The 144,179-nt window shown below is 38.9% G+C and overlaps 2 protein-coding genes and 1 long non-coding RNA gene across 7 annotated transcripts in view; 1 reads left to right on the forward strand and 2 right to left on the reverse strand.

Moving 5' to 3' along the window:
• Positions 1 to 8,244: 8,244 nt before the first annotated feature.
• On the reverse strand, positions 8,245 to 115,799 carry dph1 (diphthamide biosynthesis 1). 5 transcript variants are annotated; one of them, XM_053687260.1, is made up of 13 exons: positions 115,588 to 115,793; positions 115,281 to 115,469; positions 112,682 to 112,831; positions 78,791 to 78,854; positions 41,798 to 41,919; positions 35,955 to 36,109; positions 28,846 to 28,967; positions 23,286 to 23,354; positions 22,312 to 22,468; positions 17,943 to 18,043; positions 13,787 to 13,865; positions 10,601 to 10,732; positions 8,245 to 9,428 (listed from the first exon to the last, which is right to left on the reverse strand). In XM_053687260.1, exons 2-13 carry the CDS (start codon positions 115,327 to 115,329, stop codon positions 9,375 to 9,377), a joined length of 1,254 nt encoding a protein of 417 aa, XP_053543235.1. In that variant the 5' UTR covers positions 115,330 to 115,469; positions 115,588 to 115,793; the 3' UTR covers positions 8,245 to 9,374. The 5 variants fall into 5 exon arrangements, with proteins under 5 accessions (XP_053543235.1, XP_017346892.1, XP_017346890.1 ...); XM_017491403.3 differs by lacking the exon at positions 17,943 to 18,043 and having other exon boundaries at positions 8,245 to 9,425; positions 115,588 to 115,799; XM_017491401.3 differs by lacking the exon at positions 17,943 to 18,043 and having other exon boundaries at positions 115,588 to 115,796.
• Positions 115,800 to 120,789: 4,990 nt separating this feature from the next.
• On the reverse strand, positions 120,790 to 123,099 carry LOC108277642 (uncharacterized). Its single transcript, XR_006983999.2, has 3 exons — positions 122,991 to 123,099; positions 122,451 to 122,655; positions 120,790 to 121,170 (listed from the first exon to the last, which is right to left on the reverse strand). It is a non-coding gene; the product is annotated as an uncharacterized LOC108277642 (long non-coding RNA).
• A 2,371-nt stretch (positions 123,100 to 125,470) lies between these two features.
• The window catches only part of rtn4rl1b (reticulon 4 receptor-like 1b), a 186,374-nt gene continuing 167,665 nt past the window's right edge, over positions 125,471 to 144,179 (forward strand). Inside the window, exon 1 of the mRNA XM_017491053.3 lies at positions 125,471 to 125,915. Within this exon, the coding sequence (XP_017346542.1) occupies positions 125,903 to 125,915 (13 nt within the window). The 5' untranslated portion in view covers positions 125,471 to 125,902. The remainder of the gene's footprint in view (positions 125,916 to 144,179) is intronic.

Consider the following 144,179-nt stretch of genomic DNA (forward strand, 5'->3'; position numbering starts at 1 on the left):
TTGCGACCGCTGCAGAGCGTGGGGTAGGGGGGGGAGGGGGTAGGATGGAGGTAGGATGAGGCGGGTGAGGCTAATCGTTGCGTGTGCAGCAGGGTACTACTGGCGCGGGCAGAAACCGGCTTCCCCATTGTCGTTTCCTTGCTGACATCACCAAGGGGGATTACCCTACAGCAGGGGTGTCCAATTGTGATCCCTACGGAGCTGGTTTGCCTGCATATTTTCATTCCAAACAAGCAAACCACAGATGAGGTTTATCAGCAGTTCTTCTGCTTGGCTGGAATGAAATCTTTGAGGAAAACACCGGACACCGCTCTGCTTCACAGTCGCGTGTACACGTCTAATGAGCGTTATAGTCGTAAATATCTTGAGAACAAGACTGAATTCCCAGTTTCAGTGTGGGAATTGCAGAAGCACGAGCCCAATCATGTGCGTCCTGGCAGGGTATAAAGACTTGCACGCGCTATACTGTGCATTAAGGGCTGCCTGCGCTGTCCATGGTGCTGAATACTAATAACCTAATACTTGAAAAAGCTCTAAACCAATCACCTGCGATCCATAATGGTTTAAATAAGCACTAAATAAGCCTACATAAAATTCAGCACCACAGCCAGCATGCAGTAAACATAATGGCAAGCTAAAATTTAGAACAATTGCACAACTATGATATCCATACAAGGACACCAAAAACATTAACTCAACTAATTCCCAACTTTTTGATTATTACTGCTTAGAGTAGTAATAGTGATAGCATTATTTTTACCCGTTCTATTGAATGCAATCTTACACTTTCATGAAAACAAAGTTCCTTTCATAATTTCCAAAGCTTCCAAAAAAAAGTTCTGCTTTTAACCCTCTCTGAAAGGAAAATAAAAGCTGTTGCAGGGTTTAACATAGAACCTTTAAAGCTTGTTACAGATGAACAAATCAATGGACTTTACAGTTCTTGATGTAACCTCTTTCTCTAAGCATGCACCTGCTGCAGCAGCAGGTGGCAGCCGTAATATTAATGGTTCCAACTGATGCAAATTCATCATAGAAAATTCATCACCGCAGTCTTTTTCTGCGCTTAGAACAAACATCAGCGTCATCAACTCAGTGTGCATAACACCCTCCATTTTCAGCAATAAAAATCTCAGCAGTGAATAAGTCAACAATAAACTTCATCTGAATCACACATTTATGCTACTATTATTATGCCAATATTTTATTGCACTGTAACATCAAATATGCAGCATTGTGTTCAATAATGCAGTTTTCTTACAGACAACACACTTTCCTAACTGCACTGGCTTCCAAGGTCAGTGCATCAATACCTTGGCTCTAGACTGCTTACTGCTAAAAGTGCCTGAAAGTACAGTAACAGTCTACAGTCATGGCTACTGATGCCTGGCAACCCTCTACTGACTGAATTTGAAGACATCAGTGAAAAGAATCCATGATACCTTTCCTGTAAACCCTTGATCTACACATGTAGGTGGTGTCTTAACCAACCAGCCAATCAGATCAGTGTATCGGCAGTTTCTGATGCGAATTCCATTTCTTCCCTGTGTTGTCTCCATGGTGACCGTGGCTTTAGATTGTTACTGTAGCAACAGCATTTCTGGTAACAGTCTACAGCCATGGTCGCTAGGGGGCAGAAATCACATCTGTGTGAACCAGGCAAATCTGATCTACAAATAAAATGTTGGACAAGAATCAGATAAAGCTTACTTTTGTATATTACAGTCTTTATGTGTGTTATGGATTTTGCTGAATCTGATTGATGTGAATAAAATAATAAAGTGATTTGAGGAAATGAAGATGAGGTTTATTTGGTATTGCTTCAACACAATAGTCCAATTAACAACTCAATTTGCATGTGTGTGCGCGCGTGTGTGTGTGTGAAAATCAGAACGAATGAGAGGTTTCAGTGCTTGCAGACAGTCGTAGCCAGAGGTAAAAGTGTAAAGCTGTATACTTACTAACTCACACTGTGGTTTTTAGTAACGGACTAATCATTTTCCATCCTGTAACATTTGCACATTTCTAGACATCTCTGGTTTTATATTGATTTTTGAATTACTTTCGGCAAAAATAGCAAATAACTAAAGTGGCATTGGATGTTTTTCTGAATGATGCTGTATTTAAATACTGTATGATTTGTCACTGTACATATGCAATTATAGACAGTTCCTGAGATTTACTCTTTTATATTAATGATAAGATCCAGTCCCATAAGCAGCACGTGTGGCATTGCTGTATTAAATGTCATGCATTTGCATGCTAATTATTGTGAAAACCTTTCACTTTATACCGAGTTTAGTTATTGGTTGATCTGATTTAATGGAAAATCTTGTTACATATTAATGACACTTAATGCTGTTCTGAAGTTACTGGGTTAGAAGTCACTGCATGTTAAGGGTAGTGAGGATGAGCAGCACCGAGACACTGACAGTAAAAGTGATGGTGAAAAGGGATTTCAGTGATAATGAAGGAAACCAGTTATAATGCAGTAAGTATCAGAAAGTTAGGCTAATGGTGAGAGTTTACCCTCTATGAAAACAAAAAATAATAATCTGCATACATTATTAGACAAATGATTCATCTGCTATAACATTTTTAATTAATTAATGGAAATCTAATAGCAGTTGTAAAATTCTTTGCAAAACTATTACGACTATATAATACAAACTTAAAATATAGTGTTACAGTCCAACAATAAAGAATGACTAAACAAAGTTGTTCTTATGTACTGTAGTTTTATCGAGTACATGGATAAATAGCATATCTCCATGCAGCTCTCACTTGATTTCCCTCTACAGTTAAGCAGGGTTGAGCCTGGCCAGTACCTGGATGGGAGACCTCCTGGGGAAAACTAAAGTTGATGCTGGAGGTGGTATTAGGGAGACCAGCAGGTGGTGTTCACCCTGTGGTCTGTGTGGGGCCTAATGCCCCAGTATAGTGACTGGGACACTGTCTTTCAGATGAGACATTAAACCATTAAAAATCGCAGGACACTTATCATAAAAGAGTAGGGGAATAACCCCAGTGTCCTGGCAAAATTCCCCCATTGGCCCTTAATAATCTCCATCCCTGATTTGGCTACATCACTCTCCTCCCTACTAATAGCTGGTGTGTGGTGGGCGTCCTGGTGCACTATGGCTGCCATCTATCATCCAGGTGGATGCTACACACTAGCAGTGGTTGAGGAGATTTCCCCCCCTTACTATGCAAATGGAACTGTAAAAGATTTCACTATAATACTCTGAAATTCAAATTTTGGATGCTTTGAATTGACCTGATTAGCAGTAATGAAGAATTGAACAGATTTTACTTTCTGAATTTCTATATAAGCATGTGTCATAGATTATTATGAAGAATATTAAGGTTCACATAAACAAACAAGCTTGAGAAAGGAACTATACATAAACGCACCTGATTACCAGTAATGAAGGCAGAGAGAAGATTGTTGCATTACCAATTGCAAAGATAACTCGAGTCCACAAAAATCTCTATAATGTATGTGAAAGGAAAAAAGGCAAAACTAAGGCTACATAAGCAAGCCTCTGCTCTTCTAATGGACAAAGCCCATTAAAGGCACTGTTAATAGCAACATGTATGACTCATCACATTGGTTTCCTGTTTTCCTGCCTTTGGGATGGTGAGGGGAGAAAGGTGGAGAGGAAAGCGGACACAGTGAGATATCACTGAAGAATGACTAAGCGGCAGAAGCACATGAGAGTGAAGCAGAGAGAGATCAGCTCATCTCGTTTCAGTTTTCAGAGATTTAATGCCATTTCTTTTTGCAGGGGTGTTCTTGGCTTTCCAGCACAGGGCAGACTGACCTCCCACACATAATTAGTCATCCCATTTCACCACTTGAAATTTCTCTCTTCTCCTGTCAAAGCAGCTCATTTCAGCCCAACTTTCTCATCGCACTTCTGTCCACACCTCTCTCCCCCACAACGTCATTTCAGATTCATCTCACATTATCACTTACATCTTCCTCCAAATGGCTGACAGAATCCTATCGAGTCCGTTTTGCTACTGAAATTCACTTTTGCTTCTAGTGACGAGTGCCATATTTATATATTCCTCGTTTTCAACCCTCGTCTCGTCCTCGCATGTTTGCAGAAGACTCTTTTCTCATGTGTAACTCTTACACCACCTTTTACTGTGACGTCTGTTTCCTGTCTTATGATCCACATCATTATCCATCAATCCAGATGTAAATATAATACAGCCTGCTTCTTCTCATAGACCACAAAATAATATGTTTCATTAATACAGTGGCTTCTTCAAACTCAAGCTTGCATATCTGTACCTTAATATCCTTCATAGGAACCTACAACACAGGCTTATTTAGAAGTGCGGAAAGTAAAATTGGTCAAGTTTGGAAGCCTGGACACAATTTCCATGGTTGCTGTAGATGGCAATATTTTATTATTAATAAAAATAAATAATACATTTCAGGCTTTATGCACAAAGTTCTTTCTAAAGGCAGAAATGAGACAAGCAGAATGATACAAGCAGCAGAAAAGGGTGAACAGTGGATAAAATAAATAAGCTTATCGGATTAAATAAAACAAAATAGGAAATGAGAAAATTAACCCAAAAATGAATAAAACAGAACATAAAATATAAGAGACAATAAGAACATACAAAAAAAGATGACTATTTAAATAAAATAAACAATAAGTAAGTAAATAAAAGTATAAAATATACAGATTGAGCAGAAAAAAAGGTAATAGAGAATAAAATATAAAAGGACATAAAATAAAAATAACAGAAAATCAAAATGAAAATAGATTAAAGATGGACAGTAGAATGTAGCATAGCTGAGGGAGCAAAGCTGAGGTGACATAAGCAGGCCAGAACGTTAACTATTCTATAGAGATAAAATCTTTCTACAAAGATAAAATTTTCAGATTAGATTTAAAAATTGAAACCCAAAGCAGCAGATCTAATACTCAGAACGAGATAAATAAAATTCCAGAAGTCCACAGTGAAGGATACGGGTGCAGCACCTCAGGGTTTGATTGAGACTTCTTAATTTGAGGCTGATGGACTGGTGACATGGACTGCATATAGAGTAAACTCTGTGTCACAGACACAAACAAATCGCCAAAACATTCACGTTACGGACAGATTGTAACTCGTTCTCAGGAGTTACTGAGATTAAATGTTCTGCTAGGTCTCGTTTCAGGATTGTAGTTAGGATTAGATTTATGAATTAGTGAAAAATGATCATTATTTGGATTATTAGTAGCGGTTTCTACTGAAATACAAGTCTGTACAAATGTGTGTGTGTGTGTGTGTGTGTGTGAAATAAAACCGAGGAAATGACAGTGAGGCAAGGTGAGTCAGCATTTCCTGTCTCAGGAAGATAAACAATTTGTCAGGCTCTTCACAAGAGCATCCACTTCAGCAGCTCCGGCCTGATGGGCAACAAATACAAAAGCACAAACACGTGTGTGGGCACACAGATGCAAGCGTGCGTGCACACGCACGCACGCACACACACACACACACACACAAATGCACATTAACTAGCAAGTAATTTTTATAATGAGTCTATCTATCTATCAATCTATCTAAAATAATAATGCAATAATCATTCAATAATTCTATCAGGACATACTATTACACCTGTTGGCCCATGTGTATGTTTCATCTTTACCTGTTACATCTTCAAGGATACACTTCAAGTAATTTCATCATAATATCTTAAAATATGGGTGATTATATTCACCTAACTTCACACCTAACTTTCAAATGAAATGAAACGAACCAGAGAATCTCACAAGACATCCCCACAAAGTTTATGTGCTCCATCTTATTCTTAGTGTTAATAAGGTTTGTAAAGTATCTCTTGATTAAATATTCTGTGACTTTATAAAAAAATAATAATAATAAAATAATAATAATAATAATAATAATAATAATAATAAAAAAGAGCGAGATCGATCCCCAGCCCATCTGGAAGTAATCACAAACAGGCATATTTAAGCTACAAAAGTACACATGGTTCCCCATTTCTCAAACCCATTGAATCGTTACCATGAAAAAGCCATCAGTACTTTAATGTTCGTGTGTTCTGAGTAGCATTGTTCACTGCAGAGAACAGAGCTCACATACAGCAGGCAGAGAGCGCCATCTAGTGCAAATACAGCAAAACTACAAGACAAACTTCAAGAAGCAGGCTGGGTTAGCATGCCATGTGCACTATAAAATCATGCACAATGAAAAGGTTTCATAGATACAATATACTGACAACCAATACCACAGCTGGACTAGAGGATGCCTTTTTAAATCTGGGTGTAAACCAGCCAATTTCTTTTTCTTTCTTAATTTTAGAAAGGACAATATCTCTCTGTATTCACTCTTGTCACTTAACTTTTGTGTCATCTTGTCTTTTACCATATCACCTTCATCTTTTTTCTTACTTCTTCTTGATCATTGTTCTAGTTCAGTAATTGTACTTACTAATTATTGTTCTATTATACTAATTCGAGGTCCAGTCACCAAATTATTGTTTTTGTGCTTATTTTTCTTATTGTTATTCTTCTCCCCTAAAAAAAGAATCGTGCAGACCAAACCCTAAGTCAGAGAAATTTGATCAATAGGTAGTACTCCCTCCAGCTACTCAGGTAAGCAAGAAGGACCGAATTAGCCTAATGATGCACTATAGCACAGCATTGTACATTTTAGGACAAGAACCCTAGAGTATGTCTCAACCAGCCTCCTAGTTCAGTAGGAAGTCAATCAGTATATCGTGTACATGAGTTCGGGCACTGGTAAGAACCCTGGGTCTCTACACATTGGGACACTGATAACTGAATTTTCGGTGACATGACTACGTACTCGTGTTGTAAAACGTCACTAAAAATGAAAAACGTAAAAATATTTGTTTGATATGGCATATAAATTTGTTACCTTAATCACATGTATTTCTGTCATAATATGTCAATCAGAGACAAGCAAGTGGATTTATTTATTTTAATCATTAAACACTTAAAAGTTGTTAGACTCGAACCGTATATAGAACGTCAAATAAAGTTAAAAATCATTAACGTAATTAATCATTTGAGAGCTACAACAACAACGATAACAAGCTTACATTTGTAGTCGGAAGTTGGCTGAGAGTTCGTCCCCCATTTGTTTTCGAGCTGAGAGGCTTCAGAAAACATGATGTTATTTCCAGTAAGGGAACGTAGTGAGCGACGATGCAATGCGAACGTTCCAAGGCAATGGAAAGATTTTGCAGTTGAGACAGCCTTTAAAATGGCTAATGGATTAAGGTCAGGAATTTGACTTGGCCATTCCAACATTAACTTTATTCTAAACCATTCTTTGATAGAATGACTTGTACTTAGGATCATTGTCTTGCTGCATGAACCACTTTCATTTGAGATTCAGTTCACATACAGATGTCCTGACATTTTCCTTTAGAATTCACTTGTAGAATTTTGTATTCATTGTTCCATCAATGTTGGCAAGCCGTCCTGGCTTTTCCAGCCTGACCAACATCAACAACTCTTTTTCTGAGGTCCTCAGAAATCTCCTTCTACAAACATGTATTGTGAAGATCAGACTCTGATAGATCCCTGTTCTTTAAATAAAACAGGGAGCTCATTCACACCTGATTGTCATCCCGTTGATTGAAAACACCTGACATAAATTTTACCTACAAATTAACTGTTGTAGAGCCTCACATACTTTTGCCACTCACAGATGTGTAATATTGGATCATTTCCCTCAATAAATAAACAACCAAGTATAATATTTTTCGTCTCATTTGTTTAACTGGGTTCTCTTTGTCTACTTTTAGGACCTGAATGAAAATCTGATGATGGTTTAGGTCATATTTATGCAGAAATATAGAAAATTCTAAAGGGTTCACAGAAGGGTCGATAACAATCAGAAACACAGCTTTCAGAAGACCTAAAACCAGAAATATTAGGAATATAAAGAGATAATAAAGTGTTTAGGGACATCATTACCAACAGTAAAAACAGTCACTTAGAAATGGAAAACCCCCCCCTCCATAAAACAGACAGAGAGAGCACCAAAGCGTGGAATAAAAGTAACTGGAGGGAAAAACAAGGCCAGAGGCATTTACAAAAATCCGAACATCAGGAGATGCGAAAGGTCCTTAGAGCCATGTACAATGAAAGTCAACATTTAGATCACATTTGTAAATATCATACTGATTGTCCAGCAAAACAGCCTTCCTTAAGCAAGAAAACAGAACAAGATAAAAGATTGGTAAAAGATTAAATCTTTTATTATTATTACTATGTTTTTTGCTTTTTGTTCATTTTAAACACAGGGTTAAGACAAGCCACTTTGCATGTAGAAAGATAAAACAAGTATAATGTTTCAAATTACATGTATGTGAGCAGAGCTGTTGAATATTAAAAGGATTTTTAATTATAATTTCATTTGTTTTTACTGTGAAGCCATAATATTTTTTGAAAAGATTATCGTAATGTAAAAATGCCAAACTGCATCATTCTTTGTCATAATGAACGAATGAATATCTGCAAAACGTGTACCAAATGTCTTTCTTGATTTCCTCATTTGAAAGAAAGAGTATGCAAACTTTTGCACTGCTGAAAAAGGCATCCATCCAGTGTTTCTGCGATAGGATCCAGATACACTGTGACCCTGAGCATGACAAAGTGGCTACTGAAGTTACTGAATAAATGAAGAGGGCCTTCAGTAATGTTTAACAGTCGGCTATTTCAGTACATAAAAAGTCTAGACATGGAATCCAGTCACAGAATGCTGCATTCTCACATCCAGATACGAGATGCTGCACTGTCCTGTGTTACACTGCAGTTACGCCTACTCAGGAAAATGTTTGGCAGTTATAAGATTTAATTTGGCTTTGTGCATTAAATATTGCGTTTGGTAAAACACAACACAACATGCTCCAAGTTTGACATGTTCTGCAATTTGTCTCACTGAACCTCGCAATGACAGCTAAAAGAGAAAAGTGTATCGTTTTGCTCAGAGCATTTCCATTTCGCTTTCAATTGAAAGCATGAAGGTCAACAATGCAAAGTGTCTGGCAGGATCTTTCTAGGACAGAGACAAGAAGATTGCGTTTAACAAGCCACCCACATGCTGCGATATGAAACAAACGACGTGCTCTCAGGGTCATTTCTCTCTCTCTTTCTCTCACTCAATCCATCTCTCTCTCTCTCACCCTTGGCACACAGAACCACTCTCCTGCTATACTATGAGAGGGACGGATTTGATGTAGTGCTTTGTGTGTGCCAATATCCCCTCTGCTCTGACAACAGAGGTGCACGCAGGCCTGTGATTGGCTGTCTCCTGCAGACGGTAAGGCTGCGCACTGATTGGCTGCTGCTGTGTGAGTGCGCTGTTCATTTGCGCTGGCAGCCACATGGGAAAGTGCGCTCACAGTGTGAGTCTGCCTTCTGGAGGAGAGGAGAGAAAACAACAGGAGGCGCTTACGCTTTATTTTTATCTGCTCATTATGGATTCATGCGATGGCTGAACATAATACAGCAGACAAATATGCCGACATTCATTGTTAGATAATTGTATCTATAAATATATTCAACGAGATTCTACCTTGACAAGTGAAATATTACCTTCGTAACAGCTTCACTGAGAGCAGAAATATCATCTTATATAATAAAATATTTTTACGATGCATAATAAAGAATATAGAGGACCTACATTATGGAAAAAATAGTTCTTTTTTTTTTTTTTTTACAACAAATTTTAAGTACATAAAGGGGGAAAAGGGGAATATGAAATGGTTGGACATTACACTCGAATTTCTGTACCAATCAAGTATGGGCTCTTGCATGCAAGTATATTGATGTAAAAGACTGATACCTTAGAGTAGCCACAATACTCAAAAGTGCATCATGATGTTTAACCTATTGTGATCTCAATGACTGTGTTTACATGCACACAAATATTTTACATTAAAAGGAATTTCGTAATATTCTAATTAGTATTGACTCAAGTACACGCTGCAATCCGATCACCCAATTCAGATTATTCAGATTCCCGCCCCTGGAATATGCCTGTTTTAATCTGAAATTTGTTGCATGCAAAAACCTTATTTAGAAAATCCACCGAAAAGAGATACATGTGCATGCTCATTCTGCAAGGAATTGTGGGTGCTAACAGATGCTTAAATGTAGGCTAGGTATTTAGGAATGGCAACTCAGGCATACTTACGACAACCATGTATACAGGAATATTCCGATGCCTGTACGCATATAAACATCGTATTTGGAAGATTAATGCGGCCCAAATACAGACCTTAAACGGGATTTGATGTGCATGTAAACGCAGTCATTGCCAGCTTTTCATATTTTATTATATAGAACGAGGATTCTTAACTCCAGTCTGCAGAACCCCTGCCCTGCACCATTAGACAGTCTCCTTACACTCAATACACCTAGCTCAGCTCATTCAGATGTTAACAGTGAGCTGATAAGTTGGATCAGGAATGTCAGGAGTAAGCAAACGTCAATCTGCGCCAAGGACTGGAGTTAACAACCACTTGTTTTAGTGATCGTTATACTAGTTTACCTCAATCTCTTCTCTAATTGAGGCCATGTACACACACCTGCTGTTTGCTTGTCGTTCGCTGGGGTTGGTTGTCTGGGTGCTTAGGGGTCCAAGGCCCCAGGCTCTGATTGGAGTAGAAGTCCATGGGATACACCTCCTGCCATTCTGCTTGCTGTAGAGCTACAGCTGCCTAAAGAGTAAACCAAAGCAAGAGTGAGTCTTTTAATCATTTATAAAATCTGGCTTCTTCCAACTGCTCCTGTTTCATTTGCTTCTTTGATAACAGTCGATTTGAAATCAAATCATATGCCTATTATGAAGAAATATCAAATGATATACTGCGCATACATTGCTGATTAATAAGACTGAGGCTGAGAAAACTGCATGTGAAAATATGCATTCAATCCCATAAAGATCCAGAAGGGATTTATGAAGCAGTTAAAGCTGCCCTGATCGAACGCTGCCTGTTTTATTGGTGCCTTTATTGTTATTTCAAAGTATCTATTTGCAGTTGCACTGCACAAAATGGATCTGCCAGTTGCTGTGACTCATGATTGGGGATTTAGATGCAAGCCAAGAACATTCATAGATTCTTCCAACACTAAAATCAGAGAAGAAAGCCCCTAAGAGACACGGGGGGGGGGGGGGGGGGGGGGGGATCAATACGTGTTTTTCTGGGCTCGTGGGCATGTCAGCCTGCCTCATGGATGAAATATTCTCCAACATACTGCTCTAATAGCACAGAAAGTATGGCACATTCTGGATATGAACAGTTGTCCTGAGGACTCTTACAATATTAACTCAAACAAATCTACTCAATAAATCGGCACGCATGCAGAAGGCATTCATCAATCCTTAACGTGATATTCATTCCTCCGTATCCACTCAAAATAAGGGCACACTCAAGCACAGCATTATACTCTATAATGGAAGTTTTAAATCCTCATGCTGAGTCCGTTAGCGGAGACGTGTCTCACGGCTACAAATAACAAATCGGGATTTGATGGATTTTTCTCATCGTCTCCCCAGTAAAACACACACGCCCTGCTATTGCTTTCAGCCCCATCCATCCATCCTCTCGCTTTGTCTAAGCTCTTGATAAACCCAGCCTTGCCATGTTTTCCCCTTGTGCTGTTGTTTTTTTTTTTTCATTCTCTCGCTCTGTCTCTCCATCTCGTGCCCTAGTCCGTGGCTTCCTGACTGCTGTGTGCTAGTTGGTTCTGCTAATCCCAGTGCTGACAACTGTCTTATTGACTATAAATATAACATGAGATGCACTGAAAATAACCACTGGCTCCCTTCTTTCTCTCTCTCTTTCTCTCTCTCTCTCTCTCTCCCATCTGCTTCCTTTTGCAATAGCAAAAGCAGACACATGGGAGGAATAAAAAAAAAAAGAGCAAAATCACTAAGATGCAGGGCTGGAGTAGAGCAGCACTTATCTTATATACTCCATTTGCTGTGCTCCAAATTTAACACAGACCAAGCTGTCGTGGAAAGTCAGGGTCTTTATTATGGGGTGTTCTCATTTGAACTGGTCCTGTACCATATTCACCACTACACCAGCACAAACCCTGTCAGCCTGGCATATGTTTTAAGGAAAAAGGAAGAGAAAATGGGAGCAAATCAAATCGGAAAAAGCTTTGTTCTAGTGCTACTTGAAATAAAGGAACGTTTCATCACAAAGTCACATGACCACAGAAGAGCTCAACACACAGTCCAGGGGTTGAACAGTAATATTCAAGATGCCAGCTGAAAGCTGTGGAGTGACGAGGCTTTATTGAGGCTTGATCTGTAAAACCCTCGCCGCAGGGTGAGTCTTGTGGCAGCCAGGGCCAGCTTAGTCATGGAATAAATCAGAATGTACTAGCGCACTTATCACATCTGATTAGAATGAGAGACAGGAGGAAAAGCAAGTGAATGCATCTGAGGGTGAGAGAAAAGGAGAACATGCAGGCAGCTGGCCAGCGAGAGGCGCTACAGTTCCACGGCGAAGTGCAGAACCTTTCAAATCTCTGAACACTTGATCCTGCTCTCAAGATATACCAACAAGACATATGCAGGATAGATCAATAGATATGCGAGCGTAAACATACACACAGGAGTCCTGAAATGAGATTTACTTTCCTTAAGCACATCCTTTTCTTTCCGGGGTAAGTGGCAAAAACCTGAAGTCCAACTGAATAAACCTAGTGTCTAAATAAAGTCAAATATTAATGAGACTGTAATTATAAGCTGAAATTAGCCTTTGCATTGCAGAAACCATGGAAGGTGAAAACTGGGTCGATTATCACGAGAAAGAAATGCCATTGTTTTCTGTGAACTTTCACGAATAAATCAGACTCATTTTCATTTTCTTTGATTATTTACTTTTGGTTAAATTCTTCATTTTACAGGATCTGTGGGAAAAAAAAAATCTCTCAAATCGGCTTTATGGTTTCCCCATACCCAAAACCAGAATTCCTGCTATTTCACTATATATGCTCAGTACACAGGGTACAGCGTAATGGCATTGGAGAACATATGTAATAGATTAGACAGATAATAGATCACACTTAGAGATTTGATGATGACACATCATGGAGTGCGACTGTGTATTTTTTTTTTACAAAAGAATCCGTACAATATTCTATTTTCTTCCACCGAGATTAAAGTTATGGCACCTTTGGCTGCATTTGAATAGGTCTGCACCATTACTGCATATCTCACTGTATCTTGTACTCAATGAAATCAAAATGAGGTAACAGTGCCATGAACTCACATTTCAACGGAAAATATGCTATATGCCCATTTTGCGTGTGTGTGGTAGATATGGAAAAAAAAACAACAAAAAAAAACTAATTTATGAATTTTGAGTAGCATTTTAATAATCAATTAGGTGTCTACATAACAGGTAGTCGATTAGGAGACTAATCATGCCCAACACTAATTACAGCCCTGGTGTCCTTATTAAATCCAAAAAGGTTAGCACATGGAGGATCAGGGATCACACCAAATTTAACCATTCCTGGGAATCTTAACCAGAGCACTGACAGTCAGACACAGGCATGCTTTTTAATCACAGGGTACTCATGCATATAAACTAACAAGGCAATCCAATTTTCCCCTTGGGAAAGTGGAATTCTGACTTATTCGAAGCATAAATAACTTCTGCGATGCTGTGCCGAGTGAGGTCCAGGTGGCAGGTGTAATGAGATCTCTCTCTCTGCTTTAATAGTGAAAGGTGTTGAATGTAAGATGCATGTACCTCGTAGGGAGACAACAGGGGCTTGGAGAATGCCGTGCCCCAATCGATTGACAGACGAGGACATGCGATCTGAACCCATCTGCAAAGAGGAACAGGGCGAGAAAGAGAATGAACTTGATTAAAATGGGAGAGTGCAACTCCATGCTCTGGTGCAAAAGTACTGCGTTGGTGTGCAGCTCAGAATCCCCTGTTGTAAATATGTAAAGTACATTTGCACAACCCTAAGGAGCAGAGATGTTTGCTTTGAGCTGCTGTGTCTTTATTAGGAAGTACAAAGGGACGCAACATGAGAAACAGAGAGGGGAAAGGAGGCAGAGGAAAGGTGAGCCAGAACAAATATGCTAGCATGCTCTTGTCTATATCGAGCTAGCACACACAGTAGGCAAAGAGATGAGACGGGAAAAAGAAATCAGGAAAATAGTGTGTGTGTGTGTGTGGGGGGGGGGGCATGAAAGGAGAGGAGATGGTGAGGGAGAGGTCATATCGATCTGTGGTTCTCAAAGTGGGGTCCAGGGGCCCCCAGTGGTTTGTGATGCATAGCCAGGGGATCTGAATGTTTTTGAACATTTTGTGGCAGAAGTGAAAGAAATCACAACTAGAGATATCAAAGTTATATTTATTATTTAGTTTCTATAGTTAATAGCCTGCTTGACTGCTTAGCTGAATGGGTTCAATCCAAATCTCAATAAGTCAAAAACAGGCAAGACAATAAATAAAGTCAACATGGACTGTATATGTTCTGTGAATGGAAAGTTCAAGAATAAAAAGCTGTATATGTAATAAATAAACAAATTATCATTGTGCACATTTGAATAAAAGAGATGAATATTTAAAAACATTCATACAGTGCATTTATTTTTTACAGTTAAAAGGGTCCCTGGCTGCAAAAAGTCTAAACACTGCTGATATACACTCACTGGCCACTTTAATAGGAACACCCTTCATGCAATTATCCAGCCTGCCAATCAGGTAGACATCATATCATGAATATATAGGTCAAGAGCTTCAGTTAATGTTCACCTCAAACATCAAATGTGATCTCAGTGACTTTGATCATGGCATGGCTGTTGGTGCCAGAAGGGCTGGTTTGAGTATTTCAGAACCTGCTGATCTCCTGGGATTTTCCCACACAACAGTACTGAGTTTACACAGAAAGGTGTGAAAGACAAAAATATCTAGTGATCAGCAGTTATGTGGGCAGAAATGCCTTGGTGATGAGAGATGTCAGCAGAGAATGGCCAGACTGGTTCGAGCTAACAGGAAGGCTACAGGAGTTAAATAACCACTCTTTACAACCGTGATGAGCAGAAAAACATCTCAGAATGAATAAGTTGAACCTTGGGGCTACAACAGAAGACATACGGTTCCACTCCTGTCAACCAAGAACAGGAATGTGGGGCAACAGTAGACACAGACTCACTGAAACTGGACAGTTCACTCACTCCCTTTTAGTAACTGCTTTGTCCTGACCAGGCTTGTGGTGGATTTAGGGCCGATCCCAGAAACACTGGCTGTAAGGCAGGAATACACCCAGGATGGGAAGCCAGTCCACTGCAGGGCACCATTCACACACATTCACACCTAGGGGCCAACCCAATTATTGGCATGTTTTTGGGAGGTGGAAGCCCACCAAAAACAAACTGGTCACATGCAAGGGAAAGAAAAAAAAAAACAGCTGTGAAAGAAGAACATTTTGTTCCGCATTACACAACGTCATCTGGAGGTGTACAAAAGTTCAAGTTGTGAAATGTGGGCAAGTTGACATCCTGACTTCCTCTCTCTCCCACACTCACACTTGCTTTGAGTCTTATATGGTTTAGATTTGAACAGCAGAATTGATAAGGGGCTTCAACTAAAATGCTCCCTAGCACTGCTTCCACCTTTTTTTTCCAATCGACCAGCTAACCACTCAAAAAAAAACGAGCAAAATCATCCTCTGCAATAGCGTATCCAGCTTCCATCAGTAAAACTGATACTCTGAGGTGAACGTCTCAGAACCAGCATCATTATTCACATTAGGCGACTAGCACATACTGAAACTGGGCTCTGAGCCTCTCTCATTGTTTCACCGTGAGAGCGTCTCTAGCGGAGGCCACTGTAAGCTGGAAGGGATGATTTAAAAGTGAAGGTGTGTGGGCGTACACAGCTCCTGATCCCACAAGCCTGCAGGCTGAGAAGAAACAGTGGAGGAGGAGAAGGAAGAGGAGGGGGGGAAAGAAGGGTACCTCTGGAGAGCCATGTGGATTGAAACAGGCTACTTGGAGCAAAAAAAGTGTGAGCAATGTTAAGTGCTAATATTAGCTTGGTCTGTGTGAGGTGCTGCAAACATGGGTGTTGAAGTTTTGCACAGTAATTAATTTGCAAGACTTTCAAGCGCAGAATCAGCTGTCCCTTTGCCCGCAAGCGGGAACAGCGTGTAGGAGAACACACACACTCCAACCAAGGTCTAGGAGGTGTGTAGGAGGACCCGTACACTCCCTTCGACACCAAATGCTGAGCTGATGACAGGTCAAAGTGGTGTAATGATGCCTTGGTTTGGCTCCCACTGAATATGGCCATGATGAGAGGCCTCTTCAGATCATCATTACACCCACCAACACAATGAGAGACGGGCTCCCCGATGAAAGAGTCTAATGGAGGGAGGGAGTGTGAGAAGTGGAAAGAGATGTGATTAGCATCGAAAAGGGGAGGGCTTCCCTGCACCAGGAAGGTCTGGGATCTTGCCTCGCTCCTCACTTTCCGAGGAAATAATACATTTTAATTAGCCACTTCACCCTCTGCTCACAGTTTCACTTGCAGCGCTGCAGTAAACGGGCAGGCGTATACCAGAGCAGGTGAATAAGAACTTTATGGGAGTCTGATTTATGTTGAGATGCAAATTTGAAGTGCATTGCATTCAAAATAATTACGAATCACGTATCGAAAAAGGGAACAAGAACTCTGTGATGCGAGTATTCAAAATCCGAAGAATAATCACCATTATCACTTTCGCTGTAGTGCTTTAGAATGAAAGCGTAGGTGAAATTAAAATAACCATGAGGGCGAGTAGTGTGAACAACAGCTCACCACATGAAAGCGTTGAATAAAAAGTATATGCTAACGTTGCAAGTATGTGTTCACATGGGTTGTATGGGCTTCATACCCTACCGCTATCTCTGTTCTTTCTCTTGCACAGTCTAGTACTGTGTAGAATCCATACCCGGGGGCACGGATCAGACTCAGCTCCTGTGGAGATTATGCTATTCAGCCTTCTGTAGGCGAGTCAACCGGTTAACTCCACGTCACCGACCGCATTATCGTTCAAAATGAGGCTAAAACCAGAAGCCATGTAACACACCAAATGATGTGCTTCGGATGCTGGTGCCACTTGGCAGGGGAAAAGTGAAAGCAGGCTGGAGAGTGAGCTTCTATCTATTACGTCCTGCTGGGATTATGTATGCAGTGTTGCTCCCAGAGGCGTAAGAGAGTCACGAGGGAGGCAGAAGGCCAAATCCACTCACTTTAACTTCCTTACAGCTTCCAGGATTGAACTTTGGTTCAGCTTCCTCGTATCCCTCCATCTGGGCCCTCTCTTGTATGCCAGCATGAGCAGCGGGTTGTGGTCCTCCTTGTTCAATCCAGGCTCATGCAACAGAGATGGGAAACCTTTCCAGTTTGAATAGAAACCTTTACTTTCAGGGCTGCAGCACAGAACATACACACCACTGTGCTGTGCATTGGGTAGGAAATAAATCTGGCCTGTGTGGTTTGATGTGACATGTGACTTAATGAATAACGTTGAGTGTGGGTGTGTATCCGAACATGCAATATGCACAACATTGCCCATCGCAATAACACAAGCTGCTAAAGAGGAAAAACTCCAAGGCTAGTAGTAATTAAACTGACATCCTAAATGACAGTCACTGTACCCTCTAGGTAAAAGAACAATGGTTAGTTATGAAACAAAGTTGCCATGCCATCACAAATGTTATCTTCCCTGGCTGTCAAATTAAGCCCTCCTCTATTCTTTCTGTGCTTGTCCCAAAGGGGGCACTAAAGCTGAGATGAATGCACCCGATGTTTTGGGGAAGGCTGCATCTTTTGAAGGGGGATGAGCCGAGTTATAATTGCGTACAAATAAGAACGTGACTCTGCATGAAGATGGCATGAGACTCACGTGTCAACATCTGCCATCAGCGCCAGCTTGCTTGGGAAGATCTCCGAAAGGAGCACCCTGGTGAATGACCTGCCAAGTGCCTTCAGCTTCTCCTCCAAATGCTAGACAGAGGAAATATGAGCGAGAGAGTAAGCGAGAGAGTAAGCGAGAGAGAGAAAAAAAATACAGAGGGAATGTGGGGTTAATACAGGTGGAAAAAAGAAATACGACTATAAATTTATTCATCACAGCAAAATACCAGATGACCCGGGGCTGTCTAGCTTTCCATACAAAAAAATGGCCAGACTGCTACTTTGGGCAGGACTCATCCTGCTGCCAGACATCAAACACCTCAAACCAGACAGAAAATCAAAAACAGACCAATGTACTGAAGCTCATTTAAACTCGAGAACTAGGCCATTACATACTGTGCTGCAATATAGAAAGAAATGATTTGACAAAATATCATTATTACTCTATAACCAGTTACACTTGGACATTATTCTCTGTAATGTCTGCTTCATTTTCGCATACTGCCAAGATTTATTAGGCATTTTAGCGTTCCTCGCCTGGTCTGTGTGTGTTACAGTTTCAAAGCCATGTTCCCCTGAAATGCCCAGTGCAGAGAGAAGCATTCAAATCTGCACCACATCGACAATATATGCATCTCAATGTCATTTAAAGTAAAGGGCTTTCCCGAGACTTTCTAGTGTGCATGCACAACCACTCCAAGGTCTTCTTTTGATCACCCATCCTCCTTACTACATTACACTTCATGCAAGCAATATGAAACATAACTCTTAAGCAGGAGAACATTACACACAGCACCAAACCCTTTGGGCTATACATATTTCTAGTGAAGAACATCACAAGAGTGAACATTAGCTGTTAAAAGCATCAAAGCCCCAAGGCTCAACAAACAACAAATAAAGAAATGCAGTATATTTCACTCTCTTCTTTACCGAGTAAATGAACAGATTTTAGCCGGCGGAGTTTAGCGCAAACACATCTTCATTTAACTTAGCATGAAAGTAATGACTGATATATACTTAGAACGGTGACTTGTTCCAGTCTCCTCACCTGCTGGCTCACAGTGCTGCTGCCAGATTGCTTAAAGATCCAGGAAATTCAGCCAAATCACCCATATCTGACTTCCACTTGCTTCCAACTATATTTGGCACTGATTACAAATTACTATTACTGACTTATAAATCTTTGCAAGACCTGGCTCCACATTATCAGTCTTACTTGTTTAGCACTGTCTTCCAGACAATTTATACTCTCATGGCCCTGGCTTGTTCTCTATTCCAAGAGTTAAGAAAATATCAGGTTGGTTGGACTCGTGTTTTTCTAAATTGCTATTAGTCCCAGATTCACTTTAAAACTTTCAAACCCAGACTAGACATACACTGACCGAGCTTGTTGTTTTTAATAATAATAATAATAATAATAATAATAATAATAATTTATATATACATGAAGGGATGCACATGGTCAGCAACAATACTCAAATAGTCTGTGGCATTCAAGCGATGATTGATTTGTGTTAATGGGCCTAAAGTGTGCCAAGAAAACATTCCCCACACCATTACACCACCTCCACCAGCCTGGACTGTTGACGCAAGGCAGGTTGGGAACATGGATTCATGCTGTTGGTACCAAATTCTTTTTTTTTTTTTCCCAGTTTCCTTTTTATTGAACATTTCTGCTGAACTAAACATTTCTGCTGAATTTGGTGCCAAATTCTGATGCTAACATCTGTGTGCCTCAGCAGAAATTGAGATTCATCAGAACAAGGTACATTTTTCTAGTCTTCAACTGTCCTGTTTTGGTGAGTCTGTACCCACTGCAGCCTCAGCTTTCTGTTCTTGAACCTGATGTGGCCTTCTGCTGCTGTAGCCTATCTTCCTCACGCCTTCGACGTGATGTGCATTCTGAGATGCTTTGCTGCCCACCACAATTGTACACAGTGGTTATCCGAGTTACTGTAGCCTTTCTGTCACCTCAAACCAATCTGTTCTGTCCGCAGCACTGCCACTCACTGGATGTTTTTCCTTTATTGCACCTTTCTGAATAAACTCTTAGAGACTGTTGTGCGTGAAAATCCCAAGATATCAGCAGTTATAGAAATACACAAACCAGCCCAGTCTGACACCAGCAATCATGCTTTGATCAAAATCACTCAAATCAATTAAAAAAATAATAATAATTTTTTTTACTCCTTCGTGAAGCTGCTTTGATTCAATTCTAATAAAAAAAAAAGGTGTGGTACAGTTGACTAGATTTAATTTTAATAATAAGTACCTAATCACCTAGAGTTCCAATTTTTCAAGTTCAACTCTTCTTTTCACACGTGATAGTTTGACAGCTGAAGGTTGACAGTAACTAATGCCTTGCTCTCAGAAACAGACAACAGCTACAGATCTATTCCATCAGAATATTCATCTGAATGTCTATTTGTCTGAGATTGGTATTTGTATAGATCTCATTTGGGAGACACAGCGTTATGAGAATCAGAGAGAGATTCATGTTGGCTTAAAAATCTCATTTGACAGCAAAATTGGAGATGTTGGAAAGATCCTTGAGTCTCTCTCCCTTCGCCTATGCATACCAATTAAGACAGGATCAGTCAAAACAAAGTCAAACACAATACATGAGAGAAAAACAAAAATGAGCAGATCAAAAGAAGCAAAGGCAGCAACGGGGTGTTGAAAAAGACCCCTCCCAATCCTGAGTACTGATTAAGACCCCACACACATTCCACTACAGCAAAAGGAATAAAATGTGTATACGTGCACGGAGGTATCTCTATTATGTTTTAAGTATTCATTAAATGGAAATCTGAAATTTGGTAGAATATATACAGTCCCGTCCGAAAGAACTGGAATGGTAAGGCCAATTCTTTTTTTTTTTTTTTGGCTATACATTGAAGACATTTGGGTTGGAGATCAAAAGATGAATATGAGACGACAGATCAGAATTTCAGCTTTCATTTTCTCATGTACATCTAGATGTGTTAAACAACTTAGAACACGGCACCTTTTGTTTGAGCCCACCCATTTTTCAAGTGATCAAAAATATTGGAACATGTGACTTGTGTTTCGTGTTGCCCAGGTGTGCCCCGTTAGACTGACAGTTTAGACCATTAACAGCTCTGAATATCTACTCCTGGTTCAAGGTCTGGATTTTGTGTGTGAAGACTGCATTTGTTGTTAAAAAGAATAAGCCAACATGAAGATCAGAGAGCTATCTATGGGAGAATAACAAGCCATTTTGAAGCTGAAAAAAGAGAGAAAATCAATCAGAGCCATTGCAAAAGCATTGGGCATAGCCAATACAACAATTTGTAATGTCCTGAAAAAGAAAGAAACTACTGGTGTACTAACAAACAGACATAGAACAGGTCAGCCAAGGAAAACAACAGCAGTTGATGACAAACATTGTGAGAGCTGTGAAGAAAACCCCCAAAATAACAGTCACAAGGCAGGGGTGAAGGTATCACAATCCACCGTTTGAAGAAGACTTTAATTAACCTCTACCAAAGTGAAGGAAAGGCCAAAGTGTGGAGAAAGAAAGGATCTGCTCATGATCCAAAACATATGAGCTCATCTGCCAAACATGGTGGAGGTAATGTCACGGCTTGGGCTTGCATGGCTGCTACTGGAACAGGCCCCATAATCTTTATTGAAGATGGAATTCATGAGGGTAGCAGCAGAATGAATTCAGAAGTTTACAGAAAAACATTCTGTCTGTCAATTTACAGAGAAATATAATTGGGAGGAAGAATACAACCTAATTGGGAGACACTTCATCGTGCAGGGAGACAATGACCCAAAACACACTGCCAACTCAACAAAGGACTTCAGCAGGGGGAAAAAGACTGGCCAAGTCAATCACTAGACCTTCACCCAATTCAGCAGCATGTCACATCCTGAAGATGATACTGAAGGGAGAAACACCTGAAAACAAACAAAAACTAAAAGAAGCTGCAGTACTAGCCCGGAAAAGCATCACAGAAGAAGAATGCAACAGTTTGGTGATGTCAGTGGGTTACTGGCTTGATGCGGTTATTACAAGCAAGGGATATGCAACCACATATTAAGTGTTGCTTACTTTTAAACTCTGTTCCTATACTTTTGCTCACCTACAAATTGGGTCGTCTGCCACCAAAGGTGTCATGGTCTAAGTTCTTTAACACATCTAGATGTAAATATGAGGAAATGAAAGCTGAAATTCTGATCCATCATCTCATTCATCTTTTGATCTCAAACTAAAAAGAAAAAAAAAAAAAAGAAAAAAAAAGGGAAAAAAAAAAAAAAAAAAAAAAGTGACCTTGCCAATTCAATACTTTCAGAGGCGATGGTACTTTTATAAATGTTTAATTGCTCACCTCTAAGATTTTGGGATTGCCTTGGCGACCAAGCGTGCCCAGAATCAGACCCCACCTCTGGGCTGAGCGGGCCGTCTCTATGGCCTGCAGTCTGTTAGCACGCATGGCCTCGTGGTCATAATACTCCCGAGAGAAAACCTTATTGTAGGGATCATACCTGCAAAAAACACTCTATTCAGTATGTTGCAATCATATAGAAGAAAGCTGAATACATGCTATTAAAAGAAAAATCTTGCATCCAAGATTTATTTTGTAAAGAACTTCTGAATTGACTACTAAATGTAAACATGTTGGTATGTTTTCGCTTTGGTTAAGGGTTTCCTACATTATGCACAATGCTGTTTGAGTAACTGCTGAAAGTGGAATCAATGGGTTTTGCTTCATCTCCACTTACAGAGACTGATGAAACAGCACTTTTTTTCCCCTTTAGTCTGTCTATCTCTCTCATCTCCTCATCTGTACACTCTTCACAAACAGATCAAGTTCCAGAGCTTCAACTTTGCTAATATATTAATGCCACTGTGCTCATCATCTCGTAGATCGCTAACTGGCTGTGCTGTAACTGAGCACAACTGCATTGCATTCTGGAACTCTGAGTCCAATGTTTGTTGTCTCCACTTCTTTAGTGTTGGATTTATCATTGAAATGATATTGTACATAGCTGGAAATTTGGTGAGAATCGAAGCTCTTGCTCTTTTGGTTTTAGTAGCTAACAGTGAAACCTGACTTATGTTTGAGATAACATTTTTCTCCTCCTATTAAAAGCCATTGTAGGATGTCAGAGCAGCGCATGTCTAACTTCTTACAGGAATAACAAAAATACAGCACCAACCACCAAATTCGCACCAGGATTGCTTAGCACATCAGTAATATTTCAATATAAACATATTTAATGTGTTTCAAGGTGGAGTTCTCCTTTAATGAACAGAGAAAATGCAGTGATCATTTCTTTGTGCAGGGCCTCTGAGGTTTACCTGTAAGCTGGGACATCTGGATTGGCGATCATGATTGATTCCAAGTGAAATCGTCCATCCCCAAGGTATCTGTCTCGACAAACATATGCAATATCAGACAGTGGAAGGAGGGATTGATAAAGAAAACAAAGCTCTGTAGACTGTACTATAGCATGGAAAGCAGCGCACATTCACACACAATTACATAGACTACACCCATACAGCCATAATAATAGTCAGTTTTAATTTCTAGATGTATTATGCATTCATGTATTTAAATATGAACAAGTCTTTACCTTCATATCACACACAAAGAACGTTAGCAACAGTGCTACACTGTGCATTTCAATCACAAACAATGAAGATTTGATTCAAGACCTTATTTTTACCTGCGTGCTTCAAAAATATGAGTAAGCCGAGTTCTGTAACTCAGGCTACGTGAAATATGAACTACATTCATGTGTGTTGACGACTTTGAATTCCTGCCAGGTTAGCTCATTTAAGCTAGTTGGCTAGCATGAACATCGAAGATTAAAAATACTTAAGCAAATGAAAAGAAATCCTCCACGTTACTAAATTGCAAGCATTAGCAGTGAAGAAGGACACATGGTATGACAAACATCCTTTCGGAGGTTTTGTCTGGATAGCTAATGCCAGCTAGCTCGAAAATGACTAGATATTTTCTTTGAAATTGTGCCAGGTCAGCCAACTAGTTAGTAGTTAAAGATATAAATATTGCTGTAAAAAAAATTTTTAAAAAGGGGGGAGAAGAAAGAAGAGAGAGCTCTTAATTAGTCAGCCTTCAAGAAACCGGACTCACAATGAGTGGCATCCCTATGGACTTGAAAGAGCAAAAGGCTGACCGAAATGCACATGCGTTCAAACCTTGCACAATACGGTCCGCCGCTCAGCCACGCTAACGTAATAGCTGTTACACATTCACGTCAGAGTGAACAGAAATGGTAGAGCGTTTGGCCCAGCAGTTCTTGCGCTAAATCCCATGAGCACAATACACTTTAATTGATCACAGCTCCTGCCTTAATGCATATCTGTCTATAGAAAAGCATGTTGACCTTTGACCGCTCCACAGCTGTTCTGGGTTTCACCAAGATGTGCATTCATGGCTGCAGGTTTGAAAACGTTCTCATTTAAGTACTCCTTTAAAGCATGGCACATTTTGCGATCTGGCTGCTTATTACTGTAACGAGACAGATCTCCCTGCTCTATAAAGCATTCCTAACAATACAACAAGAGTCCAAACACACATGCCCTTCTTCACCCTCCATCCCACAGAGCTAGCTGTATAGTTCCCTCAACTCTATGGAGACAGAGTAGAGGAGCTTTCCTATTATTTAACACTAGCTCTCCTTTCTCATGGTCAGTATATCCATCCTCCATACATACCAAAGTACACCACCTCTTAAGATTTAATTAGCTGTTAATCTTGGTGCTACTGCTGGGAGGGTATGATATAACAGCTGTAGTAATGTAAGGTCTGAAAAAAGGGTAGGCTGCTGAAGCAGAGTGGCGTGTTGCTGTTTTCTAAACGTCACGTCCGAGTTTAAAGTGAGATGCTGCATTGTGTGCTGATATTCAGGTAACGCACTATATACCCGAGTGTGTGTCACTGGCTAGTGGAGTGGTGAAAGGAAGACTGATGAAAAGCATTTCTCATTCCCCGGTGGACTGATACACAAACATTCTCTCTAAGAAAACACGTGCACACACCCATGTGTCACCCATTAGTTTGATGTTGAACATTAAGCGCTCTATTTTGCATTAATCTAAACACAACAATGCAAAAAGAGTAGCACTAGCACACCTGAATTTCTGAATCTGAGTTCCGAGTTGGAGGCGTGTCCTTAAGAAAACATGGTGGAATCACTGAATGCAACATCTGTAGTTGACAGTACATTAGTAAATCTTTTGAAAGACGAGACAGGTGTTAAAATAAATAAATAAATAAATAAATAAAAATTCTGTGAAATTGGTTAGGATTGTATAAATCTTATATTGCGGTGGGCTGAAATTCAAAGAAAATCCCATGTTTCCCCTCTCGTAATTACGACTTTGTGGTGCCGTACGTGTGCGTTCAACTCGTAAATATGATCTTTCTAACATGACATGAACACACCATACGCTACGAGTCCGGAAAAAACGATCCAGACTCTCCGTACGTGAGAATTTTTCAAACCCAAAACATGTTTAGATTACAATTATGCTGCATTTGACTAAAGCTTATCACACAGAATTTCCAACGTCTGGCCAGGAAAAACAAACAAATAAAACACCCCCTCAACTCGCACGTCCTACTCGGAAACTCAGTACAGTCTCCTTAAAGCCGAGTTCAGCGATTGACATCTAATCAGCATGGATGCTCACAGCACAAACAGAAAACAAAGCAGCACTTCTAGAACATGAACTATACGATTTACTGATTTTAGGAGGGAAAAACATCACTTATTACAGTTATTACTACAGTTAGCTTTCTAGATTTTTTTTTACAAACAAACGATGACCATGGAGGCGTCCATGCCCCCCCCCCACACTTTATAGCTCAAATGCACAGAGGTAAACAATGCAGTAGTTCCGAACTCCCAATTCTGGATGAAGTTGAACACAGCATTAAGCTTGGGTGTCGTTAGTTATTAGTCTTGAAGTCAAAATTGTGTTTTCACACAAGCCAGTCAGTATTCCTGCACACTACAGGACATTGAGTTGTAAATATTGAACATGTTTAAAATTTACAACTTTAAATAGCGGCATCCAGGACACGATTGTGAATACATGCTCTACTTCTTCATGGACCTTTTGTAGCACCTTCTGCCATTGTGGATGGTCTCACATGGTTACCCAACAGATGTGCACTTCCCAAAAACAGTTCATGCCCAAGTCTATCCCTTGCTTCAATGGATAATCTCACCTTCATAATGTAGACTTGTACCCAAGAACTGTTATTATAATCATACATTCTGTCTTGTGCTCATTCACAATATGCTCATATTTAACATCCTGAACACTTAATACTGTTTGACTTTACTCTTCTACATTTGTACACGTTAATGATTTATAATCCCATGATCTGGTGTAATCCAGATGAGGTTCCCTTGAATCTGGTTCCTCTCAAGGTTTCTTCCTCATGTTGTCTCAGGGAGTTTTTCCTTGCCACTGTTGCCTCTGGTTTGATCATTATGGGAAAAAATAAATAAATCTACATCCAGACTTCTGTAAAGCTGCTTTGTGACAATGTCTCCTATTAAAAGAGCTATACAAATAAATTAATTCAAATGAATAAAGGGGTTAAGACTGGATTTTAAACATGTACCACATAATGGGATCATCTGGGAAGATTATAAGGAGTAGAAGATCAGCTTAAAATCAGGACACATTGTACAATACAGGGAACAAATCAGCTTTAAAATTGGTCCAATTATCCACTAGTCTGGCCCAGGCACTACCCACTGTCCCTTCAGTGGATATTGGTTGATTTATTTCCCCTATATAACATCATTTCAATCCCTATCAGCTCCAAGATAAGAAAGCTAATCCCACGTCATCACATCCTGAATGTCAAAGGTTTGTCTTTTTTACTTTCTGACTCGTATTCCTGAGTACTGCGTTTCTTAGAAGAAGAGAAAATATCTTCCACATACTGAGCCTTTGAGTAACGCAGGATCTGCACGGACGTAACAAGGCTTAACTACACAGCAGCCAAAACTAAACTTGTCGATAACAAAGAGAAATGGTTGGTACCATACTGATCATCAAAAGATGCTAACTTGGTACTGATGCTAGTTAAGTAGTTTCAGCATGAGCATCTGCTCAGAGCCATGCCACCACCACCTACACACTCTCTCCACAACCCACATACACTAATTAACATAGACTCGCACATCCACACACAAGCTCATGTAAAATCTACCCACCTATATACTTCAAATACAAAAAAAAAACACAAACATGACCTCATTATGCGCATAAACACAAACATACACAGGGAACCTTTTTCAAATTTGTAGGCACAGGAGGAACTAGTTATATGTGTTTGAAGTGGCACCACACGTAGTGGGCTTATGAAATCTCACAATAGGTTGTGTTCAAATAATGCACCCACAATACACTTTGCTGAGTAAGGCACTTTTTCAGTCACAGTGGCCTACTGAGTTTCATTCCTAGGCTGTGGATGCAGAAGCTTGTTTTTTAGTTCCTGCTCCAGAGCTGGTAAATTTCTGAAAACTTGGGAGCTTGCGGTACAGAACATCACTGATTTGTCAAGCATGAGCTAGGCAGCATGACTAACTCGTTTATCTGTAATGATCGGCGAAGTGGAACGTTTCTGTGAAGCTTTTGTTTTTACAAAAGGTGGCAAGTCAAAAACGTGGGAGTGAATTGTATAAGCTTCTAGTGGCATGCTACATGTGGCAAAAAGGCTGGAATAGTGAAATTGTGTTGTCACACACGCCGACGGTTTGAAAAGCTGTTCAGATCATAATATCACAACAAAGACAAAACAATGCAGGACAAGAACTTTAATCTCTGTGTTTGTTGTATGCGTGTGCTTTGGCTGCAAGCTGAAATATCAGGATGACTGAACAGTGTGTGTCGCTTTACTTATTTTACATTTATGGGTAAAATTCATTTATGGGTTCATTAAGGCCTTAGAAGCCCCAAGCCTTTACTGCCAGGCTTTATATTGTATGTTATTCAGCCTTGACTGTGTTATTTATGAAAGCAAATGTAAGTGCACTGAGAGCTGCTGTAGGCAGAGAGAGAGGGAGAGAGAGGGGGGGAAAGAGAGAGAGAGAGAGAGAGGGGGGGAAAGAGAGAGAGAGAGAGAGAGAGAGAGAGAGAGAGAGAGAGAGAGAGAGAGAGAGAGAGAGAGAGAGAGAAAGAGAGAGAGTAGATGCTTAGGCATATAGAAAGGCAACAACTGGATGTATTTTCTATTAAGCTTTGAGAAACCCTTTCAACTTCCACATGTTATGTACCTGCTTGCATGTAATTTTCCAAGTTGGAACATGAAGAAAAAAACAAAAATAAAGCAATAATACGCAATTTTTCATTCAGAAGATTCAGAGCTCTTTAGTTCTTCAGTGGAAACACACAGAGGCACACAATGTGTATGTTAATAAGAGTGGATGGATCTCTGAAACACAAGTATGCCCTTCTGTATCTGCACTCTCCTCTCTGAGAGGAAAAGTGGATAGCATACTTGATGCCACTGGTCACAGCAAAGCTATTTATACAGTTTGTGTGTGAGACAGGCTTATGTGTGTGCATGTTTTATGAGGTCGTGTGAGAGATATATGAGAATATATGAGTCTATACTTCATATGTACCGCTATCATCTATACTCATACACACCCCAGCCCTTTAAGTGTATTTCCTTTAACTGTGTTTTCAAGCGCTTCACAGACATTGACTGATGCTCTTTTCATTTAAACTGATGTATGGCCTCCAGCCTTGCTCTGCTTTCTCTCTCTCACTCACACACACACACACACACACACACACACACACACACACACACACACACACACACATGCTGCAAGAAGGGGAAATGGAGAGATTATGTTCTCACATGATGGCATTGACATGCTTGTCGAGGCGTGGGGAGGTGCAGCCCAGGATCTCTCCCGGAGACAGTGGACGACACTGAGGCACGAGAACCTCGTAATCTGGCCTCAGCTCTGCACTGACTGCCTGTGGGGATGGACACAGACATATCACTGTTGGTGGAAAGATAAAGAGACATAGAGAGAGAGAGAGAGAGAGAGAGAGAGAGAGAGAGAGAGAGGAGAGCAGCGAAAGACAAAAGGAAGGGAGTGACCCAGGGTACCCTTTCCTGCACTTCGAGTAAAGATAAATGAGATGAACAACATTCCAAATAAACACCAGCGCGGCAGAGGCACGTATCAGACAGAAAAATCATTTAGAGACTTTAAATCAAGCAGCTCAGAGAATAAAACACATTAAAGGCCGACCCACTGTGGCCACCCTGAGCACCATACAAATGCCTAGACAGCAAGCATGGCACAAACACAACACGGCATTTCAAACACTAACATGGCAACAACCGCAAATAGCACAAGGCAACACTGCCCCAGAGAATTCAGAGCTGCCAACTGAAAAAATAATCCAAAACAAAAACACACACAAAAACAGTAAGTCACAGAGAGTGCATGTACTGGTGTATACTACTACCACACTTACTAATACTACTATTATTATTACTACTACTACTACTACTACTGCTATTATTATTACTACGACTACTTCTACCACCACCACTACTACAGCAATCACCACCATCACTAATAATAATAATAATAATAATAATAATAATACAAACACTAATAAAACCACTACATCCACTACTACTACACCCATCACCAACAATACTACTTCTACCACCACCACTACTAATACCACCACCACTACATCCACGAATATATTCACTACTACAACCATCACCAACAACACTACTGCTACCACCACCACTACTACTATTATTATTACTACTACTTCTACCACCACCCCATCATTCACTACTAAAAGCATCACCAACAACACTATTGCTACCACCACTACTACTACAAACATCAACATCTATGTACAACCCCAATTCCAAAAAAGTTGGTACAGTATGGAAAATACTAATAAAAACAAAGACGTGCAAATGTAAATGTACTTTGACTTGTATTTAACCAAAAAACGTATAAAGACAAGGTATTTGTTGTTTTACCTAATTAACTGCATAGTTTTGTGAAGGTAAATGTTTATTTTGAAATTGATGCATGCAACACGTTCCAAAAAAAAAAGTTGGGACAGGGGCAATTTAGGACTAATAGCGATGTGACAAGTTGAAATAAGAAGGTGATGTGAAACAGGTGAGGCAATCATCTAATCATAGTATATAGGGAGCCTCCAAAAAAACCCTAGTCCTTCAAGAGCAAGGATGGGTCGAGGCTCTGCAATCTGCCAACAGATGAGTCAGCGAATAATCCAACACCCTGAGAACAACATTCCCCAAAGACAAATCGGTAGGATTTTGGGCATTCCACCTTCTACAGTGCACAATATAATTAAAGGTTTCAAGGAATCAAGGAAAATTACATGCGTAAAGGACAAGGCTGAAAACCACTTCTGAATGCGCGTTCTCACCAATCCCTCAGACATCACTGTCTTAAAAACTGTTATAAGTCTGTAATGGATTTCCTGACTTGGGCTCGGGAATACTTCAGTAAACCTTTTCAGTCAACACCATTCGTCGCTGCATCCACAGATGCAAGTTCAGGCTTTACTATGCAAAGCAGAAGCCACACATCAACACTGTCCAGAAGTGCGAAGACTTCTCTGGGCTCAGTCTCTTCTGAGATGGACAGTAGCACAGTGGAATCGTGTTTTGTGGACCGATGAGTCAACGTTTCAAATGGTTTTTGGACAAAACAGACGCCTCGTTCTCGGGGCCAAAGAAGAAAAGACCATCCAAGCTGTTATCAGCGTCAGGTCCAAAAGCCAGCATCTGTCATGGTATGGGGGTGTGTCAGTGCCCGTGGCATGGATAACTTGCACATCTGTGAGGGCACTATTAATGCAGAAAGATATGTACACATTTTGGAGCAACGTATGCTGCCATCCAGAGCAGGACAACACCAAACAACATTCTGCCCGGATTACAAGCGCATGGTTGCGTAAGCAGAGAGTGTGGGTGCGAGCATGGCCTGCCTGCAGTCCTGATCTGTCTCCGATTGAAAATGTGTAGCACATTATGAAGCGCAAAATAAGAGTGAATATTTTCAAAAACAAATTAAATTAATCAAACATCAAATAATGTGTTTTCAATACAGTACAGTGTGAATTGAATTTTCAAATGACTCTTTTTGTTTGTTTTGTTTTGCATTTTCCATACTGTCCCAACTTTTTCAGAATTTAGTTGTAACAATATATAACAATAAGCCCATCATACAAAGCACTTTCCACTATAAGCCAGCTGGGGTGCACGATTTGAACAAAAATAGAACATAACTACATTGCTACACATTTGTCATATCTTCTACAGGATTATGTGTCTTGCAATATATTAAACCAGTAAAGCTGTGATTTGTCACAGCTACAGACTGCCTGGGTTAAACTAATCTATGTTAAGAACACCAACACCATGATTAACCATCAGAAACATTCACTGGATGCCCTGAATCCTGAGTCACTATGTTCACAGAACACAACAGTGGATTGAGTGTTAGAGTGTTCACTTGCATATTGCAGCCTTCTGTGCGAATACTGCAATCATGATTAATAAAGAACACTCTGTGCAGTCCTAAAGCCAGCCAGTAAGCCTTACAACTCAAGTTAACAAACTATTGCACAGAAGGAATAATAAAAAGAGTGATAAACAGAAATAAAGTATGAGCAAAGAGATAAAAAAATAAAACAAGTAATAAACTTGGACTAACTAATAAAAAGCACTAAAACGATATAAGTAAAAGGAGCCTAATTAAATGCAATATTGAATAACTGTGTCTAGACCCACTAAACTCACTCTGAATACATACAGAGCTCAACAGTGAGCTATGATTCCTTTTCCACCAAAATCTTTCCCAATGTAGCTGTTGCCACTAGATGAGTCTCCCCTATTGCACAACTGCTACCAATCCGGGGGAGTAAAATAAGCTTTCTCCGTGATACATGGACACATAATATCTTATTAGTCCAGGGATTCAGACATCAAAAGGACATTGTGTTTTGGAATGGAATTTTGTGAGACCCCAAAGCCTTTACCATCTTACTCTAGCATTTAAACATTTTATTATGTTAGTAATAGTTGTGTAATCTAAGTGACTAAAAATCAAAGTTACAGTTACGTTTATATAGTGCTTTTCTAGACACTCAAAGCACTTTACATAGTAAGGGGGAGGAAATCTCCTCAACCACCATTAGTGTGTAGAATCCACCTGGATGATGGACGGCAGCCATAGGGCACCAGGACGCCCACCACACACCAGCTATTAATGGAGAGTGATGTAGCCAAATCAGGGATGGAGATTATTAGGAGGCCATGATAGATAAGGGCCAATGGGGGAACTTTGCCAGGACACCGGGGTTATACCCCTACTCTTTTACGATATGTTTCCTGGGATTTTTAATGACCACAGAGAGTCAGGACCTCGGTTTAACGTCTCATCCGAAAGACAGTGCTGTTTTTACAGTATAGTGTCCCTGTCACTATACTGGGGAATTAGGACCCACACAGACCACAGAGTGAACGCCCCCTGCTGGCCTCACTAATACCATTTCCAGAACCAACCATAGTTTTCCCTAAGAGGTCTCTCATGAAGGTAGTGGCCAGGTTCAACCCTGCTTAGCTTCAGAGGGAAACCAGGGGAGAACTGCAGGGAGATATGGCTCTGGAATATTCCTTGCATGTCACAGTCTAGTTGGAAGAGTGAGCTTTTCAAATAGTCAGGAGGTGGGTTTAAAAGGGCGCAGCCCGTTTACCCTGTCACATCAAGCGTGAAACAATACATAAAGGATAAAACACGATTGAGAAAATAAGCCATGCTGGTTTGGTGTGATACAGAGGTACCAAGCTTATATCTGACACATGACTTTGTGGGCATGCACAGAAGCTGTCGCTGCATGAGTGGGATTATTCACACACTTGCCTGCGTACTTTATGTACATCTGGAAGATTAAACGTGACATTCACTAGACGTCGCGTCAGAAGTAAAATACCTGTCTGTCAGGTTTCCAAGTCAAACTGTAAAATGTTTAGTGACGTCATGCACAGCAATGTTAAACACGCTGAATGGCTATGTTTATTTATTTTTTTTTAAACTTTCCACTGTCGTTAGGACTGCTGTTATGAGCCCCCTGTCTCAAATCAAAAACTCTAACCGTACATTTGAAATTATTCACTAATCTAAAAATTCAAATATCTAGAAAAAGATGGTACACAAAACAGATCTTTCAGTAGGGTTGACAGTGACATGACAGGTTTGAAAAATTCAAATATTAACCATAATAGCTCATGTCAGTACTCAATAAGAAGGTCCGGAATAGTATATATAAAGTTTTCTAAGCTTTGTTTTAGCTAATTATAGTTTATGAATGTGCTGCCAGAGTTTTTTTTTTTACACTTTCAAACTTTTTGTTCACTCTCTGTAAGTTTACATGTGGGTGAGATATACAGTAGATTGTCAGCTCCCTGACCAGGAAGTCGAGACTTCAGTGTTGCGAATTTTGGAGAGAGTTCTGGATGTGGTTCTCTGTATAGTTATAGTGTTTGTACTTTGTAGTGGAAATTACTTAATTACTTAGTCAGTACATTAGTAATTAATCATTAATTAATATTTGAGGTTTGGGTAGTCTCATATGACTATTTTTTCGAGATGAGCTCTCAGGAGCGTCACAGAGCGCCGTCATCATCATTATCAATGTCATCCTCAGCTGGACACTCGAGCTGTCAATCCAAATCTCACTAGGCAATGAGAGTAAATCGCTGTTAAACCTCGCCCACACATGAGATTTGTGTCAGAATGGCGAACGTGAACTTATGGAGTATAACCGAAAATTTTGAAAGCGTAAACGAAAACTCTGGCAGCGCATTCATAAACCATGATTAGCGTAAACGAAGCTTAGAGAACTGTTGTGAGGAGGAGGAGGGGGAGGGGACAGGCTGTGAGGATGCACACCAGGCACTGAGTTGTCTGATCAGTGGGAGGGAGAGAGCGAGCGAGAGAGAGAGAGAGAGAGAGAGAGAGAGAGAGAGAGAGAGAGAGAGAGAGAGAGAGCGCGAGTGTAGATGCCTAGGCACACAGAAAGGCAACAACTTTGTGTTATGTTTGTGTGTTTCCTGTTATGTTTGAGTTTTGTTTATGATTAAACATTATGTTTATGTTCAGCCGGTTCCTGCTTCCTCCTTGCCCATCGTTGAAAGTTTGTTAAAGAATGCTGTTTCTTTGAAGACTATGTTAAATTGTTGCCACAGGGTTCACAGTTTTCATTCGTTGTTTCAGTGTTTTCAGAGTGTTTTTCTTCTCTCATATTGTATATTTTTGTTTGCTTCTTAAAAAGTTACGTTCAATACTTTTGGCACAAATATAATTCCATCGACGTCTGTAACATTTTAAAGTGCACCTATTATGCTGTGTTAAACAGTCCTAATTTTGCTTTTGAGGTCTCATACAATAGGTGATCATGCATCCAAGGGCAAAAAATACTTTAATTTTCTCATAATTTACATGTCCGCATCACCTCTTTTTTTTCGGTGTCACAAACGATTTGCTCAAGGATCCATTCACTCTAAACTCCTCCTTTCAGAGATCCTACTCTGCTCTGATTGGTCTACATCGTGTGCTGGAAAGGGAACGGCCATTATCATATCTAAATTTCAGCTCAGTAATAATGTCGTCGGTGTTACCTTATAAATTTGAGCCCGAGTCCGACAGTGATGCATCGGAAGATCAACCTGAACCACCATCACAAGCATGACGAGAACAGGACATTTCTCAGTGGTAAGTTTGGATGTAATTTGACAATGACGTGAGTTAGCCGGTTAGCAGAGGCTAACAGCTAACAGGCCTACAGCTGTGCACTTGCTGTACACGTATACAACACAAAACCACACATTTGGAACACTCGGTAGAAAATACATACATAAATAATTAATCATACATACAGGTAGTGTTCCAGAGGTACAAGATGGTGCAAATAAAGTGGGTATGGCGCCGTCTTTAATGAATAATCGTTTTGCAAATCCTGCGTCGACGTCACCTAGATTTGAGAAGCAGTCGTCAGTGAAATGACGGGAACACAAACGAAGGTCGGAGTTGAACTGCTTTGGTATCGTTTTAAAATGAATTCTAACCACTGATGCATTACATCCTCATCTTTTGGGAGTCCATGCAAAGTGGTTTTGCTTTTGCGAGGCAGAAAACAACGTCTTCTAGACACGACCCTAACTCTTTCAGGACGCAACTACTGTAGTGTTGTAGGGCGGGTCAAAGTACATATTGTTCGCGGGCAGCCAATGAAGACCAGAGGCGGGTTTTTTTGGTTACAAACTTATGTAGGTATGTACAGGAAGTAAAGTCTGGAATTACTAAGACAATAACTCCATTTGTCGTGCGCTTTGATTTTTGAAACTCTGCAGATTTTTTACATTCACAAACATACACGGTGCATGAAAGGTAATATCTGAAAAAGCATAATAGAAGAATAAAGAAATAAGAAATAAAATCAGTGTCATAGCAACATTTATAATATATTCTTTTTACATAAACGAAAACACCAAAGTAGTGTTTCTCTCCTTAACTCATGGAAAGACCTACATTTCTCCATTTGCTGTTTCTAATCAATGCTTTTGGCCAAAAAAAAAAAAAAAATTTTTTTTAAAAGACCTAGGACAAAACGGGTATTTAAAAAAAAAAAAAAAAAAAAATGTACTCAGAACATATCTTAATAAATCAGCCAGAAACACAGTACAGAGAATACAGAACCTGTATACATTAAAATAGCTAGATAAACAATTAGTTTAAAACAATTTTAAGACACATCAAGCATCTCGATAGTTTTTTTCTTCACCTTAAATATCCAGCCCACATTGTATTTCTGCAGCTCTACATCCAACCAACTAGTGTTACACAGCATGCTTGTTAAAACTTAGAGAGTTGTGAGGTCAAAGGTCACCTGCAGTGCAGCCACAAACTGGATGGTGCTGACGAGAGCGAGGGAGTGCCCTGGGGGAAAATTGAACCGGAGTGTGTCCAGGAAGTGAGCCGTGTCCATCTGGATGTCCACAAACACATAGAGCATCTTGATCCCTGCCGTGGCATCTATGGGGACTGCACACACACAAGCACGCACATGCACACACACAGGGAGTGAGACAGAAAGAGAGAGAGAGAGAGACAGCAATTGATAATCACAATAGAAAATGTTTGTACAAGACCGTATGTGAGATTCCGTTTAAGGCTGACGGACACAAAAAGATAGGCACGCGCACTATCAATACCGATTACTACATGTATTACTCAGACCTGGGAGAGACAGAGACAGAAATAGAGAAGGCGAGAGTGAGCCATGCATACAATCTCTTACATTATCATTAAGTGCGCTGATGGTCATAATTATAGCAGCTCTTACTCAATTCACTCAGGACTCTCATACCATGGCCATTTTGTTGCTATTAGAAAAACACAAGCAATTTTTCAAATATGCTGGCACATGTAATACAACTAGTGTGGGAGGAGAGAAAAAGATAATGACCCATGATGGGGAAAAAATGGAAACTAAAAATACAAAAGGAGATGGATGAGAAAGCAGAGAGATTAATCTTGCCAAAGAGGTTGAACGTGGCTGCATATGAAGAGCCTCTGAGAGAAGAAGGAATAACACGACAGGGCGTGCCGTTATAGAAAAAGTAATCGCCGGTGGTGGGGGCGGGGCTGGAGAATGCCATAATCACCCCCAAGTTCATTCTTTTCCTACAACAGGAAGTCGTCTTAAACTTCAGCAATATGGCAATAATTACACTCTTTCTTCATTATATAAGGACACGTCATGCTTTTTATCCATTTTAGTGATGTTGTCTGCAGTACAATTCTCTGTGTTAGTATAAAAACAAGAACGCAATATAAATCTGTGATTTGCCCTGAAGTCAGTACTACTGAGAGCTGCCACGAAAATTTGTCAATACTGTCTGACCAATCAGAATTGAGCATTCAACAGCACTGTGGTATAAGGCAGAAAAAAATAAAAGGAGATAGATAAAGGAGAAAAAGTTCAGAGGAGATAAATGGATGAGGTGATAAATATTTTAATATACAGTATATAGCAAAATCAAAAATGTTCATTCAGACACAGGCCTGGGACAAAGTATTATGGCCACAAGGAAATCAAATTAAAGTGTAAAGAAGAAAAAGAAGGAGAAGAAAAACGTGAGACTTAAGCGCAAGTGACTCGTGCTTTTAGCCAATTAGGACCGCAGCCCAGAGGCTCTTTATAGGGCGATTACAGTCTCTGTCAACAAGCACCGTGAATCTTCACTCCCCCTACTCCTCCTCTCCCTCTCTGTTCTTTTCTCTCTCCCCTCTCTCATGCATAATTGCTACAGCAGGCATAAGTGAGAGGCGTCATGATGTCAGTGAAAATGAAGGATGACAGGATGAGATGGAAGAAGCAGCGTGAGAGAGAGACAGCCAGAGGTCGGGGGTCTCAGTCAGGCCAAACGGATTTTAACGGGCTACTGGTGTTTGCCAGGGTTATATTTGATGCTCATCATGCTTCATTTCCAAGGCAGCTTATTGCATGCTGGCTGTCAGCTTGATAAAGCATACAGCGTGCATTTTACATACACACACACACATACTATATTTATACAAAAGATCATGTCAAATTTGTGCACTGTTTACCAGAGTTGGGTATAACACAAATCACTGTTACTGTATTCGAATAGCTTTTTCTGATAACGCAGTAATGTAACACATTGCATTTTAACTTTATATAATTTGATTACAATTACTGATGTCAATAAAATGATGTTACTTTCATTACAAATTTATTGTTAAGAAAACTGTAGCCCCTAAGATTTTTGCTTTAGCCCCGAATAATTCTCCACTTGGAGCAGTTTGTTTCTACGTGACTGTAAAAGAAGACCAGTGTTGTAATTTTATATCTTCACTGAATTGAGAGGAGACCAATCAGACAGGATTTACAGGAAAATACGTGGAAAAACTCGTGTCTTATTGCTGGACAGCTTTCAAGTCTGACCAATCAGTCAGTGTGAGGAAAAATGGATATGCGCTGTTTTTATTTTTACATTTTTTTTTTAAACCAGTAAAGGAGTTGAACCTGAAACAACCTAACATCCTCTAATGCTAAGCAGGAAAACAAGGTGTGTAAATGGGTTCCAGTGTCTGAACATGATATGAGCAGAGCATAAGGAAAGATAATATACTTTGCATGGCACTGTAGCAGCTAAACCCATAGCTTAGCTGTTCCTCCCCTTGCCAAGCGACACCAAACTAGCCTAGTTATAAAAAAGTTTTAGATTTTATTGGTCTGGTAGTTCTACAAACAGAGATAACACCTGAGTTTTATAATGAATCCAACCTTTTCTGATCATGTCATACATTGACACACACTAAAATTACTGGAAGAACTACGAGTTTCACTTTGTAGTGTATTTTTGTAGGTTTGATAGGTTGTGAAAGTTACATGCAGTAATCAGTATTGTAATCAAATTACAATTTTAAAGTAGTAATCAGTAATCTTAGTGGATTTTTTTTTTAGTTACTTACCCAACACTGCTGTTTACATGCTTAAACATTTGAAACTGATTGAAAAAAGGTAGTAAACATTAGCATTGTCAATTTTCTTTAAAGAGCACATTCAAAGTAATTATATGACATATTTACCATTATAATGTATTCAAATATGAATATGCCTGTAATTTTATACTACCACAGACCAAATGAACATTTATAATTTGTGTATTGCTTCTTAACCCATGAAAACCATAATAATACCATCCTTTTTGGCGTACATGGTAAACTTCTCCACCGGCTCCAAATGATTCAAAACTCAGCTGCAAGAATTATTACTCACACAAAGTCCACTGACCATATCCCACCCTCCCTTATTCAGCTCCACTGGCTTCCTGTCCAACAACGAGTTCACTATAAAATACTACTGCTCACATTTAAAGCCATTCATAATCTGGCCCCCTCTTACCTCTCAGATCTTCTTCATCCGTATACCCCCGTATACATCCGTATATATAAACTTAGCACTATGGGTGCCAGAGCTTTCGGTTCCTCTTCACCCAAGCTCTGGAACTCACTCCCACTGCATATTCGTCAGCTGGACTCTATTTAGTGTGTGGCAGTTCTAAGGGTGGAAATGCCTTGGTGATCTGAGAAGTTAGAGGAGAATGGCCAGACTTTTTGAACTGACAGTGTATAATAACTCATATAATCACTCTTTACAAACATGGTGAGAAGAAAAGCATCTCAGAATGCACAACACCTTGAAACTTGTGAGAGACTTCAGTGGGCACAGACTCACTAAAACTGGACAGTTCAAGATTGGAAAAATGTCACCTGGTCTGATTAATCTGGTTTCTGCTGTGACTTGTAGATTGTAGGGTCAGAATTTGGCACCAAAGCCAGAATCCATGGACTTAACCCGCCTTGTGTCAAGAGAACAGGCTGGTGGTGGTGATGTGGTGTAGGGAATGTTTTACTTGTCTGCTTTAATAGGAATTGAGCGTTGTTGCAATGCCACAGAGTATTGTTACTGACTGTATGCATCCCTTTATGACCACAATCTTATATTGGCAAGTTTCAGCATGATGCTTTGTGAATGCGCCATGTCACAAAGCACAAATCGTCTTAAACGGGCTCTATGAACATGACGATGAGTTCAGTGTACTTCAGTGACCTCCCCAGTCACCAGATCTGAGTCCAGTACAGCACTTTTGGGATGTGTTAGAACGGGAGACTTGCAGCATGAATGTGAAATCTGCAGCAATTATGTGATGCATTCATGTCAACAAGGAGCAGAAACACAACAGTGTTTCTAATACTTTGTGGAAACAGCCACAAAGAATCGAGGCTGTTCTTAGACCAAAGGAATCCTACACAGTATGGTATTCCTAATAATGGTCATGGAGTGTATAGTGTGACTTCATAGGTTAGGGTAAAGCATAATGGCATAGTAGTGCACTATACTGAATGTATACTACAACAAGTCTCACAGAGTTACAGAAAGAGAGCAACTCTGACAAGTTCAAGTTGGAAATTAGCTGCTTATAGAGTTTGAAATTAATATTTACCTTCCTACCAAATGCAGGTATATTTTTGGCACTAAAAACAGCTAAGCAGCTACGTCAAGCCTAAGTAATCTGTTTTTAAACCAACAAGGACATCACAGACAGTGTACAAGCAATGAAAAGAGCACTGTGAGTCATGCAGACACTGCTATGCTGGCTTTTCATTAGTTAGCACTGTATGGATGAAGCTGCAGAAAGGGTAACACTTGCTGTGTAAGATAACATCATAACTCCGTGGCCTGGAACATTCGCATTTGTATGTAAATATTAAGAATGCTTGAATAAGAATGAAATTTGTTCTGACAGTCCTAACAGAAATAAATCTTCTGTTTTCACAAGATGCATAGAAACGGAATGTTTAAAAACAGCAAGTGGTCATACTGAAGAAACAATAACGTACTGTAACTTTAGTATAAATGTAACAATAGTATAACATAAGCTCCATCAAGATGCAGAGATTTGTTTTATATTCATGGCAGCGTGGATTGAAATTGAACCGAACTGTGCAGTCCCTGGAGATTTCAACCTCCAACTGTTATGCCCATAAAGCGCTGTCAATTTTGACCATTTTAACCAAACTAATTTATTGACTATTAAGACCTTGTTAAAGTTCATTTCATCTACTTCCAACGAAGATAATCAGCCACACAATGTTAGATAATTAGCTAATAATCTCAAGTGCTTGGGTGCGTGTGCAGAGTGTGCTGACCCTCGGCTTTGAGCTACAGGTACTGCATTAATATTCTGCTGGTGAGTGTTGATATTTAGGAAAGGAGGGATTGTTCTACAGATATATTGGCCGTATTGATTTAGCATTTCCTTCCTACTGTATGTGGGCCAGCAGACTGGCGGCGGGAGGCACGGGTCCAGGCTCCTCGAGGCAGGTGCTTTCCAAAGGACAAGCTTAATGCACGTCCTCCATTGATCCACTGGGTTAATGTGCAGCAGGGGCCTTAGAAAGGTCCACTATCCCTCATATGCTGCACGTTGAATGGTTTCCACGCTGAGCTATTGAAGACAGCTTTGCTTAGCACTTACACAACTAAATCTATGAAGCTCACACTTCTTGACACACTGACTCCATGGGTTGGCTTCAGCCTGAGAGGGTTGGGATATCTCCAGACTCCTTAGAGGTGCTGAAATACCCCCACCCCAAACCCCCTCTGGCAATCAGCGTTCTGCTAAAACAAGGTCCTAAAACAAAATAGCGTGCGTGTACGAAACCGAGAAGAAAATGATACTACCGTACTTCACAGTGTCTTGGAATGTAAGTAATACACACCACACCATGATGCGTATTAGCAGTTTCAGAACAAATTTCACCGACTGAATACTATCAAAATATTCATAATACTTATGCTCTTTAAAGGCAAATCCTTTCTGTGGCCTTTTGATCTTCGATATTAGAAAAGAAACCTAAATGAATCTTGTGCATTGCAAAGTAATTATTAGTAGTAGTAATTATTAATAATTAACAAACGCATGAGCAAAACAACTTCAGGTGGTCCGTATAGACCATATACTTTTTGAGATTGCATGTGAATTTAATGCAAATGAAATGAATAAAGTGTTGCTGTGTCTCAGTGGAATTGAATTGGAAACTTTAAGTGCAATTTTTCAAAATTGTAAGTTTCAAAAATCTAAGTTTTAAGTATATTGAACTCATTTTATTACAAAGGTAACAGTGTTAGAGACTCACTCAAGCAGCTGTGTCCGTAGTGGACCATGAAGTCCGCTCCGAGAGCTCGGGCAGTGAAGTCGTCTACACAGCAGGCTCCGTACGTCACGTCACCCATCACCAGTGTGTCTGCTCCTGTAAACCTGACACACAAGCAGCCCAGTCAAACATCTGGATCGAACTCCTAGTTCATATATACGTACTCCTAGCATATATCCGGTCCGCTCTGAAAGTACTGGAGCGGCAAGGCCGATTCTTTTTGTTTTTGCTATACACTGAAGACATTTGCGTTCAAGATCCAAAGATGAATATGAGACGATAGACCAGAATTTCAGCTTTTGCAATTACTGCAAGCAAGGGTTATGCGATCAAACAGTGTCATTTACGTGAAGATTTTCTGTTCCAGTACTTTTGTTCACTTAAAAATTGGGTCGCCTGCCACCAAAGGCGCCATGTTCTAAGTTGTTTAACACATCTTGAAGTAAATATGAGGAAATGAAAGCTGAAATTATGATCTATCGTCTGATATTCATCTTTTGATCTCAAACCCAAATGTATTCAGTGTACAGCAAAAATAAAAGAATAAGATCCAATACTCTACGTGTGTGTGTGTGTGTGTGTGAGAAATAACAGGATTATGTCAAAATGAACTGAACTTTACAAAAGTAGACTCACTAAAATTAATAATTCACAGATACTATTTAGTCTTCTGTGAAAAGTTAATAAATGTACATGTTTCTGACTTGTTCGATCCATAGTTATCTGTGATTCTCATGAAATAACAGTGAACTGGATCTGAACATCAGAGTATGAATGTTAAAGAAAGAGAAACGCAGATGGTGAGTAATAATTAATCCACTCAAATGAACAGAATAGCTTCGTGAAATCTTTTATATAAGATTTTATCATTCTTCTTTTTAAAACCAAAAAAACAAAACAAAAACAAAACTAATGATCTGTTACAACCTTAGCTTTGTAGCTCCAGTACAAAAAAAAAAAATCTGGTTTATAATTTGCAAGAAGTGCTTCTGAGAAGCATAAGAAATAAACTTGAGAAAACCCTGAACAATCACAGTTTGTTCAGAACAATAATAGATCAATCAATCAAGGCAGTGTAATATGTTGTAATATGTTGTAATATGTTGTAAGAGGTGAAATCACTAACAAGGTCGCCCGGGACAAATAGACTACGTGTCTGAGATTCCTAAAAATAGTGGACACAAGCATTTTCTTTCTCTTGTCCAAAATAAGAAAGAAAAAAGAAAGCCTGATTGATGTACATAAATCATATTTTACTGTATATACTGTATGGTTAAATACATAATACTCAGTTGGTTCATGTACTGTCATTCATGGGTTCCTGAATCCCGTTGCCTGCAAAAATACACATCATCTGCAGACGGTCATGAATAGGACCTACGTTTACAAGTTTTACAAATAAATAGGCTTTAAAAAAAATAATAATAATAAAAAAAAAAAACCTGGAGGACGACATAGAACAGTGCAGCACAAAACTAACACACAAATCATAGCATGTTAAGCAAAACTAAAGACAAGCCAGACTCGAATAACATTTTATATGTGTGATGTGAGAAGAGATAAGCACAGCTCATAGTCAAAATGTTAGACAAAGATTTTTAGACAAAACATGAGACCCTGGAACGTCCTCTTGATAATGAATTTATGATTTGTCCGAATGAGTTTTAGATGTCTGTTTAAAAAGGGTGGCGTGTCCACTTAGATAAAGACGTTGCAGCTTTTGCTGTGGGCTTATCTGAGGAAGATGATAAAGAATCATCACGGGCGGCTGTGGCTCAGGTGGTAGAGCGGGTTGTCCAGTAATCGTAGGGTTGGCGGTTCGATTCCCTGCCCACATGACTCCACATACTGAAGTTTCCTTGGGTAAGTTGCTCCCGATGGCAAGTTAGCGCCTTGCGTGGCAGCTTTGCTATCAGTGGTGTGTGTGTGTGTGTGTGTGTGTGTGTGTGAATGGGTGAATGAGACACAGTGTAAAGCGCTTTGGATAAAAGCGCTATATAAGTGCAGACCATTTACCATTTACAATCACACTAATGGGAACAGTCCTGAACATTGAATACACAAGACTTTCAAATAAAAGCAGCTCCGACCAAAAAGAAAAATTAATATAACTAGTAAAACTACTTCAATCTGCTTAATCGACTGAGATTCATTTCAATCCTCTATTCAAATAAAAACCAAGGAAAGTAAAATATTATGAAACTAAAACGGTGAAGCGTTTGTTTGCGCTGATCAAATACTTGACCTCTACTTGATTTAAAAGGAACACCACCTCAGTGGGAACAGAGGACGAATAGCTTCTGCAGGTCTGGAAATGGTAGTTTCCAACACCGCTGGGATTAGATAAATGTGCTTGATGAGAGCATCTCAGATGCAGAATCAATCTTCCACCAGTCTCCACCCCTTTTATACAACAATCCCTACTGGTTAATGTGGAGCTTAATGTGGACACACGTATGGACAAATCGTCATTCCATCCTCTAAGAAATGCATTTTTCTCAGTAGCATGAACCCGGCACAAGGAAACAACACCTGAATTTAATCGGCTGACCGGGATTAGGAGACAATTCTGTAAATTTAATTTATTGCCAGAGTATCCCTTAAAACGCAGATTGATCGAATATGCTTTCAAATGTAATAAGATACGCTTGTCTTAAACAGCTATGTCAGCTAATAGGCATCATCAAATCCCTATCACAAGAGTGTGTCCGCCAATCAATTAGGGATTATGGGACGTAAACCAGTTCGACCTTGAGGGTCTTGCTGCCTCGGGGATATGACGAACGCACCGGTAGGTCAGACCCTGCGAACTTGTTTGAAGAGCCAACGATCTGTTTTTGCTTGCCTCCGCGGGGGTCGTTAAATGTTAGCGCTTTGTATTGAGTGCCCCGCCGCTGCCGTCCTTCCTCTGAGCACAATTAAAATTCAGGATAAACATGAGACTGGAGAGCACATAAATAATGACAGAGCGAGAAAGGGAAAGGAGGCTTCGGTACGCGCCACTGGGCATAGGAATTCAGACACATTTAGGACAGGTATTATTAATAGAACACACACACACACACAGTTGTACAGACAGAGAGAAAAAGAAACCCCTGAACATAGGTAGCAAGTCTCTTTTCTGGTCAGACTGTTCATCCTGCTTTCATCTTGCTCCTCTGAGCTCAGCTTTACACTCAGTGTATATGTATACCTCACTCTCTCTCTGTCTTTTCTGTCTACACAAAGCTCTTTCTTCTTCAGGGTACTGTAACACATACTGACAGAAACATACCTGTCTTTTGGCTGTCTGGTTGGGTGATACCTGCACCACACTGTCTCGAAAACTCTCTATGTGTCTACTCCCTCACTGAGTGTGCTCCATTTTATTTTCCCACACCATCCTCCCACCTCTAAGTCTTCTCCACATTGTGTGAAACTTTCCCCAGAACTCCAAGTTACACTACTTGCATGTTTTCCTTCTCAGTCATATATATATATATATATATATATATATATATATATATATATATATATATATATATATATATATATATATATATATATATATATATATATATATATGTATGTATGTGTGTGTGTGTGTGTGTGTGTGTATGTGTGTGTGTACATTCTCTCCTTCCCCTTCTTCCTCTGTGTAATGGTTGTTTTCACATGAAGGACATGCTGGGCCCGATGAGGCTTGTAAAGCAGAAGGAGATGGCTGAACAGAGCTCATCAGCTAAATAAATATTTGCCTTGTTAGATTTGATTCGCGTATCCTGTCTCTCACCAAGGTGCCTACCTTTTTTGTGTGTGAATGAGAGGTACATTCAACAGCCTTAAAAGCAGAGCAATGTCTCCTCAGCAACTGAAAGGATGGAATTGTGTTGAAGCTGTGCAGTGAAATGCAGTCACGTGGGGTGGTACAGTTACTTGTTTTGCTTAACACTAGATGCCTACTAGGCTTGTGTGATGTAGATTTTCCCCTATTAAAAAAAAAGGATGATGATTTATTGTGATTGTCCAGAAAAAGACAGGAAGTAAGCATTTGCACCACTGCCAGTTTAAGGAGAGTAGCAGAGAGTGTATTAATAATAACAGTGGTACAGTCAGGAACTGCTTGATGGCAGAGGCAATCATAAAGCTGGATGGTAAATCTTACATGATTACTCAGTATTCGCAGTAAAATTGACTATTCATAGGAAAATAATTCTTTATAGTTCTTTTTTTTATTATTTTACAGTTCACATAACTGATATTTTCACTGTCTGAAAGCATCTGAGTGCAGACTGTGGGTAGTGAGAGAAAAAAAGAAAGAAGGGGAACTTATTTTTTAATCTTTTAATTATAATCACCAGTAATTCCGGTGTTAAACCTAATAAATACAGTAATCTGATGTTTACACAGTATACTTACATAATGTTAGCTAAGCTGAACGTATATTGATAAGATTTATTTCACATTAATGACATGAAAACATTCTCTGTTTACCACAACAGAAAGCGAGGGTGTTGCATGAGTCTGTGTGAGGTTGAAGGAAGGGGGCGGTGCTTTCTAGGCAGTATCAGTTCATATGAGAAAGTTCAAAACTCCTACGCAAATCATTCCAGATTCATGTGTCGATTTCCTCATCTCCCATTTTTATTTGGAAGAAAAAACCTGGTCTTTGAGATTATTTTTAGGGTGATAACTTCCCCCTCCACCATTCCCCCCCCGTCATCCACCATCATTTTTTTTGATGCAGAGGTAAGTAAACTAGATACCCTTGACAGTTTGGTTTGCTGAAATGCTCCTGAAAAAAACAAACACGTAGTTGTAATATCAAATGTGACCTTTCTGTGAAAGTAGACAGGTCTGGCCATGCTTTGTGATGAAATTTACTACACTTTTTAGTGAATGCTAGAGTTCTGGGTTGCGAGAATAATTTTAACCAGATTAGACACACTTTGTTTTTGTTTTTTTAAATCACATGTTGCCATAGGACATTTGAGAAGTAGGAGCCACAGAAAAACAAGAGCAGCTCAGAAACATCAGATATAACTTCTCAAATGTCTAATTGTTAAACTGCTTGTGGATATGAATTATTAGTCAATTCTAGCCAAGAACAGGCGCAGTAATGCACTTTCATTTTTTACTGGAGTAACATACCAGCGGTTCTACGTCTTTCCTTTAAGTTTATAGATGAATTGCTGGTTTTAGCTGTATGCTTCCAACTAATTTATTGAAGTCCGGAGCAGTCAGCAGGCTGTGGGTGTAACTGAAATGGATGGCTGAGGATTTTATGACTTGCTGTCTCTTGAGTCAGTGTCTATGCTGTATTTGTCCTGCAAAGGAACCTGTAAGGAATGCTTTGTGACATGATTCAAAGACAATAAAACGTCATGATATTGCCAACATATGCTAATGGCTGCTAACCTCATAAGTTCTTTAGGCGAGACAGAGAATAGAGCTGGGGATTTATGTAACATTCAGTACGTTTACATGTGCAACAATATTCCGATATTAACCTGATTAACCCTCTTACCCCTAAGTTCCCACTGTATTATGTCCCATAACCCTATATTCCCCAGAGAAACAGCACACCAACCCTGAGTTCCTGGGCCAAAATCAACATTCTAATTTTAACATTTTTAGGCCTTGAAACTACTTATAATAATGTATTTGTGTAATCTTACTTTGAAAAGGAAGCAGGTCAGTGTTTTTACTAAACTTAGAGCACAATTCTGAACTAGAGAAATTAGGAAAAATGCTCGCTAAAATCCTTCTACTCATTTAGAAGCAGCAGCGTGGTCAATGCCTTTGAATAAATTCAAGTAAATAATTAATAAATAAATAGATAGATAGATAGATAAATAAATGCATTTTAGCACCAAAAGTCAAGTTTCTGGTGATAATCAGACCAGCAGGTAGTGTTTTCACGAATGCACAGAGATTGTCCCGTTATGACTCCAGACCCCTGCAGTGTCAGTCGCACTGGTTGATGCTGAAGATGAAGACGGATCAGGGTCTGAATCAGGAGAGTTTGTGTCTCTATATCAGTTTCGGTTTCGGTTTCAACATCGCCTGAACTTTCACTGCTGTCACTATCTAGAATCCTCGCTCTCGCCTGTGTAACTGTGTATGTTTTCTTTTTTTTTTTTTCACTGTTTTAGATGTACCTGTGTTCACTGTAGGTGTAACTTTAGCTGGAACACGATTAGCTTTTCGCTTTGGCATTTTCAGTTCACTTCTACTAGTACACCAATATTCACGCCTGGATCTTCATCGTAATGCCGGCGTAATAACGTAATCACGTCGTGACGTCATGACGTCATCAACCTTCCGGGTCAAAAAATAATAATTAAATAAGTAAGGAATCATAGCAGAGTAATGCCGGTACACCGGCCTTACAGGGATAACGTTTACACTGTAAATCCTCTATATCGGCCTTACAGGGATTTGGCATAGACGACCAAGCCAGTATATCGCCCTTACGGGAATAGATCAAAGACGGGCAAACCGGTTTTTCGGCCATACGGGGTAAGAGGGTTAAGACAGTACTCTGATCAATAAACTAGCATGTAAACAGCGATTTCTGAGGACCTTAATCTGATTAAGGTAATACTCGAAGTAAACACAAAACGAATTATGACTTGTGGAGTATTCCTGTTTTAGTCGCATTATCGAAGTGCATTACAGACATGTACACACCTTAATCACACTATTAACGTCGTGTGGGAGTTTGACGGCAAACAAGAGAGCACGGCTGTGTCCGAAACCGCGTACTTACCTGCTGTATAATAGGCGAGCTGAATGCATTTCAGCTACTCTAGTAGGCAAGTATGTGGTTTGGGACGCAGCCCAAGGCTTCAAGCAGTCGTCTATTTGCACGTACAGCATGATAAATAATTAATTGCACATAAAATTCAAAATAAAAACACCCAAAACTGTATACGGTACCATAAGGAAGACGAACTGTATGTTGATACGTGAAATTCTGGAGGGAACGTCGGACGGCGTGGCGCGGTGACGTAATGACCTGTGCTGTTAATCGATCTATGTTCTAGAACATGTAAAACGGGTACATGAAAGGAGTATTCTAAAAGCAACTCATGTAAACACCTTAATCACAATATTGTCTTATTCAGAATAAGGTGAATAATTAGATTACTGCTGTCCATGTAAACGTAGTCATTGATTCTACCTTTATGTCAGATCAAAAATCTTATGTCGAGTAACTTATGTACACAAATTGCTCCCTTGTTCCTGGTGTTTTCCACCTCCATATTTCAGCCCACTCTGTTCTGCAGCTGAGAATATGTACAGTAGGACAATAAAGAGTATATGTATTCTGCTTTTCAGTTAGATGAAGTAACCTTCAGGCAGAATTCCATGAAAGCATTCATTTTGGACATGACCTGATTCTAGCCAGCATTTACACAGTGAGGAAGGGGGGGGGCTCTTCTAGGCTGGCTTGGTGCTCTGGGAAAACTATTGGTTTTTGTGAAATGTTCGACTATTAAGCAATTATGAATGGCATTTGTACGTTTTGTAGATTAATGTTTAACTGAACTATTCTGATTCTACATCAGTCTCCCTGCAGGTGCAACAGAATGACAGAACAAAAAGGGGTTAGAAATGTGCTAGAGATGTTTAGTGTAGGACATGAGAGCTGCGGGATATAAGACAGTGGGATGTGCTCTTCTACAGTTTGGTTCTTCCAAATTGCTCTCCTAATTCAGATCTCTCTCTCTCTCTCGCTCTCTGCGTCTCAAACATCAGAGCTGAGATGCTATTTAGATGCAATTAAGATAGAGAAAAGCCTGTGATCTCAGTAAAAAGGCTTATTAATCTCCATGTAAGTGGCCAGATGGAAAACACTAACATGCACACATAGCCAGAGGTTACATGTCTCTCCACTCATCAAAAGGACAGGTTACAGCTGGTTACAGGTCAGTCTCTCTCTCTCTCTCTCTCTCTCACTCTCTGTGTGTGTGTGGATGTGAAAGCAAATACATTTATTTTCAGTTCTTTGTTCTGCTTCTTTGCTTAGCTTTCTCAGGAGTTTGATCAAAGGCCAGCATGGGAGAAGCAGCACCAGCTGAAAGCTGTGTCTTCTCCTAAACTGCTGCAGGAGCTTTAAAAAAAACAAAAAAAAACGACCAAACACAATACATCAGTGCTTAATCAAAGCTGTCTGGCAGAATACGATTTACTTTACCAGTGTATCAAGTTCCTTTTTATTTAAACAACTGCTCTCGATGTCATAATTAAACGTCTTTGTTTTGAAACAATAGTCGACAGCTCTTATGCCAAAATGTTCTGGCTGGAAACAAGTTGGAGACAGGCTCGCAGCAGGTTTTGTAGGACTTTTCGACCAGGTGGTACATCTCTCAGCTCAGTACGCTGACATTTTGTTGCCGTTTCTACAGCCACGCTTTACAAGCCGTACCGAATACCTGTGCTGGTTCCTGCAATTCCTGCAAACCTGTAATGTAATGAGTGCTTTTCAGGTGGATTTAACAGGAACCATCACAGTTTTATCCCACAAACGAATGTCTCTTTGTTTGATTTGTTTACCCAAGGTATGTTTCCATAGTTATTTAGCTTGATCAGTATTCGGTACTTCATAAGGAAGTTGTTAGATGTGTGAATCAGACACAGTGTTTAAGTGGTGGAGATTTCCCCACCATTCAGCAGAACTTCTGAAGCTCCTTGGATGAATGGTAAAATGTCCATTTCTTTCATAGTTGGAAATTATATATATATATATATATATATATATATATATATATATATATATATATATATATATATATATATATATATATATATATATATATATATACAAAAAGCAACTGGTATATTTATCATAAACTATTGCTAGTTATAAAACAGCTGCACATAATGCAGTGGCCTTGTAGATAACAGGTTTTCTGACTGCTTTAATGCAGTCCATAAATCATATTTGACTGTATATACTGTATGGTTAAATACATACTTCTCCAGTTTGTTCATGTACTGTCATTCATGATGTGTGAAATTTGTTCCTGAATAGACATCTGCAGATGCAGAAGGTTTACGAATAAATTGCCGTTTTAAATGAACAAAAACACAACGGAAAACTGAGAATATAGATTAGTGCAGCACAAAACTAACACACGAATCATAGCATGTTAAGCAAAACTAAAGACAAGCCAGACTCGAATAACATTTTACACGTGTGAGATGTGAAGGGATAACCACAGCTCCCAACATTACTTCCACTTTGTCTTTGAGAATGTGCCATGTAGCATGTGATATGCTTATGCATTCCTGAATGACGAAGGAAGTGGGAGTGTAGTCCTGTCAGCAAAGGTAGAAATTTTGTGCATGAAAGGGTGAATGACAGCTGCTTGGAGAAAAAGCACCTAGCCGTGAAAATCTCATGTCTCCTTGCACCGTGGCATAAATTAGAGGTATCATGTTCAGTTACCATGTGGTAACTAAAACAGAATGCCTGTAGGACTCTCAAATTCACATAAGCAAAAAAAAAAATAATAAAAATAAAAAATAAATAAATAAATAAAAATAAAAACCACCCTATGAAATAATTGGCGATGAAATACAAGGAATTATTTAAATGCACCTCTGAATAGGAGAGTAAAAACTGCACTGCTGCTACAGTGGTTCATTTCCTTGAATGAAATGACATGATTGTTCGAATCAAAATTTGAACAGTCATGTATGAAAGCGGATTTTTGTAAAAGACTGTAGTAAACTTTAAACTGATTTAATTTCAGTAGTGATTTGCAGTAATGTTTATATTGTGAAAAATAACACGATGTAAAATATGATTGATGTAAATACTATGGCTATATTGCTGTGGATATGGACGTATATAAACATATCAGAATAGTCAGTCTCACACACAAACACAAAGTTTTTCATAGCTTTGGATAGCTGCAGAGGACAACAAAAAAACTATTGTGTTGTATTGTAAACACAAAACAAACCTGCATAAGACATTCCCCCATGTGGCCTTTAAGATATTTGTGACCACACACACACAACCACACAAAACATTCCTGTTAGTAATAATATGGTGCCATGGTGGCAAACTGAAGACAATATCCAGATTACAGGATATTCATGGAATGGAAGCAGCGGTATTTCTGTGTGCTACGCTGCAGTTGTATACCGATTAGCCATAGCATTAAATCTACCGACAGGTGAAGTGAATAACACTGATTATCTCGTTACAATGGCACCTTTCAACGGATGGGATATATTAAGCAGCAAGTGAACAGTCAGTTCTTGAAGTTGACGTGCTGGAAGCAGGAAAAATGGGTAATCGTAAGGATCCAAGTGACTTTGATAAGGGCCAAATTGTAATGGATAGATGACTGGGTCAGAGCATCTCCAAAATGTCAGGTCTTGTGGGGTGTTCTTGGTTTGCAGTGGTTAGTACCTACAAAAAGTGGTCCAAGGAAGGACACCCGGTGAAGCAGTGACAGCATCACTGGTCCACAAGGCTCACTGATACACGTAGAGAGACCAATCAGGGTGCCCATGCTGACCCCTGTCCACCACCAAAAGTAGCTACAATGGGCAGATGAGCATAAGAACTGGACCATGGAGCAATGGAAGAGGAATCACCGTTTCTTGCTGGGAATCCATGGGTCGTGGAATTCATGTGGATGTTACTTCGACATGTACCACCTTCCTAAACGTTCTTGCAGACCAGGTACACCCATTCATGGCAATGGTATTCCCTAATGGACTGGCCTCTTTCAGCAGGATAATGCACCCTGCCACACAGCAAAAATTGTTCAGGAATGGTTTGAGGAGCATGACAAAGAGTTCAAGATGTTGACTTGGCCTCCAAATTCCCCATCGATCCATGGAGGTGACACCTTGCAACTTACAGGACTTAAAGGATCTGCTGCTAACGTCACCACAGCACACCATCAGAGGTTTTGTGGAGTCCATGCATTGAGGGGACAGAGCTGTTTTAGTGGCACAAGGGTCGATCTACACAAGTATAGGGAGGTGGTTTAATGTTATGGCTGATCATGTGCAGTATGTTTAGCAATGCAAACTGGTTGAGGATCCTCTTTGCTGCTTGACGCTGCCCTGCAGGTGAATAGATATTTGAACGGCTAATCTCATACATAACAACTCATGGGATGGGCAGGGTGTAAGGAGCAAATGGTGCAGACTCCATGACAGGGAAAAACAGCAGTGTTACAAAAAGAATTAAGGATGAAGCAGCCCAGGGCATTATTTGAAATCACTGCTTTATTCATCATGAAGCACTGGCATCAAAAGAAATGCCACCTGAGAAATTGGTGATGAAAGACACTGTCAAAATACTCCACTTTATAAAAGGCAGTGGCCTCAACAGCTGATTTTTTTAGCGTGCCTGTGTGCCAAAATGGGAGTGTAATACATGCACCAAGTTTTCGTATAGACAGAATATTTCAGGGTCAGGTGATTAGCTATGTGCTTTTCTCCGGGAAAGGCAATCACCACTTTGATCAAGAAATTGTTTAGTAACGAGAATCAGTGCTTAACTTTGTCACATTTTTTCCCATCCTAAACGAACTAAGCATAAAATCTCAATGACAGGCCTGTCCTTTCATTCACCGTGAATGATTTCAAAGTTTCAAGAAATCGTTAAAGCTGTGGTTTGAATCCCCATTTTACCACTATACTTCAGACAAGAATAAACAAACTGAAACTGGTCTTTCAAAGAAAGAAATCGCTGGCCTGATGTGCTTCATTGATCTGGAGGGACTAACAGTTTCATGCATACTTCCTCTGAGGATGTTTGATGATTAATAACAGGGGGGTGAAAACCCCTTTGACGTTTAAACCCCAGAATCAATAGCACCATTAAACCTGAACCCTTCAGCGGAATCAGAAACACTACAGCTGACCTGTGACAGCACGGTGAAAACTCGCAGCAAAAAGAAGAATCTGTCCAAGTTGTGCACTGGCCTCTCCGGTGACTACACAGTGCAGAGCAGAACCAGAGTATTATTGCTGCTGCACTTCACAATGAGGTATATCTGCAAAGTGGGATTCTCTGTTTTAACTAGGGCTGCAACTAACGATTATTTTCATAATCGATTAGTTAGGCGATTATTTTTTCGGTTAATCGGATGGGGCGGGGTAAACTTCCATTACCATTTTTTTTTTCATTTATTTAAAATAAAATCCACAAACTGAGTGTTACAAATATAAATTTCAGACTAAAACCTTACACAACTGTTTGTCTAATTATATAAGACTGAAAAGAATCCAATACACACAGACACGCACCAGAATATATATTATTCACTTAGGCCTGTAGTTTAATTCAGTGATTTTTGTGCATCCGTTAAAAATAATGCATAAATACTTATATATAAAATAAACCAAGTATATAGCTAATTATATAAATACTAAGCTAAAGAAAGTCAGTGTCGGTGACTCTGGGTATTAGGCTAAAGCTAGCGGCGTTGCATTTCGTGCATATGAGCGGCTTATACTTCCGGTTAGTAAAAAACCCGCTAGTGTTCTATTTGAGACGATATTACCTTTCTAAAATTCATACACTAGACTGTAGAGTATGCAGTGCATAGTGTAAGTGTACAGTACTTCACTTGGGACACAACCTTAGTATTTATTCTCCGAAGCATGTTTTCAGAACAGAAGTAACGTAATGAGTAAATGTGCCCCACGCCACGCGCAGACCAACTACTCGTTAATGAGATTCGTTGCCACTCTAGTTCTAACTCAGATGAAGATGAAGCCATCTGAATGTTGATTTTGATATAAGTGTAGCCCTCTCTGGGGGAGTAGATCGTACAGAGCACATAGGCCCATCCTCCTCACTATGCAAGCATGTTTGTGCTAGACTTAAATGCATAGTTTGTGTTGTCTACATCACATTTAAAAATATGGGTCACCTGAAAAAAGCTGTTTCTACAAGCCTCTGTGCGTGTGTGTGTGTGTGTGAGATCCAACTCTGCTAAGCTCAGTTACCTCCATATCTTATAGGAGATCAGGAATAAAAACCTGTAAGTCCCCACACTGGTCGTTTTAAATTAGTTACACGGGCCTGCCATAGAAAGCACACTATTCTTCACCGCCTACAAACCATGCGGACATACACAAAGACAGATAGCTTTTAGCTGCCAAAACCAAACAACAAATTGTTCCTGCTGTTGTCTATGTGATTTATGAACAGTGAAAAATATTCTAATCTCATAGCTGTATGCCACTGTGTACTGGGTGTAACACTCACTGTAGCTCAAGGGCTCAAAGAGATGAGATTAACATGTGTCTGTTTGGTCTAAAAGTCTCCAAAGCAGAGCTAAAAATGATTTAGTGAGTTGACAGTCAGTTTTTGTGGGAAGAAGTCTGCAACGCTGCCACCGTCAGCCTACTCCCGTTGTCTAATAACACCCATCAGCTTGCTGGATAAAAGAGAGAGGAAAGAAGACAAGTGGAAAAGAGCGAAGGCAGCGTGGCGAGAAGAAATGATGACAAAGTGAAAGATATTTAAAAGGACATGAGTTTGTACTAATAGCTCTGGGTCAAATGTCGAGTTTGATGTTAACTGTCAGAACGTCTGACTTTTCGCTCTTTAATAGTTTTACAGCATGTGAGATGCTATCAGGAGAAAAAACAGTTCAGTTGACGGCCAGCTTAGCAACCCACCCAGGATGTTAATGCTAGAGGTACGAGATCACACTGTAATTTATTTGAACTTTAATGAGACGAGGACTATAACCCCAAACTAACAGTCAAGCTGAGGTTTCAAATACATTTTAAATAAGCTGTCAAAATCTGATGAACTGCATAAATAGGGTGGCAGTAATTCCATTTTTGAAAAAAATAATATTTGATATGTTACTGATATCAGATTTGAATATTGACTGATATGGAATATTACAGAGTTGGTACCTGATACTGATCCGGTACAGATATAGTGTATACTGAGGATGCATGCTGACTCTTGGCAAGCTGTTTCCACAGTATGGGAATCATCGGCTGTATAGCGACCGCAGGATTTAAGGCCTATTTTATGTTCAGTCCAAGATCTGTGTCAATGCGGTCAAAACGTTAATGCCAAAAGAATATAGAGTACTTTTTTTTTTTAAATGCCAAAATTTGTCAAGTTTCAGACTAATATAATAATTTGTAGTCTTCAGCACATATAAGAACTTGTTTTTCTTTCCAGATACTCCATATGCACATACTGTAGGATCACAAACTGGCATGTTTGTATGGAAGTGTAACTTCTCAGACCAGAGATCACATCAAAATCTTTATAGCTAAGGTAAGCAAAAATCACAAATTGGATTTGTACTCTGGAAAAGGTTTAAAAAACTAAAAAACAAACAAACCCATCTGTAAAGAATTGGACCACTTCAGTGTCAGACAGATTTTGTATAAATGGAGGAAATTGAAGACCACTGTTACCCTCCCCAGGAGAGGTCGTCCAACAAACATCACTCCAAGAGCAAGCTGTGTAATAGTCCACGAGGTCACAATGGAACCCAGGGTCAGAGATGGTAAAAGTGCACACATCCCTCACTCAAGAAGAATTACAGATACTCGTTTAAAAAGACTCTGGTAAAAGTTGAAGTACTGACTACAGTTTTTCACTCAAATTAAAGTATAGGTTGTAACATATACTTAAGTAAACAGTAGCCATTACTACTACCTGTTTAAGTTTCACGCTGGTAACTGGACCTCATATCATATTAATACATTAATAGAAAAAAAATTACATTTCAAATATTGTTAGCTAATGAATGTATCCAGGTTGAACAACCACCATGTAGAACACAAGCAGAGAAAAGACTAAGCTGACAGGAAAAAAAAACTAGCTGGATATATCTTAGCGATGTGAAGTTCGGATCATTATACTGACTCGGATCTTTGAATCTTATTCAGCAAAATGAAGGAATATTTTTTTGGAGTCATTTCATTCATTTCAGCAGAATATAATTAAAATGTTACATGTTGAATTCCCAACACATCTAGTACTTTGGCAAACGATCACATTTGGAGTAAAAAAATTAACTATAGGTTCATGCAGCCAAGGCCGAATTATGAGAACAGAAATGATTAATAAATAGCTTAGCTGGTATTCAGGGTAATCTGTTAGTTCACCTCACCTCCGGATCTGAGTCGTACTTTTGTCAAGTCTGTTCCCAGGAAACATAAATGATTAGTTCACCTCTCCAGTCTTCGGGTTCGAGTCGTTCGTTCATCCCGTTTCCGGTACTGCATGCTGCATTGTCTATGCGGCGGTCACGGAAGAACCAATAACTCGAACGCGAAGAATCGAACTATCATTTCTGTTTCCGGTACAGAACCTATGGAGACGTTACAGCGCATTAACGAATCAAAATGAACGAATCACTCTGAGACAACTCGCTGTTCCCGAGTCATATTAAAGATTCGGTCAAAATGAACGACACATCACTAGTATATCTCTCCGAATGAGTGACGTGCTTTCTCTAGAAGTGACGAGACGTACATACAAGAAACAGACAGACACACAAGACATAGAAAAGTGATTCAACTAACAGAATTACAATTCCTTAAATTAAACATTATACACCCAGAGGTGATATGGTCTACTGATGTTGAATTAAGTTCATTTACTTTCCAATAAAAACGAGAGCTAGTCAACCTTATAAATGTATCTCGCTAGCATAGTTAACCCTCTGGGTTCGACGCACGCGCCGGCGCGTTCTGCGTGATTTTTTCCTCGTGACACCGGAAACAACTTCAAATACTTGACCATACAGATATAATTGGAAACTATAAAGCGTCTACTTTTATTTTACTTAGAATAACAACAAAACCTTGTGCAAAATAAAGAATACAAACAGGGTGCCCTTTCAACTGACTCGGTCTCTTTTTGAAACACGTCTCAAAAATGAACTGAAACTCTTCGAATACTTATCACACAAAGAGGAAAGATATGTCTAAAGAAAGCTTGAAATGTCTATCTTTAAATAAAACAATTCACAATGCTAATACAAACACGTGCTGCACTAAAGCCCCTATGTGAATTGATGCTAACATTACAGACCAACAAACATAGCAAACAGACTATTATTACTGAAAACATTCAATTGGCTCATGACAAGAAAGACATAATAAAACGTGTAATTTACCTGCATGTGCTTTCTCAAATTCGATGGCGAATTCTTGAAAGCCAGCATCTCCCTCATATATGGGTGATCAGGAATGTCCCTGTCCTCAGTCATGTACACATCACTAACGCCCTCCGTCTCATGGATAACATTAGCCATTCTTCTTGTTGCCTTCTGCCTTGACTAGCTTACGCTTGTTGTGCATGATAGCCAGGGACAAGGAAGACTATTATATCATGCCACCAAATACAGATTAAAACTAAAGGGCCTGGTTTGAAAATGTAAGAAGTAGAAAATACAGATATATGTGGGGGAAAAAGTCAGAAATATAAATAGTAAAGTACTGATACCAGAAAAATCTACTTAAGCACAGTAATGAAGTATTAGTACGTCGTTACTTCCCTTCTCTGCCCAGAGTAACTTCTAAACAACTAAAGGCATGTCTCCACGGAAGTCCTAAGCGGCCATGCATTATTATTATTATTATTATTATTATTATTATTATTATTATTATCATCATCCTGCTTTTCTCGTGATCTCCACATAACCAAAAGCTGTTTTCTCACAAAACATTCTCCGGAAAAAAATCTGGCGCTTTGTGAATGGGACTGGTGTTACATGCACTTTGGCATCTTCGCCATCATAAATGTAATAATTCCCCGCTGTAGTGATGGACTTTATCTCGGTATTAAGAGAGAGGGGTGTTTCCCCTTCTAATGTGGAAGTCGTCAATCCTGCAGGGATGGTGTATTTTTGTAGGCCACCCCGGAAGTTCACCCCGGAAGCGTCACACTTTCCCCCCTCCACAAAACGACAGGATTTTTCCACTGGCTTTTGGATTATTGCAGAAAATAAGCTCTGTGACCAACAAAAGTTTATGATTCTTACATGTTTCCTTCAGTAATATAAGATCCATCACATTTTGAAGCCTATACACTCGCCAGAAGTGAAAAGCTAATATTAGGCTATAAACTAACTACACGACGGTCACATGACTTCATGACGTCACACCCACTAAGCTTCCGACAACTCTTTCAATCTTTATTTTTAAAAAAAAAAAAAAACCAATACAATTGGAAAATACTATAAATTGATAAAATTGCAAGTTGGAAAGTTTGATTTGCAAGAGTGCGAATATAAACACAACGAGGATGTAACACAGGAGTTTTCCTGTTCGGCGTGATGACGTTTCATGTCCCTGACAACCTCTGTAGTAGCATTTAGCCACTTGTTAGCAACCGTCTTTTTCAAGACACGTACAAGAGTTGCCCCCCGAGTGGAGTATTACTGATGTACTTTATGTCGTAGTATAAAACGTGAACACGGCGTGAACTTGTGTTAACCACAGGCCTTATTTCAGGTATTTAACCAAAAACCCCATTTACTTCGAGACGATTGATGTCCAGTACACAGGAAAATTAAGTTCATGAGATCACGAGAAAACAAGAAAAAAAAAATTATAATAATGCATGGCCACTTAGGGCTTCTGTATCTCGCACAATGTCTAATGTTAATAAGTCCACCATCAGGAGAACACAGAACAACAGCGATGTGCATGGCAAGGCTGCAAGGAAAAAGTCATTGCTCTCCAAAAAGAACACTGCTGCCCTGATGCAGTTTGCTAAAGATCACATGGACAAGCCAGAAGACTACTAGAAAAAGGTTTTGTGGACAGAATAGACAAAAATAGAACTTTTTGAGAACGTTATGTTTGAAGAAATGAAACACTGCATTCCAGCATAAGAACCGTATCCCATCTGTGAAACATGTTGGTGGTAGTATCAGGGTTCGGGCCTGTTTTACTGCATATTGGCCAGGACAGTTGGCAATCATTGATGGAACAATGAATACTAAATTATACCAATGAATTCTAAAGGAAAATGTCTGGACATCTGCCTGTGAACTGAATCTCAAGAGAAAGTGGGTCATGCAGCAAGCCAACGACCCTAAGCATACAAATCATTGTACCAAATATGGTTAAATAAGAATAAAGTTAATGTTCTGGAATGGCCAACTGAATGTCCTGACCTTACTCCAATAGAAATGTTGTGGAAGGACCTGAAGCAAGCAGGTCTTGTGAGGAAACCCACCAACATCCCAGAGTTGAAGCTGTTCTGTACTGAGGAACGGGTTAAAATTCCTCCAAGCCGATGCGCAGGACTGATCAACACTTACCGGAAACTCATTTGTGTAACTGGGTTCTTTCGTTTTGGGTTCCTCTCTAGTTATTAACTTTTAGGACTTTTGTGAATATCTGATGATGTTTTAGGTCATATTTATGAAGAAGAAATATAGAAAATTCACAAACTTTCAAGCACCACTGCAGATTAAATTAGACTTTAATTTATTGTGAAATACAAAGCCAATGAACTGCAGTTAGCATCTAAACAGAAGTGCAAGCAGCAACATACAGCTCATGTAAGAACAGTAGGTAAAAAAATAAAAAAAAATAAACCACTAATCTGTGAAACATTCTAAGATGCTGTTCCTCAAGTTGTGCACGTGCCACCATCTTGTACAATATAACGGGTTCATCTAGTACCTCTACATATTCTTCAGTTCACTCTTAAAGGCTCTATGCAGGACCTTACAACAGAGTTATCCCGACCAGACAGGGTGTCAAGGTGAACATTAAGAACGTTGCAGGGACATAAGCACTACAAATGTAAGAATATGATAGTCATTGTATGTACATCTTTATTAATAAGGTAACTGGCTCTTTTCAGTGAAAGGCAGAACTTCTTGTAATACAGCCTCCATGTTGAATATTACCATGTTGAACCTCTGCTCTCCTGAAAATGACTCTGATTTGAAGATGCGTAGAGAGATATATCTTGATACCCTACACATCCAAAGTTCATGTTAAGCTATGTATTCAAAACAGCAATTCAGAAGATGAATGTGCGTTTGTGTTCATCATTTGTCATATATGAGCTACAGCACTGCTTTTCTAGCTCAAGGGGACAGAAGCACTCAGTTCACAAGTACTACCAAAATCATGACAACCCATTACACCACCTGCCTCTCAAAGCTGAACAACCAACAGTGATCATCCTTTCAGAACCGAATGCACAGCTTTGTTTTCGGTGAAAATACCACTGTTGAAGGGTTCATAACAGGGGAGAAAAGCGCAAAGCCGCTGGAATGCTCATCACAAGCAGCTTAACGTGGGTGCAGTTAGTTTAGAGACACATGACTGGCAGCAAATCCCTTTGGTCTGCTGCCAGTAGCAGGTGTAGGATCTCAGCCTGGTATGTGACACGCATCAGACACTTCAGATACATCCTTTTCTCTCTCTCTCTCGGGAGAAAGTGATGAATCATCCAACGTGAGCTGGGAGGTGCCAGATGAACACAATGGGATGGCAATGCTCCAGTGCACCTGCAGATGAAGAGCTGTCAATCTTGGTCTACCATAATCACCTTACATCCAGTGCTCACGTGTCCTCATTAAATTCCAACATACAAACACGTTCAAACAATATCTTCTACCAGAACGACAAACATCCAACAACACTCTTGTACAAAAGTCAGCCATCTTCCAACACCCTAGCAAAAACTCATGCACGCACACTACTTCGTGTACATCAATATTTATACTGTGCACCTGCTGATGGCTCATATTTCATTTCATTATTTTTCAGACGTGCAGAGCGCGTTCGCACTTCTCCCTCTTGCTCACACACACACTATGGCCCAAAGATCAGAGATATTACCCATGAGGAAGAGCCTCATCCCTCGATATCAGGGCAAGTCTGCCAAGAGCGAGTCTCATTATTTCCACTTTAAAAAAACGGAGTTAGATAGAGAGAGAGAGAGAGAGAGAGAGAGAGAGAGAGAGAGAGAGAGAGAGAGAGAGACAGGGAGCGTGTGAGTACTGGATGGGGAAAGAAAGCGCAATGAAATGGTGTATACAGTCAAGGAGGAAAACATGATGGAGAGAGTGAAGAAAGGAGATATGTGGGGGGAAAAAGAAGGAGCCAGCGCAGCAAGGTATGAGAAGGAGAACGATAGAGGGAAAGAGATGCTGAGCGGATGTCGAGCAGATGAGCAATTTGCTTTAGGATGTCATGTTAACAAATGTGTGATCTAATCTGCTTTGCACAAACACATGAGAGAAAACAGCGTAACTAGAGAGGCATCGGGAAGGGGGGCACGCCACAGGGGGATGAAATGCTCTCCACACACACTGTGAAAAGTGTATCTTCTGTATTGCACTGAAGGTAGTGAAGGTCTTCACTGTCACATCTCCTCAGGCGGCAGCAGGAGAGCAAGGAAAGTCAGAACATTGCTCCGAGTTTATAGGCAGAAGTGAAGAAATGACATATTACTGCCACCACCAAGCCAGGAATAGGTAGCAGCATCAAGCGCTGACAGATGTTTCCTCTAAAGCCACTAGATAATCACCTTAACTTCCTCTAAAGCAAGATGAATCTATGCATCCTGGAAGCCTTTCACTATCAATTCTAGTCTGAAAATGAAGCCTTGCATGGAGAAGAATGTGCCGTGGTCATGTGACCCTGTAGGGTAGGTTTGATACTGCTTTCTATAGCTCACGAGGACAAAGATGAAGCCGAAGTGAGCTGAACTGATTTTCCGAAGCATGCTGATGCAACAGGATGTATCCTGGCCTGGCAGGGAGCTGGCACAAAGGCAGGCTGCTGATGAGTGCCAGAGGGGCGCAATGAGCTTTGAAGGTCAGCCACCAAGCTCCAGGAGTCAGCGTGGAGCTTACTGGGGCAGAGAGGACAGGAAGTGGACCTGGTGTGTTTGGTTTAGCTCGGCTCGGTCTCTTTCAATGCATTTTACAGTACATATTATCAGAGACTGCCTCATGGTACTCACAGAACACTTTTTTATGCATAGCCATTGTGCATTGAACATGTATATAGATGAGGCAGAGTAAAATGTTTAACTGGTCAATTTCAAACCAATAGTGATGAACTTGTTACAGTGTCATGATGGTACTAATTAAAATGCATTTCTGCATATTACCATCTATGAGTTATTTTTTGTCAGCATTTTTTTAAATCAACATAATGTAATGACCTACAAATAACTCAGTCTCCCAATGGATGTACAATTGTTTCCTATCTGCTAGCACATGCTGTATACAGCTAGACGTAGAGCACATACCCTAAGCTTATTCATGCTGTTATTTAAAAAAAAAGTTAAACTATACATTTTGCTCAATTAAATCAAAGTTTCCCACAATGGATGTTTCACCTTAAATGTGACTGTTACCTGAATTTACACTATATGGCCAAAAGTTGGTGGACACCTGACCATCACACCCATATGTGGATTTTCCTCAAACTTTTATCCCAAAGTTAGAAGCACACAACTGTCTAGAATACCTTTGTATGCTGTAGAATTACAATTTACATGTTCCAGCATGACTGTTCCCCTGTGTCTCACACGAGTTCCATGAAGACATGGTGTTCAGAAGAATTCAAGTCCCCTTCACAGAGCCCTGACCTCAACCCCTCTTTGATGAATTGAAAACACTGACTGCACCTAAGGCCTGACTGCACTAGTACCAGGCCTCACTAATGCTCCTGTGGCTGAATGAGCACAAATCCCCACAGACACACTCCAAAATCTAGTGGAAAGCCCTCCCAGAAGAGAGGAGGTTATTATAACAGCAATGGGGAACTAAATCTGGAATGGGATGTCTTAATGTCCCCCTTGTGATTACATCTTTAGGCTCAAATATGAGTCACAAATGCTGCCAACCTCAATAAAACTTGTTCCTGTGATTTTAGTGTTATGTTATTTTAGATAACTTAAAATATGAGAAGGCAAACCTTCTTTTCATTAGTACTGATTCAGCTTAGAAAACGTCAACATGCTCAATTTAAATGGAAAAATGAATAAAGTACGAAACGATTTATATCACATTGAACTCTCAACTGTGATTGCTCAGAAGGTGTGCATTATTTGTGTACAACTGCACCACTCGAAAATTAGTTCCGGCTGTACTATGAATGATAGGGTTAGATTAATGCACTCATTCTAATATTTTAATGCTTCTCATACACAGGAACTTGTACAGCGGATGCTCCAAATAGTCTAAGAAAAAAAAAGACCCAAAATTGATTATGATTAACAAGGAAAAATGTATAATTGTTGATGAGGCTTGAGTTTCAGAGCTTTGTAACAGGCTTTTGCTTTGCAACGGCTTCAGTACGGAGGAGATTCTGTTATCAGGCTGCTCGGTAAAATGATGAGCTCAATTTTTTGAGAGAGAAAGAGAGAAAGAAATGGAGATGCTAACAAGGGAATTGCTGTTTATTGTTGCAAGAGATTATAGGAACTAGCTTGTCTCTTGGACATTCCACAGCATAACCTTAACATTAAAACATAACATTAAAATGTGTGAAGGTTCATTAATTAATAAATTAAAACATTGTAATCTTTGAGAAATTCCTGTGTTACAAGAAGTGACACACACCAGAAGTAATTGGAAATAATTGGAATATTAATAACATGGAAATAACTCAATTTGGGGAGGTAACTCCATATCACACCAATCCAGCATGGATTATTTTCAGGTAACCATGTTTTATTCCAAACATAATTATCCCCACACACAACAATGAACAAATTTAACCATTTTCAAAACTGCTGTTTAATAATAATACCAGTGTCAGGTCAAGTGCATGTGTGAGTGCTGAGGTTCAAAAGACAGCAAGTCTTACTACCTTCTCATGTTTTTTAAATGGCTGCTTAATACAGAGATAACATGATATTTTGGTTATCACATCAGGAAAATATACATCAGCCTATCACGAGTGCTTCCTTACTCCCTCTTGGTATCCTTTCACTCGCTTTGATCAAATTTTGTTTACCTTTCTGCTCAACGTCGAGCTTCCCTTTTCTAAAATCACTCTCGTGCCTTCTCCTTTGAATCCACTGTAGACTCTGAAGTTGGTGTCTGCACCTTTGTTAGTGTCAATCCAACTACGCTCTCATGTAAAATAGCGTCACCTGAACCCACTTGCCTCTGCGTGTACCATTCGGCCTGTGCTGAAAGTTTGCATGCATGAAGGTCTTCCCCTCATTTGAAAGCTCTCCAACTCGTTCCTCGTTCTCTCCCACACATTTTTTTTTTTTTTTTGTGAAAGGAAAAATAAAACAGACTGGAACTCAAATGTCTCATGAATACCATGGAACCCCAACCTGACATAGAAAATCTACTTAGGTCTCAAACTGGAGGCTAGGAACAAGTTAATATCAGCTTAATAAGGGGTGGGGCATTATAGCGGCCCCTAGCACTTTGGATACTATATACAAGGGGTGTAATATGATTAAAGAACTGCTTGGACATAATGGGCTGTATGTTATAAAGAAAAGTGCTGCTTTCCATAACACACAAATGTGCGCTAAACTATTTTAGCCCACAGCCTTGACACTATCTCTGCAGAGATCTGCTGCAGTGCATCACGATGAGGCTTGTGATATACTGTAACAGCTTAATTGTTCCTACACAATCCCACACTGTCATGATGTCCGGTGACATTTAATCAGATTACATTATGCCATTTAACTCTTATACCAACTCTTTTTAAATGGTAAAACTGCATGAGGTATTACTCTTGTATTTGCTTTCTTTTCCCCCCTTCTTTTTAATTAGCATTTAGCATTACTATTAAACAGCTTGTTAAAATACCTTTTTAAATGTGCATTATGCCCTCATTCGAACCCATCGATTGTGAACGTAACTGACTGTGCTTTAAGATAGCCGCTCTTCACAAAACCATGGTTAATCTAGCTGCTCATAAAAACTTTAGGTGTGCTTCTTTTAGACACAAAACAGGTAGTCATACAAAAAATAAATAAATAAATAAATAAATAAAATTTAACAATTAAAGAAACGAAAATGCAACACTACAAATCTTAAGAGTTGACTAAACAGGCTCCTCCACAGGAATGCTGGACTCTACGTGAAATGAGAAACTTGCTGCCATGGTGATTCTTCAGTCTTTTACCTACAAACCTAATGACACTCAACAGAACCTCTCCATGGCTTTAAGTGTTTATTTTCTGTGCATTTTTTTGTTTTGATGATTACATCATTAATCGTCACTTTTATGAATGATAATTTGCGATGAAGGAAAAATCAATATCATACAAGCCAAATCGCAACCTTGTTAAAGGAAAAGTCTTTGATATTAGTCTTTATAATGATCACGTGTTCGCTAATGTCATCCACGATTTATTTTGTACTGAAACTTGGATGAACTCTTATTTTAAACTTCTTTCTCTGACATGTCAGTCTATTTTCACTGTTTCCTATAGTACCCACAATGTCATTTGACTAGCTGCTGATAGTGGCAACAGTGGCATTTAACCCTCACTTCATCTCTATTCAGCTGTCTGCTCAGCCTCCAAAGCGTTCATGCTACGTCTGCCATCATGCTTGTCATATTGTACATCACTTGCTGAGTGTCTGTTGTAACGCAGCAAGTGCATTGTATAGATACAGTAATATGTACAGTGAAAGCTGACCATGTGAGATCCTTGTTAACTGTGCTAGCAATGTCCCCCTGTGACGTCAGCGTGTCACACAACCACTAACTTCACGTAGGAATACCAAAAATACACCACCAGTCATCAAATTAGCACTAGAATCCATAAGCACCCCACAACATGAAGTGTTTCATTGTGAAGGTTTCTTTTAAACTAAAGTTTGCATTTTAGAAACATTCAGAAAAATGATGTGCTGCTGTGTTTGTCAAAGTGTTTGAATCATTGCAGGATACAGGCAGTGTACATGCCTAAATTCATCCAAATATGATTAGTCAGAGAGGAGAAAGACAGAGATTGTGTGAGCTTGTTGATCTAGCTGTGGGTGGACAGAGGATTGTGTGTAGCTGTGTGATTATAACCTTGACAAAAGACTGCAAGAAAGGCCTGCGCCTGGAAAGGCAAGTCCTCTGCGCGGCTTATCTCAGAGACTCCCGGCTGTATGCAGGCCGTGCAATGTTTATTATATTGTTTCATAAATAATCAGTGTTGACTCTGGGACACAACAGCAAGGGCCGGGCCAGCGAGGCTCTTACTGCGTGTAATTAGACGGCTCGCTTTAACTTCTCGTCAAGGCAACGAAGTCGTAATGCATTACTACATAAACATTTATCATCGGGAACAAGTGTGAGAGTAGAGTCCGCTGAAAAAGTCCACAAGGAGCGTGATTACTACGGCTGCAGTTTAATGGAGGAGAAGTGCTGATGAAGCCACTGCATTTACCGGTCAGTGAAAACGGAGTCAAATGTGGGGCTGAGAATATTAGTAGCGGTGTCAGCATCCTCAGCCATGCAGGGGGGGGGGGGGGGGGGGGGTGGGGGTGAAAACCTGCACTCACACCAGCCCTTTCCATATAAGATTGGACACCCCTGGTCTAGATGGTCAGGAACAGGGTTGGTGACCACTGGTATAAAGTATACTGTACATTGTGTCTTCAGACAATTCTACTAAGGCTGGTTTATACTTATGTACTGAAGCACCTACACATCTGTGTGGGGGTTATGGGTAAGCACACCTCCAAAATCTTATATAATATATATATATATATATATATATATATATATATATATATATATATATATATATATATATATATATATATATATATATATATATATATATATATATATATATATATATATATATATATATAGCACCACCTGCTGCACTAGAAACATCATGGTACTGTAAATGGCAAAATGTTTACCAGGTGAAAACAAAACTGAGCATAATAAAGTGCAGCATAAAGCACTCATGTAACTCTCCAGCTAGCAAAAGATGCAGTCATATTGTGAGAAAATAAAGACACGAGTAAGACTCAAATAATATTTTTGTGTGAGAGGAGAGAAAACCACAACTCATAGCTGAAACATTTGGCAATGACTTCAGTTTCTGTCAAAATCCCCCCCTTCAAAAACCTTGTACGATATTACAATAACAATATTATCGTCCCTACATAACATGTCCTTGCCGCGGTATCCAGTGTCGTTTCAAACCAAATATATTAGATTACCAGACCTGCCCGCTGTTATGCATTTTGTGCAGGAGCTCTGCAAAAATATCTGAGTACTCTAGTGCTACAAAGTAAAGGGTTACTGTATAGGAGCAGTGCTTTATGGGTTTTGTAGTTTGGGCCCCCGGTTGAGGCTGTGTGTGTGTATGAGCTGCAGCAAGATGTTCTCTCCCTTATTTAGTCCTTATCTGACTAAAAAAATATCGAAATTATCCCAGTTTGCAGTCTTTTTCTCCTCAATAAAACAGGAGAAGAACCAATTGACATATGCGTCAGGAATGACCTGCATCCCCGCCTCCCATCCGAGATGCTCTCGGCCTGTGAGGCTCACTCGCTTTCTTTCAAGATAAATAAAGAATGGGTTTTGAGATGTGGTTTTTTTTTTTTTTTTTTTTTTTTTAGGCATCCAGTTCTGGAGGATTAAATCAAATATTGTGGTATTTTAAAATGGAACTTCGTGATCAGGGAAAATCAATATCGCACAAGCTTATTAGCTACAATTTTTAGCTTAGTTAGGTAACTCAATTGGGTTTCCAGGTGACCAAATAAAACAATGGAACTTACATTTGGGCATATGTGGTTAAAAGAAGCTTAGATCATTTACAACATGGACCAGTGTCATCTATACTAGAGCTGGAATGAGAATCAGTCTAGATTTTCTCTAGTAAGCTGCTAGATACATATTTTCTTAATTGTTTTAACATAACTTTCTCTATGATTAAAAAAAAAAAAAAACACAACAAGATTGGAATTGGCTCTACAGTTACTAACTGCTGTGGTACCCCAAAGACCTAACAGCAGAAAGTGCCAACAGCTGACAACATAATTGGGGGTTCTCTCCTTTCCACCTTCCATCAAAAGCGTTTATCATAAATGCTGCATTTGCAAAGTCATCAGCATTGTGGGCAAGTCTTCTCACCCTTTGTACAGACACTTTGCCCTCTGTGCCATCTGGCAGAATATACTGGAACATCTAGATTGCTATTTCTTACTCTCCAACAGCTTTTTTTTTTAAACAGCTTCTCCATCTTCTTTTCACCTTTCATTGATCCCTTTGACTGTTTTATCCATTTGCTACCAACACACAGTACCGATTCCACATCACTATTGTTACAGCACATCCTCACAGCAGACACCATATTGGCCTCAGGGACCCTGTGTCAGAGTCTGCTCTACCTGTTTCATTTAATGGACTCAGTAGTGACTGCACGCTGTATCACGGCTGCATTACTCAAGCTGTGACCTGATGACAGTCTCAGGTGTTGCTACTTCTCTTCTCCCTGCACATCAAATTGGCCCAGAAGCCCAGAAGGACCAGCGCTCTCAGATCTCATCTAATGCACATAAGTGCAACTGCTAACCCAACCACATGCATGCCTCTATAAAGCACCGTGGGAGGAGTCACACTTCTCATCCACTCATGCTTGGTGTTCATGTAGATGATGGGAAACCTTTTTATTGGGAAATAATATTGCAGTAATAGGTTTATTTTGTCTTCGATGTTTTTTTGTTTTTTTTTAACAATGCACCTTTTCATTTCCTATATTACTTCTGTTCACCTCATTAAGTTGTTAACTTCCCTTGTATCGATTTGGTATCATTGATGCATGAGATATCATCACGTGCTCTTGAAGTCAGACCTCATTAGAAATGGGGGGGGAGCAAACTCTACTTACTTACTTCATAAATTGAAATAAAACCGTAATAATAACAATGAGAAAATAATGACCCACTCCAAATTGAAATATCTCTTCTGTTTTTATAAATATGGTTTATGATTGCAACCTGAATTTGCATCATTAGCATAAAATAAAAGCACTGTCAGGCACTGCTGGTATAATAGCAAGCTCTGGGAATTGTTACAATGCACATCACCAGCTTTACACAAGCCTTTTATGGGCCTTGTCACATTACAAGCTCAATCTGGGCACTAACTATTTGTAAGTTAATAGTTCCTCCATAAAGTGAATACAAGACCTGGCACCATTAACCAACAGTCTTATTCTCATTCTTGAACTCTTGGATCTCGCATCGATGAGACAGAGCAACACATGGCTGTGTAGGTAGGTCACTTATCACACTGAATGGTATGCACGACTCTTAGTCAGGCTCTGTGAGAGAAAGAGAGTGCGAGAGAGAAAGAGAGAGGGAAAGGCGTGGATTTGGCAGCTCTTGCTAGTATATGTGGGCATGATGCTGGTGCTCCTTCTGCCCAGTGTGAGCTCCTTATATAAGAACTGAGACAGACAGACAGACCCACCAACAAAGGCATGCACGCATTCACACACGCACAGACTGCTGATACCTACAGTTTATCTGTGTAGTATGAGTAAGGACAATGAAGTGGTGATGGGTGATCTCCCTTATGCTGATGTACTTAATGAGCTGAAATTTCAAGTTCAGCCTACAGGAATAGCACGCATGCCAAAGTACTCAAGGTGGCCCTGACAGGCGTTGGTGTTTCCGAATGAGTAGCTGAATACTCTTTCACTCGTATTTTACTCATGTTTCATAATTAACAAACTGGTCCAGTATGAGCGTTACGGCAGTGCATCATATATCCAGTACATGGCAGCAATGTATTAATAGTATATACTAGTGATGGTGTAAATGAACTGAATTCAATCATGCGTATGACATAACACTAAGAGTCATCCATGTTTTAATCATCACACTGAAAGTATAGAAAATCCAACCAGTTAATAAGCCTAGACTCCGCTTCTGACAGGATGATATACAGTGCATCCGGAAAGTGTTCACAGCACTTCACTTTTCCCACATTTTGTTATGTTACAGCCTTATTCCAAAATGGATTAAATTCATTATTTTCCTCAAAATTCTACAATCAATACCCCATAATGACAACATGAAAGAAGTTTGTTTGAAATCTTTGCAAATTTATTAAAAAAAAAAAAAAAAAAAAAGCACATGTACATAAGTATTCACAGCCTTTGCTCAATACTTTGTTGAAGCGCCTTTGGCACCAATTACAATCTCAAAAATTACAAAAGTCTTTTTGAGTATGATGCTACAAGCTTGGCACACCTATTTTTGGGCAGTTTCTCCCATTCTTCTTTGCAGGACCTCTCAAGCTCCATCAGGTTGGATGAGGAGCGTCGGTGCACAGCCATTTTCAGATCTCTCCAGAGATGTTCAATCGGGTTCAAGTCTGGGCTCTGGCTGTGCCACTCAAGGACATGCACAGAGCTGTCCTGTAGCCACTCCTTCGTTATCTTGGCTGTGTGCTTAGGGTCTTTATCCTGTTGGAAGATGAGCCTTCACCCCAGTCTGAGATCCAGAGTGCTCTGGAGCAGGTTTTCATCAAGGATGTCTCTGTACATTGCTGCATTCATCTTTCCCTCCATCCTGACTAGTCTCCCAGTTCCTGCCGCTGAGTAACATCCCCACAGCATGATGCTTCCACCACCATGCTTCACTGTAGGGATGGTATTGTCCAGGTGATGAGTGGTGCCTGGTTTCCTCCAGACATGACGCTTGCCATTCAGGTGAAAGGGTTCAATCTTTATTCAATCTTTGGTCTGAGAGTCCTTCAGATGCCTTTTGGCAAACTCCAGGCAGGTTGTCATGTGCCTTTTACTGAGGAGTGACTTCCATCTGGCCACTCTACCATTCAGGCCTGATTCATGGAGTTCTGCAGAGATGGTTCTTTTGGAAGGTTCTCCTCTCTCCACAGAGACACGCTGGAGCTCTGTCAGAGTGACCATCAGGTTTTTGGTCACCTCCCTGACTAAGGCCCTAGAGCGTCCAGCTCTAGGAAGAGTCCTGGTGGTTCCAAACTTCTTCCATTTACGGACGACGGAGGCCACTGTGATCATTGGGACCTTCAATGCTGCAGAAATGTTTCTGTACCCTTCCCCAGATCTGTGCCTCGATACAATCCTGTCTCGGAGGTCTCCAGACAATTCCTTGGACTTCATGGCTTGGTTTGTGCTCTGACATGCATTGTTAACTGTGGGACCTTATATAGACAGGTGTGTGCCTTTCCAAATCATGTCCAATCAACTGAATTTACCACAGGTGGACTCCAATCGAGTTGTAGAAACATCTCAAGGATGATCAGTGGAAACAGGTTGTACCTGAGCTCAATTTTGAGTGTCATGGCAAAGGCTGTGAATACTTATGTAAATGTGCTTTTTTTCTTATTTATTTTTAATAAATTCGCAAAGATTTCAAACAAACTTCTTTCATGTTGTCCTTATGGGGTATTGTTTGTAGAATTTTGAGGAAAATAATAAATTTAATCCATACTGGAATAAGACTATTACATAACAAAATGTGGAAAAAATGAAGCGCTGGGAATACTTTCCGGATGCACAGTATAAGCAATTATTAAAATAAAAACATTCTGTATTTCAACAATTTGCCATTTAGTTTCCTACATGTTTCAGCTGCGTATAAATGACAGAAGTAAAATAAGAGAAAAATGATAAATAAATGCTGTAGGTGTCAACCTTTGAATCTGACTTCAGTTGCCCAACATTACACCTTTGAGTTTTCTGTTCTACCTCCTTAACCACTCTATTAATTTTTTAAGCAGCAGTACATTTGGAGTAAAATATTTAATAAAACATCATTTCTGGACAAGGTTATGATTCAGAGATACATATGTACAGGCTCATGTCTGATATATGTCAAATGACAGTCTTCATAGAAGTAACCTACACTTCCGGCTTGCAGTTACAGTTCATATATAGTGTACTACATAGGGTGAAGAAAGCATTATTTCACTGCCAACAGTATGTGGTGCACTTATATAAGGAGTTGGAAGGTAAACACAGAGCTTTGGAATACCAACATCATAAAAGAACGCTCAAGTATTTCCAACAAAGTATCATCCACAGCACAAAATAAGCACAGTATTTAGATCTATCATGATCTTAACATTCAGGCCTTAAGGCAAGCATTGCTTTAATCAAAGCTATTTTAATTAGATTGATGAATACATTCATGCGAAGGCACATCAACAATAACAGCTCAGAGCTAGATTTTCACCAGCAGATAAACGGTCAATAGTTACTACTTCCTCAATTTAATAATCACTGCCAGTTTAAACAAACACTATTAGCATCTGCCAATTCAAAAGACACGTGCCAAGGCGACACAATCAGGAAGTATATCGATGGCTGAAAACAACTTCTTTCAGTAAGAAAATTCTGTATATCCTCCAACACTTGCTCATTAACCGCAATACAGAAATATAGATTTAGGAAATTAATGGATTAAAAAAAAAAAGATCACACAAAACCCCAAGAACATTACAGAGATTGAAAAATGGATTCACATGGAAATCGCAACATGGTGCACTGCTGACCCTTTTTTATCAGTCTCAGACAGACACACTCTGGCATCAAGAGACCCAGGGGAGGATTTTATTTGTGATCTCAGACCTGTCCATCCGGTTATATCAAAATTAATACAAGACGTGCTGTCGCAAAATGTGGCTGCCATTCAATAAGGCCGATTTCACGGGTAAATTTTTATCTGTGCATTTTCTCTGATCTGATGTTATTACCTCTGGTAGTGCCCGGTAGTGCTCAAACTTAAAATAAATCTGAAACTCCCCATCAATAATGTATTAAATTGTACGTGTACTGGGTATGTGCCTGTATATTTTTATAGTGAAAAAAATAAAACAATTTCACAATTGAACAACTATGTGCAATTTAGGATTGATGTGTTAGACTAATATCTACAGCACCATTATCTAAACACAAAGTGCAGGAATATCTTTTGGAAGAATAATGTTTATCCCTCCAGCATACTTCCAGAGACTAGAAACTATGACAAATCTCACCGGGGCTGCTGGTGACTTTTTTCCCCCCCCTTTGTCATTAATATGCATATACACACTCTGGTTATTGCTTTACTAAATTAGCAAACTTTTATTCTCAATAAAGCTGAATAAGGGCCATAAATAAATATTTAAGTCATGCAAATTAAAGGGAATACTTAGAGAATTCAATTAAAAAGAATCTGCAAAAATATGCACAACCCCCCCCCACAATCCAATAAGAAAAAATAAAGCCAGATATCTTGGACAGATCATTTTTGCACAACCTGTATTGTTGTTATAAACTCATCATTTTCTAAACCTTAAAGAAGACAAACTGATTCTTTTATACAATAAGCCAAAAGTCACAGTGTATACAACACATTATAAATGTATATAATTATAATGTATATAACTATAAATACATATAAATATATGTCCTATACATAATATATCCTAAATATATCCTATAAATGTTTTTTTTTTTTTAAATCCCCTTACTGAATACTTCACCAAATCAACATTTGAAAATGTTTTTAAAATAATTTATGTTTTTAAATCACCATGTAAGTCTCTGTGAATTAGCTCTTACTATAGAAACGATAATCGATTAGAATGATATAATCGATATATAACATAAATCTTGCAAACTGGCCAATCGGAGTCAAGCACTCATCAGTGGTGTGGTCTACAGCAAAAAAATAAATAAATATTCAAAAAATTATGCATTCTGTAAATGACAGTATTTATTTGCGCAACTGTGTGTGTTTGTTTATTCAACATTGTAATTATTAATTTCATGCTGTTGATTTTGTAGTGCAGTGAATGATATAATAATGTGGAGATGTGCAGGAAGCTCTGCAGGAGGGCAGAGGGAGAGCTACAGAACTCTGGTGTCAAGAGGGGACAGGGGTTTAGGCAAGTAATTAGCAGAAAGTAATTGCTCTCATTAGCTTTAGACTGGAGTGTAAGTAAGGACTGAGACTCTGCACATGGTCTGCATTAAAAAACAAATACAATAGAGAGGAGGACAGTACTCCAGCTGATTCCATTCCAGCAGCCTGACTAAGAAAGGGTCTATCACAACCCACATCACTTGAGACACACACATACACAGCAAGAGAAGGCAAGGGAGATAACTATGTGCTAAACGATGAAATGCTTTAAGGAAATGAGGGACGACTGGCACTAACTGATGGGCAGACAGAGAAACAGAGAGGAAGGGAATAAAGCACAAGACAAATGCAACAGAAGACTGAAGGTGTGAATCAGAAATGGCTGGGCACTTGTTCACAGGTGATGTGTGAAGTCCATGTAGACCGACATATGGCCATGAGGTACTGAGACTCTCTCACCAAGCAATAACCATATGCACAGGCTTAAAAGCTTAAACGGCTCAGGCATTTGAGTAGTTCATAGGCCATTTGCCACAATTATGACTTCAACCCAGCATGCAGTCAGAGAGCATTTTTTCTCCACACTGCAACATTCTGCAAGCTTTAAGCACACATACAGAAAGGATCTGCTAGACATATACAATAGCAGCTAAAATCATCATGATTATCTTGTTTAATATTGAAATCACTATTATTGAACATGATAATTTAGGCATATTACTGCTTGTTATTTTAGGCCTTGATGTATAAATCCAATGTCAATGCACATTCAATGAATACACTTTAGAATTGTTAGACCTGGTTCATACTGACATAGGTCAATTTGAAAAATGCCATTTTGACCTGCTGGACATAGAAATGGTAGAAAACGGCATGCTGGGTAAGCATACTGGGTGTCTGACACATGAACTTTACAACATTGCTGGTATGTTTGTTATGACTATATTAACATAAAATATGCTTTCTTGCACACCCCAGCATCCCTAGAATAGTTTACAAAGCAGTCAAACATGAAATTAAAATACAGAAAACAGGATTGCAACGAGTTCCGTCATCTTGGAGCTGTGGATATCATATGAGAATCATACATCAGCATCTCCAAAATGTGATGTTTTCCACACTACAACAGAAACAGTATTTTCAGATTTTTTCACCAACCTCCAAAAGTCTCGGAAAATTGGAGAGGTCACAGCATCGTGACATGATAGCTTGCAGGTCATTAAATTGCATACGCATAGAACAACGTTAAGACAATATATTTACAGTGAATTAATTAAAATGATAGTTATATATATAAAAAAATAAATAAATAATAATAAAAAAAACTTGTTATACACTGCCTTCTTCAAAACCTTCTTAAGCCCGAGAGGATCATGACCAAACTTTGGCTTCTTACTTTTGGTTCATTTTGCCATAACGTTCTAGATTATTATCTTCTTGCAGGATACATATCGTTATGTTCACAACTATACTCTACTGCAAGGAGCTGTGAGAATAACCTGGATACCTTCTTGTGCATGTGCGTATGCATACAAAACCCTTTGAACATGATGTGTGATGTAGTATTTGCAATAGACACCACTTTTCTATAGCCATCTTTCACTGGTAGCTCCCAGAGTTCTCACTCAGTTGGCACAAGAAATATGAGTGGTTAATAGGGTTGAAAAATTTTAAATGGTACTTACATAGGTAACTGTGGTTCTTTGACCCTGTACGAGAATCATATGGATAATGTATGTTTACAGAGTCATGAAGAACAGGGCACTCCTTAGGACTAACCTGAAAGGTGATCAGAGATGACCACTGCAATGACATCACTCGTATCACGATGGTAGCAGTGCTATCTATGCCTCTAAGTGATGCCCATTTCAGAGCATGGCAGGACATTATAGGAGTTGGGTATCCAGACAGTTAATTGTCGTGATGTTTTCCACCAAGTGGGTCAGCCTCTGCTTAGACAAAAGAGCCACCCGAGAGGTGGTTTGTGCTGGTTTGCCTTTTGCAGAGGGCTGCAAGATTCATTGATTGACTTAAAAATTTGTGTGATCTGACAACAAAGTCATCCCATAAGTCATCTGGCCACCAACGAATCCAAGACAATCTTATCGCCAGGGTATGTAGTTCTACTACTCTTTTTGCCAAACTGATCACTAGTAAAAAAGGTAGATTTCATAGACATCCATTTCAGGTCAGCAACTTGCATAGGCTAATAAGTGCCTTGAGCATATTCAGCATTAAGATGATATCCTATGCCATGCTCTTAAGGCTTCTGTATATTTCTTGCTGAGAAAATGTTCATGTGGCAGAGAAAATGAACAACTGCAGATGACGTGCAGAGGATTCGCTTTCCGTGTCATGCACGTGGACAAATACAATACAAGACAAAGACAGTGATTGAGGCTTTCATTCACAACAGCCAAAACGAAACTGCAGAATGTGTGAAACTTCTCACAACACTTCTCATAAACTTTGTTTAGCTGAAAGTATACCAAGGCCTCTAGGGATTCATGGTGGGTATTGGTGCCTCAACACTTTCAGAAAGATCATAAGTTTATGAGATCCCAGAGAGATGCCCTCCATGGTGCTGTGGTACACAGAGATGGCAGCCAAATAGACCTTTAGCACAGATGGGGAACTATAGCATTGTCTAGCAGTCCCTAGAGAAAAGTTTTCTTTTCTTTTTTTTTTTTTTTTTTTTTGGGGGGGGGGTGTCAATGTACTGAATCCACCCCATGGCGTACACAATATTCACAGAACAGCTTCCACCTAAGGGTATGCTGCAGTCTGCAGTTGGAGATTCAAGAGAGGTCGAACCCATAGGCACATTTGACCTGGCTGAGGATGTCCCATTTGAGACAGCAGATCTGAACACACATGTAGTAGATAGAAAAGTCAATTATGGGCCAGTGCATTCTATCTGGCTCTGCCTGGGAGAGCCACAATTAGTAACGTGTTGACTTGGCATTGGCGAAAAGGTCCATCAACAAATTGAGATGCCATGCCCCTGTGTCCATCCACTGGATCATTATAAAACCAAGGCACATAATTTGCCCTTAGGGAAGCTAATCATGAATGGCACATCTCCAGAAAGCTAGAGCCTGGGTAACCCACTTATGAAAAGCTAAGGAAATTACTGCTGTGGCTGCTGTCATCAGTCCTAGTATCCTCAACAGAAGATTGCACTGCACATGGCAGCCTACTCAATCTGAATGGCAAGCCCCATAATGTCTGCCACACAGGGTGATAGCCTTGCACTGATGAATTGTATGGCATGCTACAGTGTTAGGAAGCTCTTTTCTGAATTCATCATGAGATGTGAGAGAAAGGTGGATATGTACCAAAGGGCCTGCTCCAAAGTCCCAAAAAAGGTTGGGGGGTGGGAAGTGGAACTGAAGTATGTACTTCTACTACAACAGGACTGGCTGATCTTGTGTATAGTGATGCCCAGTGTGCAGTGTTTTCAGCTGTAAAGTGTCCTGCCTCCCACCCTGCCCTTTAACGGCATGCTCCATGCCATGGAGGTGGTGGTAATAATAATAATAATAATTTAAAAAAAACAAAAAACACAACATAAATCAACCTCGTATACACAACGCACATGCTCAAACTCTATTTGAGATATGTTATATACTGAAACCGTACTGGGCATGTAAACATGTTTGTGTAAATGCTTGTGGGCCCTTTAAAAGAGCTGAAAAGGTGCTATAGCGATGCCTCTCTCTGGCACACGACGAGTTTCTGTTTGGCTGGCTGTAAACATGTGTTTGCCTGTTTAAGGCAGAATGCATAAGCAATATGTTCTATGTAAGCTGCAATGAGATGCAGTTAAAAAGAAAAATAGTGTTGCTCTCGTTGTGCAATTCAAAGTAAAGCAGTCTAGCAAGCTAGTGTAGCAAGCAAGCTAGTGTTGGCAAATGCGTCTAATTTCTAGCTGCAGTGAGGAATTATGGTGAGCTCCCACTTTTTAATAATCTTTTTACACTACCTAGACTTGACACTGTCCATCCATATCAACTTTCCACCTTTGCACTGTCCTTTGCACAGTACATACTCACTAAAAATAAGACTAGCTGATCGATATCAGATCGACTCACCTCAGGGAGGTGAGCGACTGTGTTAAAGTTAGTGTGTGTATACCTACCTCTCAATAATGTCAGCAATTACACAGGCAAACATCTGTAGCCCCTCTGGAAGCTGCAAAGCCACTGTGAAGCAGAGAAGCAGAGTCTTGGTTAACGCAATATGGAAATGTGAGTGACACCAGAAGGGCCTAGGGTTTCAGATGAGCTGCAATATAGCACACTGTAACTATAAAGAGTTTAGTCACTATTAGTACCACTATCTGTGAAAATATATAAGACACAAAATGAGAGTTAAATAAGGAAAAATATTTAAACAAATATTGCAGCGAAGGCCTCAGTCTTATTATTTAAAGACTTAAATAACTGGCTACTCTCAGATCCTAATGGGACTGCAAAATTAGTGCTTTATTAAAGGCCAGTGCACTTGTACAGAAAATCAGGTTACTCCAGAGATACAATCAAAAGTAAAACAATAACATGTTGCTATAAGCGGCTCACGGTGATGAACCTGAAGATCAGGAACAATCTTTCACAATTAGATCTGAATTGTTTCCAATAAAACAAACATTTCTCACAGTCTATTCCTTATTTATAAGGAGCACACTGCTTGATTAATTAAAATTGCTAAAATACAGGATATATACACTCACCGGCCACTTTACAGGAACACCTGTACACCACATCATTCATGCATCATCCAATCATGTTGCAGCAGCACAATGCATCAAATCATGCAGATACTTGTCAAAAGCTTTAGTTAATGGTCTCATCAAACATCAGAATTGGGAAAAAAACAGGCCATGTTTTCCTAATCGTTTGAAAAAGCCTGTCCAGTTTGCTTTTCTGCTCAACATGGTTGTAAAGAGTGACTGCTTGGGTTACTGGAGACTTCTCCTCAGTTTGAACCGATTTGGACATCCTCCCTTGATTGATTTCATCACAATGTATTTCCATCCATAGAACTGCTATACACTGGAGGGTTTTTTTTGTTTGTTTTTTCCACATCATTCTGTATAAACTCTAGAGACTGATGTGAGTGAAAATCCCAGGAGATCAGCAGTTTCTGAAACATTCAGACCAACCCATCTGGCACCAACAAGCATGCCACAGTCAACATCAAGAAGATCACATTTCTTCCCTATTCTGATGTTTGATATGAACATTACTTAAAAGTCTTCACCTGTATTTGGATGATTTTATGTGTTGCACTGCTGCCACAAGATTGGCTGATTGGTTAGTTGCATGAATAAGCAGGGGTACAGATTACCAAGTAAGTAATGAGCACACGTTGCAGTGTGTATAGCTACATTATGTTACTATTTGGTGTGATTATACTGCTAAACAGCATACAGTATATTATATACCATACCATGATGTGATTTATACTGTCATACACTGTAGTTTTTACTACGACAGTGTTTCTTATCTTATATTTGTAAGTTAAAAATACAAACATTAACTACGTCATGTGGTGAGGTGACATACTATGACAATTTGTCGTGTTTTATGTCGTGAATGTTCACTGAGACAATACAGATTCTGCGCTTTAACACATAATAATACCTAAACATTCGTCTTAAAACACAAAGCAAAAGCAAAGCTATAGCCAATGTGAAACCCCCCCATATAGTATACAACATGTATAACAATATGACTAAGAAAAATGATAATAATAATAATAATAATAATAATAATAATAATAATATCAGTAAGTATCTTATATACTATGGATAATTAGTACTCATATGAAACACCCATTCATTCTGAACTTCTCCACAATGTACCACAGTGTAGTTATATTGAAGTTTGGTGTTACAAAATGCTGGAAAGTTTTTTGTAATGTTTTGCAAAAGTGGGGTACAAAGGACATAAACATCTGAGCCATTTAAACTAAATGTTACTGGAATCTCGGTTACAGAAATGAAGTAAGGCTACTCTATGATTATGTGTAAAAATCCATTTAAAATGTTTCAGCACCCTTTAATAACAGATTTAATAACAGATGTCACTGTTTCATTGCCTGCAATACTGTATGGTAGTGAATGGAAAAAGAGACTGTGGTTAATCTACATATTGATATAATGCATTAATTAATGGATGTCCATTTGCTATTGTGCTGTTTGCGCTAGCTTTGTGTTGGTAGACTGGCAGAATTCCTTGGATGTCAGTATCAAATCTTTATTGACTAATATTCATAGCCCTGTATCAAAAATGGAAAAAGAGAGATCAGTGGATTCCTACTACATGCTCTATTTTATCAGTAGAACCAGTGATGGCTGGTCATGACATTAGATGGAAGGGTTAAAATCAATAGGTTGATAACATAACATGTATCATATCATAAGGTCTCATTGATGATATAATGAGAATAATGTTGGTGGAGGGGGGGAAGAGGCAACTATTACACACATTTAATGACAGATAGGCAGCTGCATTTGTGATTTGTGATTTTTTGTTTTACTGTTTCAAGTACATAATGGTCCACTTTGTTTACACTCAACACCAAACATGTTAAACAGAACAATTATAACCCTTTCACTGAAGCCAAAAAACTGATAGTTCTGCCATCTGTCCTTTTGTGTAATTTGTACTTTGAGTGGACAATGTGCACTCACTCTGTCTACTTTCAGTGTCTCCTCCAAAGGCATGTGAGAGCACATTTTGGACAATGTGCACTCACTCTGTCTACTTTCAGTGTCTCCTCCAAAGGCATTTACTTTGTCAAAGATGACAAAGTAAATAATGCACCTCGTTCATGTTCATTACACCTGCGACTGTGTTTCATGTTCAAGCAATGCTGATGACGTGCTATGAATGTGTCAGCAAATATCAGCGCAAGTTTCACTCGGGTTAATCATGTGACACGACTGTGACTGATCGGCTGCATGTATCTACAGTCTGGGCTAGAAACAAATCAGCTCATACCTTTCTTTGTATTTCAGCTTCACAGTATTCTATTTTTTGTTCAAACACTTGGGGTATTGTTCCACAAAAGTCCACATTCATCTGGCTTGAGACACTTATTAAGCATATAATCTTACATGGATTTTTTATCTATTTTTTTTTAAATTGGTGCCTTTTTATCATTCTACTCAGCAGTCCCTGAGTAGAACGGAAATCCCAAAGTGAGACTCATCTTACTTTGGAATTTGCTGTAAAATTAGCCACTGAAAATGGGGATTGTGCTGCAGACTGCTGCGTTCTGGGTATATTAATAGAATGAATGCAAGAAAGAAACGTAAGCAGGCAGAATTTAGGTGGGTGGCTTGTACTTGCACTCCATTGAGATTTACATTTGGAATGATGGAATGATTATAGTCTAGATATGATTGTAGTAATATATAATAGAAGGCTGTTAAGGGCCTATCACACTGACCGCGATTAAGCAACACGAGTGTATGACACGATGACGCTCTTGAACTAAAACAACAGAGCCTATGGAGCTTTTCACACCGGGCGCGATCAGTCACGGCGCACCAAAGCGAGATTTTTTTCGTTCGACCAGTGTGTCGATTTTTCCCCTGTCGGTCCGTGATGAAACGCGCTGTACAATTAGATTTGAGCTTTAGATCACGTGCCTGGAGCCACTGCTGATTGGTCATGCTGTAGCACAGAAAGCTGTTTTGAAAACCAGTGTAAACACAGAAAGAAAGAATTCCAGAAGAGAATAGATGTTGAGTTCTTGTTATCATTAATGTCTGAGAACAGAGAACTCTGGGATAAAAGTCACAGTGACTACAAAAACATCGATAAAAAAAGTTTGTTTGTTTTTTTAAATAGTGTTGAATTATAATCCCCTTTATTCTTATAATTCTTATTCTTCTTTCATCTGTATATACATATCTTATATTTGATACTCTTTTAAAAACTTAAATTTTTTGAAAATTATTATTTATTTATCTTGCACAAATAAACAGGTTTTGTCCCACGACCGTGTTGTTGCATTATATTTCACATTCTTTCTTTTATGCTAAAATAGTTTGATGGTGCTGTGAAACATGAAAAAAAAAAAAAAAAAAAAAAAAAACTTTGTCCTCCCTTTCTGGGTAGAATACTCATAAAATAAGAAGTTAGCTTCTGTGTTTCTTAACAGTTTGTGTTGTGGTGCATTGCGCCAAAATGTAAGTAATTCTTTTCTCAGTGGTCAAAGATGATAGGCCTGTCAGCTGAATAGTGGGTTGCGCCACCTAGTGAGCTGGCGTGAATTAGCCGGAGGCGACTGATGGTTACACGTTCGGTGTGAAAGCACCTCTCATCGGCGATTCACGCCGTGCTCAGTGTGAAAGGGCCTTTAGTGTGATCGGAGTTCTACATACTGTGATCAACAAAATATTGCTGAACAGTTCATAATTAAGTGTAACATAACTAAAGACAGGGCTGTATGATTATCACAACACATCCTATACATTTGGTTGGCTGACGTGAATACCTGTCAGAATGCTCACAGAACTCTCATCAGGAACCGCTCAGACTGGCAAGCATGCCCACAGAGCACAGCACAAACTTCTCTGATTTGCTAGAACTCTCATTTGCATGTACTGTATACCATTCTCTCTTGCTTCACCATAATGCTGAGAACAACATGGCAATAACAAACGAGAAAAGATCTATCGAGTGGCTCTAGTAAGCAGAGCAGCATCATACTGCAGCACTGATACAGATTACTGATGCACCCTTGAGGTTATATGTACCATATTCTAGGAAATTAGGATGTTAATTGTCTGGACTGTTGCTCTAAAAATATAGCCTGGTTTAATAAAAGGTTGGGGGGGGGGGGGGGGGGGGGGGTTGATGGTAATAGCTGAATTGTTCTTTTCTGGCGAGCAATGATATCACACTTAAGAACCCAGACAAAAAGTTTCACAAGCCCTGGCCTTTTTTTAATCCTTTATAGACAAAATGAAATGCTGAGAACATCTGATATAGAAAGCTGAAGACGGTCAGAGGAGTGAAAAAGCAAATCAGTGTGAAACAAACATGGATTAGACAAACACGCTTCTATGAACAGTATGAAAGAGACGAGAACTGGCAAGAGTGAGTCCATTAGTGTGACAGCAAGCAAAGCTAATCGATAAATGATGCTTTAATTAGAATACTGGCTCCTGGCTGTGTCACGACAAAATCCATGTAATTTAATGACAACAGTTTAGCAGAAAAGCTTAAATAAATGAAAAGACTAAAAAACAACACGATCTCTAAAAACAATTCAAGGTCTCCCGGGTGGCGCTGCCACAGACATTCATGGCTGGGAGTCAAGCAAGAAAAATATTGAGTGGGAGGGATTTCATACTCTCTCCCCTGTCAATCACAGTCACACTAGCCAATCATGTGTCTGTCAGTCCGTACAGTATTTTGCAGAGGTTTTTTTTCTCGTGTGTGTGATTGTAGTGGCCAAAAATTTTGCTGTGCTTTTTTTTTTTTCCTTCCAAATTTTGCAAGGCAACTTGCAAAGTTTTTTGTGCTTTTTGAATTCTACTTGATTGGGCAAAATTGCAATTGCACAGAGTTGTTTTGCACAGTTTTTCACAGTGATGTTTGTTGGTAAACGAGACTTTTTAGCTGTACTCATGTTCGACGCACTTGAATCAAAAAGAGCTTTGGCTGAATGCATGTTGTGACAACATCACATGACAAATTTTGCCCCAAATCAGCTGTACAAATCGCAAGCTCCTCCAAATATTGCAGTTTGCTTGATTTTGTGTTCATTTATGTGATCGCAAAATCGTGACATCCTGGAGGGTCTGGTCTGCGAGCTCACATATGAGGAGGAGGGCAGATAGCGCTATCCTTGGATTGTGTTATGCTGCCCTGTGACACTGCATGTGCAGCAATTTTAAAAGATGCGGTTGGACAGCTCCACGCATCCCGGAGCTATCCCGGCTGGTAGGAGGGAAGGTGACTAAATTACAGAGGGGGAAAAAAATTAATACTTCACAGTGTTCCTTGAAATAGGCTTCAGAGGAACCTCAAGGTTAAAAAAAACAAAAACAAAAAAAACAATTAAGATGAATTTCTCATAATCATGTAATAAATGTAATAAAATAATGTAATAAAATTAATAGAAAACCATACCAGGCTGTCTGAAAGGTCAATCAATCAAGTGTGATTGCCACGTTCCAATAAAAATCTACATTTGGTCTGAGATGAGCTACTGTATACAAACTGAAGCGTATTACTCATTATACACTAATGTACTGCATTATCTATAAACAGGGATGAACACATCTGTACTTGGATCACATGGTCATTGTTATGTGCCCCTATGTATCTCTAGGGTTACTGAGGCAGTAACAAGAGGAAGAGCTGTTGACAATGCATGGGAAAAGATGGACATGGGCAAGGCAAGATTAGTGGCATGCATTTTTTAATAAGCACTGTCCGAAATATTTGACAATATGTACAAAAATAGAAGGGTAGGAAAACAAAACTATATACATGTAAAGTTTTGTGATAACTAAACAAAGACTAGAGCTAGCATCAAACAAACACAAATATTCACATTACCCATTCAAACAATACAGGCGGACCCAAAGATGGTGCCAAGCAAAATAAAAAAAGATAACTTCTAATCCTGCCTAAACAAGGCTAACTAAAGCAAAAATTACAGTGGGTGGCAAATGCCACTAACCTAGTCGACCTAGACAGAGGGATATTCCTAGCGTGCGTGTGTAGAGACTTGTCCAGAATTACCTGTCCACACCGTGAGCTGGAAAGAACTAGCGAAAAATAAATGAGCCAGCATGGGAAGACAAACACAATATGTTAGGACCATCCAAGCTGTTATCAGCATCAGGTCCAAAAGCCAGGGTCTGTCATGGTATGGGGGTGTGTCAGTGCCCGTGGCATGGGTAACTTACACATCTGTGAGGGCACTATTAATGCAGAAAGATATGTACACATTTTGGAGCAACATATGCTGCCATCCAGTGCAGGACAGCGCCAAACCACATTCTGCTTGGATTACATGCGCATGGTTGCGTAAGCAGAAAGTGCGGGTGCTAGCAGGGCCTCCCTTCAGTCCTGACCTGTCTCCAATTGAGAACGTGTGGCGCATTATGAAACGCAAAATAAGGCAACAAAGGCCCTGTACAGTTGTGCAGCTGAAGAAATGCATAATGGATGAATGGGAAAAATTCTGCTTGCTAAACTTAAGCAACTGGTGTGTTCAGTGCCTAAACTCTTAATAAGTGTTATTAAAAGAAAAGGTGATGTTACACAGTAGTAAACAATCAACTGTTCCAACTTGGAGAGTGTTGCAGTCATCAGATTTGAAATGAGTGTATATTTTCACAAATAAATTAAACTCACAAAGTAAAACATCAAATAATGTGTTTTCAATATAGTACAGGGTGAATTGAATTTTCAAATGACTCGTTTTGTTTGTTTTCTTGCATTTTCCATACTGTCCCAACATTTTTGGAATCGGGGTTGTACAAGGTACAGGACACAGCACAGTCTTTAATTCATACATATGACATTACAAATGAGAATTTGAGATTTCAAACTATTTTGCTATTGTAACATGTCCTTCAGTTTCCAAATATTTTTTATTTATTTTGTTTATATGTTTATAATTTATTTACATGGGACCAAAAGCTAGTTCCCATGTGACCCATAAGAGGAGGTGTTCCGCTCTGAACCCGATTCCTCTAGAGGTTTTTTTTTCTTCTGTTTTTTCAGGGAGTTTTTCCTCACCACTGTCATCTCTGCTTTGCTCTTTAAAGATCTAAATCTATATCTAAATTTGTGACAATGTCTATTGTAAATAAATAAATAAATGTGACACAAAAATAAACATTTAAATCTGGAAAACAATCAAAATCATACATTTTCGTCTTCAGGCACATTACCATCACGCTTTGACGTCTGTTGTCATGGAAACAGATCTGAAACCAGAACATGTGACAGATGTTTCCACAAATGAGAAGCAGAATTAAAACTCTGTGTGAACAAGTTTGAGAAAGAAAAAGCTTTATTAAGCTGCTAGCTTCTGCATAAAGTCCAACTTGGTTAACTTCCAGAGATGGAAACTCAAGTCTGTGACTTGGACTCGAGTCGCACTTAAGTCGCAAAAAAATGACTTGCGACTTGACTTGGACTCGTGAACAACTAACTCAAAACTTCAAGAATCGTGCAAAAAAAAAAACAAGTCATTTTGCTTCAGCATTCCCGATTACGTTCTCTCTTTACTACCCCATTATGCTATTCATTCCTTCCCTATTTTGCAGCAGCAAATATCACAATTATTCATCTCTAAACACACCAAGGCAGCATTATTATATACACACGTGACGCATCTGAAGGCACGTGTTTATCACCCACTGGAAGTGCTGCTATATAAATGAACAACAAACAATAATATAGCCAAGTCTTACTTTGTGATAATCGTCGTGTCATTTCATTTGAAAAGCAGTCAATTAATCCAAAGGAAGCTGCGGTGTTACACAGCTGTCAGGGGATTGCTTGCTGTCCATTTACAAGAAATACAAATGTTTCCATGTCCCTTTCTTGCTCCCCCCAGCCCCTGTCCAAGTATTAGCTACCATATACATATAATATACAAGTTTACCAAGTTATTGCATCTATACAATACGAGGATTTATTACCGCTGGCACTCACTAGAAAACTACCTTACCCATCGTTACTTGAGAACTACAAAAAGTTCCCAGCAAACTAAGGCAACTCAAAAAGCTCAAAATACACAGCAGGTTTTTTTCTCATGGTGACAGTCTCTACATTCCAAATGGTCTAAATTGATTGTAATTGACTGTGTATAAAAATGCAATTAATGATTTAAGTAAAACCTTGTGTGCTTTATTAGACAATTTTGAAAAAATGAACAAGACATTCTGTAGAAGTACTCAGTTCTAATATTTCAAAATTGATTTAGCCTCATACACTGTTAATTACAATAACTAGCTGAAAGAACTATTGCTAAAAATACAACAAAGACTTAAGACTTGACTTGGATTCCACCTCAGAGACTTGAGACTTGATATGGACTTGGATCTCAGAGACTTGATATGGACTTGGATCTCAGAGACTTGAGACTTGATATGGACTTGGACTCCACCTCAAAGACTTGAGACTTGAACTGACTTGGACCTCAGGGAGTTATGAACATATCTGCTAACTACAGACTGGGCATGTCAACCTTGCAGCCATCTCTTTAATCATCTCGTCTATTAATAATGAACTGATTTGTACTGAATGTTTGCACTGAATGTTGGTGTTTCTTTCTAAAATCAAATAATTAATAGAAGTACAAAATGGAAACTTATTTTATGTTACAAATTAAATGTCTTTCTTTAAACCATGCACTATTTAAGCATTCTTTTTTTTTTTAAACATTACTTTTAGTAAGCCCTTTCTGTTAGTGAGAGTTTGGATATGGACTAAATCGAAACATTTTTAGTTATTTGTTTATTGTTTGTTTAGATTGAGATAATGAAATCACAATGTTTTCGAGACGTTTTACTTTTGTCCAGTAGACTGTTTCAGACATTTTCAGTTTTATGCGTTGAGGAAACAATTCATTAGAGACTTTCATGGGTCCAGGGGCTACTTCTATTTTTTTGTTTTCATCATGAAACAAAAATCTCTGAACAATATTTCCATCTTAGGTTGTCAACAAAACAATAGGTTACTGTCTGTAACCCTGATTCTCTGAAAGACCAATTAAACGTGAAGATTTGTAAGGAATTTTAATCAACTGCTTGAAAGTCAACTTATAATTTCCAAAAATACATTAACTGATCTTTTTTGTTGTTGTTGAAATGTGATGAATAGATACAGATTTTATATAGTAAAGATTTTCTTTTCTGAAATGTATTGAGTAAAAATCTTAAGTGAAAAAAAAAAGTAAAGTACAAGATACTTTCAGAAACTGAAAGGTTGTGTCAAGGTTGTTCTGACTAATACACCAAAAATGCCACCAGGCTCTAACTGCCTAATTAATTAGATATTCCCATTTTCTCAAACAAATTACCATTTAAGAAGAAAAAAAAAACACACACACACACACAATGAAGGTCAAACCATTGGCCTCTGTTCATTAAAGAACAAAGCTCTTGTGACCTGCATCTGGGATCTCTGACCCGCTCTGAATCACTAAGTCTAGGTTATGACCACGCACTATTACTGTCAAACCGTGAGAACTTTCTTAAACAGAGCCGCTCTAAACGTACTGAAAGTGGGTTATACTTAATCCGCATGTGCATCCAAATTATATCCAGAATTCATTTCCAAGTAGCACAAGTTTACAGTTTGCTCAACTGATTTCGAACTACAAGTGGTATGTTTATCATCACACACCATCATCAGTCTTAGTAGCATAAACCCTAAAGAACGTCCCAAAGAACGTCTAATTACTGTACATTTCTACTGTGGAGCAGTTGAATGTAGTGGAATCCATGTGGCTATGTAGCTTTTGAATCTTTTATAGGAAAGAAACCTAAGACACAGAACTCCCAGCAGACTCATAACTAAGCACATAGAAAACTGCAAGTAAGCATGATTGGCTCTGATTTCCAACAAGAAGTATATTTCTCTCCTTCTCTCCATCCTGTGTTCATACTAGTCATGATTTTCGCTTTATGTTTGAAGTCGCTCTTTGTTGGTCATTAGTAGGCGTTCCTATCTAGCTGCTGGTGATATGTCCATACAAACTACATTTAGCTACAGAACATATGCAAAATCATCTATTTCATCATAAATTCAAGTTCTTACCAGATAAAATAAGATTGTCTAGTCATTTTATCTACTAATGAATTGTGTACTGGCTAACACTTAAAAAAAAGGGAGGGGCTTAAGACTTGAACGTTTGTCCTGTTCATCAAAGTGTTATAAGGCATACTGTTTTCACGTCCTTCACAGCTGCTTCGTACTCGCTGCACTTTTCCTGGTATACACAACAGCAGTGTTGTATTGTGTATTGACTTTTGTTTTGCCTCAATTGCTTCACATTGCTCTGCAGTGGGTGCTGACATTGCAGTTATGGCCTGAATAGTGCAATATAAAGGCACGATCTACACAGCTAGTTACAAAATCTATACAAAACCATCCACAGGAGCATAAATCCAGTTAAATTTCTACTAAAAATTAAATTCAGGATGGAAATGCTTGTGTATAAATTATATCCATGTATTATTACACAGTATCAGAGTGTCAAACACCTGTTTTGCATGACTTTTTCAACTTACCTTTACAGTCTCTTCGCTTCCTGGTGAAACAATTTGATACGCAAGCATTGTTCTGATAGACACAAACTGTTTTCCACTTGCTCCAGTTATTAGTTAAGGCAACAGGAATTTCCTTATTGTAGTGAGATTAGGTGAGAGTGGCTGTTCCCTGACAGGCAAGTGAAACAGCAACAGGAAGAGCAGCAACAGCAACAGTGGGATGAGAGAGATGATAATGGAGACAAGATACAAAAGAGGGTGGGTGATAGACTTGTCTCAGAGACAGAAGCACATTAACCAAGCCAGGAGGAAGAATGAGATCTGTGTGCAAGCAAAATGACATCAGAGCATTTTCTCATTGTTTTTAATCAAGCCGTCAAGAGCGATTGGTATGATCAACAAAAGCAGAGGTAAAATTGGGTTTTTGAAGCTGGGGTAGTCCCACTTCATCCATGGTAGGTTCACTTCTTTCTGACAATAAGAGAACATTAAATGTACGCATTAAATAGAGATCTCAACATGGATATCACAGAAATGTGATTAAAACAAGCTTCCAAAATCTGTTTCTGTCCTAAAGGTGACGTTACACAGTGGAAAACAGTCGACTGTCCCAACTTTTTTGGAGAGTGTTGCAGTCATCAGATTTGAAACGAGTGTCTATTTTCAAAAATAAATTAACCCTCTTACCCCTAAGTTCCCACTGTATTATGTCCCATAACCCTATATTCCCCAGAGAAACAGCACGCCAACCCTGAGTTCCTGGGCCAAAATCAACATTCTAATTTTAACATTTTTAGGCCTTGAAACTACTTATAATAATGTATTTGTGTAATCTTACTTTGAAAATGAAGCAGTTCAGTGTTTTTACTAAACTTAGAGCACAATTCTTAACCAGAGAAATTAGGAAAAAAATGCTCGCTAAAATCCTTCTACTCATTTAGAGGTACCATACGAGCATCAGCGTGGTCAATGCCTTTATAAATAATAAATAAATAAATGCATTTTAGCACCAAAAGTCAAGTTTCTGGTGATGATCAGACCAGCAGGTAGTGTTTTCACGAATGCACAGAGATTGTCCCGTTATGACTCCAGACCCCTGCAGTGTCAGTCGCACTGGTTGATGCTGAAGATGAAGACGGATCAGGGTCTGAATCAGGAGAGTTTGTGTCTCTATATCAGTTTCGGTTTCGGTTTCAACATCGCCTGAACTTTCACTGCTGTCACTATCTAGAATCCTCGCTCTCGCCTGTGTATGTTTTCTTTGTTTTTTTTTTTGTTTTGTTTTTTTTTTACTGTTTTAGATGTACCTGTGTTCACTGTAGGCGTAACTTTAGCTGGAACACGATTAGCTTTTCGCTTTGGCATTTTCAGTTCACTTCTACTAGTACACCAATATTCACGCTTGGATCTTCGTCGTACGTAAAAACGTAATCACGTCGTGACGTCATCAACCTTCCGGGACAAAAAATAATAATTAAATAAGTAAGGAATCATAGCAGAGTAATGCCGGTACACCGGCCTTACGGGGATAACGTTTACACTGTACATCCTCTATATCGGCCTTACAGGGATTTGGCATAGACGACCAAGCCGATATATTGTCCTTACGGCGGGCAAGCCGGTATATCGTCCTTACGGCGGGCAAGCCGGTATATCGGCCATACAGGGTAAGAGGGTTAAACTCACAAAGTAAACCATCAAATAATGTGTTAATAATGTGTTTTTAATATAGTACAGGGTGAATTGAATTTTCAAATGACACTCTTTTTTCTTCTTTTTTGCATTTTCACTACTGTCTCATCTTTTCAGAGTTGGACTTGTATAATAAACAACCTTGGCATTTGCCATTAGCTGCAGTTAGTCATGCTTACTGAAGACACAGCATGCCTTCGTCATCAAAATGTTCACTGAAAAAATGCTATCAGCAGACTGTATTAGGAATTTGGCATTTACAGTCAGGTCCATAAGTATTTGGATATTGACAAGTTTTGTAATTTTGTCTCTGTATACCACTGCAATGAATTTGAAATGAAGTAATCAAGATGTGATTGATAGACTTTAATTCAGCTTTAATTCAAGGGTTTTAACAAAATATTACATCAACTGTTCAGGAATTATAGCCATTTTTTTTTGCAGAGTCCCTCTATTTCCCCAGGCTCAAAAGTTACTGAACAATTATAAATATAAGGATTATTTTTATTACTATTATTTTAATGACTGCCTGAAGTATGGAACCCGTGAACACAACAAATGCTGAGTTTCCACCCTTGAGATGCTTTACCAGGCTTTTGCTGCAGCTGCCTTCACAGTTGCTGCTTGTTTGTGGGTCTTTCTGCTTTCAGTTTTGTCTTAAGTAAGTGAATTAAGTAAGTATGCTTAATTGGGTTGAGGTCAAGTGACCTACTTGGCCATTTATGAACATTCAGTTTCTTTGCCATAGGAAGCCCTTGGGTTGCTTTCACAGTATGTATTTGTTCATTATAGCACTGTGCTATCAGTTTTGCAGCATTTGACTGAATCTGAGCAGACAGTATAGTTAAAACCACTTCAGAATTCATCCAGCTAATTCTATCAGCAGTCACATTATCAATAAACACCAGTGAACCAGTGCTGTTTGCAGCCATACATGCCTATGCCATAGCATAGCCTACTCCATGTCTGACAGATGATGTGGTATATTTTGGATCGTGAGCACTTCCTTTCCTTCTCCATACTCTTCAATTCCCATCATTCTGGTACAAGTTAATCTTCGCTTCATCTGTCCAAAGAATCATGTTCCAGGGCAGGCTTTTAAATATGTTTTCCACCAAAGTGTAATCTGGCTTTTCTGTTCTTGAGTGTTACCTGTGATTTGGATCTTGAGGTGAACTCTCTGTTTTTTATTTTCATTCATGTGCCTCTTGATTGTAGACTTTGACAGTGATATGCCTACTTCCTCCAGAGTGACTTGGCTAGATGTTGTGAATGGATGTTCTGAGATCATCCACTTTAGGTGTTATCCGTGGTCTTCCAGGCCTTTTAGTGTTGCTGAGCTCGCCAGTGCATTCCTTCTTTTTAAGAATGTACCAAATTGTTGATTTGGCCAGTCCTAAAGTTTCTCCTATCTCTTTGATAGGTCTGTTTTTTTCAGACTAATGATGACCTCCATCACTTGCATCAATACCTCTTTGGACTGTATATTGAGAGTTCCCATGAACAGCTACCAAATTCCTATTTAACACTCGGAATTAACTCCAGACCTTTTATCTCCTTAATTTGTCATGACATAACTAGGAAGCAGGTCACACCTGGCCATGAAACTGCTTATCAGTCAATTGTCCAGTTACTTTTGAGCCTGTGAAAATGGAGGGAAAATAAACCCCTTGAATTAAAGCTGAAAGTCTACACTTCAGTCACATTTTGAGTGCTTCATTTCAATTCCGTTGTGGTGTACAGAAGCAAAATTACGAAAATTGTGTCACTGTCCAAATACCCAACTGAATACTTGCAAACAGCTGAAGGTTTAATTCAGTTAGAAGAACCACAAAACTTAAACAAGCCGAAGCCAACTGAACATCGGCACGTGCGACATCCACAGAGTACTGATGATGTCATATATGCAGATCCACACGTAGCAACAATATGCTGATTATACATATACAATCAATCTGTAAACCTGCTCATTCATGCAACTATTTAATTAGCCAATCAAGTGGCAACAGTGCAATACATAAAATCATACAGAGATAGGTCAAAAGTTTCAGCAAATGTTCTCATTTCACATCAGATTGGGGGTAAAATGTGATCTCAGTGACTTTGACCATAGCATGGTTGCTGCTGCCAGATGGGCTGATATTAGAATTTCAGAAACTGCTGATGTACTGGAATGTTCATGCAAAGCAGTCTCTTGGATTTACACAGAATGATGTGAAAACTAAGCAAGTGACAGTTCTATGGGCGGAAACAACAGAGGTCAGATGAGAATGGCCAAACTGGTTCGAGCTGACAGGAAGACTATAGTAACTCACTTTATACAACCATGGTGAGCAGAAAATAGAACGCACATCAAACCTTGAGGCGGATGGGCTGCGACAGCAGAAGACCACAACGTGTTCCAGGTCTGTCAGCCAAGAACAGAAATCTGACACTACAGTGGGCACAGAATCACCAAAATGGTATAGTATAAGATTGGAAGAGAGTCGACTGATCTGATGAATCTCAATTTCTGCTGAGGCACACAGGTGGTAGGGTCAGAATTTGGCATGTAGAGCATGAATCCATGGACCCAGACTGGGACACAAAATGGTGAGGCTCTTCTGAGTGCAAAGAAGATCCTAACAATTATTAGTTGCTTTCCTACTAAATAATAATTCTTTAGATTTATATAGCGCTTTTCTAGGCACTCGAAGCGCTTTACATAGTATGGAGGGAAATCTCCTCAACCAACACCAGTGTGTAGCATCCACCTGGATGATGTGACAGCAGCCATAGCGCAGCCATAGTACACCCACCAGCTACTGGTGGAGAGGAGAGGAGAGTGATGTAGCCAATTCAGGGATGGAGATTATTAGGGGGCCATGAAAGATATGGGGGAATTTTGCCCGGAGTGGCCAGTGAGAGTATATACACCATTAATTTCAGGTGCTCAAATGCAAAGGCCCATTTTTGGAGTCTGTATATAAGATACATTCATCCATTTAATTCAAATAGAGATTCTGTGTTTAGTCTATATTGTGCTTATATACAGCAAAATAGTTTCACACACAGTCACTGGCCATTTATTTATGTTTTTATTAAATCCCTATCCTGTTCCTTGATTATCCTTTGTGTGTGTTGCTGTAGAAAGTGACTGGTAAAATGTTAATTAGAAAAAGGATCACAAAATTCATAACCGAGTATGTCATTACCCCTGAAGTTCTCCGTTTTTATCCATAAAACCATCATCCTATGATGGAGACTCTGCTTTTTGAGACGTTTTTTTTTCCTTTAAAAAAATTAATAAATCATGAAATCCTGAATGGGGGGGGGGGGGGGGGGGGGGAATGAACCATGGCTCCACATGACTTTTTATTTTCTTTTTAAATAGATTTTCCCAAATACTGTGAATATCAGCCAAAGACAAAGGAGGGGGCCTCAATGCAACCACCCACCTACCAATACATCCACCCAAAGGCAAAGCAGCTCACTGGAACCCCAGAGCAAGTACTTGACCTTCTCAAGGTCTCAGAAATACACATCTTTCAGCCAGGGTAAAAGCAGGGCAAAGCCAATTGTATCCATCTTGCTAGAAGTGCAAGACAGCAGGTCTGAAGGGCACAGATTAGGTCTAAATCCAAGGACCTGTGAAAAAGTGTCATCAATAGCAAACTTGTACATTGTTTTGTTTCATCCAAGACCACTAATTGCAGTTAAGGTCTGCTGGTACAATACCACACCAACTGGAGGTAGGGCCATGGTCCTTGTATGATTGTACCTTGTATGAATGTGTTTCATGGACAACCTTCAACTAGACAAAACTAAGGCAAGCACAAGAGCAGGACTATTACAACACTCTTTCAGCACTACTCTTAACTCCCATTTCCATATAGATTTAACTTTTAATGCACTATGATCACACCATTATGTTAGAGTTTGTTAGGCATCACTTGTGAAATATTTCAGGATTGGTGCCGTTGTAGATATTTCAACACACTATATTTAAACAACAGCTTCCAACTTGTTAAGTAATTTATTAACGCAGAGTAGTGTTAGTGTCCGTGCTGCTTTTTCCTCTTTTCAGTGAAATAACCTCCATTTAAGTTTGCTGATTTCCTGTAATTTATGTGATTACTAAAAGGTAATAATAAAAGCTTAATCAATTAGACATGGCAAACGCTGTGCTTTAGCTTGTCCAATATTGTGCCACAGTTTGTGAAACATTGTGCAGCAGTTTGTGCAAGTTGGCAGTCATTTATCAAACAGACATGAACTCCTCCCTGTCTGAATCCCTGCCCCGTTTTTCGATTGTGCCCTGTGAGTGTTTCCGTCCTTAAGGGAAAAAAATGAACCTGCAAGGAGAAGGGCTGATCCCAAGCTATTATGTATAGAGGCTTGGCATGGACGATATATTTATATCATTACATGAAAATCTGGCTACCAAAATTTCGGAATGTAATGGTATGTTTCACGGGATATGAAATAAGCTCTCGGCAGAACAGAAGTTGGGAGTTTATAATGCACTATGGGCAGGTCAAGATATAGCTGTGGTAAATGTATAAGGTGCACTGTGTAGTTTCTATTGTAACAAGAATGGAATCTGAACATTTCTGTTGGTTCACAAAATTCTATCAAAATATCAGTTCTTCCACACAGAGAACAAATTTCCATTTTGTCCAATTTCAGTTTTTCACATTTTGGTAATGAAGTTCAGGGTCAAAAGTGGAAAGACCAGGCCAGGGTAGTGGAGAGAGCAGAGTAGCAGTATCCTAACTAGACATGATGAGATTTAACAGATTACAATCAAACATAAATAAAAACAGCATGAATTACAAACTGTAGGGAATTTAAGATTCAGGTTGCCCTCATACAAGCAGGTCATGTTAAATGTGGGCTGTGCTGCTTGCTCAATTATTGTTACATCATCAAGACAGAAGGATACAATACCCAAACTATTCAGTAAAAAAAATTAAAATAAAAAAAGTTAAATAAACAATAATAAAGAAAACTTAAATTTACAATGTGGAAGCATTTCAGATAACAACACAATCATGGTGTCATCCAAGAAGAAGGATATCCAATTTGCCAAACAATTCATGGAACAAAAACACTGAACTGCTCGAGTATCTTCATGAGCACCATGCATTGTTCAAAATAAACAAATAAATGGAATGCTGCTAGTTAAATCAGAGCTTGTTAGTTTAATTTCTATTCACATAGATTCTGTTGCCTGTCCTTAAATAACATTTTCCCTGATAACTGGTGCTTGCCACCATCTACCGACATTGCATTAAAGAAAAAACACTTTTGCGGAACATCGGAATACAAAATGAAATACAAAAGAAAGAAAAACAAAGAAATGCCTTTTTGTTTTGTCCCCCCACTGCATTGCATTAGAAAAAGATTATATGGGAAAAATGTCTAACCATAGTGATCTATGATAATTCCTTAAACCATGATATCTAACATAAACACCCTCCAATCTTCCACACTCCTCCCAGTATCACCTAAACTACAAATCCACCACACTTGGACCTGCCACCAGGTTTATTTCTTACCTGTGAGAAGAACTGCAGTCTATTGCCCACTTCTAATCCTGACAATATTACATTTCTTGGACTCTGAGGCTAAGGGGATGGGAAATATCCACATAGTGTATACTAGGATTGAACAGAACTCTTTAAAAAGCCCCTGGCAACACACTTTCAAACATTCTGATGCTGAAGATCATTAAATAAGCATTTAGCAATGGTAGATTCAAGAAACAGACAGTTTCTTCACAATTATTTAATTGTAACTAATCTTAATTATGTAATTATAACATAAGCTGCCTTTTATGCCTGACTATGTGGGCATGACAGATTACATACTGTGTACTGCATGGTGTCGGATAAGATTTTTGATAGAAATAAAACACAAGGACAATAAAATATGGAGAATGAGAATTTATAGGCACCCTGTCCAGGGTGTACCCCGCCTCGTGCCCGATGCTCCATGGAATAGGCTCCAGGTTTCCCCATGACCCTGAAAAGGATTAAGCGGTATAGAAGACGGATGGATGGATGAAGAATTTTTGATAATAACGACAATGTCTCTTAAAAGTTAATTATAGCAAGGCCTAGGGCCTGACCAAAAAGACGAAGTGCAACACACAGCACACACATCCAAGAGCACGAAGTCACTCATACACAGACCCAGAGTAACAGAATAACAAAGTAATGGCTAATGATTATTTTACTAAATCATACTGTACATATGCTAATGACAAAGCTGAAAAATCATACACTTAACCACGATAAAGCAGAAAAAGCACACGGGTGATAAATGTCCTCACTCAAAGTCAGCTCAGAAATGCCATAAAAAGCAGAAGTTGGTTTCAAAAAACAAAAGGAGAACGGATCGAGTAAATGCAAACTCAACAGGTCTCGAGAAGTCTGAGGCAAAAATAACCGGATTGGAAAGAATCTGAAAAAACCCAGACAGGACATCACCTGGACATCAGATGTAATGGTATTTTGGGCAAACCAGGGGTGTTTCAACTGTATAAAAAGGGAGCCCCGTTTCAGGGGACTTTCAGATCACTCTGGGACATCCCTCTGCACGGATCTCATGTGGTGAGCAGCAATAAACCCTTGCTTTTCCCACTCACGGCTCACTGTGTTTTTTGTCATCCTCAAACTGATGTAAGTACTTGATGATATAACTTAGCTGTGTTTAACTTTTTGGAAAATTAGACACAACATGACCAAGACTTCTCCATGACAGGGTAAATAATTCAGAAACCAAAAGTGCTAGAAAATACTAGTACTAGAAATGTGTTTCAAATTATGATTTCCAAACACTGATGGTGTATTTTGTACAGATCAGAACCTTATACTAGTAAAGCACTGTGCTCATGGAAAGAGGCAAAATCAGGTAAGATTGCTGCTCATGCACTCCACTGCTCAGCTGTAATGTCCTCTCATTTAACTATCTAATATTACATGGTAGCATGTGGCTTGTTAAGGGTTGTAAATTTTGCCAGTGAAACTAGGCACGATCAGATTAACTTTGTTGCACTTTTTCAACTGTGAGATTTTATTCTACAAACATGAACAACACTCTCTTGGCATTTCAATGTGCCCACATGCAAGTATAATGCATCTTGATTACTGCAATTGCAGTGCAGTGTAATTACAGTGGGGGAAATAAGTATTGAACAACATCAACGCGTCAACATTTTTTTTTTCAGAAAATATATTTCCAATGAGAATTCACATGAAATTTTCACCAGACTTTGGTACTAACTCAAGAAATCCACACATATAAAGAAATACAAACATTAAAGTCCATTAATGAAGTTGTGTGTAATAAAGTAATTGATACAGTAAAAAAAAAAAAGTATTGAACACACTAACTGAAATTTATTTAATACTAAGCGGAGAAGCCTTTGTTTGTAATGACAGCTACAACACGCTTCCTGTATGAAGAAATTACTCGACGGCAGTATTCAGGTGTGATTTTGGACCATTCTTCTAAATATATTGTTTAAATCTTGTTTGATTGGATTCAAGTCAGGTGATTGACTTGGCCATTCTAACACCTTGATTTTTTTCCTCTGAAAGCAATTGAGAGTTTCCTTTGCTGTATGCTTTGGATCGTTCTGCTGCTGGAACGTCCACCCACGTCTCATCTTCATCATCCTGGTGGATGGCAGAAGATTTTCCTCAAGAATCTCCCAGAAAAGCGCTCCATTCATCATTCCTTCAATTATATGAAGTCTGCCAGTACCATGCGATGAAAAACAGCCCCACACCATGATGCTCCCTTCTCCGAACTTCACTGTTGGTATAGTATTTATAGGGTGACGTGCAGTGCCATTTCTTCTCCAAACATGGTGTGAAGAATGATCGCCAAAAATTTACACTTTGCTCTCGTCTGAAGAGTCTACACTCTCCCAGTATTTCACAGACTTGTCCAAATGAGTTGTAGCAAACTGTAAACGAGCTTCGGCATGCCTTTTGAATGAATGAATGAATGCCTTTTATTGTCACTATACATATGTACAATGAAATTAAGAGCCACTCCTTTTTGTTCGATGCAAACATGTACATTCAATACACAAGAAGAATAAACGGATAATACACAGATAAATAAACAAGATAAATAAACAAAATAAATAAACAAGATATACAAGATATGCAAGATAGATATGCAAGATAGATATTGGGGTAGATGGGGGAGGTACTATGAAATGCACAGTTTTGAGACACTATATACATATGCTGTGGACTCAGTACATGTGTTTGTTTATCATGGTAATAGCTTTCGGGAAGAAACTATTCCTAAATCTACTAGTGCTTGTTTTGATGCACCTGTAACGGTTGTTTTCTTTAGTAATGGAGTTTTGCAGGGTGAGCGTGCATAGAGGCCATGGCGGTGGAGTGCATTACTGATTGTTTTCTCTGTGACGATGGTACCTACTGCCTCCAAGTGTTTCTGGAGCTCTTTCTGAGTGGTCCTTGGCTCTTGGGCTACTCTTCTGACTATTCTTCTGACTCCCTGGACAGAAAACTTGCGTTCAATACTTATCGCCCCCATTATATAATGCTAACTCTCATCCCTTTTAATGGTTAAAAAAGGAAGTTAGAGCTATTCACCAGTACCACACAAACTTCTACACTAAAGTAGTGCACAAAGAGTATAAGTAAACAGGAAAGAAGTTCTGTGGTTGGGGTCAAAGAGGAGCTGATGGTTAAGTCTGAATGGTATTTTGGAAACTTGAATTGAATTGAAAACTTGAATTGGCCATAGGAAAATATCAGAGTAAAGAAATTTAGAAAACCTTTTCCAGTCGGTGGTAGACTTTCACATGGGAGGTATAATTAACAGTAATAATTTGATTATTATAATGGGTTGGCAGGGGCTTTAAAAAATAAAGCCACCAACAAATGTCCAGGAAAGAGTGCCACTTGTCAAGAGTGTATGTGGAAGAGAGTAGGACCGGTCAGAATTCCTTCAGGAGCATGCGGTAAAGGATAAAAAGAATTGTTTAAAAAAAAAAAACACACAGCCCAACACACAACCCTTCTTCAAGACATTCAGAAATGAGATACAACCGAATTAAGCTAAGCAAATGGTGCAGTGGTTTATTCACAAAACGCCTGCAGTCTCATTTAATGAACACACAAATAACAGTGTCTGTGCACAAATATGCTGTGAGCCTAATCAGTAACATTCTGGGAAGGCTGGGGAAAATATTTCATTCAAACAAAATATTACATACTCCGCCGATTACACTGGCTTCTCGCTTACAAAGCACTACATGGCCTTGCTCCTCCTTATCTTTATGAGCTCTACTGCCCAACATCTCTGACTCTCAGGTCCTTTACTGGTCCAATACTGGGTTTCTGGTGGTGCTCAAGACCAGACTGAGGGGCAGATTATTTAGCACCATAGCTCCCAAATGTTAGGAATGCCATCTCCCAGATCCTTTTTGTCTGTACTTTCTTCTCTCATTTTAAGACTCAATTTACAACCCCAATTCCAAAAAAGTTGGGACGCTCTGTAAAATGTAAATAAAAACAGAATGCAATGATTTGCAAATCCCATAAACCCATGCTATTCATAATAGAACATAGAAAACATATCAAATGTTTAAACTGAGGAAATGTACCATTTTAAAAAAAATAAGGCAATTTTTTTAATTTCATGGCTGTAACATATATCAAAAAAGTTGGGACGAGGCAACAAAAGGCTGGAAAAATGTGTTACTAAAAAGAAACAGCTGAAGGTTAGTAGGCAACAGGTCAGTAACATGATTGGGTTTAAAAAAAAAAAAAAAAAAGAGTATCTTACAGAGGTGGAGTCATTCATAAGTAAAGATAGGCAGAGGTTCACCAATCTGCGAAAAACTGTCTAAAAATTGTGGAACAATTTCAGAATAATGTTCCTCAATGTAAAATTGCAAAGACTATTAATATCTCATAATCTACAGTACATAATATCATCAAAAGTCTCAGAGAATCTGGAGAAATCTCTGTGCACAAGGGACAAGGGTGTAAATCAGTATTGCATGCCCGTGATCTTCAGGCCCTCAGACGGCACTGCATTAAAAACAGGCATGATTCTGTAATGGAAATCACTGCATGGGCTCAGAAACACCTCCAGAACTCAGTGTCTGTGAACACAGCTCGCCATACCATCCACAAATGCTGGTTAAAGGTCTATCATGCAAAGAGGAAGCCATATGTGAACATGATTCAGAAACGCTACTGTCTTCTCTGGGCCAAATCTCATTTAAAATGGACTGTGGCAAAGTGGAAAACTGTTCTGTGGTCAGAGGAATTGAAATTTTAAATCTTTTTAGGAACCATGGACGCCGCGTCCTCTAAACTAAAGAGGACTAAAGAGGAGAGGGACCATCCGGCTTTTTATGAGCACTCAGAACAAAAGCCTACATCTCTGATGATATGGGTTGCATTAGTGCCTATGCAATGGCCAGCTTGCACATCTGGAAAGGCATAATCAATGCTGAAAGGTATATACAGGATTTAGAGGAACATATGCTTCTATCCAGATTCCATCCCATCTTTACATCTGAGAGACTCTGCCTCTCCAAGATACGCTTTTTATAACCAATCTTGTTACTGACCTGTTGTCAATTAACCTAATTAGTTGCAAAATGTTCCTCCAGCTGTTTCTTTTTAGTAACACTTACTTTTCCAGCCTTTTGCTGCCCCGTCCCAACTTTTTTGAGACGTGTTGTGGCCATCAAATTCCAAATTACCTTATTTTTTTCTTAAAATGGTACATTTCCTCAGTTTGAACATTTGATATGTTTTCGATGTTCTACTGTGAATAACATCTGGGTTTATGAGATTTGCAAATCTGTTTTTATTTACATTTTACACAGCGTCACAACTTTTTTGAAATTGGGGTTGTAAAAAAAAAAAAAAAAACCTTTTCTCCCAAGATGTTTACCTTCATTCTTCCTACTACTTTTTCCTGCTTTGTGTACATGTTTGTATAGCGACCTTGAGTGTTAGAAAGGCACTATATTCATGAAATGCATTATCATATATTTTTTTTAAGTATTGTTTTTTTTTTCATTGTGAATTAACTATTAAATAGCATAAATAATTCTAAAATACAGAAAGGACATTACAGTCAGAAAAATGAAAGGAACACTAATTTAACAGGCCTGAGCTAAAGAAAAACACCAATTACAAAATGATTAAAAAATTGATGACAAGCAATAAATGCAGGAAGATGAAAAGGAGTCATGTTTGAGGAGGGAGGGAAGAAAAACAGTTCACCTGCACCTCGCTGATAAAAGGTTAAAGGACGGTCTTCCTTCTGTCTGGACATACAGAGGCAGGTCATTACCTGGGAAAGGGCAAGTTTATTAACAGTAAAAGGTTACTCAGCTCAGCACGAGCTGACAAATCCTTCTAATCATCCGTCCATCCATCCTTCCAGCAACTCGGAGGTGATGAGAAGGCCAGGCTCTGCTCAATTGAAAGTGATGAACTCAGAAATGCCATAAGAAAGGGACGAAATGCCAGGTGCTAGTAGATGAAGCTGACAAGGAGAGAACCGAGGAGTAAGACTGTGGATGTGAAAACACAAGTGTGCTTACTGCTGCTATAACTGGAAACATTGCACACAGACAAAAGAACAAAATGTTACTGCCTATCATACTGTCAAATGGACTCCGCGTGCAGCTCTGGGACTCTGTACACTCTACTGGAAAGATTTGCAGTGCTACTGTGTGTGTGTGTGTGTGTGTGTGTGTGTGTGTTCTATAAATAGGCATAATTCCACGCAGCAGGCAAACGCAAGCTTTACCAAAATACTTTTGGTAAAATAAATGGTCAAAATGTTAAGCATGATTATAATCCAGCACTTATACTGTACTTTAAATTACTGATGCGATATGCTGAAACACACATATACACAGTACTGTGCAAAAGTCTTAGGCATGCTGTTTTTTTTGTACAAACTTTATTATAGATTTTTTATTTTACGCACTTCTACATTATTGAGTCAGTACAAATTAGATTTCCAAACATTAGTTTTCCAGCACACAATTAAATGCTACAGAAAACTGTTTGTATGTCAGTAAAGAAAGCAGCATAGTACATAAGAGAACACTTTTCAGACAAAAAACAAACAAACACAATGAAGACTGCTGGGTTTTGCTGAAAAAAATAACAAGCGAGCGCAACAGTCAAAATCTCCAGAAGAACCGTGGCTGCGTCTGCAAGATGCTCAATAAAACTCACGGCTCATTTCCTTATAAAACTGTAGAAAAAGTGTACCTGAGACTACGCATTCTTTTTAAAGCAAAAGGTCGTCAAACTAAATTGTGACTTTGTTTCATTTATTACAATTTATTACTGTACTTTCTAGTATTTTTTCCATGTAGAAACATTTCATTTCTGCATTTTTGAAGGCATCTTTGCTGTACAGCATTTCTTTGCATGTGCCTTTGATTTTTGCACAGTACTGTACATCATACCGCATTTATTTCATTGCTCAGCTGATTATTTGAGCACAAAGACAAATTAATCCGATTAGCCTTTCTGGTGAGATCTGCTTTAATTAGCAGCTTGCTAAACCACCGGTGAAATGAAGGTTATATACGATTACAGCCGCTGTCTAACAAAAAAGGAGGTTATTAAATGATCCCTTTTATACATGAACCTGACTCTAACCCACATGTGCAGTGTGATACTCTTAATATATTATTAGTACTGTATAATACGTTGTTATAACACATAATGCATTCCCTGCACTGACTTCTCTGGAAGTGCCGTGTATTTGTTCAGCACTCATGTGACTAGCAGACAAGCACTGTATTGTGTCTGAGGTGAGGTTCTTGATGCTACTTTTGATGATATAATCTTTAAACTGTCAGCACTACCAATAAACCAACATTGAACATTCTCACTAGGAATCTGACCCTTACGTTTTGTGTATATAATGCATCTTGTTTCACTGGATTACTTAAATAAATAATTTTTTAAAAAAGCCTATCAAAACCTAGCAGTGACATTATCAGAAGACGACAGAAGGAGCAGGAATTCGCAAGGATGTAAATCCTATTACCAGAATTAACAGTGCAGGTGTACTTCCTAAATTGATTTTAGTTTTAATTCCCCTCTTTGCTTTTAAAGCAAATGCTGTACATTTCAGCACACCTCAGGGTTTTTACTAAATAGAAATGTTTTCATACCCTCAATATTGAGAACTTGTATACTTTTAAAAGAAAATGTGACCATTTTACTGGTTATACTCTTAGTAAAATACTTTTTTATCCATTTTGTGTATGCGTTCTTTTTCCCCCCCAGATCTGGCAATTTAATGGATATGTAGACATGAATTACTTGGCAGGGGCACAAGTCTTTGCAAGATAAAACACTTGTAGGGAACATAGATATTTTTTCCCCCACTAGAAAGTGTGGCACGGCACAGCGCAGTAACAAATTCAAATCCAGGATTACCTGTACCCTGCTCAACACCCATGTTTTCCATCACAATTCATCACATAAAAAACAATTTTTACAAATTACTTAGGATTAAAAATCACATATAATATTTTTTTATATTAAGTTAATATGTGCATGGCATTTTCAAGTGTTCCCCTCACAGGATCCACTACTGAGCATGAGACAAAGCCAAGTGTGCCAATGCTTTATTCGTAGTGCATGTGTTTGTGTGTGTGTGTGTGTGTGGGGGGGGGGGGGGGGGGGGGGGGTGTGACACTCGGGTGCAAGATTTGACGACATTAGAACAACACAGTGCATTTACTGTGGCTGAATCTCAAATCATGTTTTCTTGGGCATCTAGTGCACTAGACTCTATTACTTTGTATGTGTTGAGCAAATACAGTGAAAAGGGATGGTGGGTAAGAAAAGTAAAAGAGATCAATAACAATCTAGGTAAATATCAGTGCCAAGAAACCGTTCCAGCAGGTAGGTAATTAAAATGAACCAAAATTACTAAACAGAATGACAAATTACAATCTCGCTTCCTAAAACTGAGAATAAAAGTTTGTCAGACGATCATGACAGTATTACCAGATTGCTGTACCATACTGTGCTGTAGTCCGTCCGTACAGAAGTTTTTGTGAACGTTGTGGACAAAAATGCTTGATTTTGTTGCCGCTATTTTTTTTCTCCAAAATGTGCAATGCAATTTGAGCAGTGTTTTGTGCTGTATTGCTGAAAACTACTTGAACTGGCGAAACTGCAATTGCACAAAATTGTTCTGCATGCTCTTTCACAGTGATCATGTTCGATGCACGTGAATCGAAGATGAATTTGGCTGAATGCTTGTTGTGATGACGTCACATGATGCGTCTTGGCCCAATTCAGTGGTAAATTTGATGAATGGCAAGCTACTCTGAATATTGCAGAGTTTGCTTGATTGTGTGTTCATGTTTGCGATCTCAAAACCCCAAAATCCTGGAAGCACTGTATAGAAGCATGATTGTAGTTTGATCATTTCTAGCTTTTTATTTTTCTAAAACTGACAGTGATTGAGTTACAGTTGTATGTAACTAATCAACATTCTGCACTATTTTCCAGCTTTGCCAACACGTCCTGGAGCAGGAAAGGTATCCAAACTCAGCACAGGTACATTGCTCACTCAGCAGTGGAAAGAACAGCAAACTGTGGCATCACAGACTTGTTAGTGTCTAGCTGTGTTCGACTACTGATCAGAAGGTCATGAGTTCAAATCCCAGCACTACCAAGCTGCGACTGCTGAGCCCTTGAGCAAAGCCCTTAACTTTCAACAGCTCAGAGAGATAAATGTAAGTTGCTCTGGATAAGGGCATCTGCCAAATGCCATAAATGTAAAATGTAAATTTATGTAAATGCATGTAAACTAACAGATTTTTACATAATTCTATATAAGTGCTATATAATTGTTAATGAGCAAAAAGCAAGACATTCTGTTACAGAATGTTACAGAATCAACCAGCCCAAAAGAACCCATATCACACCCCTCTTCATCTCCCTGCACTGGCTTCCTGTAGCCACCCGTATCAATTTCAAGGCCTTGATGCTCACATACAAGACCTTGTCTGGAACAGAACCCACCTACCTCAACACTCTCCTGAAGGCTTACGTTCCCTCACGCAATCTGCGATCGATTAATAACCGACGCTTAACAGTGCCTACTCAGCTTGGCTCATGTTCCCTTTCTAGAATCTTCACACTAACTGTTCCTCAGTGGTGGAATGATCTTCCAACCTCAATCTGGACCACAGAATCTGGATATCTTCAAAAAACAGTTAAAGACCCACCTCTTCCGTTCTTCCGTGAACACTTCACTAACCCCTAAAACACCAACCCCACATTAATCTTAAAAAAAAAAAAACCCTACTCTGGCTCATACACCTCTACTCTGCGCACTTTGCTTCTCTAGAACTCTTGTATAGTAGCACTAAAGGAAACATTTTCAAATGACAAATCTGTTACTGTGCAGGTCGTACTCACTTTTGAGACTTTAGTGCAACAAACTATATGGCATGGCGGCTAATATGAATGCAGAACGCCTTGTGACTCTTGGCTTATGGTGGTGGCCTGGAAAACCCTTCACACCCTTCAGATATAGTTCTGACAACTACAGTCTTTCCTGAACTAAAATAGGTTTCTCTTTTGCACACTTCTCAACCTCAAGTAAAGGTAGAACGTTTTGAATATTCGATTACCCCAAAAGTGAAAATGAAGAAAACTGCATTTAAAGATTACACTGTGGCGCAGGAGCATCGATCTGACAGCCGGTATCCAATTACAAACTAAACTGATTAGGCTAATGTCCAGTTCTCTACGGTACGTAGAAATCCAACAAACATGATTAAAGCCTGACAGTCACTTTGTGGGGAAAGCACACTTAGCTAGCAAGGTTTTAGACAGCTTTATGCAGACTATTTTTACCACGACATTTTTTAAACTGGCTCCATAACCAACGTGATAGGCAAGATTAAAAACTAAATAAATCATCCCTGTGTAAATTTTGTCAAATATATTCATAGTTTATAAGCATGTTATAGGCAGGGGGGAAAAAAACTAACTATTTTTCACCTTTAATGGATTTGTTTTCTTGAATTTAGCCAGAGTGACATTCGACAAATTTTCCCAGATCTCCTTAATTTACCCGACACTTTTCATGTATTCTTTTACATGATAAGTAAAACCGAATTGTTTTTACTGTCAGCCAATTAAAATATTATTAGTGCTTTAATGAAACAGTTAATCACAATTATCAGATTCAGATTAGCCGTAATTGCTATTTATTGCTAGATTCCATTAAGCAACTTTTGAGGGGTGTCATATTTTAATTGCAGTGGATGGATATAATTTATGCTTAGTGCTCTTTTGAGAGAAGTGTCTACAGCTTTTGATAGGTCTCAATCAAGATGAATATGGGCTAACAGTTTAATTAAACATAGCAATATGAATTTTGAAGTATTAGTCATTACACAATTAGTGACTTGGGTCTTCAATCTTTCATCGCATCAACATTGATTGCAACTGTTATGTCTGTTACATACAAAAACAACATATTAAGCCTAAATAAACCCTCAAAACATTGGGGTTGTCAGCAGACTTTTCAGGCTGATGCTGCTGTTATAGGTTATGTCTACATTAATCTGGATAAATTTGAAAATGCAACTTTTTCTCTATGGTTTGACCTTCCGTCCACACCGACACAGTGTTTTTCGAAAAGTGGATACATTTGAAAACGCCGTTTTCGCGTTGTAGTGCGGAATAAGAAAACAGAGATATTCAAGAATTCATGACGTATTGATGCATCAGTCATGTGACCCATTTAACTCAAAACAAACAAGAAGGTGGACAATGTTACATGCTAAATGGTCTGCACTTATAAAGTGCCTTTTAACCTTAGCGGTTCTACAAAGCACTTTACACTGTGTCTCATTCACACTCACACACTCACTCACACACTCTCTCGCTCTCCTACACACACACACACACACACACACACACACACACACACACACACACACAATGCAAGGTGCTAGCCTGCCATCAGGAGCAGCTTGGGGTTCAGTGTCTTACAGTGTCTTCCACACTTCAGTACGTGAAGGCATGTGGGCCGGGGATCGAACCGCGAACCCTGCGATTAGTGGACGTTCTACCATCTGAGCCACAGCTGCCCCAATCTTGCATCCAATCCAGTTTGACAGCACTGTTAAATATTAACATTAAAGATTAACTTTGTACAACCTTCAGATTCCTTTTTAAATAAGCACTTGATGAAAATGATCCAGACCAAAGCTTTACATTTTTACGCATGAACAGTATAGGGATGTAAGCATTTTCAGACATTTCAGTGAAGATGAGCAATTTTTGTAAACTCTGAAAACACCAGTGTAGACGGAGAGCATTTTAAAATAAGAATGCAGTTTTCAGATCTATCCGGATTAATGTGCATGTAGCCATAGACAAAAATGTCACGGGTGGCCAATTAAAATAGCATCGTAACAAGAGACAGGCAAAGACAGCCAGTTGTAGGAGTGTCTAAATTTATTTCATCAAAATCTCTGCTGTGTAAGCATAAGTATTACTATGAAGCTTGTCTAAAAGCCACCAATAGGAAGACAGCATACAATTACGCAAAAGTCACAGGACAGCTAAAAGTACAGCAAAATGTAACCAAAACAAAATAACGGACAGAAAAAATGTCCTTGTTATCCCAAGCTCATTTCGAAGAATGCTTCTGTTTATGCAACTGATGAAGATGGTAAATGGTCTGCACTTATATAGCGCTTTTTTAACCTTAGCGGTTCCAAAGTGCTTTACACTGGTTCTCATTCACCCATTCACACACACACATACACCAATGGCTGCAGAGCTGCCATGCAAGGCACTAGCTAGCCATCGGGAGCAACTTGGGGTTCAGTGTCTTGCTCAAGGACACCTCAGCATGTGGAGTCACGTGGGCCAGGAATCGAACCACCAACCCTACGATTAGTGGACAACCTACTCTACCACCTGAGCCACAGCCACCCATGATAGAAATGATCATGATAATGATCATGCTGACTGATGACGTAAACAAAGTGTATGTGTATTTAATTGTTAGTCTATCCTTACAGGATTTTCGTCATATAATCTAACATGGAGAACACATTATCACACAGCCTGTTATATCAATTTGCCAAGGTTTTCTTGGGATCATCTCCTATAGTGTGACAAGTAATAATTTGAAAAGACTGAATAGGCTTTAGAGTGCGAATGAAATGTGGTTTGGGAAGGAGAAGATGGTTTTTGTCCTGTATATCCATGGAGAGAGGATCCTTTCTTATGAACAGAGCACACAACAAAACACCAGCACACATTCCCCTGGAGAGATCCCAGAAAGGACCTGGCACACAAAACAAGCCACCCGCTAACACACTGTATCAAACACCTATTTGCTGTGATTCACTTAAACGTGGGCTTGAGAGGGCTTCATTCAGTAATGTGCTCTCAACATTTCACTTTCTCAATGGATCTGCCAATGTTCTGATTTCACCTCAACCTTCTCACCATTCTTCGCTTGCTGAATGTGTGTGACTACTTAATAGCAAAACACATATGACTCATAATCTCACCTGTCTAAAAGTGACAAGAAGCCATGCTGTGCTCTGGGACATGTGTGCTGGGCTCTGGAGTGTGTGCTGGGCAGGGATGCAGAGTGGAAAAGTTGGAAAGAGATTTCCAAGAGCATTCTAGAGGCTCTGTATTGTAATTGTGCAGTCATTGAATTGGATAATGAAGTGCCAAAGTTAGAAGGGAAATACACTCTCGCCTCCCCTAATTTCAAACTAGAGACATGAATGTTTTCCATCTCAGTGTCTAGGTGAACAGAACACGACAGCAGTTTATTCAAGCTGAAAAAAAGGTAAGAAAGGAGCACAGAATAATGCAGCCAGCAACTATTTTTACCCTAAAGTAGCAAGTCAAATCATTTGCTTTCAGCAGTTTTCCCAGAAAGGTTCAGAATTGTTCTGCCAATGCCTGTTTTACAAAACATCTAATAGGTATTATTCAAATTGGAACTTAATATACAAAGAGATCATAATTCTCTCTCAATACAGGCTGACCAAGGTAAGGAGTCTCACTGTAGGAATAGTGCTACTTATATATACACACCACTTAGTAACCCTGAATCCCTTAGACCTTAATCCTAAATTGCAGTTTTCAGAGATGTTCATCCTGCATAGGCGCTTAAAGCAGGACCTTAAGGTACTCCAGCACAAGAGGTAGATCCCATGTCAGGCTCAGTCGGAATCATGGCGATAGAAGAGCTTTGCTTATTTCAGAAAAGCCATAAGAAGTCTACGAGGCCCCAGAGAAATGCCATCCACAGTCCTTCAGCATAGAGGGGGATTTGCTGCCCTCTTGCAGTCCCTAAAGAAAAGTTAATATCTATTGAATAGGGCAATGCATCAGAATAATGAATCCACCGGGAATCAGGCAATGCATCCACCTAAGGGTATACAAGGTTGTAGACCTTAGTGTTTCAGTCCGAGAGGCGAGACGAATAGTCACAGATGACTTGGCTGACGAAGGCAAATCTCTGAGCAAATTTACTCAGTCAAGAAGCTGCCAGCAACCACTCACAAAAGCAGTGGTGGAAACCAAGGTCTTAACAGCCATTTTGGGGCCACAAGCAGGACTCACTGTGGTCTAGTTGCTGAATTCTGTACAATATGGGCAGAATCAACAGGAGAGGAAGAGTGTATGATAAATGGTGAGGTCAGTCATAGCCCAGCTCATCCTGTTAGGCCTTAATCCGAAATAAATACTTGGTTTATAGGCAAATATTGGCCATTATTCAAGAAAAAAAAATTTGGAACTAAACTTTGCACTGTGCTCCATAGGATCTCAAGAAGGCTAGGTCACACAAGTCAGACCTCTAGCCTTTGCTGGAGGAAATAAAAACTGTGCAACAACTGAAGATGCTGAAGACAGCATCAATGTATCTAAGAAATGGTGTCTGCACATATTCATTAATTTGCTGAATAAATGTATTCTCAACAATCCAGTGGAGAGATTTGCATAGTAATCTGCCATTACAGTGCCATTTACAGGTTCCATTACAGTATCAGAAAGTTGTGTCTTTGCTTCTTTGATATATAGAGGTCTACTCGCCATACAAAATCTGCCCAATCTTTATCTGCTCACTTGATCACAGTGCCATTCGTTTTTCTGAGAATTGTCAAGGTTGTATATTCCTTCCATAAGTAGAGTGATGTTTGTGTGTTTTTGAAATGTTTCTTTTACAGGTATTGATGGGAAAAAAAATCCAGTGCTTGAAAATCTCCTGCCAGAATAATTAAGTAGAATTAAATGCGGAGACATCAGCAAGGTTTCTATTGGAAGTCTAAACGGTGTACTTTGGACATAAAAATGAGTATGTAGCCTGTCAAAAATGGCAGTAAATTCAATGGAATTGGGCCTTGTGGGTATACACTTAAAGCTGGAAGGACGTTAGTTTCAGATCGTTAGGCATGATGATTGGAAAAAACAGGTGGAATATTGCTTCTGGCTAAGTCTTCTTAGTCAGCAGCAAGCTTCTATTTTTTATTTCATTTCCAATGACATGGGAGTCTGAATTATGTTTGTGGATTAAACTATGGTGCTTAATCAGCACTGTATACAAGCCAAATCATTTTATGATCTATTTAGGGTGCACAGTTTACACAATATTTATAAAAAATAAAAAACAAAAAAACACAACAGTAATTGGTACATGAATCCATAATGATAATGATTACTGATACTGTCATCTCTCCTATATTAGTGGAGAAAAATAATTGGTATTCCCAAGCAAAAAAAAAATATATTAATTTTTTTAAATCTGAATTTCAAATCCATTCTCTAGTGTTTTCATTATTTTGTCCAGCTCTTATATAAAAGACACCCACCTTCATCGAAATGCATTATTAACTTCACATTCATAGTCCATTTAAAAACAAACAAAAAAAGCAGATTTTTCACACACTGAAATAGGCAGACAATTCAGAACACCCTCCTTGCTGCATTTACTGTTCTGCTGTTCACAATATCAATAACTCTCCATTTGACTCACCTCTTTTGGCTTTCGCCTGTCTCACCCTCCATATCGTTTTGTGGATCTCAAAATTGTAGTTGGAAGGCAGAACACTAACTGCCTCTTGAAGCTCAGGGTCTTTGAGAATCTCATCAGGAATCTGATTCGCAACCCTCCTCAGGCCTTTCACTAAACCACAGTAATAAAAAAAGCAATACAGTTTCAGCATACATGCATTCAGACAAAGTTGTGAAAACAAAAATGTAATACGTATTTTTACTGCTTTGTCCCGTGGTTTAAAAATACTTTAGGTGCCTTGTAACACGAATGATTAGCTTTACATCTTTTTTGTCTGCATCCTAGAATATTCAGCTATCTATAACGGTGGTCCATGAAGCATAGCCAGGAGGTCAGAAACAAACGAGAGTATAATTATATTTATTATCAAGTTCTTATAGTTATTACCTATGGGTTTCCTGGCTGTAAAAAGTTTGCAAACCTCGCAGCTATAAAAATGAGTGCAAGTCAACATCTAATATATATATATATATATATATATATATATATATATATATATATATATATATATATATATACATATACATATACATATATTATAATGTGTGTGTGTGTGTGTATATATATTTAGTATAGTATACAAAGTGTCAATATTTTGTGTGGCCACCATTATTTTCCAGCACTTTTGAGGCCTTTTTGGTGTTATTTATAGGGGTGACACAAGTAAAAAAAAATAAAAATAAATAATAATAATAATAATAATAAAGTTATTAGTTAGTTTCTGCTGCATTATTGTGAAAGCGATATCTTGTAAGCTCATTTATAGCAAACCACAGAAATCCAGGATAAAGTATTATAATGAGTTACAGATGAATCCCTGAAATATTAGATACCAAACACTAGGATTGGGCGATATTTTATCGTGTGAGATATACTGGTAGAAATTCTCCCCACAATAAGAATTAGTCTTCCCATAATAATAACAACGATAAAGCCTAGTTGATGACGTATTTGTGTGCGACGGTCTGAGACCCGTTCGCAGCTCACGTGCAGAGAGAAGACAAGTACGGCGGAAGGCGGATGTGAAGCTGAGGAAGAGTTTATTGCTAAACGAAGAGCTACCTCTACAATCTGGAACTGGTTTGCTTACAGAAAATCAGATGTACAGCAAATGACCGTAAGACAAGAAAAATAATCTTGTTTTCCATTTGAATAAGATTATTTTTCTTACCCCATTGGCAGATCATTTTGCTTGTTTCATGCAAAAACTCAATTGAGATTATTTTCTTTCAGAAAACAAGATCTTACATCATTTTACTTATCTAGTAAAAATCATGATATAGTTTAAGTCCATGCTGCCCATCCTTACCAAACACTATTCATGCAGAGATTCGTCAAGTGTTGAATATATCCTTAAAAAAAAACCCATTTTGCCTAGCACTAAAATATGATCAGCAGATTACAGTCACAAGATAATGTTATAAGAAAAATCCACCCTGAACAAATTCAACGTTTAGCTTTATAATTAGCAGGTCATCTTCAGTGGTATCCAAGGTTTATTTTATAAAGAAATTCCAAGTTGATTTTCTTAGTTTAAATGTCTTTCAGGACTATTTTCTCGGTTTCCTATCCACTGATTTTCACACCAGCAAGATGTAAGCCTTGCATCATCTCTACCTACAGCAAGCGGGGCAGCAGCACTTTAATCTTTTAGTCTGACCAGATTTCACCTCCTCATCTATACACTTTGCTCAAACAAAGCTTTCATGTTAATACCACCATAAACACCATCATGCTCATCATTTCATAGTTTAACTAGTGGAGGCAAGCATCCAAGATAACATAATGCATCTGCATCACATAGCTGCTTTGCATTCTGGACCTTTGAGCCTAAAATTAACTCTCTCGACTATTTTTTTTTTTTACACTGGATATAACCTTACTGTGAAACCCGATCCCTTGTGTTTTATATATTACAGAAAACTCCTTCCTTTTACTGTGTCGTCAGAGTGACGGACACCCAGTAATTTCTCACGGGAATAATGAAGATACACCACCAACCAAAAATTTGCAACAAATCCCTAAGCACATCACAACTATTACAATAGAAACATACCGCATGTGTTTCAGGATGGAGGTTTCCTTTAATCTCAATATTAGGTAGAGATGCTATATATGAATGTGTATTAAAATATAATGCTTAAATACATCTGACACACTAAAATGGTTAAATTATTACAAATTGAGATCACTAAATGTTTCATTTACATGGGTGAAGCACTAGAAAGGTGGAAATTACAATGAGCGACAGAACACTGACAGTTATTCAGATATTTGACTGGAGTTTAGAGGAAACAGCTAAAAGTTTTAGGTGCTTATTATTATTATTATTATTATTATTATTATTATTATTATTAAGCTAAATGAATAATATATGTGATCTCCATTGCTAGCAGGCTACCAAGCAGTCTTAGGCAGCTCACACTCACATTAGTACAGCATGCTACCAACTGCTTCATAGACGCTGTAAATCTACAGCGAGAGCAGTGACGATAAAACATCACAGATTACTGCATCCTGACATTCAGAATAATCAGGATAAAAACACACGCATGTTTACCTGTCGGCTTTTTACTGACGAGTTCAACACCTCCACTGGGCGCCGCCATGTTAGCGCATAGCCCCTCCACGTGAGGTGAAGAAAGGCATCATCAGTGGAGCACCGAGCGATTCAACGCGCATCGATATCATCAGACACCAAACCCATTCACTGCCGCTGGCTTCGTAGTGCCCTTCTGAATATACTTAGCTAGAACATTGAAATATCTTATTAGTTCAATAAATAAACCGTAATGTATATACTACTCATTTAGGTGAATCAATCTTAAATTGTTTCATGAGTATCATGTTTGTATGGAAGCTCTAACTTGTTTTCTTCTGATCTCGAGTTAATTTTTTTCCTGATCTCGACATTTTAATTTAATTTTCCTGTGTACTGGACATCCATCATCCCCTAGTCAATGGGTTTTTGGTTAAATGCTTGAAATAAGGCCTGTGGTTAACAAAAGCTCAATATATGTTCATGTTTTATACTACGCCATAAAATACATCGGTAATACTCCACTCAGAAAGCTTTGACGTGTCTTGATAAAGACGGTTGCTAACAAGTGGCTAAATGCTACTACAGAGGTTGTCGGGGACATTAGCCGTCATCACGCCGAACAGGAAAACTCCTCTGTTACATCCTGGTTGTGTTTAAATTCGCACTTTTGCAACTCAAACTTTCCAACTTGTAGCTTTATCAGCTTATAGTATTTTCCAATTGTATCTTATTTATTTATTTATTTATTTATTTATTTATTTATTTAAAGATTAAAAGAGTTGTCGGAAGCTTAGTGGGTGTGACGTTGAAGTCATGCGACCTTCGTGTAGTTCGTTTATAGCCTAACATTAGCTTTTCACTTCTGGCGAGTGTATAGGCTTAAGAATTATGAATCTTATATTAATGAAGGGAATATGTAAGAATCATAATCCTATTTTCTGCAATAATCCAAAAGCCAATGGAAATCCCCTACTGGCTTTTTGTGGAGGGAACCAGTGTGATGCTAACTTCCGGGTTGGCCTGCAAAAATACACCACCCCTCAGGATTGACGACTTCCACATTAGTGTCCAACACATGAAAAGGGGATACACACACCTCTCTCTTAATGCTGAGAAAAAGTCCATCTCTACAGCAGGAAATTATTACATTCATAATGGCGAAGATGCCAAACTGCATGCAACACCAGTCCCATTCACAAAGCGCAAGATTTTCTCGCAATAAAATTACGTTGTGAGAAAACAGCTTTTGGTTATGTCAAGCTCACAAGAAAATTAAGTCGAAATCAAGAGAAAACTTTTTTGTGAATTAGACTTGGCTGTATTGCCTGATGGGCCCGACCAATTTCCAATGCGCTCCGCATTCCATGAGATAGGGGCTGTATATTCTTGTCATTGTCATGTTTTTTGGCAGTGGGATGAAACCGGAGAACCCAAAGGAAACTCCACACAGGTACTAACCCAAGCTCAGAACATATTAGGTTCAAGTTAACATTATTTACAGGCCTACTTGTTTTACAGTTATTGAAGGTTGGAATAAACCTATTCCATTTTAAGGGACCGGTCAAATAGGCTAACTAAAAAAAATTCAATAATAAGTATAATGACTGTTATAAAAGTGGGTTGTGATTTTCACCACTGTAAAAAAATAAAAATAGATAAAAAATAAAAAATAATAAAAATAAAATCCACACAGCACTGCAATAGCCTAGTGTCCAAATGATATAGACGATGGGTTACCTTGAATTCTTAACTAGATTCTACATTATGTGTTTAATTGATCTATTTTAATGAAATGCTAATTGTAATTGAATCATTGCAATTATTCAAGCATTCACAAAACCAATTTATTCTCAAACTGTGAATAAGAGTCTTGTATATTGACGGTGACTCTTTAACTAATGTGCTGCTTGGATGGTACAGGTTTGGCTGTGAAAGTAGAGAGAAGTGATAAAAATGAGTCACTTGTCTGTTCTTCAGATTGCCGGCTGGCTGGAAGGCCCACAGTGTGCCACAGCATGTTTTCTACTTCCAAAGCTTTTGCATTTCAGCATTTTATACACTGAAGAGAGACAGGAATGTTAAGATAGCACTGCTGCTGAGCTGAAGTGTGTGCAGCTTTATTCGTCCAAACTGTTGAGAGTTTGTCCCAAAAGTGACGCTGTATTTAAGAGAGAGTATAATGAAATTGCTTGTTGTGCATTTCTGTTATTTGAAAGCCTTGTTTAGTCTCTTTTTTTTGTCCAAAATGAAAACGCTGTTCCTGGAGTTTCTGGTGAGGATTTTAAACTCCAACCATAGTGTGAAAAATATTATAGTTTACAAAAATGTGTGCCTAAAATTATTAATAATAAAAAAATGCATTCTTAACAATATTCCCTGTGAAATTATTAACTTAAAATAAATCTTTAAATTATTCTGTCTAACATTTCAATAGTTTTGGCTGCTGTAAAAATTAAGTGTAAAGTCCCACTGTGATTGAAGAATACTTGGTTAAAAATTCTACGGTTAGAGATAAAAAGAAAAAAAAAAAGAAAAAAAAGCAATGAGCAGTCCATACAGGATTTTGCAGAGGTTTTTAGAAAAAAAAAAAAATCGTTATTGTTGAGGCCAAAAATGCTCGATTTTCCTGCAACTTTTTTCAAAATTTGCGATGCAACTTTCTGTTTTGTTGTGTGCTTTTTTTTTTTTTTTTTTTTGCAGAAAACTACTTGAATTGGCAAATTAGTATTGCATTTGAAATGAAATTGTTTTGCTCAGTCTTTTGCAGTGATGTTTGTTGGTAAATAAGACCTGTATGCTGTACTCATGTTCCATGCATGTGAATCGAAGAGGGATTTGGCTGAATATGCATTGTGATGACATCACATGACGTGTCTTGGCCCATAATAAATATATATATATATATATATATATATATATATATATATATATATATATATATATATATATATATATATATATATATAAACTATAATAACAAGGTGGACATTTTTAATGGCTTACATTATAACTTACATTGCTCAGTCTTGTAAGTATATGCTGTTTCTTTCAGTAGATAAGTCATAGTACTTACTAAACAATATGAATGATTATGAATGACTAATAAAAATCTGTGACTTTGGGTACACGTTTAAGAAACATGTATGATATGTCAAAAATGCACTCCGTAAGTATAATGACCCTAGTGAGTGAGGTCTTCTATGTTCATTATACTTTACCCAAACAAAACGAGTATAATTAATGGCAGCATTGGTGGGACCAATTACAAAGCCAAATAATCATAAAGTGAATATGTAAAGCAAATCAAAATCTATATACAGTTTCTTTTAAGAAAATTACTCCTCATCTGGTTATTTCACAAATTCACTCATACTGTCAGCATTGGTCTCTGCTTGGTTCACCAGTTTCTTCCCATTGCCCAGAAACATGCTGATAAGTGGATTTGCTATACTAAATTGTCCCTAGGTACATGTATGAAGGAATGTGTGTGTGCAGCGTGCCCTGAAATTGCCCTGGTGTTTCATCCTGCCTCATGCCCAGTGTTCATGGGAAAGGCTCCAGATCCACCATGACCCTGACCAAGATAAAGTGGTTACTGAAGATGAATGGATCAGTCAGTGAACTGTCAACTGTACACTGTGTGGCCAAAAGTATGTGGACAACTGTCCAATCACACCCATGTGTCCTTTTTGAACATCCCATTATTGATGTAGTTCCACTTTGCTGTTACCTTCTGGGAAAGCTGTTCACTAGATTTTCTTGTTCCGGTTCATCCCAAAGGTGTTCATAGAGTTGAGGTCAGGGCTTTCGAGTTCTTCCACTCCAACCTTGCCAAACCATGTCTTTATGGACACAGCCTTGGGGGCCCCTGTGCTCAGTGTGGTAGTGCTGGAGATGCTGTTACCAATCCGGACTGACTGAGGTCTCCCAGTCAGGAAGTCCAGGATCCAGTTGCAGATGGAGGTGTTCAGGCCCAGTAGGTTCAGCTTTCCAATCAGGTGCTGAGGAATGATTGTTTTGAATGCTGATCTGAAGTCTATGAACAGCATTCAAACGTAGGTGTCCTTTTTGTCCAGGTGGGTGAGGGCCAGATGTCGGATGGTGGTGATGGCATCATCTGTTGAGCGGTTTGGGCGATATGCGGACTGCAGCAGATCCGGTGAGTGGGGCAGCGGGGACTTCTGGGGGACCTCATGACGAGCATCTTGAAGCACTTTAAAACAGTGGAATATAAATTTAAGAAGCAAACCAAGTGCTCATGATTATGTTTGGCAGTGCTAGCTCAGTGCTTAAGGCATTGGGCTACTGATCAGAAGGTTGTGCAAATCCTAGCACCACCAAGCTGCCACTGTTGGACCTTCAAGCAAGACTCTTAACCCTCAACTGCTCAGTTGTATCCTCTCTCTGATGTAAGTTGTTTTGGATGAAAGTGTCAGCCAAATGACGTAAATGTAAATTTAGCCTAATGAGTGTTTATGCAGCTAACAGGATCGCATGAGGAAACAGTCCTTGAGCCTTTGCAAATATTTAATGCATTTTAGTGTTGGGACTTTGGGTCAAACTTGGCCTGCCAGCAGCAATGCTGTATGGCTTAAAATGTCTAAGTTAATTGCTCAGTTTAGAGTTAAAATCTAAAAGAAACCTTTTGATATCATCAATCATTTTATATTAACTGCAGCAGTAACACTATAGTGAGTCTGAACATCAAAACTCAAAATATAATTCAAATCTAAATGAGCATTACTGGTGTATCTCTAGGTTGTCTGTATGAATAATCCATATATTAGATTTTTGCCTGAGAAGCGAAAATTAAATGCATGAAAATGCTAAATAATGTTATCTATTAGCATACTGTAAAGTGCTTTTGTGAACCCCTAGAGAAGCCCTGATAACATCAGCAGAACTCCTTGTGCAAACTAATAGGATATTTAATACAATATCAAAGCCCAATAACTTCTGGGAACATCATGTGCATCAATGTTCAGAAACCTTTTAATGTTCTGGGAAAAAAAAAAAAAAAAAAACAATATCATGAAAAGCAATGTTAATGTGATGTTAAAGAGGTAGTTCTATAGCCATTCTTAATTAATCTGCCATTTATCTATATTGCTACATCTTCATGAAAGCAACGTCCCCTATAAAGGAATTTCTCATTTCAATCAATGAATCTAATTTTCAATTAAGCTATGGATATGTCTATATCTCGTATCAGTGGCGTCTCATCCATAGGGGCCGGTGCAGATCCTCACCATTTATATATCAGTCATTCAACAAATTTATATCAGCTGTTCACCTTTTTTTAACAAAGACTTTTTTTAAATGTCAGTATTTGACAGATAAGCAGTTGTTCAATTGATTTCAACTTTCTAGATGTTTGGCATGATCACTGCCCCACTTAGCTTTTGTGGCATTGTTTTTGTATTATTGCATTTTTCACCTAGTGGTCAAAAATAAGAACTGCAACAAGCAGTAATGGGGCTAATGCACAAAGTGAACAGTTGACTGTTGTTCGTGGTTTCTTTATTTTCTGTAATCGAAAAGGACATTTGAATTTATTGCTTTACCATTCAACAATAATTGACAGAATAATAATACTCAGTAGGCAAATACGTTGCCCTTCTTAAACCAGTGCTTCAGCAATTAAATTTCAAGCCTGGCCATTTTTATATTCACCTTTTTTCCCCTCCATATGAAGTTGTAGAAGGTCCATCTCCATGTCACTTTTTCTAATTTGCCTTTGAAGATGGACCTTATACAGCTCATTTGCAGGAAGACAGAATGATAATTCAATATAATTGATATTATAACATTTTTAATCAGGACAAGTGCAAACTATTTTTTTTACACTGCCAAGATTCTGTGTGGATGTAGATGGACCCTCCTCTGTACAGGAATCCCCAGCCATAAACTATAATGGGACAATGACAAAGTTTTAATAATCACACACACACAAAAAGAGAGAATGCATGCAGGGGTGCCACTGGTGTTTCTGGGCCCCTGGCTAATTTGTATTCCAGGCCCCAAACCCCCAGCCCCCGATTATCTTTTCTTATTGCCACATGTAAAAACAGTCATTATCAATAAGCATAACAATTATTGCATATTCAATAAGAGACTATAAAGAACTAAATTTGAACAGTTTATTAAACTAATTGAAATTATGAATTTATAACTATATACAAATAACTATATATACAGTATAGGTAACACCACTGTACTCTCACTCATACACAGACACTATAGAAACTCTGTCTGGATGTCATTATAAGCTGTCGACTTGTACTTTCTTATTCCCCAAGTACCAAGAGCAATGAACTTTATTATTATTATTATTATTATTATTATTATTATTATTATTATTATTATTCTATTTATTATTATTATTATTATTATTCTATATATTATTATTATTATAGTATTATTATTCGGCCGCTCCAGAAAGAAATGTGGAAATTAGCTTAAAACAGTGACCGGATCATTGAATCAGTGAGTTGAACTAGAGAGTCGAATCGGTTCTATTCGGAATGAATCCTTCATACTGGTTTTATCAACGGGATTCTCCAATTCATTTAAATGAACCGACTCAAACAAACGATTCATTTACGAATCGGACATCATTACAACACTTCTCATAAACTCACTCGGGACAATTAATGCAAATTTATATGATTACATTAAACTTCGATCGATTCCTCACAGAAAGCTGCTGCAAGGCTTCCTAAAGCTTGAATATATACAACACTGGACTATTTTTATTGTGGCTTGGTGCTTTTCCGTCCTTTTTGAAGCTCAATGCTCCATTACTATTGCTGGATTGCATGGAAAAACATACATTCTTGGAAATATTCAATGTCTTGCTCTCTCCTCTTTTCCATCTCATTTCTCACATCTCATTTCTTTCCTCTTTTGGTAAACTGATGTTCTCTGCACCATCTCTTGCCATCTACCTGCTGCATGTAACGACTCATAAATGTGAAGTGCCGTGTTTCTGAATAATCCTCGAATGTCTTAAGGGGACACACATTCACTTGCCACAGTCTGAGGGCATTCATTATAGCGTGCATCTTAATAGATTATTGTGCAAAGAGGTCATTTAAATACCAAAATCATATAGGAAATTATGGGGTTCTGCTGGGCCCCCTGTCTGACCAGGGCCCCCCTTACCGCAGCCCTGAATGCATGTTATACCTCTGTGGGCCTCCCATCATCTTCATTTTGTACCTCTGTCACAGCAGAGGTGGTCCCTTCATCTTCATCCTACAGGGCAAAATACTGAAGATGTTTAGTCTAGCAAACAGAAACAATACAATACTTGGAAGACAATTATCACTTTCAGCTGTGGCAGGACGTGCTGTTGCAGAAGGGTCAATTAATACAACGTGTCCATCAGCAACTGTAAGAAAATGAAATCAGATGCTCAATGTACATTCTCAAACAAATACAATTAATATACAAATATATAAGGAACATCTAGTAGGCACTACAGATAAGATTACAGTACACACCATATACAGTAAAATAAAATAAGCATGCATAATATACAAGTGAAACACCGCCAAAAAAGAGTTATTTTAAAATTCCTTTTTCAGACTGTCATCTTGATTGCTTAAGGATAAATCACTTAACGCACTTGAAACCTTTTTATTTATTTATTTTTAAAAAGGCCTAAGTACTAATATGCTACACACAAATTTTACCAAGCCACTTATATCATATGAGGTAACTGACTCTGATGAACTGCCCCCTTGATTAAGGGACAGTGCCAGCTCCTCAGCCGGAGTGAGTGAAGGTGCTGGTGATCCCCACACATTTCACAGGCCTCCGCCTTCTTCCTGTGGCTACGTACAACCTAGAGAAAAGTTTTTATAGAAGGTTGGGCCAATTAGTTAGGTTACAATTTAGGAAATTTATGAAATATGATCTTTTTTCGTGTTTCATTTTGACATGGCTCCAAGTTCTTCTGGGTCTAGAAGGATTACACTTTAAAGAAATTGATAGAGGGCTAAAAGTAGAGGCATATCTATTAAATGTTACAGCGCGGGTCTTATAGGGTCACTGTTCATTTTTGCATCATAATGAAAGGAAACTTTTCAGATATTATGAATTTATATGCTAAATTCATGCATTTCTCGATTCGTCACTTTTTTCCAAGCCAACTCTCTGTCCGAAGCAGCAGTTACTTTTGTTGTTGTTATTGTAATAAATGGCTTATATTCCTCATAAGCATGTATTAAAACCTCTAACTCTGCTTCGCTGAAGCTCGCCCCCCCTCCGCCCTGGGTTTCCATGGTCACTCCTGAAATCAGCGATCCATTGATAATATCTTTATGTTTTCACCGTGCGCGCGCATTAACTCTGATTTACCAGTCGCAGGTTGATTGAACTAACTCCTAACAGGTGATCTGGAACCGATATACTCCCAGTAAGCAAGGTTTGGGTTAATCGACCGAGAGTTCAGGGTTTATGTGACAGTAAGTTAACCCTGCTTTCTGGAATACCCCCTGGATGCGCAAATAACTGTTTCGGAGGATCAAACAGTGATGGAAGAGTCAGTGTGGCTATGTTGGAGATATATCTGTCTGTAGATAAGTTTAGTTTGTAAGTGTCAGTTTCGTTTCATCTGTTGTGCATGTGCGTGCATCTAAAAGGAAGCACAATTCGCACAAGTAGCCTATTTAATTGACCTGAATACGTGTTTGATGTGCCCGGTAACGCCATAACTCCTAAATGTCACGTTTTGATAGGCTACTGTTTACGCAGTGGTCTGTTGTCATTATAATACTGTCAGTTTATTTGAGTACCTTATAAGTACTCAAAGTTCTACAGATTAAAACATGAACGTTTACACGCGTCCTAAGAAACGCGCATGCGCTCTAGATTTTTTCTAAACCTTATGTTCACGCGCACAGCAGCCAGGCTCACGTGCACGTTGCATACACATTCAGTAGTAGTACATTATTTATACAGATATGTTATATTATTTATCAGATACTTATACCAAGGAAGATTAAGCTGTTTACATTTAGTGTTAAGTTTTAAGTTGCTTATGCTACATCCCTTTTAATTATTATCCCTTATAATTATTTCATAATTCTGCATATGTTTAAGTGATCTTTGTGTTTGAGACAAGTTTTTCCCCCCAAACTCTGATGTATACTAGCTATATAAAGGAATGACAATAAAACCACTTGACTTGAAAAGTAAACGTGGAATCCGTATATGCCTTGGTTGTACCATGCTACAAACGTCTTTTATAAATACTTGAGTTTAAAAGTAATTGCTGTTTCTCGAACATAAGTATATCGATTAAAATGTATTATATGTGTTTAGGGGAGTAGGGGAGGAGGCGGGGGGTTTAGGCACAATATATGAATGGAGCCCTATTCAATTAGCCTACACACATTTACCTTGATTATCCTTGAGCTTCCTTTCTCTTTTGTGATACTTGCTGCTGGGGTTTATGGGGAACAAACATCTTAATGTTTGAATCTTAACGAACACCAAAAATATTTCCTTTTGATTAACTTCTTATGGGTGGACAAAATAGGAGATGCTGCAAGCATGGGAATATCTGACAAAAACTGCAAGTTTTATTACAAAAAACAAAGCAAAACAAAACAAAAAATAAAACCCTAAAATTCCCTCAACATTTCCTTTTACTTACTTGGTGTTTAGAATTCGGTGCAGAAATAGCATCTTAGCTGCATTAATAATTATGCCCTCACAAGGATAGTGAGACAAACGACAAACGTGTGTCTGTGTGTGTGTTTGCGAGAGAGAGAGAGAGAGAGAGAGAGAGAGAGAGAGGGAGAGAGAGAGAGTGTGTTTCATAAGCTTGAATATTGCACTCTGTAAAAACAAAGAATCCATAAGAAGATTTTTTTCTTTCCAGTGGCTGGGCTTCAGTCACACTACTGTGTGTGTATCTCGGATGGTCATCAGTCAGCATCACTTTCTTGTTTTCATGTAGTGCGCAAACACACCGGTGTCGCGCCCTAACAGCGCCTTACTGTCTCCTGTCTCCAAACCGGAAATGTGAACGCGATGCTCTGAGAGGGGTAGTGTAGCGGACATCTCTCCTCACAGAGACACCTTCTTTACTGGTGTTAAAAACAGACTGGATTGCCATGTTGGTCTAAAGAACGTTTATTAACCGGATCCTTGAGACAAACTTCTCGCGTCACCGACAGCAGAGCGTGATGTTCATTTAGACGCTGGAGTTTATTATCGCTCATGGCTCAATTCTGGACCTTTCTGGATTCTGGCTCCATGTAGGACGCGCGCGCGCGCGCAAAAAAGAAAAGCAAAGCAAAAACCAACCATTTCGGACTGCAGGATGCGTCTCTGCGCTGCTCTGCTCTCGAGCTGTGTCCAGGACCTGACGGGAGGAGAGTAGATCAGTAGATCCAGCATCAGTGTAGATCATCCGAATTAAAATTCAGCTGAACTCTCTCTCCTGCTGTGGGACTTTTCATCACGGACGGAGGTGGTCACACCGCCAATGCCTTCAGCCGACATCCAGAGAAAAAAAAATCATTGCTTCATATCTAATCCACAGTGAAAAACAAAACCCCATCCGGACCGGAACGCAAGACTAAATGATCCCCAGAGGGGTTTAACGCGCACAACACTTTTCCAACATGTTTAAACGGGGTAAGGCTCATTCGTGGTTTTTCTCTCTCTCTTTCTCTCTCTCTCTCTTCCGCTGCTTTGTGATCAGAAGTTGCACCTGGCAGGTGGTTTGTTAGTTTATAATTGTCTAGCGATGTAATTAGACCATGGTGTTAAATCACATAAAAACAACAACAATAATAATAACACCTCACGCAGCTTCCTCCATAGACAAGTTTAGTGGCGCGTGCGGCTTTGAAAGTTTAATGGGTTTAACAGCAGTGCTTTTTATCTGGATTAGCTATGGTGTATCCTGGTTTTGCAAAGACATATTGAGCAAAACATGTATCTAGTTTATATCTGGAAATATGGTGCTTTTAAAAAGAAAGAAAGAAAGAAAGAAAGAAAGATAGTAACCATGGGTGCCGCACTGCAGTTTTTATCAGTCACTCTTCAATTGAAAGCAGTCGCGCGCTGTCTGTGTGGCTTGGATGCTTCTTCCTTGGGTCTTTTCACTTGTGAGCTGTCATTAAAATGGATAATAAATGCTTTCGGTATGTGTGTGTATGGAGGTGTGTATGTATGTATATAGGGTAATGTTGTTGCCCGCTGATCATTTTTAAATAATCAAATCCACATCTGCAGACTTTTCATTAATAAAATAATGGGCGCGTGATTTTCAGTGATGCTGTGGCTGTGTCTGTTAAAGTGAGTCTGCCATAACTGCACTTCGTCGTTGAGAAACAAACGGCGCTCGCGCTTCAGCTTCAATATAGCTCTCTCTCTCTCTCTCTCTCTCTCTCTCTCTCTCTCTCTCTCTCTCTATATATATATATATATATATATATATATATATATATATATATATATATATATATATATATAAATCAATGTCCCGTTTAGGTAGTACATTTAAATCATCCTGTTTTAGACAAAAAAAAAAAAAAAAAAAAAAAAAAAAAAGAACTTTAGGCAACACCTCTGCAAGCTGCATTTCCATGTAGTAGCCTGTCTGTCAGATTATGACCGGAATGGATTAATCTGATTGGCTGCTTTTCTCCCAAAGTAATTGGCTGCATTCGAAACCGCATACTTTCACACGAAATATTGTATTACTCCAACTCTGATTGGGTTGTGTTGGATGTTCTATTTAGTATGAAAGTATGAGTTTCACTCCGTTGTTTTCAGTTCGCACAGAACGAGTCGTGAGAATGAAGACGCTCGTGAATTAATAATAAATACTACACGAAGAAAACAAAAATACTGAAGCCCTTTGCCAATAACCTATATAGTCACCATTTTATTAAGAGCTGATTTATTGCTATTGCCTAATGATTAAACCTTTATCACGATGAAAAATAAAATGTTTTTATTTATAGCCCCACCCAGGCACATGGCCGTAAAGTTCCTGTAGTGAGGTTATTCCAACTTTACTCCAATACTACTCCAAACCCACATCAAGAAAAGATTTCCCCAATATTTTTTAACTCCACAGAATACATCTAATTACTCACAAATAATCCTGAATGAAGAATAAAGCTGTGTAAGTATGCTATGGTTATGACCAAGAGGATGAGATGGTAGAGTATGGGTTTGATGGTAGCCTATACCAAGATACAATAACCTGACAATGTTACATTAATGGATATTATAATAATGTATATAATAAATATGGAAAATATTTATTAGAGTAGATTTTTTTTTTACTTTTTAATGAAGCAAACTGAGTCTGAAACTGTAATTCTGCATAATAACAACCTAATGGAGGCGTCTTTACAAGTCTGCAAGAAAAATATTCTAGCAATTTCCAATATCCTGTTACCATATACACTAGGGTGGAATGATTATCATAGTGAACTTTTCATATTTTTCCACCCTGATATGGATATATTGCATTGTGGGCTGCACTGAACCTTAATGTTCAGATAACCATTGCATGAGAGTAGGTGAATAGAATGCATGTTTTTTTTTTTTTTGTCTTGTTTAGTTTAGTTTTTTTTCTCTTTTGCTACATTGCGGATGTCAGTTTATTAGTTTCAGTTTGAGAGATTAACATAATCCTTCAAAGAACGTAAACATCTAAAAGTGACTGCAAATGCATTTTCTGTCCATCTCTCTCTCTCTCTCTCTCTCTCTCTCTCTCTCTCTCTCTCTCTCTCTCACACACACACACACACACACACACACAGAAAAGCATGAGAGATGATATTTCAAAGGTGACATCAATTAATGTCCTATTAAAGGTCTATCTGAAGAGAGATGTTATATAAATGCAGTCTCTGCCAATAGTATGTAAATGCCACACTGTGATGTGTGTGTGTGTGTGTGTGTGTGTGTGTGTGTGTGTGTATATGTGTGCACGTGATCAGTATGAGTACCCCTGACACTGTCATTGGGGCAAGGTTTATTTTAAGCCATGTGGCTCTGGCCTATGTGTCAGGTCTGGGTGAGTGACTCCGTCGCAGCTGGTAGCGCCTGATCAGCACACAGTGAAAATGTCCCCACCCTGCCCACTCAGCCATGGGTAGATGTGTCAGTGCGATGCAGTGTGACATTGGTGTTCATCATGGCACTTGGTTGCTGGTGCATGTCCCTCTGCCTCATACCCTGTTTTCTGTAAGAACCCCAAGGAAGTAGAGGAAGACCCAAATGGCACCAATAAGGCTCCATAAAACAACTTCTACTCCTACTGGAAACAGTGGTGGCTTCGAAATCATGCCTTTTAATTACAAAGCACTTAGTGTTTTACTGGAGGGTACATTTATGGAGTGGAATCCCTGGGATATTAAATCCTGCAGCCTTCTTATCTAATCTATTTAATCTAACATTAGCTCATTTCCTTGGTGCATGATGCAGAAAATGAACCAGCAATCATGTGGTCATCGATGCAAAGCACCCCTGTGTCTGCTCCTTGAGTTTGATTACACTAATATTAGTCTGATGTGCACGAGAAAGCAGTGAATGAGGGTTAGGATTATTGTTAAAACTTAAATTATACTTAGTTACAAAAATGAATGCAAATTACTTTAAGAAGAGGGTAAAAAAAAAAAAAAGCACAAACACTGCAGACTGGCATGGAAACCAATGGGAACCATTTTAATATGAACAAGAGTGAGAGGTTTGATGACTAAATAGCATGCAGATGGATCAGGGTCAATCTACTGAACAAAGTTTTTGACTATAACAAAAAAAAAATGGAAAAAATAAACATCAACTAGAATACCTTCCACCATACCTCTTACAAGACTTGCTTACAAGGTTGATTCTGGCTTGATTCTCTCTCTCTCTCTCTCTCTCTCTCTCTCTCTCTCTCTCTCTCTCTAATTCTTTCAATGTAATGTCTACAAGAACAGTTTGATTAGATTAAGGTCAGGTGACTGAGAAAGCCATTACATTAGACAGCACTGTGCCTGTACTCTTCTCATATTTCTTGCACAGCTTTAAGGAGGTTTTTTCAGGTAGATGACAAGCCAAAAAAAAAAAAAAAAAAAATGCAATGTACAGTTGAGGCCAAAATTTACATACACCTAGAGAATCTCAGATTTTCATAACTCAACACATGTTACCATACATTTCTTTTGGCAAGTCAATTAGGGCATCTACTTTGTTCACATCAGAGGTCATTTTAATAAAAAAAAAAAAAAAACAGTTAGAGACAGATTTATTTTAGCTTCATTTCACTATATCAGAAGTCCTGTGGGTCAAAAATTTACATACTGTACACCAAGTTGACTATTTCTGGAAGGTTCCAGAAATGGCTGCAATTACATTTAGAGTCTTCTGATTGGCTGGTTGTCATAATTAGATGATAATTTGGAGTGCGCCTTGGATGTACATAAAAGGGCCTATATTTAGAGACAGTTCTTTTTTTGCCCTTGATGCAATGGGAAAATCCAAGCAACTCTCTCTAAGACCGCAGAAAAAAATGGACCTCAACAAGTTTGCTTCCTCTTTAGGAACAATTTCTTAGGAGCAGCAACTGAAGGTACCATGAGCATCTGTATAAACAATTCTATAAAAAAAATCATGGGATCATACAGACACTGCATCGTTCAGGAAATAGGCACAAATTAACTCCCAGAGATAAACAAACTTTGGTCCAAAAGGTTCAAAATAACCACAAGGCAACAACAAGGAGAAAGAAAGGAGGCATCTGATATCAAATACATCTACCAACGCCATCAAGTACTGCATTGCTATGGTCTGAAACACTGTCACACAAAGAAGATGCCCATACTCCAAGACCTGTATAAATAAGACTGAAGTATGCAGGTCTTCACCAGCCTTTTGGATCAGTGCTATATTTGGATGAAAAAGGGTAAGGATTTTAATTTGAAGACCACCAGCAGCATCATGTTATTGGGTGTTCTGCTGGAAATAAAATTGATGGAATAAAACAATAGTGCACTTTAAAAAATAGAACAAATCATGAGGAAAGAGGATTATGAAGAAATATTGAAGTAACACCTCAAGACATCAGCCAGAAAATCACAACTGGGTCTTCCTACTGGACAATGATCCTATGCATACATGCACAATTTAAATGTGTAAAATGGCTTAAAAACAATATATTGAAGGTATTGAAGTGGCCATCTCAAAGCCCTGACCTGAATCCCATTTTGGACTGAACATATTCAACATCATATTGTGGATGGCTACCCCAATCATTTGATTCAAGTTCGAGCAATTAAAAGGCAATGCCACCAAATACTGACAACGTGATTCACTAAAAAAAACCTGATATAATAAATAAAAGCGGAAACAAATCTGTCTCGTAGCTATTATTTTAACATGGCCTCTTATGGAAATAAAGCAGATAATCGGCCTAACACAAGAAATGTACAGTAACATGAAATGGGGAGTTTGAATGTCCTTGGCCTAGGTGTTTGTAAACATTTGGCCTCAGCTGTATATATAAAATATATCCCTGTGTACTGCATGTGTCACAGGGATGCTCAGCCAAGATCATGAAGTCCAGGAGTTCATCAGCCCTATAGTTAGACACTGGTTATCAAAGGGTCACACACATTGCAGCATGAGAAACCCAGAGTAGAATTAATAAGAAAATATTCTGCATTCTACATAGACTAAGGATTCAAATAAATGCAATATAGTATATATAGATAAGCTTTTAACCCTAGCTTTTTCACCTCAGTGTCCTTCAGAGTAGAAAGAAGCCTGCTTTACATTGATCAGATTCAAAACAATGCATACATCAAGAATCAATTAGAAGTTATTTTTGCTCTCATAACACCCCACCCACCCACACACAGACATAAAAGAGAGATGTCTATACTGTAGTAAATGATACATACATCTAAGTAGAAAAAAGGCCCATATAAATGATTAATGTACATCCTTCACGTAACCGTAAGATTTAACCTGAATAGACTTTTTAAGACTGAGTAGTGTTAGTATTGCCAAGGTTATCTGCCAATTGATTTCACAATTGTTATTATTGTTATTATGCTTATTGATTAAAAGATAATAATACCACTACATATGATCTTTAAGAGTATTATTATCTTCAGTCAATTAGAGGCAATCACTTAGTATAATAACCAGCGATGGATCAATTTTATAGTGCTTGTAATTATAAAAAGCATTATTATGTTTCACAATGATTACAGATATGTACAGTAGATTACCAGTTGTTACATTTATAACAACAGTAACTTTGTTTCCCAAACATCTCAAACCTGTAGTAGTGTTTAAAGTACAAGCAGCATATTTAGAAATGCTAGCCTTGAGTGTAGTTGAAACATTGATTTATCCAATCAAATCTTCTGTCCAAGAAAAGCAAAACAACCATATTGTATGATTTCTAGGTCCAGTAGGAATCTATCTATTTCCTTTAAATGTCTCTGGAATGAAATTAAACAGAAATAGTAACACCTGTGTGAATCAGCCTTGATTGTCCAACCAAGAGGGATCAGGGAAGTGAATGGTGGTATGTAATAAGAAAAAGGCTGAACATAGAAGATTTGTAGCTCAGCTTCTCTGTCCTTCACACTGGATTTATCTATGTCTCTTCCCAAAGAGCTATTCTTCTTACTTTCATGCCTATAAGTAAGCACCCAAATCAGCTGGTGACATTTAAACAGCCTGAATTTGCTTAACACTGCTGAACAGTGTACTTGCTCTGGGATATGCTCGGAAGCAGTGGGCACCAACCCTGATCCTGGATATCTACCTTCCTGAAGATTTTAGCTCCAGCTATAATTGTGCCCACCTGACCATCTTATCATAAGAAGCCTTAAGAAGTTTTTCATCATCCAAAACAGGTGTATTAGATTTTGGTTGGAGATGAAACCTGCACGAAGGTAGATCTCAAAGAAGAGGATTGTTGCCCACTGCTCTAAAGGCTATAGGTATTATAGGTGCAAGGGTTTATTTTATGGTCCTGACCATACTAGTAGGTTGGAATGTTACTTCATAACTAATACATCTTCAGTAACACTCTTTATGCAGTAGTGATGTCTGACCCATGAACAAATAGTTCTTTTTCATTAATTGCTTTAATGTCCCAAATTGAACTTTGCATTGGTTTTGTTGGTGTTAACATTCTAGTACAACTCTAACAATATAACAATTTAACCTCATAAATGGCACGATTAACTTAGTAAATCAAATGTAATTATTGAGAGATATGCTTGACTAAATGAAACAAAACCCACAAATACAAAAACATTTTTAATTCAATGTATTGTATAGAGTTTTAACAGTAAACAGTAGAGTTTTAACAGTAGATCACAAAGCGGCTTTACAGAAGTTGTGGAGTATGTAGAGCTAGGGCATTATTGAGCAAGCCTGATGCGAGAAAAAACTCCCGGAGATGACATGAGGAAGAAATCTTTAGAAAAACCAAACTCAAAACGGAACCCATAATTTTCTGGGTGATACCTGATTATAAATCATTGCAGTATATCGCTGTAGAACAGTAAAGACAAATAAATAATAAATATAAATAAATATAAGTAATAAATGTGTTGAAAGTATGTTCAGAATTAGCCCATTTTAAATAAGTGTCTTGGGATGAACACAGGACAGGATTTATGATTACAGCAGTACTTCTTAGAAGGTACAAAAATAAAATATCCCCGTTTAAGCCAATCTCAAGATCCACTGGAAACTTGCTGAGCTAAAAGTCTAACACTTAACACAAACTAGTATGAGAGTTTCTTTATAATGGTGTTAGACTAGTAGATCTATAGCAGCCTTTGGCAATATAAAAACTTTTTATTGTAACTTTTTAGATATATTCACTTTTTATGTTGTATACCACAAAAGCTGCCATTTTAAATTCATGAATATGGATCCAAGAGATAAAACATATTGCACTTAATAAAGATACAAAGCAAAAATGTTAATGATGTATTTTTAGCTAGATTGTTGATAGATGCCTTGGAAAATCATTATAGAAATATCATCAAAATGGTTCAAAATCTGAATGCAGGTAATAAGTAAGCATATTGAATAAGCTTAACACACATTATGTGGAGCAATTTGGAGGTTTTATATTCCCCTGGGCAAAATTGGCCAGATCAGAGGAATCAGCTTGGTAAATTGAATCAAATTTTCCATCACTATTATAGTTGAGTGCACAATAGTTTTATTTGAGAATAGATTCCTATTGATCTCAGACAGAGGTTTTATTTCGCACTCATACAAATATACCGGTGCTGTTTATGTATGGATTCGCCTTGCACATAAACAAAACTGCATGTGCACATCGAAAATTACATTATTCCTATACTAATTTACTTTTTCTGTATTTGTATTCATTTGTTGCTTTGTTTTTGTAATTTGCTTGTGCTGAAGTGTTTCTTCAAAACCTTACGGGTCCAGCTCACAACATTTTTACTACTGTCCTAAAATCTCACTGGTGTGGAAGTCGCATTTCAGTGCAATACAGTAGACACTTAGTATAGACCACCAAGTCAGTTTGATTCTGAAGTTATCATTTTTTAAATATCCACACATTGTCTTATTTGTAGTTTGATAATTTAAATAAAATGTTCATTTTTTTCTGAATTTACAGTGCAGTGCTCTAGATAGCACAGCAAGAGCTAGGTGTTGTTTATCACATTCCCCTTCCTAGATACTATTACAGGTGTAATTATAACAGTCATACCAATGATCTTTGCTGCACAATTTAAATGAAGAATTCACAGCACCAGTTCCACTACGTCAAGATCAATCTAATAGAAATGTCGAGCAGATTAGATAAGTAACTAATAGATTTGCCTACCATTAAACTGTCACTGCATAGCCGCATTGAAACATTTGATGAATAGCTAATTTCCTAATTTGTGCAAGAGGAGCATCATTTCAAATGGGAGTTTTGTACATAAGCAAGTGGGGTTGATTTGAGCACAGCCGTGTAGTTTTGTGTAAAAGTCATTCTGTGTGAGAGCAGAAAGAGTCCATGATACTGGTTAAACTAGTGTGCAGTACATAATACAGAAAGAAGATAATGATGGCAGTAAAATAGAAAAATTAGAAACAATGAACTGGAAAAGTCTAGAAATGATAAAGTCAAATTTAAAATGTAAAGACATATGTTTAGCTGACACACTGATTTGTGCTGAAAGCTTTTCTTGGAGTCTGTTGACTTATGTTTATTGGCCATTATTTCACTCAGCATTCAAAATTAGTTGAAATTAGTGCACATAATTTCACACACTGGTTAATAAGGTCTAAATCCAGAGATAGCATTTTTCTTAAAATGATAATTAGTTTTGACTTTAATTGCCATTTTATCAATTAAATCTAGCTGAAAGTGCACTTGTCACACATGTGAATAGCGTTTTATTTAATTTTTTAAAAATAATTCTATAAAATAAAACTATTAATGAGAAACTCTTATATGAAAGCAATTGCCCAGGCTTCAAGTTATATTTGTTAAAAAATAGATTTTTTAAAATAAATGATATATATAAATGAGCGTATATTTAATAACCTACTACCTCATATGCATATTGTGCTACATTTTTCAAATCAAATGTGTGATACAAAAAATGTGTGTAAAAATGTATACTTTTAACAAGTTCAGTTCAAATTCAATTCTGTTTAATTAATAGAGTGCTAAACCTGACCTTAAATAATATTTCCCACTATATTTCCCGCAAATATGAATTTTGTTTAATATTTTATCCTAAAATCAGAATTCTGACCTATGCACATTTTCTAAGAACAAGCAAAGTGCAATGGATAATAAACTAATTAGCGTTTTCTAATTTGGGTACTGTGTGATTCAGTCTTCTGTTCTGTCCTCAAGTATTTGTTGTAATTGACTGAGTGTTATCTTCTATCACCTAGATGAGTTTATTTAGGGCTGGACTATGAAACATGTGTCAGAACACCCAGCATGCCGAGTACCTCATTTGTGCAGACAGTCTAAGAATCTCAATGGTGTTAGAGAAGGGGAGAGTTTATGATCATCTCTCACTTCTCTGTTTCTATATTTCTATCTTTCTATAAAGATACACTATATGGCCAAAGGTATGAGGACACCTGACCATCATCCCATATGTGCTTGTTGAATATCCCATTTCAGATTTAGTCTCCCTTTGCTGTTACAATAACCTTCACTCCTCTGGGAAGGCTTTCCACTAGATTTTGGAGCATGGTTCTGAGTGGGTGATTTTTGCCCATTTTTCCACAAAAGCATTATTGAATTCAGGCACTAATGTCAGGTGAGGATTCCTGGGGTGCAGTCAGCATTCCAGTGTATCCCAAAAGTGTTTAGTAGTGTTCAAGCCTGGGCTCTGTGCAGGCCACTCGAGTTCTTCCACTCCAACCTTGGAAACCATGTCTTCATGGCGCTCGCTTTGTGTACAGGGACATTATCATGCTGGAACAGGTTTGGGTCCCTTTGTTCAGTGAAGGGAAGTTGTAATGCTACAGCATACAATGAAATTCTACGTAATCGTTTGCTTCCAACTTTGTTTGGGAAGACCCACATATGGGTGTGATGGTCAGGTGTCCACAAACTTTTGGCCATATAGTGCATAGTTGGTCTCATTGAAAATAATTAACAGCATTTAAGGATGTCATATCATTGTGCAATTTTCACTGTGTGCAACTCTTTCCTGAAGGGTTCCTCTTATCTTAGTACTACATCCATCTCTAGAAATGATGAGTACAGCCAAGTGATTCACTGTGAAAATGTAATAGGACTGCTGATTTATTTGAATGTATTTTATGCCATGGGTGTCCAAGACTGCCCCAGTGGATCAAGCAGCATCTTCCTGTGCCCTTTACCATCACCTGAAATTTCAGCACAAATTTCCTGGTTTTCTCTTTGGAGTGGAAATGAGATGCTGGCTTGGTCATTAGCAGATGGTAATGAGGTAAGCGAGACAAACAACCCTAAGCCCTGTTGGTTTTGCTAATATTAATAATTAATCGCCAATTAAATGGCTAATTGCGGTGGAAAGGTCAATGTCAACGTGAAGGCCGCTGATGTCGAGTAGCAGGGTGTGGAGAGAGACTGAAGATGACATACCCTGCTTGTGTTGACAGGAATCCCGAGTGTTTTCATGTCACACTGATGTGCCTGCCTGCCACAGCTATAAGCCATCAGTGCTGAGTCCGGCATTCTGGTCTACCCCTGGGCAGGTTATCACCCTTCCTCACTACTACAAGTTTGGGGTTCAGGGGAGTTTGTGAATGAGTTTGCCAATATGTACATATACATAAGCCACAGGACAGGGCAGTGGTACAAATCTCGAAGTGTGTACATTATGTATTCAGAAACACACACACACACACACACACACACACACACACACACACACACACTCACACGTGGTACACTCAGTCCTTTTCAGTGACACTCACTGCCTTCTGGAAGTGACCTTCAGTGTGGATACTCCTCATTACGATTCTTAATATCACTCTAATATTCTACTCACGCCAACCCCAGCTCTGAATTATTCAGATCCGTGTAAGCTTAGCAAGGTCCAGTCCGCTGCTTGTTTTCTTTTTTCCCCCAGATAGAAGTTCCTTTGTTGCGTGCACTCAGTTTTATTAAACTTTCAGAAGGGAGCTGACGTTAGATGTTCCAAACAGTTGGATGTTCTTTGTATAGGAGTGCTGTGAAAGGTCCCGCATCTTTCTTTATCTCTCTGATGACCTCCTCTTTTGCTCCTCTTGTTTACCACCACCCTGAAACCCAGATCATGGCTACTCAGTCTCTCTCTCTCTTTCTCTCTCTCTCTCTCTCTCTCTCTTTCTCTGCCCCCATTAATCAGACAGGATATTGTGACAGTGAGATTAGGATGGGATCTCGCTAACAGCCGGTGTTCCTTTGTGAGGCTGAATGTTATCAGTGTTCTTTCTTTACTTGGTGTTTCAGACCTGGTGAGAGTTCGGCTGTCCTCTGTGCCTCCTGCAACGAGATAATAGCAGCTCAGAAATGCATGTGTTGAGAGGTCTTACGGTTTCTCTACACTCCTGATGCAATCCCCGCCTGAGTCTAGGCATCTCAATTAATAAACGCTGATTATTTCACCCCTGCTACTTCCCCAGGTTAATATCTACCAGCCAATCCTAGCAACCACCTGCAACCACACTGTGCAAATGTGTGTATGGACATGCCTCTTTTTAATTACTTCAGTGCCATGTCCTAAACTGTTTATTCATGGAAAACCAACACACCGGTATTTTCCTGAGCATGTTAACATTGTAGCTGAATCACTGTAGAGGACATTATGTTGGTTTCAATTCAGTGCACAGAGGTAAATGGAATAGTTATCTGTGAAGAATATTTGTTCAAGGTCTGATCTCTATTCTTTAAATAGATATTTCACAAAAAGCACCCTTAAATGGATGCACTCTTTAAAATGTAGTTTGTTCCATGAAAAGGTCTGGAACATTGTCAAAATCCAGGGCTGATTAGCCTTGCATATTTGTTCTAACTGCATTCACATTGCTCTATTTCAAGTACGCAGTATGAATGCCAACATGTACTGTGACATACTGAAGCAAAGCATGATCAGTATGCAGTATTTCAGCATGATAACGACCCCAAACACACCTCCAAGACGACCACTGCCTTGCTAAAGAAGCTGAGGGTGAAGGTGATGGACTGGCCAAGCATGTCTCCAGACCTAAACCCTATTGAGCATCTGTGGGGCATCCTCAAATGGAAGGTGGAGGAGCACAATGTCTCTAACATCCACCAGCTCCGTGATGTCGTCATGGAGGAGTGGAAGAGAACTCCAGTGGCAACCTGTGAAGCTCTGGTGAACTCCATGCCCAAGAGGGTTAAGGCAGTGCTGGAAAATAATGGTGGCCACAAAAAATATTGACACTTTGGGCCCAATTTGGACATTTTAACTGAGGGGTGTACTCACTTTTGTTGCCAGTGGTTTAGACATTAATGGCTGTGTGTTGAGTTATTTTGAGGGCACAGCAAATGTACACTGTTACACAAGCTGTACACTCACTACTTTACATTGTAGCAAAGTGTCATTTCTTCAGTGTTGCCACATTAAAAGATATAATCAAATATTTACAGAAATGTGAGGGGTGTACTCACTTTTGTGACATACTGTAAGTGTGCAGAATAGTTTTTTTTTCTCTTATATTGTATTCTGAATTAGAAGGACATCTTTGGCATTTGCTCATGGTTGTGCAGTATTGGCCAGCGCACACTGTATTCCTGATTAAGACCTTGTGCTCATACCCAGACCATTTCAGGGATAGGTGACTGCGAAGCAACAGAAATCTGCTGTTTCCCATCAGAGACATGCTTACATGTGTGAGGCACAGGGAGGACTGGGATGCTGTGTACTTTCTGTTTTGATGGCATATGCATGTATGGATGTACTGACAATCACTTTATGTTGTGGGGAGGTTTGCAAGTCTGCAAAGCTTGATTATAGTCTGCTAAAAAGTTTTGTCTTGTCTCAGTGGACATTTGTTAGGGTTGCCAGGGTCATAGTTTTACTCCAAATTGGGCTAGTTTAAAAATACTCCACGCCAACATGATTATGTTTTACAGCAAGTAATCTAAAATTAAATCTAATATATTTCAACAAAAAAAGTCATATGCATACAATGTGTCTGTGATGTACAAAACCATTTCTATTGTAAGATATAATGATTATAAGTCTTTATTGATCACGATCACATACAGCCCCAGCATGTCAGGAAGCTGGGGGTCAGAGCGCAGGGTCAGCCATGATACAGCGCCCCTGGAGCAGAGAGTGTTAAGGGCCTTGACCTTAATATATACTGTATGCCCTTAAATATACATATTGCAAAAATTGGAAGTGGGGTAAAGGTGATTATGGAGTGCATCATCACATCTTTACTTGTTGTATTCTTAATAAGATATGATGTAGCACCACCCTTTTGCTAGAATGAACACAGAAGGCTAGTTAAACCCCAAAGGAACACATTTTTATTGAAAGGTGGAAGCAGAGGAGTGTGCAGCTGTCCCAGAGTGTGGTGTAGCTCTGGTGGGTCAAGCAGGTGATTGGCAGCACCCTTGAGGGTGCCTCTAATCTTTCTTCTTTCCCAGTGAGTGGCATTTTTATCCTCTGATGAGCCACCTGCTGGAGTTGATTGGGATGGTGAGTGGCAACCAACCGTGAGCATTTAGTGTCAGCTCAGCACTGCGTGCACAGAGTTTTGCTCTTGTTCTGGTTGCTTATATGCTTATATGGTTTTCATTTTGCAACAAAATTACTCCTTAATCGCCTCGGACAAGCATTTTAACATTTAAATTCATTTTCACATTCAAATTCTCCAGTCACTCAGAGGTCTTTGCCTACTTTTGTCCCTTTTTCATACATAAGATATGTGGTGTTGTACATCTTTTCAACACAGCTACGACTATGAAGTGCTTTCTATGAAAAATAAAACTGGCCTTAAAAGCTGAACAGAAAATAGATAAAAATATGAAACCAATGCAAAATGATTGTCTATAATCCAGACAAAACTGACTGAGTGGACTGAAACTGAAAACAGCTTTCACACTCTACCAAAAGTTCTGAATTCCTAGCCTAACTGGCCACGGGCTTGAAAAATAAATCCAAATATTGAAAAGTTCCTTACATTTCTCAAATGCATAACTACATATATATACTATTAGTTTCACTGTAGTTATGGATTACTTTAGAGTAGTTTCTGAAATGAGATGAATAACTCAATAGTAAGCCAAGAGTTTAATGTATAAAACGATTTCTTACATAGGTGAATCAAAGGCTTAGGATAGAGTACCGAAGTGGTGTTACATCCTAAACAGTGAATGATCTTTCCTTTAAGCTGCTCTGCGTTCCCACATGGCCCCGGCACCATTGAACAAAATTTGACAGCAGTGAAGGAAACCCTGTACTTCAATCAGATAAGAGAAACAGCTGAGAGAATTGCTGCACAAGAGACACAGACGTACTAGCATACAGTGCTGGTCTCCAATCTGCTCCTACACATAGCCTCCATCACACACTATCACATACCCAAGAGAACCAGCAAATGTGCTGAGACATCAGCCTGTGACATCTCTTACTGTGCTTTCGGTGCAATGTTTTAAATGATCCACATCAGAAAAGAAGCGGTACGGTGGCTTAGTGGGTAGCACGTTTGCCTCGCACCATCAGGGTTGGGGGTTTGAATCCCACTGCTGTGAAATTTGCATGTTCTAACTGTGCTTTGAGGGTTTCTTCCAGGTGCTCCAGTTTCCTTCACCAGTCCAAAGACATACGTTGTAGGCTGATTGGCATTTCCAAATTGTCCATAGGGAGTGAATGAATGTGTGTAATTGTGCCCTGTAATGGGTCATCACCCCTGTCCAGGGTGTCCCTCACCAGTTCCCTGGGATAGACTCTAGGCTCCCCTGTGACCCTGTTTAGGATAAGTGGTATGAAAAATGTATGGATGTCTAGACAACAGAAGAGGAAGGAAATTAGAATCTAGAATGGTAAAATATTTTGAAAAATTAGGCTGTTTGCTCTGAATGCATCTAGAGCCTAAATATTACAAATGACACACTGAATTCCAAAAAAAATATTTAAAGTGCAGGAGGCATTGTTATTGCACTGTCTGCTTATGAATACTTCACTGTTACTGAATTTATGACTCGGATATTTTCACTATGGGAGAGTATTCTATACCAGAACAACTTCTGGCTGAGATATTACTTCAGTCGATTTGTCCCTGTCTCCAGTAGCACAGTCGTGTCAATTATTTAAAAGAGCAAAACAACATCAGAGTGGAGCAGGCATGCAGTTTATGCCAAAGCTTCTCATTTACACCCCCTATTCCCTCCTTAGTATCCTGTGCATTTGGGCCACAAAAAGCTGCTTTCGCTCCTCCTGTTCATTTGTCTCAATATCCGTCTCACTAGGGAGGCTACATAGACGAACAGGAAGTTCACTCAGAAAAGACAAGTCGAAGCGAAGAGTGATGGTGAAAGTGGAAAAAAAGTCAGAGTGCCACAGCATAGATATGCATGTTCAGCTCTGGATTAGCATTTTTTGAAGAAGAAGAAGAAAAGTGGCACAGTGTTAAAACGGGGGTTTAGTGGAGCGTATAAGTGAGAAAGAGAGCAAGAGTGAGAGAGCACTTGCAAGGATAAGCATTAGATTATGTCAGTGCTCTAATGGAATAAACAGATTTTGTGTCACATCTGCTCACACTATTGATTGATTGGGAGATTAACAGGCACCAAAGAGTCCAGAAACCATTGGACTGTCGAGCCAATCAGAGTTCTGCTCCCACAATCTCCTGAGTGTCGATAATAAAAACCATATTTTGGCTAGACCATCCAAACGACATCATGTTGTCATGGGAACTGTCTGGAGTTCAATGACTTTATATATTCTTACATTTGATAATGCTCAGTAAGGCTGAGATGACCCACAGATACAGTTTTCTTAGGATTCAGTGGAGTTCTTCCAGATTCAGAGGCATGCTGGGAAAAGCAAAGTAGGAGAGGGTTGTAGGCGAGTGTTCAATATGATTACACTGGAGCATAGGTTAATTACAGAAGGTCACAGAGCAAAAGACGGAAAGGATAATTAGTGGCCTGTTTACTTAAGGTTCAGCCAAAGCCAGCTGACTCACAGAAAGTGTAGTGACCCTTGAGATTACTTGCCACTGGACAAAATGACCGCAGTCACCCACAGACCCCTAGCAAACACCTTCTCTCAGATTTTTCCTCTTACTCTTGGGTTCTTACCACCTCTTTCTCTCTCTCTCTCACTCTCTCTCTCTCTCTTACTCTTTCCATTTCTCTCCCTCCAGTATTAAACCCCAAAAAGGTAAATAACATCTCACAGTGTTTGAATGAAGTGAAGCTCAGCCGAACTTGGCAAAAGAAAAGACAATTGTACAGTGTATTTTCTTTCTCTCAAGTACTTTCTAGGCCACAGTTCTACCAAAAAAGACTTCATTATTTAAACGTCTTGTCTCTTGCTGTCTGCCTCTAGGGTTTTAGGAGAACTGTGCCAGGATTTAGCCAGGAGAACAAGAGATGAATGTTTCAGTTCTTGCAGAAAAAATACAAGCAGTGTTCAAGAAAGGTCACCTGAAGAAGCTGTTGCAGTGTTTGCAGAGGAAATATGACATTGGCTTTGTGATAAAAGTCAAGACATGCTGGCTCAAGCAGCATGAAGCAAAGATGGATGGGTTTGTTACTACACAAGATACAATCTACAGAGAGGTGGCAAATTTAAGGAAAAAACAACATAATGTGTCTAAGATGTTGCTGTGTTTCAGGATGACAATGCTGAGGTCTCTATTCAATGAGACCTCAGAATTGTCATCCTGGAACACAGCAACACCTTAGACACATTATGTTTGATGAGTATGAAAATTATGAAATCATATACTATGACCTTCACACTCAACTCGCTTGAGCGATTTTGGACTGATGTATTAGACAGTGCTTTCCACCACCATCATCCAAATACCAGAACAGGTTTAGTGTGCCTTGGAATAGAAGGAATGGCGCACCATTTTTTCAAAAGATTTTCCCTGAGTTGAAGAGATATCACACTGTTTGTATTTAGATGATGATAAACACTGCTATTGCAGCATTTGTCCTGAATATTAATGGTCCCCTTGAGGACACATTGCACTCACCATGTCTCCATTATGAGCAGACTTCACACCTTGCTGAAGATCTCACTATGCCAGATGCCCAAGCGTACAGACCCCCAATTTCTCATGCATCACATTACACAGTATGCTTGTAGGCGGGGGGTTAACACCCTGATAAAACACACAAACTGAGAAAAACAACCTTACACAAAAGACTGACTGTTAGCTTTGTAGGAGGTCAGAGGACACCATGGCAATTATCCGTCAGATTGGTACGCGGGTTCTTGGCTGAGTCTGGAGGCAGCTGCACCAAGGCAGGTGCAGAGGATGCACTGGCGGCCATGTGTGCCTTTTTACTCATCCACAGAGCGGGTCCTCCATTTTAAATGTGCTCCACAGGCATACGATACTGCTGCTCCACTGCTGCTTGAGGAAAACACTCACTTTGCCAGGTGCCATGATTTACACCAAACACAAGTCATCATCTCACTCTCAGCCCATGCAGAGCCACCCATTTAGTGTCCATTACTTGACATTTAGAGGGCTATTTACAGAGCAAGGCCCAGCTGCCTACACAGATATGCCTTTTGCAATCAATTATAAATTATATTCTGAACTTTGAGATCCTGTAAGCATGTTTGGAAGAATCTGACTGTTTTTCGACTGAGGGTTTTGTTGTGATTTCTGGATTGAAATAGAGTTTTTGTGTCTTACTCACATCCGCAAACAGCTCTCCCACTCATGAAGAAAAGGTCAATTTAGCCTTCAAGTCTAGTCTTTCTGCTGAGGAGAAGTTTGATAAGTTTGCACTGTGCGTCCCTCCAAGCACTCTGATGTGACTTTGGTGGACATCTCCCTGACTGAAACCACAAAAGAATTCTGTCACAGTGGATGGCTAATTAATTTTTGATCACTGATGAAGCATTTTGTGCTTTGAAGGTATCTCGCCAGCTGCACCGAATCAGCACAATAGTGTATTGATCCCATTAGCAGAGCAGCCAGCCACTAATTCCTACCTCCGAGTCAAGAGTTCAGGAATGGGATAATAGGAGGCAGACAGTGTACCCAACAGGCCTAGAGTCTTTATGGTACTGTCAATATTACCTGTCCCTCATGCTTTTAGAAGTAATGAGACAAAAAGCCTTTTGCATCCAAGACCAATATCATTTATTATCCACGGCTAACAGGCTCCGGCTGGCTCCCCCCAGTCTGCGCTCCCTGGCTGGTTGCTATGTAGCACTGGGTTGAGAG

Source organism: Ictalurus punctatus, chromosome 17 (assembly GCF_001660625.3).
Source record: "Ictalurus punctatus breed USDA103 chromosome 17, Coco_2.0, whole genome shotgun sequence".
Taxonomy (NCBI): Eukaryota; Metazoa; Chordata; class Actinopteri; order Siluriformes; family Ictaluridae; genus Ictalurus; species Ictalurus punctatus.

Coding starts and splice junctions, on each gene's coding strand:
- dph1 (XM_053687260.1), bottom strand. CDS start 115,329: ATGGCGGCGCCCAGTGGAGGTGTTGAACTCGTCAGTAAAAAGCCGACA. Junction 13,866..17,942: donor CTGATGGCAGATGTTGACAC/GTGAGTCTCATG, acceptor TCCTCTTTGCAG/ATGGGTTCAGATCGCATGTC. Junction 10,733..13,786: donor CCCTGTTGTCTCCCTACGAG/GTACATGCATCT, acceptor TTTACTCTTTAG/GCAGCTGTAGCTCTACAGCA.